The sequence below is a fragment of the Peromyscus maniculatus genome, chromosome X (genome assembly GCF_049852395.1).
Source record: "Peromyscus maniculatus bairdii isolate BWxNUB_F1_BW_parent chromosome X, HU_Pman_BW_mat_3.1, whole genome shotgun sequence".
Taxonomy (NCBI): Eukaryota; Metazoa; Chordata; class Mammalia; order Rodentia; family Cricetidae; genus Peromyscus; species Peromyscus maniculatus.
The window spans coordinates 26,802,378-26,907,358 of record NC_134875.1 but is presented as its reverse complement, the minus strand read 5'-3'; the positions used below and the strand labels follow the sequence as shown (position 1 = coordinate 26,907,358).

The window sequence follows — 104,981 nt, the reverse complement described above, 5'->3', positions numbered from 1 at the left end:
TTGGAGTGGGGGTGGGGGAAGTGGACTGGGGGCGTGTACTTCCCCTGTTCTTTCTCTGTATCATTTTCATATGCTGTACCAAATGCTTTGAATAGTCTCCTGCTATTACGGCTTTAGTGCTTGAGAAGAGAAGGCTGACAAAAGTTTGTGCCAGACAGATTTTCTGTGAAAGAAATCCTAAGCAGGACTGAGAAAGTTGTAGGAGATACAGAGCGAGAAGTGAGAGAAAATAGGTCTTTTGCTCTCCTGTGGGCAGAACACATACACCTTTTTCAAAGATTTGAATTGCATATTAAGTATCCAGTGAAGCTGTGTGTGGTGGTATACTGCCTGTCACAGAGGCAGAGACAGGAGAACAGCACGTAAATTTGAAGCCAGCTTGGTTTATATCAGGCCAGCGAAGGCTTCCTGGTGAGGAGACCCTGTGCCATGCTATTGAACAGTACTATGTAAGAGGCTTTTGTGGATATGAAAAGTATGGAGAGTGAGCTCTGTTCAGTTGGAGAAATGGGTCTATTGGTCTTTTAAATGATACCTACCACAGAGCCATTTCAAGAAAGGGGTTTGGGATGGAATCCCTAGGGGAAAACGTAATAAAGAAGTGTTATTTGAACTATGTCTTGAAGGATGATCAGTAATTTTCAAGTAGTGGAGGAGAACGAATAGTATTTCAGAGGTGGATGCACCGAGACTGAAGGTAATATTTTTGGGGTTTAAGCATATTGACCTGGACTCCACAGGGACCTAGGTTGAATCCTGTCTCTGCTACTTGGACAAGTCACCCAATTGCCTCAACTGGTCTGGAGACAGTTGGACTTAAGAATGCAAGCCTATAATTTCTCAGCACATGGAACCTAATCATGAACTCTAGACCAACCTGAGCAACATAGACTGTTTCAAAACAACACCCCAGGCTGGGAGTATAGCTCAGAGGCAGTGTTTGACTAACACTACAAGATCCTCCATTCAGTTTGAAGCACCGCACACAAACACCCTCTGAAGTTTTAAATAGTAATAACAAAATAAAAATTTCAGAAATAAAGAAATAAAGTTCAGTACATTTTCAGGAGACAATGACAAAAGACATCCTGTATTAGGAAGTAGTGATAAGGACGGTAAGTGTGATGGGGCCAAATTTGAATTGTCAAATGAATTTGGCCCTAACCCTTGTAAGTGATGAAATTCCTTTCTTTCTTTTCTTTTTCTTTTCTTTTCTTTTTTTTTTTTTTTTTTGGTTTTTCAAGACAGGGTTTCTCTGTGTAGCTTTGCGCCTTTCCTGGAACTTGCTTTGGAGACGGGCTAGCCTCGAACTCACAGAGATCCTCCTGCTGCCTCTGCCTCCCGAGTGCTGGGATTAAAGGCATGCACCACCACCGCCCCGGCCCTTTTTTTTTCTTGGAAATGAATAGGGGATGCAATTGCAAAGGTATATTTTAGGAAGTTTAACCCAGGACACAGGATTCATTGCACGAAAACACCCAAAGTTTCTTTATCCATTGAGCAGATTTGATCAATGTTTAAAATTGCAAGTAATGAAGCTACGAGTGTTGTCGAATACCTGTAATGACAGCACATGGGAGCAGAGGCAGGAGGATCGAGAGAGCTCAAGCTCATCCTCAGCTATTTACTGAGTTTGGGGAAAGCCTGGGCTACAAAAGACCCTGTCTCGATTAAAAAGAAAAAAGAAACACAAAACAAAACAACAAACAAATAAAAACAAGCTGCATGTGTTGTCACAAGCTTTCAATCCCAGCACTAGGGGCACAGATACAGGGGGATTTCTGTGAGTTGGAGGCCCAGCCAGGGCTACATAGAGAGAGCCTGTCTCAAAAACAAACAGCAAAAAGACAGCTTCCTCCAAAGTCCCAAAATGTAATTAATGAGTAACATTTTCTACGATTTATTTTATTTTGCCAGGGGTGGTGGTGGTGGTGGTGGTGGTGGTGGTGGTGGTGGTGGTGGTGGTGGTGGTGGTGGTGGTGCACACCTTTAATCCCACCCAGCACTCAGGAGGAAGAGGCAGGCAGATCTCTGTCAGTTCAAGGCCAACCTGGTCTACAGAGCTAGTTCTGGGATAGCCAAAGCTACACAAAGAAACCCTGTCTCAAGAAAAAAAAAAGATTTATTTTATTTTATGTGTATGAGTGTTTTGCTTGCATGTAAGTCTGTGCACCATGTGCACACCTGGTGCCCTCAGAGGTCAGAAGATAACATCATATCCCCTGGACTAGAGTTATGGATGGTTGGCCATGTAGGTGATGAGCCCTGAACCCCAATCGTCTGCAAGAACAAGTCCTCTTAACCACAGACCCATCTTTCCAGCCCTTAAGAGCGACATTTTTTTAAATCTAGATCTGCTTTGGGGGGTTAATATTGAAAATATAAATTCCAGAATAAACTAAATATATTTTATATTTTAAAAGCATAGATATTACTCCTTGTTATTTCTAGAAATCCATAGTATACTGAGGGACTGAGGCAAGAGGAGCACTTGATCCAAGCAGCTTAGGGGTCAGCTTGGAATAACATAGGGAGATGCAATCTTTTAACAACAACATCAGGTTAATAATAAAGGTTAATAACAAACATGCATTTGTTTAATACAAAGTTAATTATAGCTGCTGATAAAGACAGCTTTGGGGGGCTGGAGAGATGGTTCTGTGGTTAAGAGCACTGGCTGCTCTTCCAGAGGACCTGGGTTCAATTCCCAGCACCCACATGGCAGCTTACAACTGTCTGTAACTCCAGTTTCAGGGGATCCGACACCCTTGCACCAATGCACATTAAGTAAAATTAAATAAATTATATTTTAAAAAAGATGGCTTTGGAAAAATACTATCAAAATTATGATAGTCAGGTGTGATTATGAAACAACTGAATATATTAAAAAATAATTTAATAATGCATAATTAAAACAAAAAGTGCAAAATACATGTTTTTTTGTGATAGGTGCAAAGAGGTGTTTCTCTTGTCCTTTTACTTAAAAACTGTATTTTACTCTTTTTACCCTAGCAATATACTCGCCAAACTAATTCCAAAAGTATGTGGTAACAAACATTTCATCAGGATAAAAACCCATTGTAAAATATCATATTTCTAGAAATCAAAAATTCAAACTTACAAAGGAAGACCCAGTGACAACTTTTTTTTGCCAGAATCATCTGAATAAATTTAGGTAGATAGAATTTTTTTCCTTGAGGTAAGCAGCATAAATTCTACCCATAAGTTGGCAGAACCTCTTTCCACTGAATGTAAATGCTGTGGCATTAATAGTTACTTCCCCTCACTTTTTTTTTGGAGACAGTCTCCTATAGCCCAGTCTGGCTTCGAATTCACTCTGTAGCCAAGGATGACCTTAACCCTCTGATTACCTTGCCTCTCCCTTGCCAGGGCAAGCACTGTACCTCCTATCTTATCGTTACGTTACAGTCACTCTTCTAAGAGCATAGATCACTTGAGGCATCAGAGGGTTTTTTTTAACAAGAAATAATCGAATAATAATTTCTATTATATAGAAAACAGTCAATTGAGAAACAAAACTACTGTGCCATGATGATTGCTGGTATACATAATGGTGGTCTTGGATTAACCAACTCCTTCTCTGGATGGTTTTTATGTTGACTAGTATAATCAAGGGTTTTAGGAATGGGTGACCCACATGTGTGATAAAGGGCTATAAATACATCTCCTAACTCAGGAATAAGATTAAATAGAAGACTGTATTTTGAATAACTTGAACTTGGCTGAACATTCACATTCCAATATGCTTACACACACATCACTGAGATACTGAATTGTTTTATTTTTCCTTAGAGGAAATGGATTTAATCACATTGTCTCTTCCTTGTAGATCAGCCTCACATGCAAAATGGCAGCTCATGTGTGCTGCTGGAACCCCTGACCTTGAAGACATTAGCAATATCTCATACATGGATGCTAATGGCATATGTTAGTGCTACCTTAGTCTATGAAATATGAGGGAGATGAGAAAATTCCTAAAACAAACATAAAATGGGTCTTCTTTATTGTATACAAATTATACCTAAGTTGATGTCATACTAATTCTGAACCTGAAACTCACTTGGGAGAAGGAATACAGGTCTTGACCAAGTTGTGTGTTGGTTAGCAAGCCTTGGGAAGCTGCCCTCTGACATTGTAAGAAAGTTGTATTCATTTATCATCTTCCAAGCATAATCTAGGCTTCTGGCAAATTAGACCCAACCACTTTGTTCTACATTCACTTTCAGGGGGTGGGTGAACCCTCCTTGGGATTCTCAATTCCATTTGAAACTCCGCCATTCTGGGAGCGAACGGCTCTATGAAGGGCTCAGAGTGTCAGGAATTGCGGGGTTTATGTCATGTCCCATGTGCCCTCACCTGGGCCTGTAATGGTTAGCTACAGAAACAAAGTCCGCCTTTGCTGGCGCTGTCCTCACTAGTTTCCCCCCCTCTCCTATCCTCTGGATGGCCCTCTCCAGCGGCGGGCCTTCCCCATTGGCCAGCCAAACACAACCGACTGTAGCAGCCAATGGGAGCCGCCCTCTTGAACATTCAAGAGGGTGGGTGCTCGTGGTGTGATGAGGGGAGGTTGGCGCCTGGTACGCGCCCCCCTACATCTGGCAAGTCTTTGACAGAAACTGTAACATCCCCTACACATTCACAGCCGTGCCCCATGTCTGCCTCCTTTCAGCTGCATGGGTGCCTTCCACAAGCCACTGCGTGTACTGGTGTCCTGTCAGTGCCCTCCCCAATTTCTTAGGCCCCCCAAAGTGCACCTGCTTACTCAGTAAGACTGAACACCTCTTTATCCTAAGACTTGGGGGAGGCAGGGAACCACAGCGGCACAGCTGTCAGCTGCTGTGGAGGTGAAAGGGGTATATCCAACCCCCCACCGCCTAGTGCTGCACCGGACCCGAAGCTCTCCAGTGATGCCTTAGGGTACAGCTCTCTTTGTCCTCCCCAGCTGTGCTCACTGCCCACTGACCCTATGCGCTCTAAGTTAAGTGGGAGTGGGAACCCTGAATCCCACCACAGAACTGGGGACAAGAAGGGAAGGCTCTTCTGGGGTGGCGTGTGCCACTCTCCGCATCCCTTTCCCTGTTCTGCTTGGGCTTTCTCCTTCCAGTGTGTCCCTGGGGTCCAGACAGGGGAGGGTCTAGGCTAAGGCGCGGCACAGCCTGAGCCTGCAGTCCTGAAGCTCACCCACAGGCAGAAGGAGGGGGCTCCAGACTGGCCGGTTCTCCGTTTCTTCTCTCTCAAGCTTTTGTGTCTGTGCCTGGGAGCTGCAAGGAGGGTGCACTGGGGAAGGAGGAGGGGTGCCTAGGGTGAGAGCACCCCCTTCAAGTGCGCGTGCACACACGTTGCCGGCGCACGCACACACAGGCGGACACACACTTCAGACACGCACACGCGCGCGCGCGCACACACACACATACACACACACACACGCACACACACGCACAAAGCTCTCTCGCCTTGAGCGCACTAACGTGGCCGCTTTCTTTGTGTGGAGCCCTCGAGTGGGGTTGGGACCCCGGTCCTGTCCCGGGGAGATGGCGCAGCCCATCTTGGGCCATGGGAGCTTACAGCCCGCTTCAGCTGCTGGTTTGACATCCCTAGAGCTTGACTCATCGATGGACCAGTATGTGCAGATTCGTATCTTCAAAATCATCGTGATTGGGGACTCCAACGTGGGCAAGACTTGCCTGACCTTCCGCTTCTGCGGGGGTACTTTCCCAGACAAGACTGAGGCCACTATCGGTGTGGACTTCAGGGAGAAGACCGTGGAAATCGAGGGCGAGAAGATCAAGGTGATCCAGCTGGTCAGGTCCGGGAAGGGAGGGACCTGGGAGGGGGTTTCGCCTGAGGTATAGCTCTGGTGATAATAAATGTCTAGCGTTGGTTGTGTCGCCACCTGCCGAGCTCAAAACCCTGGCTACATCCTCAGCCCCTTTTTAGCTTCTTTCGGGGGGCCCCCATCCCCACCTAACCCAATTTTTCTGGCAAGCCAGAGTGGTTGCATTCTTACCCTTTGCCCTCGCCCTAGAGCTCTTGCCTGGAAAAGCAGGTTTGAAATTGTCCTCGACCCTGAGCAGGAGAGACACCCCTGAACACAGGAAGGCCTGAGACATCTCTGGTGCTAGTCTTGTGGGATGGATCCCAAAGCACTTTACGAATCTTGAGGTCTTTTCTACCTCTTGGGTGTCAATAGGCTGCAAAAAAAAAAAAATCATCTTGGCTAAGCCCTGTGACATTAGGAAGGTTGGGAATTCATGGAGCGTGAAAACTGCTTTATTTTAAATTATATTTTACACTTCAGATTAGGGCTGAGTTGGAATGGGGGTGGAATGGAGAGCTGGTTGTGTCACAGAGCTGTGAGCCCTTTTGAAGACTGAGACAGAGTCACCCGCTGGCTCTTCATAATCACCAAAACTTGTTCTTTGGGGGCAGTCCCCCTCCAATACTTGTTTCTTTGCTTGCTTTGGGGAACCTAATGAACCAAGTGCCCACGGCTCATTCTGCTGGTATTGTCTTCAGAAGGCCTATTGGGAAAACATAAAACAACTTATCTGAGGGCCAGGGGAAGTGCCTTGACTCTCTCCCCACAGTTTATTAAATAGGTCAAGCAAAAATATTTGCATGTTCATTGAGTGCAGTAAAGGTAGAAACCCAGTAAGACAGGAATATGTCAATGTGCAGGGAGAGGTGGCAGGAAGCAGGACATGGCAAGGACAGCTTTGTGTGTCCTGGACATCTTCTAAGAAGGCACCAGGGATTCTAAAGACCAATTCCTCTAGACTCATAGCTGGCCTTGGCTTGAGCCGGTAGCTGGACCCCAAGGAGGGCCAAAGGGGAAGGTAAACTTCTTGCTGGTCAAACAACCGAAGTAGCCACATGTCCTGGCCTGTCTTCTAAGTGAAGTGGAGAGAAGAACTGGGGAACATTCCCAATTGTGCAAGATTTCTTGGTGATTAAAATGATTGCATTTTCAAATGGCTTCAGAAAACAAACCCAAACACTGTGCTTGAGGAAGACTGGGGGAAGCTAAGGAAGAGCCTCCCGGTTGGGGAGAGAGTCCATTCTTTTGAACTTGCCGGGTTTTTTTTGTTTTGTTTTGTTTTGTTTTGTTTTTGTTTTTGTTTTCTTCTTCTTCTTCCACTTCTGAAGAGAGGGGGATTGCTTCATGTCCTTTTCAAATCAATGCGGGCATCTATCCCTATCTTTTTCAAGGACTCTCATGTTGAATGTTTGCACAACTCAGGGCTTCTTCCTGTATGGTGTCTAGTTTCCTTAGTATATGGCTATTAGACACTGGAAAGTCTGAGATATGCCTTTTTTTGCCAAAGTAGAAATAAATCAATGGATGCATTTTGAAACACCTTCAAAATCATTCATGTTTAATGTTATCATTTATTTCAAGTCAAGTCTTGTGATGAGCTAAAGAGTTCCCTAGGCTTACAGGTCAGGGGCCGGTGGAAAAGTCACCTGGAATTTGAGTGGTGGGAAAAAAGAAGTATGTGGGGTCTAGGGGAAGAGGGAGAGGAAGGGGGAGGGAGGCGGAGAGAAAAGAGGAGTGGGAGGTGAATAGTGGATAGAGTCCTTACCCAATGGCCTTAGGGAGGATTTTAAACCATTCCTCCCTTCCTGTCACCCCTGTATTTAACCAAACTGGATTTCAGAGTCTCTGCCAAATATCCCAGACTTTTTTCCCCAGAGGGCAGAGCCTGTGACAGTGTGACTCACTAGAAACAGAGATCAGCACAACACCACGTGCAGATAAGTGCTTAATATGGGCTTTTGGGGGAAGATGATATTTTCAAGAGGACAAAGCCTTGTAACACAGTTCAGGGAGGAGGCTCTAAGGACAAATTCGGCAAGAGCCCTCAGTGGCGCATGAGACCCGGGAGATGGTGAACCTGGCAGGTGAGAGAGCAGGGTGTCTGGAAGATGGTGGCGCACAGCAAATGGCAGGGGATGAAGAGGGAGTAGCTTGTGCCTGGCGCTTTGACTGCTTGCAAGGAGCGAGTGCCTACACCTGCTTTGAAGACGACTGTCAAAGCTGGTCGCCCTTTGGGGGAGAGAGAGAACGGTGTGGCAGGCTGAGGCTGCCCTAGAGTTCAGCCAGCAGGAGTAGGCTGTCAGCTTATAAAAGAGATGGTAAAATACCAGCCTGGCAGGGGAGTGCTAGAGACTCCTCAGTTCTGGAACAGAATAGTATGACCTCTCCTAGGCTTGCCCCCTTGTATCCCACGGGTGGCACACATGGTAGCCTCTGCTGGGGATGCCTGCTTTGACTTATTCAGAGCGACATCTTCCTTATCAGGGCTATCCTCAGGAGCCTGAAGCCCATCTGTTTCTCTAATCACCATGTCTCCACTTGCACCTCATAACGTTTACAATCCAACATTTCCTGGTTAACACATACTCAAGCAGTCCCCCCTGGGGTGGTAGAGAGGTAACTCAGAGGTTAAGAGCACTTGAACCCAGGCCCTCTGCAATAACAACCGCTCTAGGACCTGGGTTCAACTCTCAGCCCCCCCTTCCCCCCCAGTGACTCATAATCATCCATCACTGTGGTTTCAGGGAAAGGAGCACCTGCATGTTCACTACAAACCACTCATACACACAAAAGAAATCTAAAATAAAATGTAAAAGAAATGCCTCTAATTATTAGGGGTAATAATTGAACACTTCTATTTATTGGGGCTGCAGAAGTGGCCCAGTGGTTAAAAGCACATAAAAGTCCTCTTTCAGAGGACTCTGTAATCCCAGCTCTAGAGAGATACCTGATGCCTCTGGCCTCTGCAGACACATTCATTCATGTGCACATACCTACACATGATTACAAATAATAAAAATAAACCTAAACTAAACAGAAAACCTTCTGATTATTGACTAAACAAAGCCCAAGCTAGTCATATTATGTCTTACTTGATAAGCCACCCTAGCAATTAAGATTTAAACATTTTTTTTTTGGTTTTTTTGAGACAAGGTTTATCCATGTAGTTTTGGTGCCTCTGTCCTGGATCTCGCTCTGTAGACCAGGCTGGCCTCGAACTCACAGAGATCCACCTGACTCTGCCTCCCGAGTACTCAGATTAAAGGCATGCACCAACTCCGCCCTGCTAAAATATTTTTAATTAAAAAAAATCTACATGTAATGTGTGTGTGTGTGTGTGTGTGTGTGTGTGTGTGTGTGTGTGAAGTCACGCATGTGGAAGTCAGAGGACAACTTGTGAAACCCATTCTCTCCCCCACCTCCCCCTGTGAGTTTCAGAAATTGAAGTCAGGCCGTTAGACTGGGTGCCCAGTGCTGAACTATCTTGCCAGCCTAGAATTGGGATTTTTATCATTCCCCTTTGACAGATACGAAGACTGAGTTTGAGATGGATGAGATTGCTTGCCCAAAGGCACAGGAATCTGTTGTGATTGCTAGGGTTGCAACTGAGACCCAGAGCCCTTGTTCTTTACACTGAGCTCTACTTTAGACGGTAATATCTAGCCCCCTAGATTGGAAGTGATGATAGACTACCAAGCAGCCAGTCTTATTGCACATAGGCAAGGATCTCCAGGCTATGGCTCAAGGATCCAGGAGGCTGCAGGATTGGGGTGTAGTTCAGTGGTGGAGTGTGCGTTTAGCATATGTGAGGCCTCGGGTCATAGCCTCAGCACCACTAAATAAATAAAAAATAAAATAAAATTCAAGCAAGAAATCTGTTTTGCTTGCACTCCAGACACTCACCAGAGTACTTGGAGTTTACTTTTCATACCTTGGCTGTCTCACTTTGGGCATGAGAATTACAGGTGTCCAGAGCTAGAAAAGACCTTAGAAAAAAAGTCTCTAATCCCAAATCCTCATTTTATAGGTAGGGAACTGGAGCGCAGAGAGCCAAAGTGACTTACCTAAGATCAAACAAGATCAAGCCCACAATGAGGCCCTGCTAATCCCTTTTCCTTCCGCCCAGGCTTAGAAGAGTGCATAAGTCCTAAGTCCATTTAACCCAGAAGGTTATCTGTGCGGGGGACACAACACAGGAAAGCTGACAGCTTTTCCTGATCAATCCAGGAAAGATGGAGACATCTTCCAACTCCCAGAGGAAGGGAGGAGCTTCTGTTAATAACCATTATGCATTATGGATGTATCACCTACAGGTTTAGCTAAACCATATTGTGTCTGGCTCAGGCTAAAAGAAGCAGAAACCAATGAATAGGGCTGGGGGGTGGGTAGGCATTGCCGAACCATTCTTAGTAAAATTTCCAGAAAGTAGCCCTTCTGCCTAGTTTGGGTACTCCTACAGGCTGAGTACCACCCCAGTGGGTCAGCCATGACCCATCTGGGCAGGCATGGCCCAGATGCAGGGTTCTCCCCCTCTGCGGATCACTGGGGAAAACACTGTTCTGTGTTACATTAGTGAGTGCAAGGAGGTTGAGCGCAGTGTTCCTTACAAGCGGCCTGCAGTCAGAATGACATCATGTCTTCTGTGGGGGCTTCTAAGCGTCCATCTTCTGTCAGATAGTTTAATGGTTAATTATCCATCACTGTGTGTGTCCTCTCTGCCTCCCCCTCTTTCCTCCTTTCTCTCTTCCTTCCACTCCTCTTCTCCCTTTGCTTCTCTCCTCTCCTCCATGTGTTTATGTGTGTGTGCCTGTCTGTCTGTCTGTCTGTCTTTGTCTCTGTTCTGTCATTGCCAGATGTGTCAGCTTTGTGTATGTGTGTGTCACAGATACAGAGGTGACAGTCCAGCTAATTAATACAAAAATATTTCTTCTAGCTGGGTGGTTGCAGCACACACCTTTAATCCCAGCACTCGGGAGGCAGAGGCAGACAGATCTCTGTGAGTTCAAGGCCAGCCTGGTCTATGAAGCTAATTTCAGGACAGCCAGGGCCACACAAAAAAACCTTGTCTCAAAAAAACAAAAAGAAAAAAAGCAAAGAAATAAAGAAAGAAAAGATTTCTTTTAAACTTTCCCATCATCCATGGGAGTATCCAGCAAAGGTTGCAAAGGTTTCTTTTCTTTGCACCTTTGTCTTCTGCCATTGGCCTCTAACTAAAGGACATTCACAGCCCATTTATAGAATGATACATCTCCTAAATAAAAAAAAAAGGCCCAGGTCAGCTAAGAGTGTGTGCAGGGGATGGAGGGCTTGCTGAAACTCATTCAGGCAGGGCTGTGGCAGCTCTCCACCCCATGCCCCTCAGCCTTTGCCCGTCACCATTAATCTGGGCCTATCCAAGCCACGCATGGCAAGATAATGCATCTTTCTCCCTGTTTCTTCCCACTGGCTGCTCTTGCCCTGTTTAAGCTTCCAGAGCCAAGCTTTCCAGAATGAGAACCAGTAGATCGGAGGCACAGCACTAAAGGCTGATGTGCTCTCCCAGACAGTGATAACAACCAATGTTCGCTGAGCATGTCACATCCTACAAAAGCTTCTTCTCATGTCTCATTTCATGGGATCATCCTAGCAACCACAGAGAAGCTCAAGTTCCCTCTGTAGAGATGAGGAAAGTGAGGCTCGGTTAAGGAATGACTGTTCGTTTACTCAGCTACGCAGTAGAAGGCGGGAGGCTCTTCCCAGCTGCACTTCCTCCGTCAGCCGTCCGTGTAGATTCAGTGGTGTCAGGCCTGCCCGAGAGGAAGAAAGAATGGACACAGTCGGCCGGCCCTCTGTACTCAAGGGGTCCAACTAACTGAGAATAAAGTATTTAGAAAACAAAGGAGGGACTAAGGGTACAGCTCTGTTAGTAAAGTGCTTGCCTAGCAAGTATGAGGCCCTGAGTTCAATCCCATTGACGCATAATCCTGGCCCAGTGACCTATGTCTGAAATCTTAGCACTCAGGGAGTGGAAACAGGAAAATCAGAAGGTCAAGTCCATCTTTTGCTATATAAGGAGTTCGAGGCAGGCCAGCCTGATCTATATGAGATCTTGTGTGTGTGTGTGTGTGTGTGTGTGTGTGTGTGGTGTGTGCATATGCATACATCTACCTAAACATATACAGACTTTTTTTTTCTTATTCCCTAAACAATCCATTATACCAGGTATTTTTAATCATTTGTGTTGTATCAAATATTATGAGATAATTTACATCATCTAGAAGGAGGTGTGTGGAGTAAACACTACACTGTTTATAAAGGGCAATTGAGCTTCCATGGTCTGGACATCTGGAGGGTTCTGTAATCTGTATTAGTGTCATGCATATTCAAGGAATGCCAACAAGACATACCAGATGAGGAATCTGAAGTAGAAAAAGGACACACAACTAACACATGGTTTGGGGAGAGATTTGCATTCCAGTTGGTTTGCTTCCACTGTACCCTACTGCCCCTCTGAGAGTGATGAGCATCTCAGGCATGTGGAGCTAAGGGGCAGGCTTCAATCATGTCCACTGGGAAGGAACGAAAGAGGAGGGCAAGCATCTTCTTTCACTCCCTAGCAAGGATAAAAGGACCATAAGGATGCTGAGGACAGGAAAACTGCATCCCCAGACACAGAGAACCCATTCCATGCATCCAGTGAGCCTGACTGGTGTACTTCCGTTTTAGAGGCTTCGAGGCCATACCCGCTAGTGTTTTCTGCTGGGAGTAGCCTGCTTCTGGGCTTATGTCTCATTACAGGCAGGGGTGCACAAACTTTGGATGTGGTTTATATAGAGCTGGAATTGGAGCAGTAACTACCCTTGAATTCCCGAGCCTCTACATGAAAGCTTCAAGGCTTTCTTTGTAGCTTCACAAAGGCAGAGGAGAGCTCCAGCAGAGGGGCTCTCCCTACAGTTCTGGCAACTTGGGTGGTGTACACAATTAGGAAGCCAAGGAAAAGCCAAACAGCCAACCTTACTCAGTTCAAACACCTCACACATTCCCACCCGCGTTCCTGCAGGTATTTTTAGAATCCTGAGCTCATGGTGTTAAAGCATCTGCCACATGCCTGAGGGCCGACAGGGATTCAGCTTCACTCAGAGGCAAGAGTTAAGACTACTGGAGAGTGGGGGTGGGAAGTGGAGATCTGGAGCCAAGTGGAAATGATATTCCTGTACTGGGCCTGTGTTTCTTCCCCCTGACCTCCATCCCTCTCCCCATCTGCCTCTCTTTCTTCCTGTTCAGAGCACCAGAGAGGTAGAAGGAATAGAAATCATTTTTTTTTTGTTTCTGCTTATAGAAACAAAACAGTCTTTGAGGATTTTTGATTTTGTATGTAATCAAAGTCGGATGCTTTCTCTGAAATGTCTTTGGCAGATACCTGAGCTGTCTGTTCTAGTGGCTCAGGCCCAAACTGCTTTTGATCACCACCACCACTACTTCAGTGATGCACAAGTCAAAGCTGAAAAACACTGCCTACAGTTTAGTCAGCAAGAGACCAGCAGCGCGGCTGGAACAGAGAACACACAAATGTATTCTAAATGGAGATCCAAAGTGCAACCAAAATTCCTAAGAGAAGAGAATGGTAGAGAAGTTAGAAAAGATTCTCAGATGGGGAGAGTGGAGACAGGGCTCAGTGGTTAAGACCATTGGCTGCTCTTCCAGAGGTCTGGGGTTCCATTCCCAGTACCCTTATGGTGGCTGATAGCCATCTGTAATTCCAGCTCCAGGAGATCTGTTGTTCTCTTTTGGCCTCTGCAAGCACTGCATGCATGTGCTGCACAGGCAGAGATGCAGACAAAACATTAATACACATAAAATAGAAATAATAAAATAGTAAATCTTTAAAATTAAAAATAAAAAATAAAGCCGGGTGGTGGTGGCGGCGGCGGCGGCGGCGGCGGCGGCGGCGGCGACGCACGCCTTTAATCCCAGCACTCGGGAGGCAGAGGCAGGTGGATCTCTGTGAGTTCGAGGCCAGCCTGGACTACCAAGTGAGTCCCAGGAGAGGCACAAAGCTACACAGAGAAACCCTGTCTCGAAAAACCAAATAAATAAATAAATAAATAAATAAATAAATAAATAAATAAATAAATAAATAAATAAATAAATAAATAAATAAATAAAAATAAAAAATAAAGATTTGAACCAAGCCTAGTGGCTCATACCTGTAATGCCAGCATTTGGGATGCAGAGGCAGGTGGATCTCTGTGAGTTCAAGGCCAGCCTGGTTCACATAGTGGGTTTCAGGACAGCCAGGACTAAATAGAGAGACCCTGTCTCACAAGAAGGCCTCCTCCCCTAAAGAAAGAGTTGAAGATGAAGGTAGAAACATAAGCTGCGTCTTTAAGAGTGGATGAGATTGGGCTCAGGATCTACTGTGGAAGGGTGAACTAGTGGACCACAGTCACTGAGAAAGATGTGGCTGAGCATCTTGAACCTAGGTAGGGATGGGTCAAATTAAGACAGATTTAACTATTTCCACTTGACAGCACATGCATTAGAGGTTGCCCTAATTTCCTGAAGAGGAAGATGGCATACAGGTGCAAGCAGGGATACAGATGCCTACTGTGACAGCAACATTCAGGGAACAATGGAGTGGAGACATCCAGAAACCAAATGACCGCTGTAGTCCGGAAACACGGGGAGGAGAGCCTGACCAGGGTCTGTGAGCGTCCAAACGGAAGCGGAGGCTGGTGGTAAATATCAGCAAGCCCAACACTAAGAGGCTGAGACAGCCTGAAGGACCGAGGCCGGGCCAGCCTAGAAGTGAGCTTCACTAAAAGATCCTGGAGGATGATGAAGGAGAGCCAGGACAATGGAAACTGGTGCTCTGAATGATGGTCTTATAAGATCTTCACTCAGCAAAGAGATTCAATTCTATTCCATAGATTACACTCACTGACTGCTAACCCTCAATAAAGACTATAGACTTCATTTGAAGAGTCATAGTAGTCAAGCTAGTGGCCATAACAAAATTTTGTTTGATAACTGAGGATTTATTCATTTTATGGGGTCTTGAGATCATCATTCTGAGCTTGAATATCTTCTGTCCCAGACCCTGAATATGCCACAGAAAATAACATTGGGCTTGAATATATGTTGACTTCCAGAGTATTCCTCCTGGAAATTATGTCTGTGCATGTGTTACTGATACCAGATTTTTCTCTTCATAAGTTGGCCTTTATCCCAAAAGCCAAGATGCAGAAGGAAAATAGAGCAAAATAAATTATCTTTTACATAACAAAGAAGTGAGTTTAAAAATAAATTAAAAAACAGCCATGGTAGCTCAAGCATGTAATTCCAGCATCGGTGTGGCTGAGACAGGAGGATCATGAATTTGAAGGCAGTTTGGGCTATATAATAAGGTCTCATTTAAATAAGCAACTAAATAAAGCTAAATGGAAAGTTTTTTTGGTTTTGGTGTTTGGTTTTTATACACAGGATTTCTCTATGTTCCTTGGCTGTCTGGAACTTGCTTTACAGATCAGGCTGGCCTTGAACTCACAGAGGTTTGCCTGCCTCTGCCTCCAGAGTGCTGGTATTAAAGGCATGCACCACCACCGCCCAGCAATGATGAGATTTTTTAACACTAGCTTTGTTTTTCTAATGGGAGTAAAGCAGGTTCTCATGTAGTTCAGGCTGGCCTCCAATTTATGTTGGTTAGTCTGGCCTGACTCAGCTTAGTGTTTCTAATCTTGTAATACAAAGTTAAGTAAGAAGGTGCATGCCACATATATAATCTGAGTTCAGGAAGGTGAGGCAGGAGGATGACTAGTTCGAGGCCAGCTTGGGATGTATATACGTTAAGACCCTGTCTCAAAAGAACAACCATGGCCGGGCGGTGGTGGCGCACGCCTTTAATCCCAGCACTTGGGAGGCAGAGCCAGGCGGATCCCTGTGAGTTCGAGGCCAGCCTGGGCTACCAAGTGAGTCCCAGGAAAGGCACAAAGCTACACAGAGAAACCCTGTCTCAAAAAACAAAACAAAAAAAAAAAAAAACCAACCATGACAAAGAAAACACTACAAAGTAACATGTATTTTAAAGCAGAAAATTTGGGAAAGGAAAAAAACCCAAAGAGAATAAATATTACCTATATTCAAATAGCCATTAACATTCTGGTATATATAATTTTAGCATTCCTACAAATATGCTTGTGTTTAATGTTTTTTAAAATTGAGATTATATTCTATGAAAATATTTGGGGCCAGTTAAAAACTGAACATACCAGCCCTGAAAAATATCTCTTTCTCACTTTCTCTCTCTGGACTTTTTTTTTTTTTGGTTTTTTGACACAGGGTTTCTCTGTGTAGCTTTGCACCTTTCCTGAAACTCACTTTGTAGACCAGGCTGGCCTCGAACTCACAGAGATCCACCTGCCTCTGCCTCCCGAGTGCTGGGATTAAAGGCGTGTGCCACCAACGCCAGGCTTTCTCTCTGGACTTTTTTTTTTTTTGGTTTTTTGAGACAGGGTTTCTCTGTGTAGCTTTGCGCCTTTCCTGGGACTCACTTGGTAGCCCAGGCTGGCCTCGAACTCACAGAGATCCGCCTGGCTCTGCCTCCCGAGTGCTGGGATTAAAGGCGTGCGCCACCACCGCCCGGCGTCTCTGGACTTTTAAGACACAATTTTTTATTTTCATGTAGCCCAGGTTGGTCTTGAACTCACAGCAATCCTTTTGCCTTACCCTTGAGTGCTGGAATTGTAGGTGTAAATTGGTGAAAATATTACTTTTAGTGTGTGTGTCTGTGCATACGTGTGCTATTCCTCTCATAGTGAATGTTTTTCCTTCAGTAAAAATAACACTGTGATCATATTTTCAAAGTATTTGAGATCATCTTTTCAATGTCTTTAGTACAGATTCCTGGAAGTAGGATCACAGATCTTAAGGTTGTGAAACATTTTTAAGATTATTGATGAAACTGTCACATTGCCCTCCAGAAAATTTGATCAAGCTGTGTACTATTTTTATTAATTTTTAAGTTTCATTGTTTTATGTGTATGAGTGTTTTGCTTGCATGTATGTAAAGAGCACTGTGTGCATGCCTGGTGCTAGCCAAGGTCAGAAGAGGGCATCCAATCCCCTGGGACTGTCGTCACAGGCATGGATGCTGGGAATCAAACCTGGGTCCTCTGCAACAAGTCCTATTAACCTCTGTGCCAACTCTCCAGTCCTTGTGTGCTATTTTTTTTTTTTTTTTTTTTTTTTGGTTTTTCGAGACAGGGTTTCTCTGTGTAGCTTTGTGCCTTTCCTGGAACTCGCTTTGGAGACCAGGCTGGCCTATAACTCACAGAGATCCGCCTGCCTCTGCCTCCCAAGTGCTGGGATTAAAGGCGTGCGCCACCAACGCCCGGCCCTTGCGTGCTATTTTTAAACTGTAAAAAATCTCTTAGATTTTTCAACTCTGTATTTTCATTGAGAAATTTTAAGAAAAAAAAACTTAGCAAACTCTAAAACTTCTCTCTGAGCTTTGATAGGTCCATTCTGCTAATCTGTCCCGAACCACTTGCTGTATCCGGACTTGTAAGCGCATTTTCTAATGCTTTAAGACTATGCTTTTTCTCATATGCCCATGTTTCCTTTTCCGACTTCACATGTGGGTTTTTGTTGCAGGTTCAGGTGTGGGACACAGCAGGACAGGAACGCTTCCGTAAAAGCATGGTCGAGCACTACTACCGCAATGTGCATGCTGTGGTCTTTGTCTATGACGTCACCAAGATGACCTCCTTTACCAACTTAAAAATGTGGATCCAAGAATGCAACGGGCATGCTGTGCCCGCACTAGTCCCAAAGGTGCTTGTGGGTAACAAGTGTGACTTGAGGGAACAGATCCAGGTACCCTCCAACTTAGCCCTGAAATTTGCTGATGCCCACAACATGCTCTTGTTTGAGACATCAGCCAAGGACCCCAAAGAAAGCCAGAACGTGGAGTCAATTTTCATGTGCCTGGCTTGCCGGCTGAAGGCCCAGAAATCCCTGTTGTATCGTGATGCTGAGAGGCAGCAAGGCAAGGTGCAGAAACTGGAGTTCCCACAGGAAGCTAACAGTAAAGCTTCCTGTCCTTGTTGAAACCAAATGGTGTAAATACAAGAGAATCAGCACTGGAGTTTTTTCTTTCCCCTTTTTCTGTGCCTGCATAATGCTGACACCTGCTTGTTTCCATACAAACTGATAGCAAAATAAACTTTGTATAGATTATCACATGTCTTTATGTCTTGCTTTCTTCCAGGAAGACTCTGTTTGTTTGCAGTGCTGAGGCTAGAAGCTAGGGCCTTGCATCTCTATCCCTTAGCTACATCCCTAGCCACAAGACGAGGTTTTTGACAGTCATAAGTATGATTTTTTGTTTGTTTGTTTGTCTGTTTTTTTTTTTTAAACAAGGTCTAATCATTCAGCCCTGACTGTCCTGGAACTCACTCTATAGACCAGGCTGGCCTCAAACACATAGAGATCCTCCTGCCTCTGCCCCTCTAGTGCTAGGATTAAAAGGTGTGTGCCACTTCACCTGGCTCTGTGAAGTCTTGAAAGGAGATGTGGACTAACATTTCCTGCATCCCCAAGGTGTGTGCCTTGGATCTCCAACCCCCCTTTTTTTTAAAGTGTAAAAGTAGGCTGCCTTACAATTCCAGTTCTTTAGCAAGAATTCCACTCTTCTTCACACATTCCATCGTGAGTAGTTGATGTTTGTTCCCCGGGGCCCCCTCCCCTTTCTTGCATGAGGCGAGATTCAAGCTAACAAATACATATTATGCAAAGGATGCCACGGAATATGTGTTACAGGAAGATACATCTCCTATGTTCAAAGGCCCCATGACCTAGTTACAGGATAATGCAATTACTTAGAAGCAAGAATTCAATAACAGAGGGCTGGAGAGATGGCTCAGTGATTAAGAGTCCTTGCTGCTCTTGGAGAGGACCCAGGTTCGATTCCCAAAACCTACATCATGGTTCACAACTGTCTGTAACTCCGTTTCAGGGGACTTAGCGTCCTATTCTTCCCTCTGCAGGCACATGGTGCACATACATACATACACACACAAAAATAAAATTAGACAACAATGAATACAAGGTTATGTTGTGATAACAGATGTTGAGAACATACACTCAACATTATTGACTGCTCCTAGAAGAAAATAATTGGATTAATTTATTTAAAAATTTGTATTTATTTGTGTGTGGAGAGCGCACTAAGCATGCCAGCATGTGTGTGGAGGTCACAGGACAGCCTGCAGGAGTAGATTCTCACCTTCTACCATATGGGTTCCAAGGATTGAACTCGGGTCATCTGACTTGGCAGCACATGCCATTACCCACTGAACCATCTCATGCCTCTCAGAGTTTTTGTGTACAACTCTACATTATGTTTTTTGGGCTAAATTTATTTTGAAACATTTCATTTCTTTTGGTATCATTGTCCTAAGGGGGGCTGAGGTGGAGGATGGCTTTCCTGTCAGGTGGAACATTTTGTTTGATTTTTGGGTGATTCTCCAGCAGGAGAGTCCAATAGTTGCTTTCTATACACCCAGTCCTTTGTCTAACTGTAAACTAAAAATGTCTAGTGAAGGTACAATAGCCCCAGGCAGGTGTCCTTGTTTGAAGGTGTTTCTTTAATGCACTCACTGGAATCCTGCTATGAGAGAGTCCCGAGATGACAGCACCTGAGTTCTTTCCTGTTAGGCCTGTACAGCTCTGTCCCCAGACAGCAAAATGTAACAATGTTTTAGAGGGCTTCTCATCCAAAGAAAGGTCCAGCTCACCTCTACAGTCCTTCGCCAAGACCACCTGACCTCAGGCTCATCATCACCACCAGTATGCTTCTTGTTTCTTGGCCTGGATCCCAGTCTTTAGTATTGCAGTTCGAGGTGGGGGTTTTCTTTTCTTTTTCTTCTCTCTCTCTCTCTCTCTCTCTCTCTCTCTCTCTCTCTCTCTCTCTCTCTCTCTCTCTCTCTCTCTTTTAGACAGGGTTTCTCTGTGTAGCTTTGCACCTTTCCTGGATCTCGCTCTGTAGCCCAGGCTGGCCTCGAACTCACAGAGATCCACCTGGCTCTGCCTCCCAAGTGCTGGGATTAAAGGTGTGTGCCACCACTACCCGGTTAGAGGTGGTTTTCTTGTCAGTTGTCCCTACACAATGTCTTGCCTCTGCATCTTACCAAAAGAGCTGGGGTTCTGTTGCCTGTTGATTTGATAACTAATGAAACCCTGGTTGGTATGCTTTCCCATGACTGAGTACTTTACAACTGTGAGTCAGACTGTACTTGTTTGCTCAGAGGCCTGTATCCAACATGGGGATAGACTGTGGCCAAGGTCAGTGAGGTTAAGGACCATCACCTCAATTACTCAGAAAGTCCAGGGTCATATGCTGATCTAAGCACCACTGCCCAGGGCTGGGGCAGAAAAGATCCTTAGTCCAGAATAGCTGGATAAGCCCAGGAAAGGAACTTAAGCCTACTGGGGGTGAGGTGGGTACACCCATGTCCAGAAAGGCAGCTTTCTAGAAAGCAAGGCTTAAATTCTGCCATGTTTACTAGCAAATGCCAGTAGAGGTGGAGTTTATTATCTTGAAACACCTCAGGGGACAGAGTTGCTGCCTTCCTTCACAGATACCTTCCTCCATTGGTCATCCCTCATCACCTTCCTGGAAGGGTCCTTGTTCCTTTGCGAAGGGCCGGCTTTAGGTTCTTGAACTACTTTGAAGTTTCTTTATGATGTCAGCATGATTTATACAGTGCAACCACCAGGGTTAAACTCCTGTTTTGATTCCAAGTCCTTTGGCTCTGTATGGCCCTAAGGGCTGTGCAGGGGCATTAGGACTGATGAAATATCGCATCTGGGATTCTTTTGGATTAGTGGTTCTCAAACGCTGGTTCAAGCTAACTGCCGGATCTCAATTAGTTACAGTACGTATTTCCAAACCACTCTATCTAGAAGCTCTAAAGTGGTGTTCAGGAGCTGGAATTTTTAAAATGTCCCCAGATAACTCTGTGGTGCCCCCATGTCTGTATGGGTCTAGCTTTCCCTAAGCTTTCTGACAAGCTCGAGCAGCAGGAATGATCTTTCTGGAGCCACAGCACTAAAGCCAGCTGTGTGAATAGGACACTCTGGGTTTCCAGGGAACTCAACCTAGTGAAGTGGATCCTTTCAGGCCCTAAGCAAGAAAAATGAAACTATTTTGGTCATACCCATTGTCCTTGGGCTGTTTGCCTGAAACTAGTGGGTAAGAGCCTCTTAACTTCAAGAGACTTGGGAAGACTAATCCTGCGTATAAACACTTCCACACTGAGTGCCACTCTAGACGCAGGAAGACACAAACTTGACACAGCAAGGAGAATGCACAGCCACTGCACTCCCCCTGCTGGCCAAGTTCGTGAAGGCAGCAGCGCGGGTTTCTTGTTTTCTTTTTCAGTTTTTATTTCAATAACATTGTTTCATTTATTTTACATACTGACCACAGCTTCTCCTCCCTCCTCTCCTCCAAGTCCCCCCGCCCCCGTGCTTCCCATCTACCCCCCTCCCCATCTACTCCTCCTCTGTCTCCATTCGGAAAGGGGCAGGCCTCCCATGGGCTTGAACAAAGCTTGGCACATCAAGTTGAAGCAGGACCAAGCAACTCTCCTTGCGTCAAGGCTGGGCCAGGTAATCCAGCATAGGGAACAGATTCCCAAAAGCCTGCTAAGCACCAGGGACAGGTCCTGATCTCATTGTTAGAAGCCTTACAAAGAGACCAAGCTACACAATTGCCACACACATGCAGAGGGCCTAGGTTGGTCCCATACAGGCTCCCTAATTGTTGGTCCAGAGTCCATGATCTCCCATGAGCTCATGTCAGCTGTCTCGGTGGGTTCCCCCAACATGAACCCCTGGCTCATACAATCCCTCCTCCCTTTCTTCAGCAAGACTCCCGGATAGTGGCCCAGTGCTTGACTGTGGCTCTCTGCATCTTCTTCCATTAGTTACTGGATGATGAAGGCTCTATGATGACAATTAGGGTCATCACCAATCTGATTACAGTAGATGGCCAGTTCAGGCACCCTCTCCACTATTGCTAGGAGTCTTAGCTGAGTCATCCTTGTGGATTCCTGGGGGTTTCCCTAGCACCAGGTTTCTCCTTAACCCCCAAATGGCACCATCAAGACATCTCTTTTGTTACTCTCCACCTCTGTCCCTCCTCCAACCTGCTTCCACACCCAGCCCACCCAACCCATACAGCCACTTTGGAAATCAGTATGGTGACTTCTTAGAAAATTGGGAATCAATCTACCTCAAGACCTAATGATATCATTTTTGGGCACCCAAAGGATCTTCAATCCTACAAGGACACTTGCTCAACTATGTTCCTAGCAGCATTATTTGTAATAGCCAGAACCTGGAAACAACCTAGATGCCCCTCAACTGAAGAATGGATAAGGAAAATGCGGTGCATTTACACAATGGAGTATTACTCAGCTCTTAAAAAACAATGACATCATGAAATTTGCAGGCAAATGGATGGAACTAGAAAAAAATCATTCTGAGTGAGGTAATCCAGACCGAGAAAGACAACATGGTATGTACTCACTCATAAGTGGATATTAGGAGTAAAGTACAGCATAAGCAACCTACAATCCACAGCCCCAGAGAGGCTAGATAACAAAGAGGGCCCAGCGAGGGATGCATGGATTTCCCTGGAAAAGGGAAATAGAAGAGATCTCCTGGGTCAACTGGGGGTGAGGGAGGGGAAGATGGAGGGATGGGTCTTGAGCAAAGTGGTTTTCTGACTGGTACTGAATATTTCCTTAATGTTTTGTTTGCCTAAGTATCAGGAACAAATCCTGGCCCCAACTCAGGCACATAGACACCAGGAGCTAGGATAGCCTTACAAAAGGAAATGGTGGGGCTGGAGAGATGGCTCAGAAGTTAAGAGCACTGACTGCTATTCCAAAGGACCTGGGTTCAATTCCCAGCATCTACATGGCAGCTCACAGCTGTCTGTAACTCCAGTTCCAGGGGACCCTCACACAGACATACAGGCACATAGTAGCTGAGTGGAACATAGCATCTGAGCCAGAACAAGAAATGGAACTTTATGACTGCCTCTGGCTCTGTGGTTGGTACTTATTTTTTCCCCAATAATTAAGTAAGCATTATGACTTTGCATTTAATCTTGGATGACCAGAGAACGCTTTAGGCACTATCATGGTTAAGAAACCTGGTTGACTTGAGCCTCCCCACAAACTCCATATGGAAATTAACATATCCAAATAAAGGAATGACAGGCAGTGGTGCTGCACGCCTTTAATCCCAGCACTCAAGAAGCAGAGGCAGAGGCAGGCGGATCTTGGAGCTCCAGGCCAGCCTGGTCTACAGAGGGAGTTCCAGGACAGCCAGGCCTACATAAAGAAACCTTGTGTCAAAACACCAAAAAAAAAAAAAAAAAAAAAAAAAAAAAAAAAAAAAAGAAAAGAAAAGAAAAGAAATAAAACACAAAGTCAAATAAAGAGGAGCTACCTCAAATACTGCCCTGCTTATTCTTCCAGGGACCTCACTGAATGGGAGCAATATCAGACTAGATGACAAAAGTTTGTGCATGGGTTCCTTGGCAAGATCGATGAACCCAATTAATTACAAGAACTGATTGGCAAGACTTTTTAAAATTAATTTTACATGTACACTGAAATTTTCACAACATTGAATTCTGAAGAAATGATCAAAGCATGATGTATTCATACTTTTTAGATCAAGGACAATAAATCTGTAAAGAAATAACATGATTGTTATCTGGGCTAGGGGAGTAAATTCTAGGGATGTCCTTACAGAGATATATGGTGGGGGATGTAGTCACTATTGTAAGATAAAGGTTACATCAGAGTTTGTTTACTCAAGGTCACTGAAGCCTTAATGATCAGCCTCTTGTGAGCAAGGCCATTTCCCAGCTTTGGTATTTGAAGGCCATCCCCCCTGAAAGAATCATTATGACTTGCTGCATGTCGAAAATGCAGGCCAAATGGTCCTTCCCAAAGTTACATATCCTTAAGTGATTTCAGCTTGAAATAATCAACTGACCAGTCTGGCTTATTTGGACCTGGTACTTCTTTAGGATTAATTCTAGTTTTCACTCTCTGTGTTTCCCACCAAATTAATGACAGCTCTTAGATTTTTATTTTTTATTTTTTGGCTCTGTGGCTCAGGCTGTCCAGGAACTCAATATGTAACAGCTCAGGCTGAAACTCAATTCTCTTGCCTCAGTCTCTTGGGTGCTGGGATGACAGGCATGCACTACCACATCTAAGCACTACATGATGGTCTTAGCATGGGCTGTCATGCTTAATCCTCACAATAACCTCTGAAGCACATAATGAGCCAACTATTTTGCCTAGGGCTACATGGCTGCCAAGTGTTGGAATAGGGTAGAACCCTGCTCAGTTTAACTGCACAGCCTGAAGCACAATGCATACTTCTCTTACCCCACTACATCTCAAATCTGAGAGGAGGAAATGCTCTTGGCCTGAGGTTAGTGATCCCATAACTGTGTCATTTAGGATCAGCAAAATAGATGAGGATTGATAGAGGATGCCAGCTTGGGTTGGTTAAATCATCCTTAGAACAGGCTTTGTCTTAGAACCTGGGAGTCCATAGGCACATGAGGATCAAAATATCCCAGGAGACAAGAGAATGGCAAGGGATGGGAAGTCTAGGAAGTAGCTGTTTCGAACTATGGAGCTTTTAAAGAAGAGGTATTTTACAGACACTTCTTGCACCATTTGGGAAATGGGAAGATATGACCTGTAAGATTCTTTCCAGTTCACTATTCTCATGAAAAATAAAAATATTAGGATTGTGCAATACTTTTTATGGACATAAGCATGTTAAGCTAACTATGAAGATAATGAAGATTTAGGCCACTAGATAAGAATTGCATGCTTGTTTACAGATCAGAAGTCAGCTTTAAATAGTGCAAAATTTCCAGACAGGGTTTCTCTGTATAGCTTTGCGCCTTTCCTGGAACACACTTGGTAGCCCAGGCTGGCCTCGAACTCACAGAGATCCGCCTGGCTCTGCCTCCCAAGTGCTGAGATTAAAGGCGTGCACCACTACCGCCCGGCGCAAAATTTCTGATAAAGAAAATGCTTCAGGGACAAGGTGTAGTTGGTTTTTTTTCTCTTTGGGGGCCCGGCACCCAGTTCCCAAATAAATACACAGAATTTATTCTTACTTATGAATGCCTGGATTTTGCTTGGCTTGTTTCTTGCCAGCTTTTTAAACTTAAATTATCCTCTTTCTATGTTTTTCCTCTGGGCTTTTTACTTTTCATTATTCTTTCCTTTTTACTCCACGACTGGCCGTGTGCCAGGCCCTTGGCGTTCTCTCCTCCTTTTCTTGCTTTTCACTCATCTTCTTTGCTCGCTTCCCTAGATTTCTCCTCCTATTTATTCTCTCTGCCTGGCAACCCCACCTATCTCTCTCCTGCCTAGCTATTGGCCATTCAGCTCTTTATTAGACCAATCAGGTGTTTTAGGCAGGCAATGTAACACAGCTTTACAGAGTTAAACAAATGCAACATAAAAGAATGCAACACATCTTTGCATCATTAAACAAATATTCCACAGCATAAATGAATGTAACACATCTTATTAATATTCCACAACAGGTAAGGATATAGTTCAGTTTGGCAGAGTGCTTACTTAGCCTTGGGTTCAATTCCTATTACCAGGCACATGCCTGTTATCTCCACACTCAGGAGGTGGAGGCAGTAGAATCTGAAGTTCAAGACCATCCTTCACCAGGCATGGTGGCTCAGGCCTTTAATCCCAGCATTCAGGAGGCAGAGTCTCTGTGAGTTCAAGGCCAGCCTGGTCTACATAGTGAGTCCCAGGACAGCCAAAGGTATGTAGAGACTGTCTCAAATAACAAACAAAAACATTGTCTGCTAGTAGCAAGTTCGAGGTCAACCTGAGGGCTATGTGAGAATATGCTCCAGCTTGGGGTACAGCTCAGTGGTAGAGTATTGCCTAGCATGCATGAAGCCCTAAGTTTCATCTCCAGCACCTCCACAAAAAAAAATCAACCAATCCCCCAAAACTCATCTCCATGTCTTCCCCCAAAAAAAACTCCCCCCACCAAAAAACCTTTATTAGTAAAAAGAAAATGCTCTGAATTTCCTAAAACGAGGCACGGAATGGTACTTCTACCATGCAATGTAAGTACTTCCCGATAACGATGTTATCTTCCAGAATGTTACCCTAGTATATATAAATATATATACTATGTGAAATATATATATATAGTGTTGGAAATCATTTGTTCAGGAATTTTGGAAGGTTCAAAGAAGATAACTTATGTGAAATGTACATTTTGGATATACATATTTTACATATATATATATATGTATATATTTATGGTTGTTATTTAGAGACAGGGCCTCTCAATAAATCCTTGACTGGCCTGGAGCTTTCTGTGTATACTAGGCTGGCCTCAAACTCATAGAGATCTATCTGCTTCCTGAATGCTGGGATTAAAGGATATACTCACACTTTCAGAAACCCTGAATTCTTTTGATTGAAATGAATGAAAATGGAAGGTCACACAATCTTTCCCCATTTAGCTTAAAAACTAATTCTGTGTTGAATTTATATTTCTTTTATTCAGAGGCACTTGCAGGTTACTAAGAGATCTAAGTCAACTTTAAAAATTATTTCAAATTGTCTTTAGGGCATTTGATCCAATCAATGACAGACAACTGGTTAAATATCCTACTCATTTGCTAACAATTATTTTGTTTGGAGGCTCTGAAGATTTGCTAAATAGTAATATCTCATTCCAGGGCAAGTGAGATGGCTCAGCCAGCAAAGCCCATCACCAAATCCGAGTTTGATCCCCAGAATCCACACAGTAGATCAGACTTCCAAAAGTATCTTTTGACTTCCACTTATGAGCTATGGCATGTACATACCTGTGGTTGATATATTGTGCACCCCAATAAACTTATCTGGGGTCAGAGAACAGAACAGCCACAATATTAAACATAGAGGTTAGGCAGTGGTAGCACACACCTTTAATCCTAGAATTCCAGAGGCAGAGATCCATCTGGATCTCTGTGAGTTCAAAGCCACACTGGAAACAGCCAGGCATGGTGACTCACACCTTTAATCCCAGGAACTGATGGCAGAAAGCAGAAAGGTATATAAGGCGTGAAAACCAGGAACTAGAGCTGGTTAAGCTTTTAGGCTTTTGAGCAGCAGTTCGGTTGAGATTCATTCTGGATGAGGACTCAGAGGCTTCCAGTCTGAGGAACAGGATCAGCTGAGGAATTGGTGAAGTGAGGTGGCTGTGGCTTGTTCTGCTTCTCTGATCTTCCAGCGTTCACCCCAATACCTGGGTCCAGGTTTGATTTTATTAAGACCTTTTAAGATTCGTGCACACACCCATACACATACACACATAATAAATGATTAAATAAATAAATGTAATAAAATTAAACAAAAACTCTTTCCTACTAGAATAGCATCTAATCAGGTAGATTATGATGGAATCTGGGCGCTTGGCTGTGGACCTCTGCATCTTCACAGGCTCAGAGCTTCCACAGGAATCTTTTTCTGCCTGTTTTTTTTTATTTTTCATAGTATTTTTTCATGACTGGGATTCTTCCCCAGGAGTTTGATGTCAGAGTCCCAAGAACACAGCTCCTCTGTCTTGTTGCTTTTCTTATCCTAAGTTTTATTTTCTTACACGATATTCCTATATTCTACCTTATATTTTTCCTTCTTACCCTAAGTTTTTTCTACACTATATTCCTACATTCTACCTTATATTATTTCCTTATTTTTTAGATAGAAATTAAAAGAGAAAAAGAAAGAAACCTAGATAGAAATATTTGCTGCACCTCACTTTTTTCTTTATTTCTTTTTTTTTTTTTTCAAGACAGGGTTTCTCTGTGTAGCTTTGCACCTTCCCTGGAACTCACTCTGTAGCCCAGGCTGGCCTGGAATTCACAGAGATCTGCCTGGCTCTGCCTCCCAATTGCTGGGATTAAAGGCGTGCGCCGCCGCCTGGCCGCACCTCACTTTTCAATTTCGGTATTCAGCTGCCTTACTTTTCACTCCCAAGGATAAAACACCGTCGCCTTTATTTTTAATTCCTTATCAGGCATGCCCTCTTTCACTCACAATGCCCCCTCTCTAATTTTGCCAAGTCCCCTGTCCCCTGTTCAGGCCCCATTTGTGGAAGCCCAGCTGGGAGACTGGCTCCCACATTTTACGACAGGGTACTCTTGAGAGGGATAAGAGGTATTAGATAGAAGGATGGAAGGGAGAGAAACAGATAGAAACACAGGATAGCCTTGGGAGGGCCTGGATCATATCCACTGGCTCCTTCTGTCTCTTCTAAAGGGCTATTTATTGGAATGCCAAGGGGTGAAGCAAAAGACCTCCCCCTAGTTCAGCCAAGTGTAGACCCTTCCAATCACCTTGTAACAACACACGTGGTTACACAATCCTCTGATGCAGCCCTGCTGGGTAAAGAAAGCTCAGATCTCACTAGGAAACCTTTGTGGGCCTCCACATACCAGATCTCCTTACAGATGGCTGTGAGTCACCATGTGGTTGCTGGAAATTGAACTCAGGACCTCTGGAAGAGCAGACAGTGCTCTTAACCTCTGAGCCCTCTCTCCAGCCTGACCCCTAGAATGCTGATTTCAAGACTGCTCTCTAAACACACCATCATATATAACAGTGTGATCGCTAGAGTAGGAGAGAAACACAACAGCCCCCCTAAGTTTGCTCAGGAAACTCTTCAAGGTGGTCAAATACAAAAGAGTAAGAGCAAGGCTACAGAAAGGCATCGAGGTCCGAGAACTAAGGTATTATGATGAGACCAAGAACATGGTGTAGTTAGGAATAAGTTCCATGCAATTTAAGGAAAACTAAACCCAAACTCTTTATAAAAAAGACATTCTGCCTGGGCTGGAGAGTAGGTTCAGCGGTAAAGTGCACTTGCTTCTCTTTCTTAGGACCCAGGTTCTTCAATTCCCAGCACCCACAGTGTGTGACTTACAATACCTATATCTCCAGTTCCAGGGGTGATGACACTCCAAGGGCACCTGAATACACATGGTGCACAGACATGCATGCAGGCAAAATACCTATACACAGAAAAAAAGTAATGGTTTATTCTAGGCTCCACATGAGAAAACATGGTCTTTCTCTTTTCTATCTCATCATCATCCTGTCTTGTTCCCCATCCCATGGTCCCTCTCCTTTACACACAAAGACCACCACCACCACTAGTTACTTTCCAGGTATGAAAGAAAATGTGATAATTGTCTGAATCTGACTGACTCAACACAATAAGATCTAGTCCCACCTATTTTCCTGCAAATGACACAATTACCATCATGATGGCTGACAAAAACGCCATTGTACATATATGCTATCTTTTCTTTATTTATTCACTTTTTCCTCATTTTTCCTATTTTTTTGAGGAACCTCATTGAGTTCCATAGTGTTTTCATGAGTTTACATTCCTACCAGAGGTATGTAAGTGTTCTTTCCCCACAACCTTATGATGATGGTCATTCATAGACTGTGGCAAGATGTAATCTCAATACAGTTTAAATGTGCATTTTCCTGATGGTTAAGGGTGTTGAATATACTTTTTTTGTATTTATCAGCCATTTGTATATCTTTGAAGGAAAAGATACATTATTTATTTTGTGTGTATGCATGCCAGGGCACATGTAGAGGTCAGAAAACAACTTGTAGGAGCCAGATCCCTCTTTCCACAATGTGAGTCCCAAGGGTCAAACTCAGGTTATCAGGCTTGGTGGCAAGACCTTTACTCACTGAGCAATCCTAACAGCCGTATTCTTTAAAATTGAGATGAATTTTTACTTTGTTTTTTTCCCCTTGTCTGTGCACCACATGCATGTAGTGCCCATGGAGGCCAGTAGAGGGCATCAGATCAGTTGTAGATGGTTATAGCAGCCCTTGGGTACCAGAAATTGAACCTCAGTCCTCTGAAAGGGCAGCCAGCTTTCTTAACTGCTGAACCATCCCTCCATTTCTTTTGAAGAATGTCTTTTGATTTATTGACTGGGTTATTTGTTCAGTGTTTGTATTTCTTTTGTTTGGTGGTTTTTATAGTTTTACTGGCATATATTAACTACATGTAACAACGTATTTCTTGACAGATTTTATATACTAATTCCATGTTAGATATATAGTTGGCAAAGATGTCTGTCCCCATTCTCTAGGCTGTCATTTCACTTTGACTGCTTCCTTTGCTGCTCCAAAGAAGCTTTTTAATTTCAAGCTATCCTTTTTTTATCGATTCTTACAACCATTTATTGAGCTGTTAGTTATTTTCAGAAAGTCTTTGTTTAGTCCTTTATTTTGAAGTATTTAGGACTTATTTATTTTCTATTGTCTGTCCCCCACTATTGAAATACACATTTCTCAAGGGCAGTGATTTCAGTAACTGAAACACCTAGAACAGTGGCAGTTAGTAAGTTCTCAACAAATGTTTGCTGAACAAACCAATGAGCTCCAACTATGTGTTGTCAAAATGGAGGGCAAGGAAATAAGTCTTATAGTTTAGTGATTATTATTATTATTATTTTTGATTTTTTGAGACAGGGTTTCTCTGTGTAGTTCTGGTTGTCCCAGAACCCACTCTGTAGACCAGGCTGGCTTTAAACTCACAGAGATCCACCTGCGTCTGCCGCCTGAGTGCTGGGATTAAAGGTGTGTGCCACCACTACTCAGCTAGTGATTATTTTTCTAGTAAGGTAATGAAGTAAAAGTAAACAACTATATTCTTTCATTCAATTGGGGAAAAAGCCACTATGCAGTATCATGTGATAGCTATATGGAATTGAAAAGACTTAGAAGAGCCTGAAGGAAAAGAGGGTATGTCAAGCTAAAACTCTTTACTACCAACTCAAACTTATATAAGCAAGCTTAGTACTGATTGCCTGAAATGTTTTATTTAAAGAAAGGTATGAGTTTAAAACTTAAAAATTGGGTTTTCATTAATACTGCTAAAACAAAATGTTTTAAAAATTGAGTGGAAATGTAGTAACTAACAATAAAATTCCTTGAGTCAGGTACAGAAATAAAAGTCTAGAGCATCACCAAAGTCACTACTTTAAAAGGAAGTCAATATCAAAGATTTTGAAATACACTGGTAGCAGGTATCAGTATGAAAAATTAACTCAATGAATACAACTCTTTTTTTTTCTCTCCAAGACAGGGTTTCTCAGTGTAGCTTTGCACCTTTCCTGGAACTTGCTTTGTAGACCAGGCTGGCCTCGAACTCACAGAGATCCGACTGCCTCTGCCTCCCGAGTGCTGGGATTAAAGGCGTGCGCCACCACTGCCTGGCCTCAACTCTTTTTTAAAAATAATTTATTTAATTTTATTTTATGTGCATTGGTATGAAGGTGTCAGATCCCCTGGAACTGGACAGATAGTTGTGAGTTGCCATATGGTTGCTGGGAATTGAACCAGGGTCCTCTGGAAGAGCATCCAGTGGTCTTAACTGCTGAGCCATCTCTCCAGCCCCTGAAATCAACTCTTGATTATGATTGCAAAGGATATACTACATAACAAGTGACCACTTGAATTAGCTTTTAGTATGTTTCAAAGACACTCATATAGATCTGACTTTAAATTAAATCAAATCAAAACAAACAACAAAAAAGCAACTAACAAACCAAAACCCTCATGACTGAATTGGGACTTCAGACCCTGCTTCCTTTCACCATAATTAAGAAAACAAGTCTTTTGCTAGCTTTAAAAAATTTTTTTTAGTGCAGGTTTGGTGGTGCATGCCTTTAATTTCAGCAATCAGGAGGCCAAGGCAGATGGAACCCTGTGAGTTTAAGGTCAGCCTGATCTACACAGCAGGTTCCAGGACAGCCAAGGCTATACAGAAAGACCCTGTATCAAAATTTACAACAAATTTTATTTTATGTGTATGGGTGTTTTGCCTGCATGTACATCTGTGCACCACATGTATGCCTGCTGTGTGCGGAAGCCAGAATGGGACATAAGATTCCTTGGCACGGAAATTGCAGATGGTTGTGAGCTACCATATGGGTGCTTGGAATTGAATCTGAGTCTTCTGGAAGCAGTCAGGGTTCTTACCAGCTGAGCCATCTCTTCAGCCCATCTTTTGCTAGCTTGTAAAATAGTTCAAATTAGTTAGCTTTTAAGTGAGCTTAAAGAAACAGTGCAAGATGTATTCTGTAAAGATCTCAGTCTATAGGCAAAGCAGGTAGGCTTCCGTGTGAAAGGGAAAACAATTCTTCTTGTTATATGATACAATCTATAGGCTTTTATATCAACTTATTATAAAATAATTCTCAAGAGTGTTTAACAATACAAATTTTATTAAAAAAATAAGCAACATCAAAACTGTTCAGAAAAATCTATATTTGATGTAACCAAAATAAACAAACACCAAAATAAAAAAATATACATCTTTCTCTATATATATGTGGGCAAGAAACAAGTGCATTTTTTGGTCCCAATATTTTTGAATATATTATCTTTATCTAAAGGAATTACATTAATGGCTAAGGAGACAACTACTAAGTGAATAGCAATGTAACTTCAAATGTGTTTTAAAATTTGTAAGGGGAGTGTTTGCTCTTGTCTTAGAATTCCTTACCCCTAAGATGTACTGAGAGTCTCAAGATAGACAGAGCATATATTCATGTCTAATGACCTGAACAAGTACCACAATGCCTTTAAATCCAGCACCTAGGAGGCCAAGGCAGGTGGAAATCTGTGAGTTCAAGGTTAGCCTGGTCTATATAGTAGAGACCGTGTCTCAAAAAACCAAAACCAAAAGAAAAGAAAAAAAGAAAGAAACTACCAACAGGTAGCTGCATGAAATCTGAAGAAAATACTAAAGAAATTTCTTGGCATTTTTAACAAACACAAAACAAAAGATTTAATCAGAAATCACAAAAGTTGACATACAAAGTAGACATCAATAAATTTGGTGAATGACAAAAATCAATCTATCAAACTTTAATTTTCTAAAAATTAGGAATTTAAATGCTAGCACTGCTGAGAACTCGTGAAATACTGGCTAAAACTTTAAAGGACAACCAACATAAATAACTTACTTTTGAGCTAGAACTTCACAAAGTTTGCTTTCCCAAGAAAATCAAAGTCATCTCCACTCCCTACACAATCAGGCTTTTCATATACCTCAGACTGCATTCATGCTAGAGGAAGATTAAAAGGGTACAGCCAGAATGATTAAACTTGAACTTGGATGTTGAAGCACTTACTTGATGGAGTTTCATGGTTATAATCAATTCATAAGCCTAAACTTAAGAACCAAAGCTCCCAGAGAGAAGTTGTGCTCAATTTGTTGGCCCTTGAAGTCACTGATGGCCAAATCAACATCAGCCTTATGTAAGGCCAGTCAGGTAGGAAAGGACTGTGCCTAAGAACTGATAAATTCCCAAGACCACAAATTGAAACAGGTCTCACAGTCAAACAATTCACATTCCTTGGAAAGAGAGAACAGGCATCAGTTGTGTCCATCGAAGGGGGACACTGTCCAGGAGTACACTGGACATTTTTTGAAATTTCTGTGTTGCATCTGGATCTGAAAAATACGAAAAATAGAACAATGACAGACAAAGAATGAAGGAAAAAGCAGCTAACTGACCAGCAAGACTTATAAGAAATTAAGAAGCAGACAAAACACACAAAAAGAAATAGGAAGAGCTACACTGTTTCATATGTAATATTCTGAAGGTAAGTACAGCAGAGAAAAACACAACTTATGTGAAGCAAAGCAAGAAAAGACTATAGCAAAAGTTCTTTTTTCAGAGTCAACTGGAGAAGAAAAGTACATGTTAAGATATGTTAACCTGACACAAAGATAAGGTGGAATAAGAATCTCCTGCCATCTGAAAGCTGAAAAGAGCTGAGTAATGAGAGCTAGTGTTGTGGATTTTAACTGCCTTCATGAAACATTTCAGAACTTTGAACTTAGGAAACTGGATTTGTGAAAGCAAACACTGCAGAACTTTGAACTTAGGAAATTCCAACTTGTCTTGCACCAGGTTGCACGAGCTCCATAGAGCAGGAATCTATTTCAACAAGCCGCTTTAAAACAAAAACAAAAACAAAATACTTTAATATTTTTCATTTCTATTAACGATACATTTAAAAATTGCAACAGTACTAAAATCTATCAAAGTAAATTGTGCTGAATGAAAATAAACTTACTCAGAAGTGGATTCAGAAGTTCTTTCAGTAACTGAAATCAGAGAAGGCTTTATGTTTATAAATGTAACACACGAAGACTGAGTATCAGTTTAATTTGTAAGAGCTCACACTGTAATCGATTCAAATTACTGGCTCATGCACATCATAAATTCATAATAATAGACACATGTACATACCATTTTCTATTACAACTTGGCAACTATGAGTTTTACGTTGATTTAAGTGTTTAGCCATACGATCTAAGCCAGAAGTATCAGCTAGGAAGTCACATTTAAGGCACACTAGAGTGATGCCCCTATGAAAAGAGAGAAGAGTCGTAAGACAGAAGATCATGTGGCAATCCACACATAAATTCAGTAATTGTTGTTTCATGTAACAACTCTTGATTTTTATTTTATGTGCTATCACTGTCATTTCCCAATTTGTTATAAATATATCTAATAAGTTGTAGACAGTATTTGCCTTCCATGTGCAAAGCTCTAGATTTGATCACTTGACCATGAAAACAAAAAGATTCTCAAGAAATTGGCCTACCCATAGCTAAATTATGCGATCATTTAGTGCTTTATAAGTTGTATACTCTCAATCTGTTGCTAAAAGATGGGCATCTAGAGACCCAAAGCAGTCTTGGATCCTCTAGCAACTTGTATAACTTGTATAAGTCACAGTGATTCCATGCCTTGGCTTATCTGCCAAGCAAGAACATAACATTCATTCAAAATCCATTCTGGCTGAAGATCTTGTTTGTTTCTTCATATTATTACAGATGCATATACACCTGAACAAAACACAGCACAATTTTTCACAAATAGTTGAGCAAAAGATCTCTAAATAAGAAATATAGTCAAGAGGTCTGAAAAAGATTTCAAAATCATTAGCCAAAGAAATATAAATGAAAATCACAATGAGATATCATTTCACTCAAGTCTGAATGGTTTATATCAATATACAAAACATAACACATGCTGGTGAAAATAATGGAGAAAAATCTCTTACACAATGTTGTTAGAAGTGTACATTTGTAATATTATGGAAAACAGAACGGAGTCTCTTTAACAAACTAAAAATAAGCCCTAGGATGTTCTCTATACATCAAATTACTAGGCATTTTGGATACAACAGCAAACAAAACAGTACAGTATATAGAAGCATATAATCTAGTGTATTTAAGTCCAAATAAAGTTAGAAGAGATGTGAAGGCCTTAAATTTAGCCATTTAATATAATTATTACTTTATCAATAAAGCACATACATACTTGATATTTTACTTGTGTTTTGTTTGCTTTGAGACAGGGTTTCACTATTAGCCCAGTCAGGTCTTGAACTCAGGATGCTCCTACCTCCCTTCCCCAGTTCTAGAATTATAGGTGTGAGCCACCACAACCGGCTTTATCATATGAAACACCTTACCTTTATAGGTCTAAAACCCAGTAGTATACCTTATGCTGATTTTTTTCTCTGCAGCTCTGGTCTTACCATCCTGTTTTATATTTAAGACTAAGTGTTATACACATAAAAAAGTGTCCTTGAACAATCAAAATCATGTTTTCCTCCCCGAAACAACCCTTTATTCCTGGTTTCTCTTATGCTGCCATTTCCTTGCTTCTGAGGTTCAAATAAAAACAATATTTCAAATATCTAATAACAATTTCAAATATCATTTACACTGTACTAAACTGGAGGTTTTAGACCTATCTCTTCTAAACAAATGACCTAAACACCCCTAAAACTTAGGTGCTATAATGACCACTTTTCTAAAGAGTCACGTTTAGTAACTTATCTAAGGCTAGCCCCATGTTTGAAACTTAGCCCTTTGATTCCACAACCCATTTTCTGTTCTTTTTTTAAAAAAATAGCCCATAAGCTTTATTGTAAGATTTTAATTTAATTATATATTTTTTTTTTCTGAGACAGGGTTTCTCTGTGTAGCTTTGGAGCCTGTCCTGGAACTCGCTCCATAGACCAGGCTGGCCTTGAACTCACAGAGATCCGTGTGCCTCTGCCTCCTGAGTTGCTAGGATTAAAGGCATGCACCACCACTGCCCCACTGGGCTTCTTTTAAAAAAAATACAATTTATTTTTATTTTATGTTCATTGGTGTTTTGCCTTTATGTATGTCTGTAGGAGGGTGTTGGATCCCCTGGGATTGGAGTTACAATTTTGAGCTGCCATGTGGGTGATGAACATTGAACCTGGGTCCTCTGGCAGAGTGGTCAGTGCTCTTAACCGCTGAGCCATCTCACTAGGCCCCCTGTTCTTTCTTTTGGGATTTTTTAAAAAAGATTTATTTTATTTTCAGTGTATGAGTGTTTTGATTACATGTATGTATGCATACCCCATGCATGTCTGGTGCCCATTGAAGTTGGAACATTAGATTCCACTGAAACTAGAATTATGTATGGTTGTAAGCCACCATGTGTAGGTGCTGGGAACTGAACCTAGATTCTCTGTAAGAGCAACAAGTGCTTTTAACCACTTTACCATCTCTCTAGTCCCAGCCCAATCAATAACTAAATAACAGCCTTAACTACTGTGTGGTTTGTGCAGCTACAACTCACCACATATACTCTTCCAAACTGATTTTCTTTCCATGTTCTTGATTCTACTCAAAGCATCTGTTTTGACTTTTTCAATGTCTTTCAAAGTAAAATTAATTCTTAATTCCTTAGAACCATTTTTTGGATTAAAAAAAAATGTGTCTCAAAGCTCAAAATGATTTCACCATATTTTGATCTAATCATGAAATTTGTGCTCCACTCAAACTTTATTAGTAGTTATTCAATGTGACTCAGAAGTCCATGTCAACTTTCTTCTTTTTGTTTCTGCATGCCAATTCATGCTTCTTCATGCATCTTTTAAGTAGAAACCTCTATTTCCTTTGAAATAAGTAACTCACTGTATTTATGACAAATTTCCTGATATCACTGTATTTATTTATGTTCATTTGTTTATATCCTCCCAATAAATTGTACGTTGTTTTGAGACAGGGCCTCACTATGTAGCTCTGGCTGTCCTGGGACTCTCTATATAGACCAGGCTGGCCTTGAATCCACAGAGATGCACCTGCCTTTGCCTCCTGAGTGCTGGGACAAAAGGCATGTTTCCACCATACCCAGCTTAAATTGTACATTCTCGAAAGTTGGTAGCAAGTCTTCTTCATCATTGATCTGAACATGACTTGGTACTTTGTATTACACATGATAGATGAACAATAAATAGGTAAAGAATAAACAATTCAACATAAAATAATATTTAAAAATCCATTTCCTATTACTTACAAATATTCCCAGTAAATGTACTATCTAATATACTTTTCTTTTGTAATTCATTGAATCAGTCATGTTTTAAAAATAACATTTATCTGAGCCGGGCGTGGTGGCGCATGCCTTTAATCCCAGCACTTGGGAGGCAGAGGCAGGCAGATCTCTGTGAGTTCGAGGCCAGCCTGGGCTACCAAGTGAGCTCCAGGAAAGGCACAAAGCTACACAGAGAAACCCTGTCTCAAAGCAACAACAACAAAAAAAACATTTATCTACTATTATTATTAGTTGTTGTTACTTTGAGACAGGTAACAGGCTGGCTTGGAACTTGCTATGTAGATCAGGCTGGCCTTGAGCTCACTATCCTTCTGTTTTAGATTCCCTAGTGCTGGGGTCATAGGCATGCTTCCCTAAGTGCTACAACTATATATATACTTTAAGATTGTATTGAATTATGTGCATGGGAGGAGTATATGCACACATATATGCATTGCCTGAAGAGGCCAGAAGATCCCTGGATCCCCTGGAGCTGGAGTCACAGGGTTTTGATATGATATGCCTGATAAGGGTGCTGGGGATTAAACTCTCATTATCTGCAAGAGCAGCAAGTACTCTTAACCCATAACCCACCTCTCCAAGTCTGATGTATTTTTAAAAAATGGCATCAAACTTTCTTTCTTTTATGAGCTAATGACCTAATATCACAGATATATATTTTTTAGTACATATTCTAACTTAACTAAGTGTCTATTATATGCCAGGCACAATTTAGTGTCTGAAAACATGAGTGGGATAATAACAATAAAAAAAAAGAAAATGGAGTAAAAATCCATCAGAAGAATTTAAAAAAATCCCACAATACTTAATTGATTCTGAGCAAAATGTGTGATATAACAAAAACCAATGCCTTTAGAAATAGTGACCGAACAGTTTTTCTGTATAGTAAGAAGTTGTATACTTTTGTTCATAGAGAGTAAAAGTGACAGGCTGGAGGGATGGCTCAGTTATGAGCACTGGCTGCTCTCCCAGAGGAACCAAGTTTGAGTCTCAGAATGCACATGGTGGTTCACAGCCATCTGAATCTCCTGTCTCAGGCATCCAATGCTCTCTTCTGGCTTCCGTGGATACCAGGCATGCATGTGGTACACAGACACAGGTACAAGCAAGACACCCACACACACATAATAAATTAAAGGACATTTAAAAAGAATAAAGCTGACATTTATAAACACTGTATATTAATTTCAAGTATGTTAGTATTTTAATAAACTTACTCCCAAACAAGTACTGCTAAAGAGACTTTTATTTTAATTTTACAGTGTAAATGCATGAAAGTTTCAATTCAATATCTGGCACCACTGAAACAGAGATTAGTCATATGACAGGCTATCCCTTCCTTTGTTCTAAGAATATAACAAACATAAGTCTATCATATTCAGTGACAATCGCTTAGATTTTCAAACGATGTATACCAACACCTGGTTAAAAAATGTAATTACAACTTTTTAATACAAAGAGCAGAAAAAGATCAATTAATTACCTGATTGCTCTTGAATGTTTCTTAAAAATATAAAACTGTTTACTTGGGTGGTCACTATGAGAGCTGACAGAAAAAAGACAAACAAGATTTTATTACTTTTATTATTGAATAAGTCATATTAATTTTATGAGCATGTTTTCAAGTCTATGCTTAATTTCTTAATTTTGAATAGAAGTTAATGACACAAATGATGAGATTATATTGATCCTGGTATGGTCTGAGCAAGAATGTACCCATTAATACATTAAAATCCTAACCTCCCCTTCACCTCAATCAATGTGATGGCATTAGAAGAAAATATTTGGGAAGTAACTAGGTCACAAAGGTAGAATCCTTACACATAGGATTTGTGTCCCTTATAAAAAGAAAGGAAGGAAGGGAGGGAGGGAGAGAAGGAGGGAGGGAGGAAGGAAGGAAGGACAGGGAGGGAGGGAGGGAGGAAGGAAGGAAGGACAGGGAGGGAGGGAGGAAGGAAGGAAGGGAGGGAGGGAGGGAGGGAGGGAGGGAGGGAGGGAGGGAGGGAGGGAGGGAGGGAGGGAGGGAGGGAGGTCAAGGCTCCAAGAACTATGTCAATAAGTAACTGAAACCAATGTTTCATATAATGAGGTAATGTGTCACGGCAACAGGATTTAGTAAGTCAAAAGTGTACATGAAGTACTACACTAAAGCTAAAGTGCCACGAGGCCAGGCCGATACCGAGGTAAGAAAAAGCTGAAGATGTCAAAACGTGCGGGCAAGTCCTTCAAAGTGACCTACTATGTAGAGAAAATAAAAGCAATCTTGCATCATCATTTTCAAGAAAAGCGAGCTGTAGTAACAAATGTGTTGAATTCTAGCACTCAGGAGGCAGAGATAGGCAGTTGCCAGCACCCACATGGCATCGCACAGTCTTCTCTGACTCCAGCCCTCGGGAATCTGACACCCTTTTCTGGTTTCTATGGCACTGTACCTACTCAGTGTATGTATACACACGCAGGCAAAATACTAATACGAAATAAAGAAGTTTTTTTAATGCATTTATTTAATAAAGCCATTCTAATTGTATTAATTTAGCTGGTTTTATAATTTCTGTCCCAGTGGTTTTATGAATTATTACATTTGAAAACATACAAGTAAGATCCTAGACATTCTGTATTTCTAGATTCACACTTCCACTTACTTGTCTTTAAAACAAACAACAAACAAACAACAAACTCCTCAAAGGGTAGTAATTTTGGATACAGGGTCTCATGAAGCCCAAGCTACCTTTAAACTTAATATATAGCTGGGAATAAGCTTGAATTCTGGATCCTTCTGCCTCCACCTCACAAGTGCTGGGATTACAGGCATTTTCCATCAAATATGGATGGCAATTTTTTTTTTTTTTGGTGCTGGGGCTTTACACATGCTAGGCAATGGTATATACCAGGAAGTTACACCCCAAGCTCTAAAAAGTAATTTGGACTGGCACCTTACATGCTCAACTTACCTCATATGATTGGTAAAGGCTTTGTTACAGTTAGTGGTGTACTTGCAAAAATCACAATTTATGTGTGTAGAAAAGTGACTTGAAAAATCTTTTATTTTGGAATGGCACTCCATACACGTGTGAATTCCGTGGTGACATCTTATGGAGACAGAAACAAATAATAAAAATATGTTATACAACAAAATAATAAGGAAACCTTTATTAATAATTATTTAATTGAAATGAAAATGTTTAAGATTATCAAATAGATATTTAAACTTTGAAAATTTGCTCTTAAGCAATAAGCTAAAACGAATGTTAAGAGCCTAACACATGTAAAATATTCTGAGAGTAGCTAATAACTGGTCTAACTTGAGGCCAAAGCCATGAGAGGGAGTCCATGCCCAACACTGCCCAACACTGCCTGGATGGCCAGGAACTGGAAGGCAGATGGCTTAGAGATCTAAGGTAGAACCAAACATGACTGACCAAAACAAAACAAAACAAAAGTCAATGGAATGATTCCTAACGATATTTTGCTGTACTCATAGATCGGAGCCTGGCCCAACTGTTATCAGAGAGGCTCCCTGCAGCAGCTGATGGGAGCAGCTGCAGAGACCCACAACCAAACATTAGGTGGAGCTCAGGGAACACTGTGGAAGAGGGGAGGAAGGAGTGGAGAAGCCAGGGGGCTTGAGGACTCCAGGAGAGCACAGCCCACAGAATCAACTAAGCAGGGCCAATAGGGGCTCACAGAGACTTAAGCGGCAATCACTGAATCTGTATGGGTCTACCTCAAGCCCTCTGCATACATGCTGTGGTTCTTCAGCTAGAGTTTTTTGTGGGACTCCAAGCAGTGTGAGTGGGGGCTGTCTCCGACTCTTTTGTCTGCTCTTGGGACCCTTTTCCTCCTACTGGGTTGCCTCATCCAGCCTTGATATGAGGTTTGTGCCTAGTTTTGCTGCATCTTGTAATGCCATGTTCAGTTGATGTCACTGGGTGGCCTGCTCTTTTCTGAAGGGAAATGGAGGAGCAGTGGATTTGGGGGAGAGGGGGAGAGAACTGGGAGGAGAGGAGGGAGGGGAAACTGTGGTCGGGGTATATTGTATGAGAAAAGAATTAAAAAAATCAAATAGATATTTAAATTTTGAAAATTTGCTTTGAAGCAATAAGCTAAAATGAGTGCAAAAATCTAACACATGTAAATAAATATTCCTCTAGAATAAAAAGGCCTAGTTAAGCAGGGTGGTGGCACACACCTTTAATCCCAGCATTTGGAGGCAGAGGCAGGTGGATCTCTGTGAGTTCCAGGCCAGCCTGGTCTACAGAGGGAGTTCCAGGAGAGCCAGGACTGTTACACAGAGCAACCCTGTCTCGAAAAACCAAAAAAAGGGTGGGGTTAGTTAAGCAATTTAATGTCATTAGGTAAAAATATGAAGTTTAAGACTAGTGAAAAAGATTAAAATCACAGAATAAACACAGCAGTTCAAATTCTGCTCAGTAGTTGTAAAAAAGTACCATTTTATTATCTGCTTAGTCGTCATAGTAGAAGAGTAATTGTCCTTTCAGTGTGTAAGAAGGTTCTGTGACGTGGTAAGTCATTAAAAGAAACATTTAACTTTTGAGATTAAGTTAGTATCACATATAATGAATCAAGATAGTACCTCAAGTTCTTCAAAGCTATACTGAATTTGTTTTTCCTGGTGCGCTGTTTCTTCTGCTTGTAGGATGGCTTGGCTTTGGATTTAGTTGCACCTGTACCTGATTTACTTGTATTGGGTTTACTTATCGTCGTGCTTAAAACTGTCTGAGCCTTACTTATCTTACTTTTATTTGCAGATAATTTTGTGTTATTTTTAGTAGTTGTACTTTTAGTAGTTGTACTTTTAGCAGTTGTACTTTTAGCAGTTGTACTTTTAGCAGTTGTACTTTTAGTAGTTGTACTTTTAGACGTTGGAGACGAGACTTGAAGAGAAGTACTTGGAATAGGGCTCGAAGGTGGGCTTGACGATCTTGACTGAACAGATCCAAATGAAGCTCGAATAGTAACCTAGGAAAACAAAGGCAGGATGTATTTTTAGATTATTAAAGTGGCATCAAAAACACCACCTGGGGGCTGGAGAGATGCCTCAGCGGTTAGAGGTCCTGAGTTCAATTCCCAGCAACCACATGGTGGTTCACAACCATCTGTAATGAGATATGGTGCCCTCTTCTGGCCTGCAGGCATACATGCAGGTGGAATACTGTATACATAATAAATAAATAAATCTTGAAAAATAAAACAAAAACCACTGCCTATAAGGGCTCACATTTAGTTATCTAATATGTGTGAGTGTGTTCATGTATGTGGGGGCACACGTGTGTATGTGGAGGCCTGAAGTTTGATACCAGGTGTCTTCCTCAATTGCTCTCCACCTTGTATACTGAAGCAGGGCCTCTCGCTTGAACACAGAGCTTGCTGATTTGACTAGTCTAGCTAGCAAGCTTGCACGTGGAATCTCCTGTCTCTTCCTCCCACATCCTGGGATTACAGTTGGGCCACCACACCTACTCAGATTTTTTCTATGGGGATGCTTGGGATCCAAAACTTCAGCTTTCCCATTTGTACAAGTATTTTACCCACTGAGGCATCTCTCCAGCCAGCCCAAGCCCTCACACTTATGATCAAATACAAGAGTGCCAAAACAATTCAGGCAGGAATGGCAGTTCTGTAAACATTTAAACAGTGCTGTAAAGACTGACATCCACATATAGAAGGATGAATTAGAAACCTTACTTCATATTAAACATAAAAATTAACATATATCAAGGATTAACTCTTAAGTGTTAAAATTATAAAACTCTCAGAAGAAAATATGGAAATAAATTCTCATACCATGAGGGTTAGTCAATGACTTCTACTTTTTTTTGAGAGAAAGAGGGTCTCTCTATGTAGCACTGGCTGTCCTGGAACTTACTATAGAGACCAAGCTGGACACTTACAGAGATCCACCTGCCTCCCATGTGTGTTGTGATTGAAGGCACCACCAGGCCTGCAGGAAATGTCTTCTTAAATATGCCATCCAAAGCATAAGCAAACGACAAAATAGATAAGAAGGCATCTTTTCAAAGAAGATATAAACACTAAATATAAGTGCTGGCAAAGGAGCCCACAATTCTACTCCTAGGTACATTCCCAAGAAAAATGAAAAGAGATGCTTACACAAAAACTTTTACAAAAATATTTATAGCATCATTGCCACAGCCTAAAAAAATCAAATGTCACCAACTGATGAACGAAAATATACATACAATGGAAAATGTTCGGTTATGAAAGGAATGAAGCATTGAAACATGCTACAAGATGGATGAGCCTAGAAAACATTATGCCAAATAAAAGAAATCCTCAAAGACTATCTGTTGTAGGATTTCCTTTATATGGAATTTTCAAACTGGAAAAATTCATAGGGAAGAGACTAAAGCTTGCTATAATTGAGTGGTGCTATAACACACTCACTGTTAATGGATGTAGAGTTCCTTTCACTGATAATGCAAATGGTCTAAAATTGCATAAGATGATGTTTTCACAACTCTGAATATGTTAATGAAACCACTGAACTGAGCACTTTAAGTGGAAAAATGTCTGGTACATGAATTATATTCTAAATAAGCTGTTACAAAAACCAGTATAATTCAAAATGTCAAATATTTATTTAAAGTAGTAAACACAAGGTACAATTAGATATATTTTCCATTTATTCTATTTTTTGTAGTTTATTTGTGTGTGTGTGTGTGTGTGCGCGTGCGCGCATACTTGGTGCACATGTAGAGGTCAAAGAATAACTCTGGAATTGAGTCTCTCTTCTGTTTATATGGGTCCTTAAATTGAAATCAGGTCCTCAGACTTGCATTGTGGGTGGCAAGTACCTTTACTCACTGGCCCCGTTTCCCATATATTTTAAGTGGTCTTATCAGTTAAATGAAACTGGATGTTTAGTTGGATGTTTATTTGCTATTGAAATATTATAGTTTTATATTGGCAACATTTATATGTAAACACAGATATTAATGGATAATTAGAAGTTAGTGTAAACTATATGAGTATCTAAAGAAATGCATTTTCCAGCCCCCTCCCTGTGATTTTAAGTAAAGAATTAATTCCATCTAAGTCACTTTATCTAAATACAGGGACAATACTAACTCATCCTCCTGTCTTGTTGGATGGCTGACTGGATAAATTAGAAGATAATAAAAAAAGACATGGGTTTTATAGATATTATTACTATTACTGTATTACAACATGGAAAATATGAGAGGTTTGCAATGTTCACATTAGTTTTCTCTATGTCTAGTCTCAACATGGGATAAATGGATTGCAAGACGTTACACTGGAATGCTTTTCTTACTCTAGATGTTGACGGCAATTGCTCTATATTAATTTAGGTAATCTGATTTTAGGTAATTCTAATAGCAGATATACTCACAAAAGTATGCGCTAAAAGCCAAATATGAAAGCTTGGGAACAACATAACTTTGGATTATTCATCCATCTGCTGGACCAAATATTCAGGAGCAAACTTTATATAAAGAAGTCAGAGAAAAAATATGGCAAACACAGAAAATGAAACTTATAGTCAAATGTGTGCTTATTCACTAAAAACAGTAATGTTATCCAGTAAAAGAACTTGTTTTTCTAAAAGTAGATTCAGTAACATCAACCTCAACACATCCATAACATTCAAGGCACTATGATAGATGCTCAGAACACAAAGATAAATTAAACATGATTCCCAGTCTCAAATGTTTTGTAGTCTAGCAGTGGAGGCATGTAATAGATTAGAAAAACAGCCTACAGAGTACTAAAACAACTTAGAGACTCATCCTACAATGACTCTACAAAGGATGTCACTTCAACAAGGCATCTGTCAATCAACTCAAACAACATTCAAAAGTTTTACTTTTCAAGCATAAGAATAACGAAACCTGGCTGAAGAGATAGAAGGCTCAGCAGTTAAGAACAATGGATGCTTTTGCAGAGGCCCTGAGTTTGGTTTCCAGAATTCATGTAGGATGGGGCTTTCAACTACTTGTAACCCCAGGGTATCTGACGCTCTTATCTGGCTTCTACAGGTACTAACACATCACACACACACACACACACACACACACACACACACACACACACACACACCCCACACATTAACAGAGAGTAATAAAACATTAACTTTAGTTCTTAACATATAGCGTACATATATACACACACAAATTAAAAAGAATAAAACCTTAACTTTAGTTCTTAATAAAATTAGATAAATTTTTATATTATATTCAATAGATAAGACCAGACAGGGGTTTCTTTTTCTTTCCTCCTTTCTCTCCTTCTTTCCTTCTTTCCTTCCTTCCTTCTTTCCTTCCTTCCTTTCCTTCCTTCCTTCCTTCCTTCCTTCCTTCCTTCCTTCCTTCCTTCCTTCCTTCCTTCCTTCCTTCCTTCCTTTATTTTTTTTGAGACAGAGTCATGCTGTTCTGGACTTCACTATGTAGATCAGGCTATCTTTGAACTCACAGATCCCACCTTCTTCTGCCTACTGTGTGCTAGGATTCAAAGCATCCCCCACCATACCCAGCCGAGGAGTTTATTAGACAAAATGCTAAAATACAACACATTTAATACTCACTTTTGTTCCAGGAGGCAATCCTTCTAGTTCTTTAGGCTTTATAAATGTACGATGTTCTAACTTATGATCTGTTTTTTCCTTGCAGGTCAAAAATTGTAGTCTGCATTTTGGGCAACGATGTATTCCTTTATTCTGTTTATAAAAATGATTAGAAATGATATTAAAATATGTTTTCTTTTCTTTTATGAGAAAGGGTCTCACTATACAGTCCCAGCTGCCCTTTAAACTCTGTATGTGGTATACCTTGTTGGTCTCTTGTCATCCACCTGTTTCAGCCTCCCAAGCGTTAGGATTATAGCTATACACCACCATATTCTAGAGACACTAACAACTACCAATCACAAACCCTGAGACCTGAAATTTCTCTTTGACTAACATCTCTATAATTTTAAAAAGTGACTATTTTACCATCTCGCACTATAAATAATGCCATAATATTCTTTCTTTTTCTTTTTGGTGCTAGGGATCATACTCAACCTCTTATGCTATCACTGGGCTATATGGAGTCATTCATTCATTCATTCATTCATTCATTCATTCATTCATTCATTATCATTCGTTTGTGAAATACTGAAGATGAATTCTAAGATTTCATGTAGACCAGGTAAGCACTTTATTCCATTTTTTTAAAAAAAGGTTGTCTTTAAATTTCAAAAGTATTTGCTATGATACAAAATACCCAACATGAACTTATATCAAATAGAATCTACTGGGAAAAATTCTACACCTATTGTGGTGTAAGGCACTTCTGATTATAAGTTTGATGTATGAAGTATTCAAACATGCAAAATTACAAAAGTAAATTACATTTTATTTTTATCCTTAGAAAAAGTAAATTCTTTATTGCTATCTCCATTTATTTCACAAGTTGGTAAAACAAAATTAACTTTTAAAACCAAAAAGTCTAGCTGGGAATTGTGGCGCATGCTTTTAATCACAGCCCTCTGAAGGCAGAGGCAGGTGGATCTCTGTGAATTCAAGGTCAGTCTGGTCTACATAGCAAGTTCCAGGCCAGCCAGGGCTACACAGTGAGACCCTGTCTCAATCAATCAATCAAACAAACAAACAAACAAACACTTACCAGCCAACCAACCAACCAACCAACCAAAACAAAAAATGAAAAAAAAAACCTAACCAGAAACTCTGAAGAAAGTTATGTAATATAGTTCTAAATAGCAGTACTATGCAACAAAACTTTCTATAGTTGCATTATCCATTGTGAAATCGACCACTTACAAATGGACAGTGAAAAGGGAGAAGTGCAACTGAGAAGATAATTTTGTAATTTTATTTTTTGTAGGTCTAAATTTAAATAGACACACATCATTAGATATCATGAGGTTGAGCTGCACGCATATGGAAGTATAAAACAACGCTTTCCAACTTACTGTTTGATAATCCTGTGATTTGATTTTTCAAACAGACATATTATTTTGCTGATACAAAATAGAACTCCAGAAAAATCAAGTCACTTGTTTATAGCCAGTTAGTGTTCTTTATCTGTTAATTGCAATATTTATATATATATATATATATATATATATATATATATATATATATATTCTCATTGATTTCACATACCTTATATTTATATATAAATCTTAAGCAAAATAAATGCAAAATAGTCATTTTTTTATAAATCTGTATGTCCGCAAGCACACAAGTATTTCTTTGTAAATAAATAATCATGGAGGAAAAAAAACCAAATCAAGGTACTATATATAATACACACACACACACACACACACACACACACACACAAAAGTATCTAGCAGTTACTGATGTGCAGCAGGCAAATGACAGATAAAAGTTCTTCATGATATTCAGACAGATATACAACATAAATGTAAAGTGTCTGTTTTACTGTTTTAGATAAATTTCAGTGATGTCACGAATACCTGGAATCTGAATCTCTTATATGTCACTGATGTAAATTTCCATTTTTTTCTCTAGGAAAAGCAACTTCTCCTTCATGTCCAGAATGGAACACAGAACATGTAAAAGTACCATGAAATGGCCCCAAATTGGTTATCCAGTACCTAATGGTCAGTCCTAGATCATATACATAGAGCTAACATGACATGGACCGAGAAGGTTATATATTTAGGGGTCTGAATATGTGTGTATGTGTGTTTAACAAGTAAAGAAAAACAGGATATGAATTTGAGAGAGAACAAGAAGAGAAGGGGTAAGGGAGAGGTTGGAGGGAGGGAAAAGGGGGAAATAATATAATAATTTCAAAAAATTATATACATTTAACAATGTATTTCTTCCATATTTTTCTAATATTTCAGCACATGAAAATTCCATTCTCGCAGCATCTCATAACAAAAAAAAACAGACTTGGTCACTCTTAACGCTTCTCTTTCTTACACATTAATACAACCTATAATAAGTTATTAGCAATATATTTAAAACATTTCTCAATTTTCATTACCTCCAACCACTGCTACCATCCATACCTGTATAAATGTGAATTTGGAAACAGGTTTTTGTCCTCTAACCCTAGTCTGGTCACTCCTTCCCATAGCTGCTGGGGTGATCTTAAACACATTACACATTCCTCCATTACACTCAGGAATCCTGACTCTGCTATACAAGGCCTTGCTTCATCTGGTTTGCCTTCCATCTTCCATTTTCAAACCTCAGCTACTACTTTTCGTACTGCTGTTTTTTTTTCTTTTCTTTCTTTCTTTTCTTTTTGAGACAGGGTTTTTCTGTGGAGCCTTGGCTGTCCTGGAACTAGCTTTATACACCAGGCTGGCCTTGAACTCAGAGATCTGCCAGTCTCTGTCTCCCACGTGCTGGGATTAAAGGTGTGGGCCACCACCACCTGGCCTTACTGCTTCTTTACTGTGCTCCAGTCATATTAACATCCTTGCTATTCCTCCAACATCCCAAATATATGCTCACCTCACTATCTAACCTACTTAAAATGTTCCCAGTGTTTAGAATATTCTCTTATCCCCTTTGGAGAGGTCTTCTTTGACCAACTCATGTAAAAAAGAGAAGCTACTCCTTCACCAAAGATCTAGAAGTCCCAATCCACCTATATTTTTTTTCCCACTGTGTTTACTACTAACTGGTATGTATGTAAATTTCACATACACCTTTCTCCATTATCATGCAAATTCCAGACAGCAAAGCTTGCTTTTCTTACTTCTGTATCCCAAAATTTATACACTATAAATTATTTGTTAAATAAATAGCAAGTCAGGCAGCAAGAGAATGGAAGAATATACATAAGCATTGAGCACAATGAGTTTAAAATGTCTGCTATTCCATTCAAAGAACATTTTCCTAGAGGCTTGTGTTGGAGATATTAATCTAATATTCAAATTAACTAAACTTCAAATCTCAGTGTCTGTCTTGTGTATGTATGTTGCAAGGTACTAAGGTTGATGAGGATACAGAAATAACATGATGTTCAACCAAAGAAACAGTGATTTGTTCCAAAGGTTTTTTTATAAAAAAAAGAAAAACAAAAAGGTTCCTACAATGAAATTTTTGACAAGCATACTATATATACTCTTTGATGGATTTGAAGGATTTTCAGGGGTAATATTAACTATCTGTAATTTCTTGGATGCCAAAACATGCAGCTTATACATTCCACTCATTTACCCCTTTTTCCTCTATTCTATTTCTAGTGATATCTTTCAGAAAGTTCACTGGTTATGGACCTCAGTATTACCTGAAAGCAGGAAAGAAAAAAAAGTAGATGTTTCATAAACCAGCATAAACTGTTAATTAAACATGTCATTTGGAACAGTTTTCTTTCCTTGGAATAAATTTAATTAATGTTCTAAGTATGTATATCTTTTGAATAAAACAATATGAAAAATAAAGTATAAATCTCACCTGATGTTTCATGTAATGATTCATATAAGGGGTTGCCATTCTACTAACTTTGAGACAAAATGGACATAGTAAGTTCTTAGTGTTTTCGTGGGATGATCTAAAGTGAGTTTCTACATCAGAAAATATTGACGATCTAAACTGGCAAACCTAGAAATACAAATAAAGTTTAAGTTGAACATCAAACTTTATAATTTGCATATAATTTACACCAAATGAGTAGTGATATATCATTGCTTTAGAAAAACATCCTGCACTAGGGATATTTCAAACTAGAGCTAGACTTTATTTCTCTTTTCATATCTATTATCCCTTACATTGACTTAAAATTTTCAAGCACTGACACTTATTATTCTATGCTTTTTACTGCTACATAATACAGTATTTTTTTTTATTTGGATTTTAAAGGCTAAGCCAGAGACGGTTTATTTTTATGTTGCTTTCTTAATATTGGGAGTCACTTCAAACTCTGAAAAAACACTGGTCAAAAAATATTTATTTAGGTTCATTAATATTTCCTGTTTCCCCAAAACATTTATATTCTTCCCTATATGATAAGCCCATCTTTCTCTTTCTCCAGTTGGACAACTGTCTATGACAGTAGTCAGAGAACTGTGGCCAGGAAGGCCGAATCCAGCTCATTACACTCATATACAATACATGAGTTCAACCAATGGGAAATTTCACTAAACACAGAGGCTTTTCAATTTTAGTATACCAACTAATTTTATTTAAATGCTTCAGAAGTCAAAAGAAACAATACTATTTCATGCCATGCAGACACTGAACAAACACCAAAATATTTAATAAATATGTATACCTGGCAAATATATGGCATTTCACCAGGTTTATGAGTGTCCTTCATATGTTGTAAAAGCATATGCTCTGTTTCAAATGACAATTCACAGATTTTGCAAATAGCTGAAAGAGAAAAAACATTATACCATTTTTCAGATGCATATACAAACAAGATTCATTTTGTATAACCATACATAAAGTAACAAGGTAACACTACTACTAGTAATAGTAATAGGAATGGGTGGTTCTTAAGGTTCTCTCATAATCAGACAATCGAATTCGGTAAAACTGTCACTTACTAGAAAAATCATGAGGAGTGTGCGTACTCTCAATGTGGCACTGTAGCTGGAAGGGATTGGGATACTGCCTGTAGCAGTGCTGGCATGTAGTATGGTTTTCCCAGGACTCACTGTTCTGTTTTTCATGTTCCAAGTGGTGTTTCATGTGGTTCATGAACCTATAAATAATAGTAAAACAGGTGCAAAAATGAAGATTTATAACAATAATAGGTTCACAAATAATTATCTGAGTTTAAACTTTTAAGATGTAGTTGCATGACTGCAATTCAAAATATTATCTCTATGGCCTTAAATCCCCGAGAAAAGTGTATACTTGTGGTGTGGTTAGAATGAGATTGGTTCCCATAGGCTCATATATTAGCATGCTTGTTTCCTAGTTGGAGGAACTGTTTGGGAAGGATTGGGTGTGGCTTTGTTGGAGGAGGTGTGTCACTGGTGATGGGCTTTGAGGTTTCAAAAGCCCTTGCTATTCCAAGTTAACTTTCTGCCTCTTTATGCCTTGTGATGTTGTCTCAACATGTAAGCTGTCAGCTATTGCATGCCAACCTGTCTACTGCCAGGCTCCATGCCATGATCGTCATGGACTCTATTAGCCTCTGTAAACATCAGCCCCAAATTAAATGCTTTCTTATATAAGTTGTCTTGGTCATGGTATTTTTGTCACAGCAAAAGAAAAGTAACTAAGACAATACTTTAGCCTGGCATCCTGTGTCTACAAAACTAACGAATATTGAGAAAGAAGGATTTATTTGAGGTTATGAGTTTACAGCTCATCTGGGAAACACAGCAGATTCTATCACCAATCAAAAGGTGTACATTTAATCTCAACACTTGGGAGGTAGAAACAGGAGGATATGTCAAGGTTATTCTGTACTACTCAGTCAGTTGGAGGCCAGTCTAAGACTGCCTAAAACAAAGGTTAACATCATTAAGGAGTTCTTTAAACATCTTTTCCATTTCTGTTTTAAAAATAATCCAGTAATATGTCCAATATTAAATACCATTAATTTGCTATAATTATCATCATTTCAGATTTATAGCTATTGTTGGTAAAAATAAAATAGCAAGCTTCCTTTCTATATATAAAATATTATTTATATTGGGTTTCTCTGTGTAACAGCCCTGGCTGTCCTGGAACTCATTTTGTAGATCAGGCTGGTCTTGAACTCAGAGATCTGTCTGTCTCTGCCCACCTCCCAAGTACTGGAATTAAAGGCGTGTACCACCATGCCTTGTTTTTTATTTCAAAATAAAATACTTAGAGGAGGCAATCTACCATCAAAGGTAGCATGACATATATTTTTTCTTTTTTTTTTTTTTTTTTTTTTTTTTTTTTTTGGTTTTTCGAGACAGGGTTTCTCTGTGTAGCTTTGCGCCTTTCCTGGAGCTCACTTGGTAGCCCAGGCTGGCCTCGAACTCACAGAGATCCGCCTGGCTCTGCCTCCCGAGTGCTGGGATTAAAGGCGTGCGCCACCAACGCCCGGCGACATATATTTTTTCAAGGTCTTAAATTAATTGCTTTCAAAATGAATGAAATTAAAAATGTTATTGCCTGTAATTAGAAGAAGTTTTGTTTTATTTAATGATACTGGGTTACTGTTGTTATAACTACCTGCTACAGTCTGAATCTGAGGTGTTCCTTGAAGGCTCATGTATTGAGGGCCTGGATACCAGCTGACAGGCTTTTGGGGAAGTGATTGATCTAATCAATGGATTAATTCATGTAACGAGACAGGATTTTGGGGAGGCAGGGCCTAACTGAGGGAAGTAGGTCATTGGATGCAGGCCCTAAAATGATGTACCTTGCCCCTGGCACTTCTTTGCCTCTTGGCTACCAACAGGTGAACAACTTTCCTTCACTGTGCCCTTCCTCCATGGTGCTTCTGCAGTGAGATAGGCTTCAGCTAATTTTGGACTGAAAACTCTGAAAGCACAAACCAAAACAATCCTTTCTTCTTTAAATCATTTCTCTTAGACATTTGTCACAATGTCAAAAATTGTAATACAGAAAATATTATTTTCCTTGCAGTGTGTTAATCTTTCTAACACCTTCCATTTGCTCAGTTTTACATTCTGTTATCTCAGCTTCCCTAAAAATGGCTGCTTATGAGAAGGAACTTCGTTTGACTTTTCCTGATAAAGCTTATGCTTTGAATGGGCATACCTATTTTAAAGCCTTTACCAGACTGAGTTTCAAAGTAAAATAACTCAATCAATCAAAACACTTTGCTGGGTGTGGTGGCTCACACCTGTAATCCTAGAACTAAGGAGGCTAAGGCAGGATGTAAGAGAAACAACAATCAAAAGCAATTTTAAGATTAGGTTGACTATTTATAATAAATCACTATGAGTCTCTATAGAAAACCATCCTACAAGGAGTGATAATATTATCAGTTTAGAGAAGCAATCATCACAGAGGCTCCGATCATTCATCTCCTATTCGCACCACCAACAGAGCACTCTATTTCTGTTTGTTGAGACAAAGTCTTATGTAGCCCAAGATGGCCTTGAACTCATTACACAGCTGATGCCTATGTTGAAACTCTTACCCTCCTGCCTTTACCTTCTGAGTGCTGGGATTACAGGCTTCAACATGCTGGTCTTCATAGCTGGTTATAACTATAATCTATAATATCTACTTTTTTTGGAGACAGGGTCTCTAGGTAGCCCAGGATGGTTTCACAATCATACAGTCTCAGCATTCCAAGTACTGGGATTACTGGTATGCACCATCATGCTGAGTACGATATCTTCTCTACTCCTTTGGTTTTGGTAAATGTCTCTAATTTACTTTGAAAAGTATATAAAATATTACATGGTTCTGTGGATGACTATAGATAGAGTAAATCAAGTACCTGTTTTTTTTGTTGTTGTTGTTTTGTTTTGTTTTTTTGAGACAGGGTTTCTCTGTGTAGCTCTGAGCCTTTCCTAGAACTTGCTTTGGCGACCAGGCTGGCCTCGAACTCACAGAGATCTGCCTGCCTCTGCCTCCCGAGTGCTGGAATTAAAGGCATGCGCCACCACCATCGGCACAAGTACCTGTTGAACTCTGATCTGAAATCCAAAAATTTTTGAGCATCTTATTACTCAAAAAGTGCACCTTACTACATGTGACATGTACTGGTTAGTTTTATGTCAAACTTGACACAAGGTGGAGTCATCAGAGAGGAGGGAGCCTCAGTTGAGAAAATGTCTCCATAAGACTGGGCTAAGGTCAAGCCTATTGGGCATTCTCTTAATTAGTGGTTGATGCGGGAGGACCCAGCCCATTGTGGGTAGTGCCATCTCTGGGATGGTGGTCCTAGGTTCTGTAAGAAAGCAGGTGAGTAGGCCAAGGGGAGCAAGCCAGTAAGCAGCACCCCTCCATAGTCTCTGCATCAGCTCCTGCCTCCAGTTTCCTGCCTTGCATGATTTCCTGCCCTCACTGCTTTTGATGATGTACTGCCATATGGAACTGTGAATGAAATAAACCCTTTCCTCCCCAAGTTGCTTTTGCTGAAGCTGTTTCAACACAGCAATAGAAACCCAAAGTAAGACACATGATAATATAAAATGCAGGTGAAGGTTGGGCGGGCGGTGGTGGCGCACTCCTTTAATCCCAGGATTCAGGAGGCAGAGCCAGGTGGATCTGTGTGAGTTCGAGACCAGCCTGGTCTACAGAGTGAGATCCAGGACAGGCACCAAAACTACACAGATAAACACTGTCTCGAAAAAACAAAAACAAAAAAAAATGTAGGTGAATCTTTAGGCTATACATAATAAAACTGTAAGAGACACATAGATCTATTTGATTTATATAGTACAATGTCAATGGTAAAATCAAATTGGTAAACAGATGCTCACTGTAAAATATTTTTGACATTGTTGAATATTTAAACAATTTTGTTATAAAATGTTGAGAAAATAGCGCTGTTACATCCATGACCTCACAGTAGGTGTGACTATGCACTGCACAAGATCAAACCAGCCAAAATCTCAGCATGGATTGGGAAAGAGATCATGAAGTCCCATTTCTAATTAAGAAACTATTGACAATTAATGGCTGCTGGTGGGAGAGGAGAGTCAGTTTTCTTCAGGAATGTGGTCTCTGAAAGATTGCTCATGCTCCAGTGCAAGGCACCAACACCCTACAAACAGCACTAGGTGGAGCCAGTGGGTTTGAGGGAAAAAATATGGGAGGGTGGGGCAGTATTGAGGGTGAAGGAATGGGGTGGAGTTGATCAAATGTGTTATATGCATGTATAAAATTCTCAAATAATAAAAAAGACAAGAAAAAGGCTACTACCCCATACTTTGTTTTTTAGTTTTCCTAAAGCTCTACTGTATAGTCTCTATAATGTCTACAAGCCATGTGAAGATTTTATTAGACTCATGTCTGTATTTAACAGAGCTCATAGCCCAAAATCTTACAAATAGTGGTAATTAAATAAGTATGAATAGAATGAAAGAAGGAATAGAAGATCAGGTTTTGAGCAGTCTACCAGGTTACAGTTACAAACAAAGTTGTAGTGGGGCATGGCGGTACACATCATTCAACTCAGTACTCAGGATTAAAGCAGAGGCAGGCAGATCTATGTCATTTTGAGGCCAGTCTAGTTTACATAGTGAGTTCTAGACCAGTCACAGGTATAGTGAGACCCTGTCTCAATTTTTTTTTCTCTAAGCCAGGCATGGTGGTGCATACCTTTAGTTCCAGCACTGGGGAGGCAGAGGCAGGTGGATCTCTGTGAATCTGAGGCCAGCCTAGGCTACAATAGTGAGTTCCAAGACAGCCAGAGCTACAAAATAGAGAGACCTTGTCTCAAAAATTTTTTCTCTAGAAAAATCTCAGAAATATTAACAATAAATATCAAGAAAAATAACACACACACACACACACACACACACACACACACACACACACACACACACACACACACAAATTTGGGAAAACAAAGTAACTTACAACAAATACCAGGCTATAATAGCAATGAAAATACCAGTTGGCTTGTTACTTTTTTCTGTTACTATCTTACTTATGATGATAAACATTCAACATGCCATGTAACTCAGATAATAAAATGTAAGTTCTTACATTTTAAGATAAAAATTTATAAAATCTTTAGAATTTCAACCAGGCATGTTGGCACACACCTTTAACACCGTAATCAGGTGGCAGAAGCAGGCACATGTCAGAGTGTGCCAGCCTAGTCTCCATAATGAGTTTGGGTATATAGTGAGAACTTGTCTTGGAAAAACCTTTAGAACTCCCTTGGGAATTGTATATGTGTTATCAAAATTGTACAAAAGCAAAGCAGACATGTTGTATAAAACATGGACTTCTCTAAAGAAGATAATTTTAAAAAAGAATCATTTTTTTCTCTGAGATAAGTATGCTGAAAATTATAAATATGAGTTGAAAAAAATTGAGCTAGTATAAAAATTTGAGCTAATATTGAAAATAAGACCAGCATAGAAGATATTAGGCAGGATAAAGTAGTTTTTGTTATGTAAAGAAATGTAAGATTCAACAAACAAGAAAACAAATATAGGAATGTGGAGGCTCATCTTGGTTTATCAACTTGACCACATCTGGATCACTAAAACCCAAGCAGCAGAGCACATCCATGAGGGTTTTTCTTTACTGCATCATGTGAGGTGAGAAGACTCACCTGCTGATGGGAGCTACATAAAAGGATATGGAGGAAGGAAGATTATGCCTTTGCCTGCTTGCCTTCACTCTCACTGCCAAGTTCATCTGTCCTGTTCCTGAGCCATTCCTTTGCTGATATTAGAACCTACTTTTTCTAGATTCCAACAAAGACTGAAGACTGGCAGCTCTCTAGGACTTCCCTGGGACTCTAGCACCAGACTGTGAACTGCTGAGACATCCAGTCTTGTGGCCTGAACAACTACCAGATCCTTGGCCTTTCTATCAAAAGACGGCCACTGTTGAACTATTTGGACTACAGCCTGTAAGCCACTCTAACAAATCCCCTTTTGATATATATGTATATATTCATGCTTTCGGTTATGTTCCTTTAGAGAACCCTGACTAATACAGAATGGAATGTGGTTTGAATGAGAATGGACCTAATAGGCTCATATGTTTGAATACTTGTTCCCCCAATTGGTGGAACTGTTGGGAAAGGATTAGGGGTATGGCCTTGTTAGAAGGGACGTGTCATTGGAGGCATGCTTTGAGGTTTCAAAAGACTCTGGTCATTCTCAGTGTCTTGATCTCTCTCTGCCTCCTAGTTGTGGATAAAGATGTGAGCTCTCAGCTGTTCCTGATACCATACCTCTCCTTCACCATCATGGGCTCTGACTCTTTGAAACAATAAGCTCAACTCTGCTGAGGGCCTGGTGTAACTGTGGTGATGGCCTGGTCTAAGTGTGGTGATGTCCTGGTGTAGCTCTGCTGAGGGCCTGGTGTAACTGTGGTGATGGCCTGGTCTAAGTGTGGTGATGTCCTGGTGTAGCTCTGCCGAGGGCCTGGTGTAGATATATAGGTACCCGAACTCTGTAAGGTCTTACTTTACCCTCAAGTGAATCTTGACTCTTCAGCTCTTTCAGGTAAGTGGTGGATCCCTGACTCATTGATGTTTCAAATGACAGAAAGGGGCAGAGCAGCTAACACCCGAACTTCTTTGTGTTACTACTGCAATGGAGCACCCAGTTGTCTGCCCCAGCTGAGTCTTAGGAACAGCTTGTGGCTAAGACCCTCTGGTCTCAGCCAGTTCTGCACACAAGGCCCTGCAACGCCTCGAAGTTCAACTCCCTGCTTGGACTTCTTAGAAATTAGAGGTAATTCTATTCTTGAAAGTAAAAATTGGTACAGACATCTTTCTGTTTGCTGTCTGGAGCTTTGGGCACAGATCCCCCTGCCTCTGCCTCCTCAGGGCTGGGATGAAAGGCATGTACCACCTGTGTGGTTTTTATTGCTACAAATATGTAGTATTGACCTGGGGGGGTGGAATTCAGCCCTCACTGGGCCGTGTAATCAGAAGGTAACATAACACTATTTTCTTGGGGCTAGAGTGATGTCTCAGTGGTTAAGAGCACTGGCTGCTGTTCCCGAGGACCTGGGTTTGATTCAAATACCTTCTTTTATATGTTGCCTTGGTCATAGTGTTTTATCACAGCAATAATAAAGTAACTCCGACAAATGGAAAATATGTCATTTTTCCTAAGTTACAGTAAATACTCTTGTCTTTTCTTAAGCTATCTGAAAAAAAATATAACTAGGTAGATCCAGTTATCACTATGAAATACAAGAAAAAATAAAAACTTTATGTTGTGAAATATTATTTTAACTGGGCAAAGATGTCTTAAATTCATTTATGCTACAGAATATTACTTTAACCATATGAAGGTGTGTTACATTTGTTTATGCTGTGGAATATTAATTTAACTATGTTTGTTTAATTATGTAAAGATGTGTTGCTATTTCACCTTGCCTGCCTAAGGCACCTCATTAGTCTAATAAAAAGCTGAGCGGTCAATAGTTATACAGGAGAGGGATAGGCAGGGCTGCTGGGCAGAGAGAATAAATAGGAGAGGAGGACGAGAGAAGAAGCAAAAGGAAAAAAGAACAAGGGAGAAAGAGAGGGACATGCCCAGGGCCAGCCAGCCAGCTAGGCAGCTGCCAGCCAGCCAGATACAAGAAACAGTGAAAGTAAGATATACAGAAGGAAAGAACAGGTAAAAAGCCCGGAAGCAAAAGGTAGATAAAGACAAACAGGTTAATTTATGTGAAAAGAGCTAGCCAGAAAAGAGCCTAAGCTAGGTCGAGTGCTTAAAACTAATAATAAGTCGTTTACGTGTCGTGTGTCGTGTGTCCCGTGCCGCCCCCCCCCCCCCCCCCCCCGTCATGATTTGGAAGCTGGTTGGTGGCACAAAAGAAAAAGCCTGGTACAATTTTCAGCAGAAATGAATAGCCTTTCTTAGTAGAAGTGTTACAATGGTTTACCTAAAGATAGCAAAGAAAAAAAAAAACCCATAACATTTATATTAAAAGACCAAGATGCAAATCATCATTTCTTAATTTTCAAACAAATAAAAAGAAATATTTACATACCTAATATTATTTTTAAGAACTTTGGAGCAACTGAAGCATTTAAAAGTTGTGTGAGTCTTCGGGTCTTCCTCAATAGCTCCTTCATGTCTTCCATAATAAAAATCACTAACTAGCATGATCAATTTTTCTTTATCCGCGTCAATGTTAGCTTTGTTTTCAGCCCTTGAATGTTCTGACTTAAGAGTCTCCAGAAAATTATTTATCATGTCTGGGCAGCAATTCTAAAAGTGGAGAAATAGTATATTTTATTTGTACCTCTTATAAAAAATCAGATGTCAAAAGTGAGTTCAATATTTACAGTAGGTTTAGATCATATAAAGCTATGCTTAGTAATGGGAAGACATCCACTAAATAACGCTAGTTTCCTTCCTTATAAACTGCAAAAAATTCCAACAATAAACACCACTATTTTAATGAAAGAAATAACTTTCAAAATAAATGGAAAACTTTTAAACTTTAAATTACCTTGTAATTTTTCTTTTTAGAGTAATATTTATTAATTTGATTTTTGAACAAAAAACATACATTTCATATTAATGTCAAGATATAACTTAAAAGTTACATATATCATTCTGTATGAAGCTTAATTACCTAATGACATAGTAATATTTTAGTAAAGCATAGTTGGAACTAGACTTCTGAGCACAGTTGATATGTCATTCTCCAATATAAGGCACTAGATAATGTGTGTCCCACAAAGGAAGATTTATCAGTTATATCCTCAAAATCTCAATGCATTCTATCTAAAACACTTAAATATTTCTCGGGGGAAATTGGCCTCAAATAAAATTAAAATCTCATTTAAACTGATTCTAATGTAGAGTACTTTTCACACCTAAGTCTTTTCATTACATGTAATTTTCAGTGGTAGAATTTCTCTAGGAGGATTCTCTAAGATAACTGGGGCAGACAGGAGAGGTGGCCCAGCAGTTAAGAGCATTGGCAACTTTTCCAGAGGACCTGGGTTCAATTCCGAGCACCCACACCATCACAACTGTGTGGAACTGTAGTCCCAAGAGAGCCATGCCTCTTCTAGGCTCCAGGAGCATCAGGCATGTAAGTGGTGCACAGACATACATGCAAACAAAGCACCCAATACATACAATAAAAAAATAAATCTTTAAAATAGTAGCTGGAGAACAAAAATAAAACAGGAAAAAAATTGCAAATCATTGAATTCTTGTAATTGTTGAATATTCAAATTTTTATTTAAAGTGTTAGAAAACAACTGTGAGAATTCTTATAACTCAACAGCACAGCAATAATGAACATCAACATTAAAAATATTCTAAACCAACTAAAAATAGACACAGATGGTAGGAAACTAGAAAGGGGCTTATGCATGAAAGGAAAAAAAATATTTTCAGAAGAAAATGACCATATAATTAAATTTCAGTAAATGTTATCTATTCTGTATTTAAAACATAAAGTCATGATTGATTGGCTTAGCATCAGCCATTTATGAAAGAATTTTACATTACTGACTGTGAGGGCCAATCTTGCTTGTCGATGTGACTAAATCTAGAATTAACTAAAACCCAAACAACTAGGCCCACCTGTGAGGGATTGTTCTTGGTTGCATCATTTGAGGTAGAGACCCATCCTAAATCTGGGTCACATCTTCTGGGAGCAGCCCACATAAAAGAACATAGGAGAAGCTTCTGGCTTTTTGCCTGCTTCCCCTCACTCTCACTGGCCAGTTCATCGATCCTGTTCCTGAGTCGTTCCTTTGCTGGTGCTAGAACTCAGTTCTTTGCCAATGTGGACTGCAAAGCAGCAGCTCTCTAGACTTGGGACTCCAGCACCAGACTGGGACTGCTGAGACTGAACAACTAACTACTGGATCCTTGACCTTTTCCTCACTTTTTTCATTAGTTCTCATTATTTAAACTTTCTTTTTTATTCCTTTTATTTTATTTTACAATACCATTCAGTTCTACATAACAGCCACAGATTCCCTTGTTCTCCCCCTTCCTGCCCCCCTCTTCTCCCCCCCCCATTCCCACCTCCTCCAAGGCAAATCCTCCCCTGAGGACTGCAATCAACCTGGTAGACTCAGTCCAGGCAGGTCCAGTCCCCTCCTCCCAGACTGAGCCAAGTGTCCCTGCATAAGCCCCAGGTTTCAAACAGCCAACTCATGCCATGAGCACAGGACCCAGTACCACTGCCTAGTTGCCTCCCAAACATATCAAGCCAATCAACTGTCTCACCTATTCAGAGGGTCTGATCCAGTTGGGGGCCCCTCAGCCTTTGGTTCATAGTTCATGTGTTTCCATTTGTTTGGCTATTTGTCCCTGTGCTTTATCCAACCTTGGTTTTAACAATTCTCGCTCATACAATCCCTCCTCTTTCTCACTAATTAGACTCCAGGAGCTCCACCCGGGGCCTAGCTGTGGATCTCTGCATCCGGATTCCTCAACCCCATCCCTGGGCCTTATTTAAACTTTCTAATAAGGATTTGGAAAATAAATAAAGGCCAAGGGACTGAGAAGACATTTCTTTTTAAAATGACATACAAAATGAACAATACATATGTGAAAAAGCACTAGAAATCAGTAATTGTCAAAAATACAATGATGGCTCTATCTAAAAGAGAAAAGGGAAGTGGAGAAAGCCAGTTCTTTTTTACACTGTGTGTATAAATATAAACAAGTAAAACCAATATGCAAAAATATAGACGTTCCTAAAAACAATATAACAACTCTGTGATCCAGCAATGTCACACTGGGTATATATCCAAAACAATTTAATTTGGGATATCAAAGACAAATCTGCAGGCTCAAGTTCACTGTAGAATTATTCATAGCCAAGACATGAAAGTAACCTAAGTCTACTAAGGTACAAATGAAAAAGAAAATGTGGTATATAGACAGTTTGGAATATTATTCAGCCTTAAGAAAGCAGGGAATTCTACCTATAGAATTGGAAGATATTATATTAAGTGAAATAGGTCAGCAACAGAACAATTATTTCATGACTACACTTACATGAGAAATCTACAATCGTCTAAATAAAACCACGAAGAGTGTAGAATGCTGAGTGCCACGATCTGGGGAAGTGGCAAGTGGGGAAGTATTACTCAATGGATATGGAGGTTTAGTTCTTCAAGTTCTTCAAGGCCCTAAAGATCTACTGTACAGCATTAATATGCATAGCTAACAACACTTAATTGGATGCTTACCATTTTGCTAAGAGGATATATTTTATGTTGTTATCACAGAAAATGCAAAATGGGCAGGAAGGAAGTTTTTAAAAGTAGGTGTGCTTACGGTTTCACTTCTGTCCACATACCTATACTACCAGCTAAATCTTTTACATCAATGACTGCAAATAGGTTTAGCTAAACTCCTGAAGGAAAAGGAGTTTTCACATAGGATTAGAAAGAAAAAGCAACACAGGTAAAAATTAGAAACATAAACAATAAAGGCCTTTGGAAATATTGAAAAATAAAAGGATAAAATAAGAATATATCAAGTAGGGCTGGAGAGATGGCTCAGAGGTTCAGAGCACTGACTGTTCTTCCAGAGGTCCTGAGTTCAATTCCCAGCAACCACATGGTGGCTCACAACCATCTGTAAAGAGACCTGGTGCCCTCTTCTGGCCAGCAATCATACATGCTATATATATAAAATAAATAAATCAATCTTTTTTTAAAAAAAGAGAGAAAGAAAGAAAGAATAAAAGAATATATCAAGTAGCTGGGCAAGTTGGCCCATGCCTTTAATCCCAGCATTTGGGAGACAGAGGCAAATGAATCTCTGTGAGTTCAAGGCTAGCATGGTCTACATAATAAGTTTCAGAGCAGCCAGGGCAACATAGACCCTGTCTCAAAAATAAATAAATCAATAAATAAAGGCATTTAGCAAGCAAATGGAAACAAGAAAATAAGGATTATGAGAGTTGGAAAAAATGCTTCAGTGGGTAAAGCATTTTCTGTACATGGGTGAGAACCTGATTTTGGATCTCCAGAACGGAGAAAGGTCAGGCATGGTAACACATGTCTGTAATCCCTGTGCTACTACAGAGAGATAGGAGGCAGAGATAGGAGAATTTAGCATACACAGCTACCACCAACAAAGAGACTCTGTCTCTAAATAGGTAGAAAGCAAGGACTAACACCTGAGGTTGTCCTCTGACCTCCACAGGTGTACAATGAGAAGTGCACACTTATACTCAAACACACAAATGTGCACAGACATATCCATACACTCCACACATAAAGGATAAGTAATAAGTAAATGACTAGATAAGTAAATTAAAATGGAATTGAGGCCAGAATGAATTAAGCAACAAGGGGAAAAGGATACTTTATTTAAAACGCCAGGGAAGTTATGAGAGAGAGAGAGAGAGAGAGAGAGAGAGAGAGAGAGAGAGAGAGAGAGAGAGAGAGAGAGAGAGAGAGAGAGAACTATATCCTAAAGAGAATACAGGATAGAATTGTCAAATGTCAAAGAAAGAACTGATGATGTGAGACTGGATTCACATGCTCAGGGAGATAAGACGGACTAACATCCAGTATCAGTTTTGCTCCCAGAATAGATATTTGTATTTGAAATTTTGAGAACTCATTCTCACTCCTCTACTTTTCTCCAAGATGTGGGATTTAATAAACATCTGCCTTTGGAACAGTGAGCAGAACCTTTTCCTAAGATGCTTCTTTGCATTCTCCCTATCCTTCTTTTCCACATATCACCTATCCTATTTATCTTACTGTTTTTCTCCTCCTTCCTCACTTCCATTTACACAGGGCAGCAAACAGAAGACCTTTACTCTTTATGAAGATACAACAGAATACTATATTATCTGGTAACATACTTTAAGTAGAAATCCCTCTAAATCCCATACTTTTTAGTACCTTCAAATTTATGTAAAACCTAAGTTCAGGAACTTGAAATACCAATATATAAAGCTATAATTCATTTCTAACTCTATATATCCTATTCTGGATTGGGTTAAAACTATCATTTCATAAGAAATGTTCCACTAGGAAATTGGAAAATTATGACATAAAGCTAAGATTTTCATTGAGAAATATGAAATAAATATGACAACATGGAAAAAGTAAAATAGAAGGACATTGTAAGTTATATTTAAGATTAATAAAATGTGGGGCTAAGGAGATGGCTCAGCTGTTGAGAGCACTGGCTGCTCTCCCCGAGGTCCTGCGTTCATTTTCCAGAACCCACATGGTGGCTCACAACCATCTATAATGAGATCTGGTGCCCTCTTCTGGCCTGCAGGCATACATGCAGACAGAACACTATACATAATAAATGAATAAATCTTAAAAAAAAAAAAGATTAACAAAATGCCTGCTTTATGAGAAGTAAAAAGAATGGCATTATTTATTTAATAAAATATAATGGTTTATTAATTTTCAATTAAAATTAAAATGCAATGCGCACATGCTACACTGTATGCATGATGAACTTAAGTTTTATAATTTCATGATTGGGAAGAATTTAAATTTTGTATAATCATTATGAAAATTAATTTTTTACTCATATGAAAATGACAATAAAAGCTTTATTATTAAATATCTAGACAAACAAATATTTACTCTCTATTATTCTTAATATTTCATTGATTCAAAAAAATATTAAAAACTCAAATTTTGAAACTATTTTACCTTCATGTGGCATTTCAAAGGATCCAAAAAACTGAACTTAACACTGCACTTTGGACAAGATCTTAGTGAAGGTGCTCCAGTTTCAGACTGAATTGATGAGGTATTTTCATCTAAAATAAATTGAGGACTTTGAGTAAAAGTTCATCTTTTAAAAAACTTAAACATGTTTAAAAAATCCATCACAATTATTAAAACTGGTTTCTAATTAATACATTTTTCTATGTGAGATTTCATACTTACTTGCTACTATAACCTGGGAGGAAGCCTCTGAAGGAGAATTGCTTGAAGATGATGAAGAGGAAGGACTTGCTTCAGAAACACTTGTATTGGTCTTTGGCTTTTTTGGATTAACACTGTTTACTTTGGAAGAAGAAGGATGTTTTAATCCTAATGAAACTTGATCGATACCTACAAAGATTTGAACATCAGGAAAGATATGTACAAGTGCTTTAGTATAGAATATTACTTTTTAAAATGGCTATAAAAATGTCCTTAGATTTAAAATGTAGTAAAAATGCCTTGGAGCTAACTTAATGGAAAAAATTATATAATAAAAAAGCAGAAACTATACAAGGAAGCAGCTTCTTTGGATAGTATATATTTTAGATTCACAAAATAAACTTGATGCAGGAAAACTATGAAGATACTTTCAAATCAAGCTAGCCACTAAAGGAGGCAGACTGAGGGGGGAAAAAAGCACGAACCCCACAAAACCTAAAGCAACAATAATATAACAAAAAAGAAAGAGAAAAAAGGTAGATAACTTTCTCTGAGCTAAGTTCTTATAAATGAGTTTATGTTTTGGTGATTAAATACATTCAAACTTTAAAAATACTCATTTTGCTGGGTGGTGGTGGCGCATGCCTTTAATCCCAGCACTCGGGAGGCAGAGGCAGGCGGATCTTTGTGAGTTGAAGGCCAGCCTGGTCTACAGAGGGAGATCCAGGAAAGGCACAAAGCTATACAGAGAAACCCTGTCTCAAAAAAACAAAACAAAAATCTGGAATTTCTCCAATGGCCTATTAACCACTATCCTGAGTTAATTAGATATAAAGGGCATTTCAGACAGGGCCATTCCTTTTATGTTTTATCTGACTTTTGTGATTTAAAAACTTGGGATTTCCTTGGGAGAAATAGTTCTGTGTGAAAACTATCATCTTAGCATGCAAAGGATTAAATAATCCATGGCATCTGTCTGAAAAAGAGGCACAGACACAGGAAAAAATTATTTTATGCCAAAAAAATTATTTTATAAAATAATCCAAAATAAATTGTACTTTGTGACAAAGGCTCTAAAACCATACATAGTTTAATGCTCTCAAGTGTACATTCACAGGAGAAGCAGGAGACATAGTCTTGGAAAGTAAGAGACTCCTCTGTCAAATTTATGATGTCTCATTTTCTGAGATGACAGAATTCTCTTTCCTCTCATTAGAGGCTATGGTTACTGAATGATTGATTACTACCAGCACTTGAAACTGACTTTAGTTTCGTTACTTTAATGTTTTTTAAGATTCCAGTGTCACTTGAATAATCAATAAATGTTGGCATTTTGCACTAGGTAATATTATACAATATGCTAGGTAATAAAAACAGATCATTTTAATATATAACGTTTAAGGATTTATTTTTACTAGATTTATGCACATGTATGTTTGTGCATCTTTGTGAATGTATGTTACATATGACTTCAGAGCCCAGAAGAAGGTGTCAGATGTCCTGGAGCTGGAGCTTCAGGTGGTTGTGAGCTCAGGTTCTCCAGAAGAGCAGCAAGTGCTCTTAACCACTGAGCCATCTCACCAGCCTCCTTCTAAATAACTTTTGAAGCACAGGGATATCTCAATTAAAGAAAATTACTCTGAGATAATGAGTTTTAAATACTGATCCTTCAAGTTATTAATTTTCTTTGCTTTTGGTCTTTGCTATTCCCTACTTTCAAGTCTTCCTATTTACACAAATAAAAATGAGCAGGTGGATCTGGTTAAATCCAGTGGATCACACAGCAAAAGCAAAAACAAAACAAAAAGACAAAAAGTGGGATGGGGACTTGGTTAGAGGACTAGGGGGTTGGTGGGGGTGTGACAGGTACGGGGTAGGAGGGAATGAATGTGGTCAGAATGCATTGCATATATGTGTTATTGTCCAATAATAAATTGATGAAAAAGAACCTTTTTTTTTCTTTTTTTGAAACAGGGTTTCTCTGTGTAGTTTTGGTGCCTGTCCTGGATCTCGCTCTGTAGCCCAGGCTGGACTCAAACTCACAGAGATCCACCTGGCTCTGCGTCCCGAGTGCTGGGATTAAAGGCGTGCACCACTGCCGCCTGGCGAAAAAGAACCTTTTTGAAATTAATTTTTGAGATGGAGTCTTACTTTGTAACTCCTGCTATCTAGGACTTTGCTATGTAAACCACACTGGCCTTGAACTCACAGAAATCTTTATGTCTCTGGGGGATTAAAGGCATGTACCACCATGCCTGGCTAAAAAACAAGTATCTTATTCTCATAAAAATCCTATTTATCTTCTTCAAATTCAAGCTCAAATCTAATTTTTTCTAAGAATCTTCTATGGTCATCTAGACAAGATGTGCTTTCAAACATATCACATATTTATAATTATTATTTTAAACTTTAATAAACCATTTAAGTTTATAAAACAGCTTTCACTTTTCTTATTTTTCCAAACTCAGTAAAATTCTAAGATGAGTAACATTATCTCCAAATGGCTCATATTTGGTCCAGAGAATGAATGTATTATATGAGAAACATAAAATGATATTTTAACAATGTGAAAAAAGTGAAATGTAAGAAGTTAGGTGACTTGACAAAGCCTACACAAATCTGTAGAACAGAAGTTTAAACCTGTATCTTTTAGTCCAACTTTGACAGTGTTTACTATTCAGGAAAAAGCTCTCCTCTACAGTGTAAAAACCTTTTGTTGAGACAGGGTCTTAGTTAGCCCATGCTGACCTTGAACTTGCTATGCAGCCAAGACTGGCCCTCAAACTCCGGGGCCTTCTAGCTCCACTTCCCAAGTGACAGAATTTCATGCATGTGCCACCACACTCAGTGGGAAATCTTTAAAGAGTGAGTAGGAGTTACTGTCTTTGACCTCTAGAAGCTTCATAAATTGAGACTTGTTCTAGGAATGAGATCACGTGCTTAGTAAAATCAAATTTAAGACACCTATTTCATTTCCCTGTCGATTTTGCTAACTGGACATAGGTTAATATCAAATGAAGTATTTATTTTCAAAATAATAAATTTTAGCAAAATGAGAAAGTATTTTGTCGCTCAAATCACTAAAACCCTTTTCATTCATTTGATAAAATGTACCATACTACTTATTTGTAAATAAAAAAATCAAAAGATAACTATGTCCCTCTCTAGTGAAATATATCAAGTTAGCTAATAGAGAAGCTACTTTATTCCATTATAGGGACTTTCCTTTTTATGTAGGCAACATTCTTCCACTATCATACTAATTTACATTTATGAAGAATTTTGTCATGGTAAAAAAATTTTCAAAAATGAATTTTCTGTCAATTGTCCAATTTCTGTTCCTTCAATGGGAATGTACTAGTCATATGTAAATCATTCTCCTTAGTCCTGTCATACCACTCAAGATTCACATTTAACTATCTCATATGTATATGCCATTTATTATATAGAAAGTTTACTAAGAAATAAACTAAAGCCATGCAATTTTCATAAATTAATGGTCTCTGAATAACAAATACATTTGTTACAGAGTATTTAAGACATCAAGTGACTTCTCTGATTCACAGAAATTATATTAAGATTTCACAGCTCACAGGTAGTTCTAAATGAGAACAAGCTCAGCCAGGTATGGTGGTGAAGCCTTTAATCCCAGCACTTAGGAGGCTCTCTGAGTTTGAGGCCAGCCTGGTCTACAGGGTGAGTTCCAGGACAGCCAGGGCTACATATAGAAATCCTGTCTTGAAAAGTCAAAAAAGGAAAGAAAGAAAGAACAAAGGAGAGAAAGAAGGAAAGGGAAGAAGGAAGGAAGGAAGGAAGGAAGGAAGGAAGGAAAGAAGGAAGGAAGGAAGAATAATTTCAAGTAGCACACACTAGCTAAACTAACAGAAAGAAAGAAAATAGTCTAAAATAGTCTATTATTAAATAATATAAGATTTTACACGAAAAGCTTTTAGGAATTACTAGCTCTATTTCCATCTTATATGCAAAAATAACAAGAAGGCCCCGAGTTCAGAAGAGAATTAAAAATATCTGTGTGTATGTATGTGGGTGTATTTGTGGAAGTTAGAGGATAATCTTCTGGAGTCAGTTCTAGCCTCCTATCTTGTGGGTTCATCAGGCTTGGCGACAATTGCCTTTATTTGTTGAGCCATCTTGCTGGCTTTTAAAATCTTTATTAATTTGTTTATTTAATGTGCATCTGTGCATGGCATGGAGTCGACTCTCTGCTTTACGATTTGGGTTCCAGGGATCCAACTTAGGTTATCAGTTTGGCAGCAAGCACCTTTACCTGCTGAGCCATCTTCAGGCCCTGTATAGAAATTCTATATGAGCATTAACAAAGTCTCTTTTTATAGATCTTAAGAAATAGTAAATCCAACCTTCTGTCCTCTTTTTCAGTATGCTGGAGGATGGTGTATCCTTGGTTGAGTCTAACTGTAAGAGAGAAGAAGCACCTGGATCATCTTGTGATGAAGTCTTTGAAAAACTCTGTAAAGCATTAAAGATATTTTGTTTGTCAATTATTAGAAATGTAAACCAAACTGGATGCTAGTACTACAAAGACAAGTTAGAAAACACAAATGCAATTACTATTCTCTGCTAAAAGGAGCACATACTGGGTGAGAAGCATATTGGCATTCTTCATTATTTTTGTAATTTTTCTGGAAAACTAAAATTAGTTGTAAAAATTGTTAAAATTAAACAAACAGTGATAACACTAGCAAGGTTTCATTTTGGTATAACTTCTCTTTAAGAACATTTTAGGAGCATCTACTAAAGGCTTTCAAAAGTACATATCCAGCCAGGTGATGGTGGCGAACACTTTTAATCCCAGCACTTGGCAGGCAGAGGCACTCTGTGAGTTCAAGGACAGTTTGGTCTACAATGCAAGTTCCAGGACAGCCAGGGCTGTTACACAGAGAAACCCTGTCTTGAAAAAAACAAAAACAACAAAAAAAGTTCATATCCTCTGATATAATCATTCCACTTCTAAGAATTTGTGTTAAGGAAATGAAAATGTTAATAGAGTATTTATAATAGCAAAATATGAAAACCTGTGTGTTCACTAACAGAAGATCAGTTAAATAAGTTTGACAGACTATTAAGCATCATCATAATTTTGAGGAATACACAATGAATGACAAAAAAGTATATTTTCAATACAATATTCAGTGAAAGATGAGGAATAGTTATCAAATCTGGGTAAATGAATGACAAACTATACTATCTACAGAAAATAAAAATCAAAACATAAAATATATTTCCTTGTTTCTAATTCTTTTCATATACATAACTTTCACAATAGGAATATAAAGATTTTGTTTGCATGTTTTATGTTTTCAAGTTGAGAGATGATTAGGTTGTAAGAATTTTACTTTCTTACTAAATATTCTTTTTTTAATTGAGGGAGAGGAAATGAAACAGGGTTTCCCAATATAACCTTGCATAGCTTGGGACTGACTATGTAGAACAGAGTGGCCTCTTCATCCTCCTGTCTCAGTCTCCTGAGTGTTAGTAACAGCCATATGCCAGCATGCCTGGCTTTCTTACTGAATTTTCATATAAGTTTGTTAGGAAGTTACAGAGACAGAGACCAGAGAGTTGCTGTCTCAGTGGATAAGAGTACTTGCTGTTCTTGCTGTGGACCTGGGTTCAGTTCTCAGAACCCACATAGAAGCTTACAACTAAATACAACCCTAGTTCCAGGGGATATGACACTCTTTTCTGGCTTTTGTAGGTACCAAACACATACATGGTGTACATACATACACACAGACTTAAGAATTCTGGAGACAGCTAATAAAATGACCTACATCAGCTGGGCAGTGGTGACCCATAACGTTTTTAAAAGTATGTACTGAAATGTATGGTCAGATATGTGTATAAACCTCTGGGTTAATATGGTTTGAAATCCCATGTCTATTAGTTAGTAGCTGGCCTTTGGAGAACCATTTATGTTCTTTGAGTTTCAGTCTCCTCAACCATAAATTGGGAATAATAGCCTGCCTCATAGGAATGTCCTAAGAATTATATGAGAATTACATTTGCACAGATTAACAGCTTCCCTCCAAATGTTAAGAATTACCACTAATCTTACTTCTGTGAAAAGTCTTTTGTTATTGCTCTACTTGGGGGTTTATTTTGTTTTGTGAGACAGTGTGGTGATATTCTAATTGTACTGAAATGTGATTTTGATTGTATGTTAATAAATAAAGTTGCCCGGGGGTCAGAGCTATTAGAGCCATAGCAAGAGTGTGGCAGTGGTGGCGCACGCCTTTAGTCCCAGCACTTGGTAGAAGAGCTAGGTAGATCTCTGTGTGTTCAGCCAGCATTGGAGACACACGCCTTTAAGACCTGGGGGGCTGTACATACAGACAGTGATGAGGCAGTCACGTGTTTGGGTTTACAACCAATGAGAAGGCAGAACAAAAAGACTATGAAAAGATGTACACACAGGAAGTAGCTCTCTTTCGGGAAGCTAGGAGCACTCAGGAGGAAGAGTAAGATTTTAGCTCTTAGCTCTGACATCTCGGCTTTCTCTTTTACATTGGTTCTGTGTTTCTTATTTAATAAGACGGTTGGTTACATCTACAAGACAGAGTCACACTCTGTGGTCCAGTCTAGTCTAGAACTTATGGGGAGATTGGTCTCAAACTGACAATCCTCTTGCCCTTAGCTTCCCAAGTCCTAGGACTACAGGCATGCTAACAACCGTGCTGGCTTAAAATGTTTAAGAACTAAACAATGAAAAGAGTTTTGAGAATAAACAGCCATGATTTGTTGGAATAATCGTCCCATTTAAGAACACCTAAGTTTACTCTCTTAAAAAGTTGATTTCCTGTGTATTTCCTCGTTACTTGATTCTTTCTGTAGCTGTACAGAAGCTTCTTAGTTTTATGAGGTCCCACTTTTCAATTCAAGTCTTTTCCTATACCTATATCATTTAGGGTACTACCTATATTTTCTTCTAGCAGTTTCCATGTTTCAAGTTGCAAACTGAGGTCTTTGATCCACTTTGAGTTAATTTTTGTGCAGGGTGATAGATATGGGTCTAATTTCAATCATGTATATGTGGATGGTTTTCCAGAACCATTGCTTGAAGATGCTAGCTTTTCTCCGATGTGTTTTTGGCTTCTTTGTCAAATACTAGGAGTAGAATATGGGCTACTGGGACTGGGAAAGGCAAAGGGGGATACTCAAGACTTTGATACAAAAAATTCTAGGTAAAGTAGCCATTGGATTTATAGTGTTGACTTTAACATACCGGGAAAAGCTGTATATAAAAATCACAAAATATATTGATTTTATTGCTATATAATTGTGTCAGCATAATAGTGTTCTTTAACACAATGAAATCATTTTAGTTTAAAAATGAAGCTGAGTGTGGTGGCTCATGCTTTTTAGTCACAGTACTCAGTACTCAGGAGGCAGAGGCCGGTGGATATCTCTGAGTTTAAGGTCAGCTTGGTCTATATAGTGATTTCCAGGACAGCCAGAGATAAATAGTGAGACCCTTTCTAGAAAAAAAACAAACAAAAAAGAAAACCTAAAGATAATGACATTTTCTTTGAGTAATTAGCTATGGTATTTAGCTACAACCATTTTCAATTCTAGGTGGATAAACACTATCCAATGTGGTCCTGAATTAACTGTGAAGTTAAAGAAATACTTACAGGTTTAGACACAGTCTGAACACCAGAACTCTCTGAAGATTTGGATTCAGGATGAAATCTAGGCAAAGCAGCCACTGGATTAGGTGATGGATTTCTATAGTGTCGATTTGCAGGTTTGAATATATTTGAAATAGCTATACGTAAAAAAAAATATATATATATATATAATGAACATATTGGTATACAATTGTGCCAAACAGTTGAATTTAAAATGAAAATAGCAAGGGCTTAGCCATTAAGCACACCCACTGCTCTTGCAGTGGACCATGTTAGTTCCTAGCATCTATGTCAGGTTTTTAACAAGCATCTAGTATACATATTCCATTTCCAGGGGATTCAATGCCCTCTTTTGCTCTTCATGGGTACCTGTCCATACATGGTGCACAAAAAACTCACACAGGTACAAATACATACACATAAATAAACAATTAAACAAATCTGTAGTAGTAAGGCAGTACAGTAATACTGTACCTGGATTGAGTGAGTCATTCTTTAGTCCCTTTGAAGATGAGCCAGGGCTACATCTGTTCAAAATATCTACAAAAATATTTAAAAACTCATTACTGAAATGAAACACAGTAAGATAATGGAAAACTGTCTAAAAATAGACACACACAACCAATGATAGAAATATATTTATTCCTCTTAATGTTGACAAGATTTTAAGACTCAAGTTCTTGTTACTCAAAAATCAAGCCCATGCCCAATCCTCATGCCACATTTTACACCCCTAGATGTCTGGAAGTTTCATTATGGACCAGCTGACTGGAGTGCTTATCTCATGATTCTCAATGTCATTACTGGAGCTCTGAAAGGAAAGTTATCAGATAACAGATTAAGTCAAACCTAGATTTTATTATTTGATTAGTTTCAGGGGTTAAATACACTACTCTAGAAGTCAATTTGGGTCTGACAGGATACTCTTAGATCATTTCAGACTGTTATCTCTTGTCCCTGTGTGAATGTAATTTTCTGATTACTGAGGAATCATATTTAAATTTAGAATTTTAAAATTTGATTAAAATTTCTTATCACAAGAAGGTGATATCTAAGTTATGGTTTCTATTGCTGTTGATAAAACACCATGACCAGAAGCAACTTGGAGAGGGAAGGGTTTATTTCATCTTACAACTTGTTCTCCATCATTCTACCTCTGATAAAACTGTATAAATGATGAAGCAGTTGTCTGGTATGAGAATCCTTTTCAGACACAAACAATCTAAGCATTCCAAATACTTCTTGTTCTGCACATTTGAACTAAAAGGAGAAAAGACAAAGAATTAACGAACAGGATACTTGAGTTCTTTAAAGACTAGGGGGTGCACTCTGTCCAGGGAAGATGGGCTAACTGAAAATCTTCACCTCTCCCTCTATTCATCCAAGTTGAATGCCCCGGTCTTATCCCCAGCTTTGTAGCAGACCATCTGAGGGCCTCTACACAGGCCTCTATGCATTCTCTGCCACCACTCCCAGAGAACTAAACAGATCCTGGTGGTACACACTGCTTTCATCCTCTTGTGGGATTCCCCTGCCACTCGCTTTGCCCATCCCCATTCCCTAAGTATCAGATCTCAATATCTAGAAACATATTTTACTTGGAACCCTCAGTGGCCATACCAATCAAGATTCCAGAAGAATTCCCTACCTGGCAATAAGAACCAGAGAGGGCCAGGACTACACAGAGAAACCCTGTCTTGAAAAAACAAACTAAAACTAAAACAAACAAAACAGACAAAGGAAAAGAAATCAAGGAAGGAAACCTGCACCCAACAGAGACAAGAACAGATATCAACACCTAGAATTACAATCTTCCCAAACCCAGGTGCCTGGACACCCACATAAAAACACAGTAATAGCCAGGACAATATGTCTCTCCACTAGAGCTCAGCGACCCTACTACGGGCCTTGGATATTGCAACGTAGCTGAAGCATAAGAAATAGACCTTAAAATAGCCTTTATTAATATGTTAGCAGTTCTTAAAGAGGAAATGAATAGATTCCTTAAAGAGTCTATGAAAACACAGTGGAAGAAAATGAATAAAACTTGGAAATAGAATCAATAAAAAAAACCCAAACTGAGGGAAATCTGGAAGTGAAAAAATTTAGGAATCTGAACAGGACCCTCAGAGGCAAGCCTCACAGAATACAAGAGATGGAAGAAAATCTCAGGCATTAAAGACACAATTGAAGAGATAGATACGTGGGCCAAAGAAAATCTAAAAATAAATCTAAACATAAATCCTGGCACAAAACATGCAAGAAATCTGGGACATTATGGGAAGACCAAATCTAAGAATAATAATAGAGGAAGGAGAAGAAACACAGGTCAAAGGCACAGAAAATATTTTCAACAAAATAATGGATAGAAATTTCACTACTCTAAAGGAGATATCTTATCAAGGTACAAGAACAATACAGAACACCAAATAGACTGGACCAGAAAAACATTCCCTTTGGCACATAATAATCAAAACACTAAACCTACAGAACAAAGAATGAATATTAAGAGCTGCAAGGGAAAAAGATCAAGTAATATATGAAGTCAGACATATAAGAATGACACCTGACTGCTCAATGGAAACTCTAAAAGCCAGAAGGGTCTGAAGAGTCTACAGACTCTAAGAAGCTACAGATGCCAGCCCAAACTAGTATACCCAGCAAAACTATCAATCACAATAGATGGAGAAAAAAGACATTCTATGATAAATCCAAATTTAAGCAACATCTATCTACAAATCCAGCCCTACAGAAGGTGCTATAAGGAAAACACCAACCTAAAGAGGTTAACCACATCCAAGAAAACACAAAGAATAAATAATCCCAGATCAGCAAATCAAAAGAGGACATACACACACACCACCACCACCACCAACACCACCACCAACAACAAAATAACAGAAATCAATAAACACTGCTCATTGATATCTTTCAACATCAATTGTCTCAATTCCCCAATAAAAGACATAGACTAACAGAAGGGATGCAAAAATAGGATCCATCCTTCTGTGGCATCCAAGAAACACTCCTTAACATCAAGGATAGACATCACCTGGGGTAAAAGGATAGAAGAAGATATTCAAAGCAAATGGAACTAAGTAGCAAGCTGGTGTAGCCATTTTAATATCTGATAAAATAGACTTCAAACTAAAGCTAACCAGAAGAGATAGGGAAGGACACTCCATACTCATCAAAGGAAAAATCCACCAAGGACACTGCAATTCTCAACATCTATGCATCAAACACAAGTGCCAAATTCATAAAAGAAATATTATTACAGCTTAAATCACATATTGGCTCTCACACACTGATAGTGGGAGACTTCAATACCCTACCTGACCAATAGACAGGGCATCCAGACAAAAACTGCACATAGAAATGCTGGAGTTAACTCACTTTATAAACCAAATGAACCTAACAGATATTTACAGAACATTTCACCCCCACACAAAAGAATATAAATTGTTCTCAGCACATCATGGAACTTTCTCTAAAACTAGCCACATATTGAGACATAAGCAAGTCTCAACAGATACAAAATAAATGAAATAACACCACTGCATCCTATCTGATAACCATGTTATCCAGTTAAAGCTGGATATCAAAAATAACAGAAAGCTTAAGAACTCAAGGAAACTGAACAACTCACTACTGAATGGAAAAATGGGTCAAGACACAAATGAAAGACTTTCTAGAATTGAACAAAAAGGGGTATACAACATACCCAAACTTATGGGACAGAATTAAAGTGGTTCTAAGGACAATTTCATAGCACTAAGTGCCCTGTCTACCTCTGTGGGCCACTGCCACAGGCCTACCTGCGTCTGCTTGTCTCCGCCGCTGGGCCCGTCTACCTCTGCGGGCTGCCGCTGGGCCTGTATGTCTCTGCCGGCTGCTGCCGGGCCTGAATCGATAATTTTCTTAATAGATACCACTTAGCAAAGTTAAATCAATGTCAGATAAACAATTTAAACAGACCTATAATCCCTAGTTCAATAGAAGCAGTAATTAAGTCTCCCAACCAAAAAAAAAAATGCTGAGACCCAGACGGTTTTAGTGTAGAATTCTACAAGACTTCCAAAGAAGAGTAAACACCAATACTCTTCAAATTTTTCCATGAAATAGAAACAGAGGAACATTGCCCAATTCTTTTTGAGGCCAGTTACTCTGATACCCAAACCACATAAACCCAACAAAGAAAGAGAATTACAGACCACTTTCCCTTATAAACATAGATGCAAAAATTCTCAATAAAATACTTGCAAACTGAATCCAAGAATACATCAAAAAGATCATCCAGCATGATCAAGTAGGCTTCATCCCAGAGATGCAGGGATGGTTCAACATATGCAAATCGATAAATGTAATCCACCATATAAACAAACTGAAAGACAAAAACCACATGATCATTTTATTACATGCTGAAAAAGCCTTTGACAAAATCCAACAGCCTTCATGATGAAAGTACTCGGATTAGGGATAAAAGAGGCATACCTAAACATAATAAAGGCAACTTACAGCAAGTCCATAGCCGACATCAATTTAAATAGAGAGAAACAAAGCAATTCCACTAAAATTAGGAACAAGACAAGGCCGTCCACTCTCCATACCTATTCAATATAGTACTTGAAGTCTTAGCTAGAACAGTAAGATAACTAAAGGAGATCAAGGAAATATAAACTGGAAAGGAAGAAGTCAAAGTATCTTTATTCGCAGATGATATAATAGTATACATAAGTGACCATAAAAACTCCACTGGAAAGCCCCTACAGCTGATAAACACCTTCAGCAAAGTAGCTGAACACAAATTAATTCACAAAATTAATAACCCTCCTATATATAAATGATAAATGGCCTGAGAAAGAAATCAGGGAAACAACACCTTTCACAATAGCCTCAAATAATGTAAAATATCTTGGAGTAACTAGCCAAACAAATGAAAGACTTGTATGAGAAAAATGTTAAAGCCTGAAGAAAGAAATTGAAGAAGATATCAGAAGAAGGAAAGATCTCCATGCTCATGGATCTGTAGGATTAATACAGTAAAAATGACCATCCTACCAAAAGTAATGTATAGATTCAATGCAATCCCCATCAAAATTCCAACACACTTCTTCACAGATCTTGAGCAGATAATTCTCAACTTCATATGGGAACACAAAAAGCTCAGGATAACTAAAACTATCCTGTACAATAAAGGAACTTCTGGTGGTATCCCCAACCCTGATTTCAAGTTGAACTACAGAGGTATAGTAATAAAAAACAGCATAGTATTGGCGCAAACACATACATATTGATCAATGGAATCTAATTGAAGACGAGCCATAAATCCATACACCTATGGACACCTGACTTTTTTTTTTTTATAAAGAGGCCAGAAATACACACTGAAAATAAGAAAGCATCTTCAACAAATGGTGCTGGTCAAACTGGATGCCTGTATGTAAAAGAATCCAAATAGATCTATACTCATCACTGCACAAAACTCAACTCCAAATGGATCAAAGACTTCAAAATAAATCTAGATACACTGAACCTGATAGAAGAGAAAATGGAGAATAGCCTTGAATTCATTGGCGCTTTCTGAAGAGAATACTGTTAGCACAGGCACTAAGATAAACAATTAGTTAAATAACCTCATAAAACTGAGAAGCTGGGGCTGGAGAGATGGCTCAGAGGTTAAGGGCACTGACTGCTCTTCCAGAGGTCCTGAGTTCAATTCCCAGCAACCACATGGTGGCTCACAACCATCTGTAATGAGATTTGGTTCCCTCTTCTGGCCTGCAGGCATACATGCTGTATACATAATAAATAAATTAAAAAAAAAAAAACTGAGAAGCTTCTCCATGGAAAAGACACTGTCATCCAGAAAAAGTGGCAGCCTGTAGATGGGAAAAGATTTTTTTATCAACTATACATCCAAAAGAGGGCTAATATGAAAAATATATAAAGAACTAGAAAACCTAGATATCAAGAAAATAAATAACCCAATTTAAAAATGGGGTACAGATCTAAACAGAGCATTCTCAGTAGAGGAAACTCAAATGGCTGAGAAACACTAAGAAATGTCTATCATCCTTGGCCATCAGGGAAATGCAAATCAAAACTATTTTGAGATTTCATTTTCACCTATCACAATGGCTAAATTGATTAAAAAAAACAAGTGACAGCTCATGCTGGAGAGGATGGGAATAAAGGGAACACTCTTCCATTGCTGGTGGGAGTACAAACTTGTACAGCCACCATAGAAATCAGAGTGGCTGTTTTTCAGGAAGATGGGAATCAATCTTCCTCAAGATACAGCTACACCACTGTTAGGCATATGCCCAGAGGACACTTCATCCTACCACAGAGACATTTGCTTAACCATGCTCATACTCATAACACCCAGAAATTGGAAACAACATAGATGCTTCAACAGATGAATGGATAAAGAAGATGTGATATATTTACACAATGGAATATTACTCAATTGTTTAAAAAATCCATTCTTCAAATTTGCAGATCAATGGATAGCACTAGAAAAAAAATCATCCTGAGAGAGGTATCCCAGACCCAGAAAGACACATATGGTATGCATTTGCTTATATGTGGATATTAGCTTTTAAGTCAATGTTAATTAGACTCACAGAGGTTAGGTATGGGGTAAGGGACTGGGGGTGGGAGCACAGACTAATAAGGAAAGAGAAATAAAATGCATAGTTATGCATGCATGGGGGACTGGAATGGGGAGGATCAAGTAGGTATCTGGAGGGTAGTGGGGATGAGGGAGAAAATATGGGAAAGACAGCTAAAATCAAGGGCCATTTGAGGAGTTTTAGGGGAGTCTACTATAGTAGAAGCTGAGATAGATCATTGAATCTACTCTGAGAAAAAAGGTAAAGAAATAATAGGATAAATAGGTAGATCATTGAATCTACACTGAAGAAAAAGGGGAAGATATAAAAATGACAAAAGGTAGACTACTGAATGTATTATGAAAAGAAAAAAGAGAAAATATGGATATAATAAGATTAAAAGGGAGATTATGGAATCTACTTTTAAAAAGGAACTACTTGTTTTAAATAAGATAAGTAATGAAAATTTTTTGGTCTGAGTTTATCAGATGTTACTGGACTGGACATTGTTAATATATAATAGAGTTTTTATCTGAATCTATCAAATGTTAATGGACTAGACATCATTAATATAATTTTTAGCCATATATATTGTATATACTTATTGAATAGTTTTTCTTGTATTAGTTATAAGCTTTTTTAATTTTAGACAAAAAGAGAGGAAATGTGGTGGTATTGTGTTCCCCAAAATATTGTGTACTCTAATAAATTTATCTGGGGTCAGAGAACAGACAGCCACTAGATACAAAGGCTAGAAAATGGTGGCACTCACACCTTTAATCCTAGCATTCCAGAGATAGAAATCCCTCTGGATCTCTGTGAGTTCAAGGCCACATTGGAAATTGCCAAGCATGGTGACACACGTCTTTAATCCCAGAAAGCCAGCCTTTAATCCCAGGGAGTGGTGGTAGAAAGCAGAAAGATATATAAGGCGTGAGGACCAGAAACTAGAAGATTTTGGCTGGTTAAGCATTCAGGCTTTTGAGCAGTAATTCAGCTGAGACCCATTCCGGATGAGGACTCAGAGGCCTCCAGTCTGAGGAGACAAGACCAGCTGAGGATCCGGCGAGGTGAGATAGCTGTGGCTTGTTCTGTCTCTCTGATCTACCAGCATGGACCCCAATAACTCGCCTCAGGTTTGATTTTATTAATAAGAACTTTGAAGAATCCTGCTACAAGAAGCTTCCCAAAACATATACATATAAAGAAGACAATCTAATAAAATCACCAAATAATGGATGAGACAGAGTCACAACTGGGTATCTCTTGTCACCACATGAAGCTTCCAGTACCAGGACTGGGTTATATCTAATTGAGTTGTTGGCCAAAGGGATCCCATGGGAACCCCCAAATAACCCAGGCTGTCACCAATACAAAAGGTTGCTCTTTGCAAACTGACAATAGGCCTCATAGCTGAAGAAAACACCTACACAACTCATTGAACTTGGAGTTGTTGAGCTGGTGCCTACATAGAGCCTTCACCCCTACATTCCAATGTCTTTGGTACAGACATGCTCTAAAAAGACAAACACTAGCACCAATCCAGGACAAACCCTCTACTACAATGGGGTACTGCCTGTAAGATATGCTAGGGCAGTGGTAGTATAAAGCTCGTGGGAGTAACCAAACAATACCTGATTTGATTTAAGATGGAACCCATATCTGACACTGCTTGGGTGACAACCTGAGACTAGATAGCCCAGGGACCTAGGGTAAAACCAAATACTACTGTTTTAAAACAAACAAACAAACAAACAAACAAACAAACAAACAAACAAGAAAGTATAGGAATAAAATGACTCCTAATGATATTCTGCTATACTCAGATCAGTACCTTGTTCAGCTATCATTAGAGAAGCTTCTTCTTGCAGCAAGTGGGAACAAATACAGCGACCCATAGCCAGAATCATGTAGAGAATGAGAGACCTTGGAACACTCAGCCCTAAATAGAATGTCTCCATCAAATCCCTCCCCTCAGGACTCAGGGAACCCTTGGGAAGAGGAGGCAGAAGTGTAAGAGCCAGTGGGGATGGAGGACACCAAGGAAACAAGGCCCTATAAATCAACAAGACTAATGCACATATAAATTCAGAGATTGAGGCAGCATGCACAGGACCTGCACAGGTCTGCATCAGATGGAGTCCTAGAGCTTTAAGGAGAAGTAGACACATGTTCCCACCCCTAACCCAGAAGCATTCTCAAATTGATAACTACTTGCAAATGAAGATTTAGTTTTTAGAGAGTCTCAATGGGGGAACTAACTACTCTTAAGGTTAGGCTGCAAGCCCTGAAAATGAATTCAACACATATTTCATAATGTCGTGTCAGGGTTCACTTTCTTTTTAAAATTTTATCTTATTTTTCATTTTATTTTATTTAATATTTATGCATATATTTTTCTTCTTATCTTACAGGTCCTTTGCATATATATTATGGCTTCTGGCTTAATATTTTTATAGGATGCTTAAGTGTGTGAAAGAGTGGGTCTCTACAGTTATATGTTTTTTTTGTGCCTTTTGTGGGGGGCTCCTTTCCTTCTGTTTGTTTATGTTGTCCTGTTATGATGTGTTAGGGTTTTTTTTTTAATTTTTTACTTTATTTTATTATTATCCTTTAGAAGTCTATTTGTTTTCTAATGAAAGACAGAAAGAGTGTGGATCTGGATGGAAGAGGAGGTGGGGAGGAACTGGGAGAAGTAGAGGGAGGGGAAACCATTATCAGGATATATATTATGTGAGAAAAATATACATTTTCAATGAAAGGAACCCCCCCATACACAAACAAACTAGGGGGGTTGGTGAGATGGCTCAGTAAGTAAAGGTGCTTGACAACCTAAGTTTTGATTTTTGTTTTTCGAGACAGGGTTTCTCTGTATAGCTTTGCGCCTTTCCTGGATCTCGCTCTGTAGACCAAGCTGCCCTCGAACTCACAGAGATCCACCTGCCTCTGCCTCCTGAGTGCTGGGATTAAAGGCATGCACCACCACTGCCCAGCGACAACCTAAGTTTGATGCCCAGGACCCAAATGGTAGAGAGAGAGAAAACCCCATTTCTACAGGGTGACCCCTGACCTCCACTCACATGCCATGGCATGCTCATGTACATGTACTCTCTCTCTCTCTCTCTCTCTCTCTCTCTCTCTCTCTCTCTCTCTCTCTCTCTCTCTCTCTCTCTCTCACACACACACACACACACACTTTCTCTCACACTCTCTCTCTGTGACACACACTCTCTCTCACATACACACACACCCTCTCTCTCCTCACATACACGCATCCTCTCTCTCACACACACTCTCTCCCTCACACACATACACTCACACACACACTCTCTTTCACATACACATACATACTCTCACACACACATATACTCTCTCACACTCTCTCTCACACAAACTCTCTCTCACACACATGCACACTCTCACACACACACATATACTCTCTCACATACACTCACACCCTCTCTCTCTCTCTCTCTCTCTCTCTCTCTCACACACACACACACACACACACGTGCGCGCGCGCGCACACACACCCACGCACACACACCCACGCACATTCTCACACACACATATACTCTCCCACATACACTCACACCTTCTCTCTCTCTCTCTCACACACACACACACATTCTCACACACACATACTCTCTCACATACACTCACACACCCTCTCTCTCTCTCTCACACACACACACACACACATATACTCTCTCACATACACTCACACCCTCTCACACACATGCACACTCACACACATGTACTCTCTCACACTCTCACACACACACCCTCTCTCTCCTCATATACATGCATCCCCTCTCTCACACACACTTTCTCTCTCCCTCACACACATACACTCACTCACACACTCTCTTTCTCACACATACACTCTCTCACATACACACACATTCTCTCACACACACATCCTCCCTCTCATACACACACATATGCACACTCTCTCACACATATGCACACTCACACACACATACTCTCTCACACACACACACACACACTCTCTCACATACACACACCCCTCTCTCTCACATACACATACACCCACACACACACACACACACACACACACACACGCACTTTCTCACACATGCACACTCTCACATACACACACACTCATTCACTCTCTTTCTCACACACACACTCTTTCACATACACACGCTCTCTCTCACAAACACACAACTCTCTCTCACACACGCATGCACTAAAATATATGTCATAAAAACATTTTAAAAGTAGGATCTCTATCATATAAGGCCTAGAATGCAGTCAGGTAAACTTAATCCTTAGTTAATTTAATTATTTCCCCTTTTCTTACACATGATATTTTAACCCCTCACCTTCATTATTGTGTCCCAACCACATCACTACCATGAACATCTTAAGTTCTTACTGACCTTTACCTTACTTTTTTTTTTTTTTAACTTTTTCAGTGTGTATGTGTATGTATGTGTTTGTACATGCATGTCCACACCTGTGTGGGCATATATGCTTGTAGAAGGCCCAAAGCATCATGATGCTGGGGTTTTCCTCAATCTCTCTTCATTCTATTCACCAAGGCAAATTAAACCCAGAGCTGGCCGATGAGTCTAGAGTCTAGCCAGTCACCTCCCTCCAGGGATGCCCCCTGTCTCTGCTTTCTAAGAGTTGGGAGTAGAGGAAGGCTGCCAGTGCCAGTTGGCATTTACATGGCTTCTGGGGATCCAAATCCCAGTACATGTGCTGGCAGCTTGTATGGCAAGTGCATTCATTGCTCAAGCATTTCCCTAGCCCTACCTTGCTTTTCATTTAAGCTCCGTACCGAACGTATACATCAAGTACTAAAAATAAAACAATCACAGGTTTTTCCCCACTCAAAAACAACAAACAACAACAAACAACCATCATATGAAAGTTCACTGAAATAAATGCTTACTTGAAATGGCTGGTTTAGAACTTGATATCTCTCCAACAAAGATCAATTCATCATCATCATCTTTATTCTGAACTTCTTCTACTTTCTGCTGCCATGGTTCCAACTCTTCTTCTTCACATTCCATGAAAAGTTCTGCCATTTTTGAATTATCTAATTTCCAAAAGGAGAGAAACAACCCTTATTTTCAAAAGGGAAAATACTTTTTTGTAATAGGAAGTATGCTAATTAAAGATAAACTTTAATAATCCTAAAGGAAACTACTGAATAACTGAATAACTACATAGCATATATCGTAGCAAGAATAAATGGAGAAAACAATCTGTCATATCTAAACTAGGAGCTCAGTGTAGTGGTGTAGCCCTGCCACTGTACCTACCCTTCATTCAGGAGGTTGTAGTTAACAAGATGGCCAGCCTGCTCTACACAATGAAGCCCTGCCGAAAAACAAAGCTAGTACAAAATGGCTAAGCAGCTAGAAGACTGGGGACAGCAGGTGAGTTGCAGGCGCCAAAATTTTCTTTTTGAGATGTTTGCTTTGCATATATAGATGTTTTGTTTGCATGTATGTCCGTGCACCACATGTATGTGATACCTGCAAAAGCTAGAAGAGGTGAGATCATCTGGAACTGGAGTTTTTTTGGCAGGCATGTGGGTTCTGGGAAACAAAGTGGGGTCTTCTGGAAGAACAACCAGTGCTCTTAACTGATAAGCCATCTCTCTAGCCCAAGGTGGCCAAAAATTTAAGATTAAATCCAATCAAACTAAGTTCATGATACATGACTAGGATATGATTATACATACAAGAAGGATATATAATCATTACCTGAAACAAAAACCCACCACTTGTATTTTTAAAAGGGATATAAAGCAAGAATAAGAGGCAATTAGATTGGAAGAAGGAAAATAATGCATCAGATTCAGAGATATTAGGGTATAGAACAACGAAAAATGAGCTACTAGGATGAAAACAGGGAAAATGGAGAAGTTTATTCTACTCCAGGCTAGAGTAGACATTTCTCATCTCAAGAAATTAAACAAAGGATGTACTGCAAATACTACCAGTTCTGCATAATCACACAGCTCATAACAAACATTTTAGTGCCTCCCTCCTTTGGGGTTGTTGTTTTGGTTGTTTTGCTTCTGTGGTAGGGATTTTCTATGTAATTTGGGCTGTCCTGTCCTGGAAGTCATTATGGAGCCTCAGACTGGCCCCAAACTCAACTGTCCTGCCTCAGCCTGAGTGCCAGGATTCCAAGTATGTGCTGTCCTGCCAGCTCAGTGCCACATTCTTAAAATATGGAGATGAGCTAGGCATGGTAGTGTACACCTTTAGTCCCAGCACTCAGGAGGCAGGGGCAGGTGGATCTTTTTGAGTTCAAGGCAAATCTGGTCTACACAGTGAGTTCCAGGCTAGCCAAGGACCTGTCTCAAAACAACAACAACAACAACAACAACAACAAAAAAAATGTCTGGAGAGACGCCTCAGCAGTTAAGAGCACTTGCTGCTCTTGCAAGAGGACCTGGGTTCATATCTCACCATTGACATTGGGGCTCACAACTACTTGTAACTCCAGTTTCAGGGGATTTGACCCCCTCTTTTGATCTCTGAGAGCACAAGGCAAGTACATGGTGCCCATACATACATGCAGGCAAAACACTCATGAAGCAAAATAAATAGATAAATCTTTAAAAATCTATTAAGAAAAAAATAACAAAAATGGATATGGATAACTAACTAATAAGCACCAAAAATTTTAGGAAAGCTTCTAATGTGAAAGACCGAAGCAATAAAACAAATTAGAAGACTGTGAAAAAAACAGATAATACACATGGGAGGAGAAAATATTAAAGACTACATAATGAGAATCTTCTAGAGATTTGACAAAATTTAATAAATAGGGGCTGGAAAGGTGGCTCAGTGGGTAAAGGTGCCTACTGCCCCAGGCTGATGACCTGAGTTCAGTTCTCTGATCCCATATAAAACAGTGGAAGGTAAAAGAACTCACAAAAGGTATCCTCTGACCTCCACATGTGTGTTATGACATGTGTGCACACACACAATATACACACACCAATAATAAAATTAAATTTAAGCATAGAAACAATAACATTCAGAAAATGATTAAAAAATAAACCAGGTGACATTAACTAAATGTATCCTAAAAGTAAAAGTTGAGTATATGTGGAACTGAAACACACACACACACACACACACACACACACACACACACACACACACAATAAGTAAGTAAGTAAGTAAGTAAATAAATAAATAAATAAAATGCCTCAGCCTCCCAAATGCTAGAGTTACAGGCATATGCCCCCATGCTCAGCTAGAAACAGAAATACAATTTTTAAATGTACAAATTCATCTAATGAAAACTCCAAAAAAACAAAAAAACAAAAACAAAAACGAATAAAAAAAAAAAAAGGCCAGGGATGTCTCTCGGCTGATAGAGTACTTGTCCAGTATGTACAAAGCCCTGGATTCAATTCCTAGCACCATATAAACCAAGCATGGCAGCACACATCTGCAACAATCTCAGTATTGTAGAGATGAGACAGAAAGGTCAGCAGTTTAAGATCATCCTCAGTGTTTCGTGAACATTTTTTCCTGAACAAAAACATGTATGCACCCAGACAAGGTGTCCACTCACTCCAGACAGGGAACCAATGGAACGCAAGTGTAATTTGGTGAGCCAATGAAGTTTTTTAAAATTAGCATACAAAATATTAGATAGCAGTACTACTGTGTTTTTTCAAACTATGTGTATTTAAGTAGACTCTCACCCCTCCCAATTTTCCCAATTACCCTGCGACCCCTGCCCAGCCACCACCCCCCATTTTCCTCTTATGTTTTATACATCCTTTTGCACACTCTCCTCTCCCCATCTCCTTCTTCATCACCTATTTAACCCTCTCAGTCTCCTTGGCTGGCCTAGCAGTGGCTATGTAGATCAGGCTGGTCTTGAACTCAATCCACCTTCCTCTGCCTCTGCCTATGGAGCAGTGGGATCAAAGGCACATGCATCTGGCCTCTAGAGTTTTTTTAGTTGGGGGTTATTTACAAGCTCGTGAGCAACTTATGGAGGGTGGCTTCACCACTGAAGAACAAGACTCTGCACCTAGCAAGCAGTCTCTTGAGGCCCCTCCCCTCATGCAAAAGCTTTCTGTCTGTTTGGAGACAGGCATGAACCCTTCCCCCAGAAACAACTGCCTGTAAGTCTTGAAGAGCGTTGGGGCCCCTGAACCTGTTCCCCTATTAATTGTTTACAAATCTTGGCCAGATCTATGGCCTCTGAAGCTCATTCCCCTAGTACTTATTGTCTAGAACACCATCAAGCCCTCTTCTTGCCAAGCTGAACTGTGCAACTGTTAACAGTCTAGAATTCCTTGGGGCGGGGCGGGGCCTCAGGAGCCCTCCTCTTAGCCCCTCCCTTGTCAACTTCTTTGTTTTACACTTATTTGTGAGGGCATCACTCAGTAGTAGAGGTTGGTTCTCTCCTTCCACCATGTGGGTCCCAGGGACTGAACTCAGGTCATCAGGCCTGGTCCCACTGAGACATCTCTCGTTCTCAGTCCCATCAATATTTAATTGCCTACAAATCCTTGGGGGAGGAAGAGGCCTTATGAGCTCCTCTCCCTAGCATCTTTCTGCCTATAAAACTTTGGGGAAGGATGTGGCCTCACAAGCCCCTCCTTTATTTTATTTATTTTTGTTTTTTTGTTTTTTTTTTTTTGTTTTTTCGAGACAGGGTTTCTCTGTGTAGCTTTGCGCCTTTTCCTGGAGCTCACTTGGTAGCCCAGGCTGGCCTCGAACTCACAGAGATCCACCTGCCTCTGCCTCCCGAGTGCTGGGATTAAAGGCGTGCGCCACCAACGCCCGGCGCCCCCTCCTTTAGTAACTGTTAGCTGTCTATAAATCCTTGGGGTCGGAGGTGGGTCATAAGCCCCTTTCCCATTCTGTGAAGAAAAGTTAATGGATCCAGTTCTGTGGGGGTCTCCTTCAGGAAATCATAGTGGATGACAGTTCAAGAAGGTGAAGGCTATTTGTCATTCCTAGAGAACACAGTGTTCCATAACACTTGGCTAATTGTGGTAAAGTTACAGTCTAGCCTGGAATACATGAGACCCTGGTTTAAAAAAAAGAGGGCATGCAAGATGGCTCAGTAGATGAGGATGCCCATCACCAAGCCTGACCACCTGAATTTGAGTACCAGTACCCCACATTGTAGGAGAGAAATGACTCTGACCAATTGTCCTCTCACCTTATATGCTACATGCCTGCACACACACACACACACACACACACACACACACACACAATGAGAGGAAATAGAGGGCGATCAGAGGAAAGTGCTCAGTGGATACAGTACTTACTGTATAAGCATATGGATCAAAGTTCAGATCCCAGAGCCCACAAAAAAGCTGGGCAGATGACCTGGACAGATGGTTCATCAGTTGTTGACTCCCCATGGGAGACCTTACCCTTTTGGAGGAGTGGCTAGTGGGGGAGGTGGAGGGAGTAACAGGAGGAGGGATGGGGAGGGGGAACTGTGGTTGGTATGTAGAATGAAATGTTTAAAAAAAGAAATACATAAAAAAGAAAAAATTAAAAAAAAAATTTTGAATTTTTTTTTTCAGCTGGGAGGTGGTGGCACATGCCTTTAATCCCAGCACTCCTGAGGCAGAAGCAGGCAGCTACATAGTGAGTTATAGGACAGCTAGGACTATATAGAGAAACCCTGCCTCCTAAATTTATTTATTTATCCGCGTATTCATTCATTCATTCATTCTGGGATAGGGTTTCTCTGTGTAGCAGCTCTGGCTTTCCTGGCGCACTATAGAGCAGGCTGGCCTCAAATTCAGAAATCTGCCTGCCTCTGCCTTCAGAGTGCTGAGATTAAAAGCGTGCATCACCACCGCCTGGCTAAACTATTTATTTATTTTTATTATAATTACATCATTTCCCTCTTCCCTTTTCTCCCTCTAAACCCTCCTATATATTCTTCCTTGCTCTCTTTCAGATTCATGGCCTCTTTTTCATTATTTTTTGTTTATACACACACACACACACACACACACACACACACACAGACACATTTCTAAATACCTGCTTAGCCTTTATAATGTTACTTATACGTATGATTTTAGGAGTGATCATTTGCTACCGAAGAATCAAGGCATCTATCATATGATCAAGCTCTACCACTACTTGGCATATTCTCATACGACTTGACATTCTTCTCCAGATACTTGCCCCCAACTCTTATTTAATTGAATATTTCTCTATCAATAGTGTAAAGATATATCCTTGAATATATTATTTCACATATTATAATTGGAAAAAATATGTAATAACATAGATATATCTTATTTAGGAATCATTTTGAAAATTGTGATGATGTATACCAAACCTAAAAATTAAAAGTTATCTTTGGGGATGAGTAGTCAACATTTCATTTCTACCTTACATTTGTGTGTGTATGTGTGTGATGTATGGGCACCTGTGTGTGTCCATGAGAACAAGATCTCAGGTGTCCTGCTCTGACACTCTCCATCTTATTTCCTTGAGACAGGATTTCTCACTGAATGTGGAGCTAGGCTGGCTGCCACTTAGCTCCAATAATCCACCACTCCCTGGCCCCCTATACCCATGCTAGGATTGCAGATGCCAACCCTGCCACACCTAGATTTTTCACCTAGGTTCTGAGGATTTGAACCAAGATTCTCACGCTAGTGCAACAAGCACTCTTATCCAAGAGGCCTTAATCCATTTACTCACATTGTTATTGTAGATCATTCACTTTTTATTATATGGGTTACTTTAATCAATCTAAGTAAATCTAAGTAAACACTAAATGGGCCCACCTGTCTCTCAGCAATCCTATTAAAGAAGGATTATCAATATAAACACCATTCATGGTCTGTCGAGAAGGCTCAGCCAGCAAAAGGCATTTGCTATCAAGCCTGATGACATGTTTGATTCCCAAGACCCATGTTGTGGAAGGAAAGACCATCCCCAAGCTGTGCCCTGACTGCCATGTTTGCAAGCACACACAAAAAATAAATGTAATTTTAAGAAGCCATATATACTAGTATCAATTGCAGAAACTATTTTTGTTGTTGTTGTTGCTGAAAACAGTTGTCTTTATCCATCAAATTGAAGAACCAACTAAAAACAAGCACATGGGGGGCTGAAGGTGGTTAAGAGCACTGGCCACTCTTCCAAAGGACCCGGATTCAATTCCTACGAAGCACATGGCAGTTCACAACTGTCTGTATCTCCAGTTCCAGGGGATCTGGCATCCTTGTGCAGGCAAAACCCCAATGTACATAAAAAATAAAAAATATCTTAAAAAAAAGAAAACAAAAAACAAAAAAAAGCACATGATGCCAATCAATTTTTTTTTAGTTCAAAATAATACCATGAAACTTGACTCTGAAATCTTTGGTCTAATTTCAATCTTGAACAAACTTATCATATAACTCCTGACAACGTAACAAGTTAGGACTTAGAAAATAAAGGTGCTTAGAAAATCAGCTGCTGAGACTGCTCACGATGAAGGTAAATGCTGCTGTCTGAAAACCTTAGTTTGAGAAAGGACCAACTTCTCTGCAAGTTGTCCTCTAATCACTGCATGCATGATGTGCCATGCATACACTCATGGGCGCGCACATACACACTCACACCTGCACACACAAATACACAATGCATAATAAAAAATTAAAATAAAAATACATAGTACTAGGGGCTGGGGAGATGGCTCAGTGGGTACGAGTACTTTCTATGCAAACATAAAGACCTAACTCTGAAGCCTTAGTACCATGTAAAAAACTAGCCATGGCTGCTCACAGCTGTAACCCCACCCCAAATAGGGACTATTAAATTAAATGTACACATCATCTAATTTATAGTAATATATAGTGATAACTCACTTTCCAAAGTTGGTTTACTCCTGAGTGAATGTAAATTTAGCAAATAAACTGATAAATATTTTTTTTTTGTTTTTTCGAGACAGGGTTTCTCTGTGTAGCTTTGCACCTTTCCTGGAACTCACTTGGTAGCCCAGGCTGGCCTTGAACTCACAATGATCCACCCGAGTGCTGGGATTAAAGGCGTGTGCCACCACCGCCCGGCTTTTTTTTTTTTTTTTTTTTTGATACAGGGTTTCTCTGTATAGCTTTGCGCCTTTCCTGGAACTTGCTTTGTAGACCAGTCTCACTTCAAAATCAGAGATCCACCTGCCTCTGCCTCCCGAGTGCTGGGATTAAAGGCGTGCGCCACCACCGCCTGGCTAAATATTTTAAGCAATTACTACTTGAAAAAATAGGATGAATTATAGAATTAGAAATAAAAATTAAAAGGCTACGTAAAAACGGGTAATTATCCAGCCATGTTTTAGTAAATCTGAATTTCAATATAAGTGACATCTTTAACTATGACTTATTCACAATTCAAAAATAAATGTTATTATTACTATAAGAAAACACATATAAATGTTTTGCTCATATATATTTTCATCATTTTTTAGCTGAAAAGTAACAGAAAATTACCTAAAATTCTTCATAGATTAATTTATTACCAAATCCTCATTATGCTCTATACTCTAGGGAAAAATACAGAATAAAACATGGTTCTATTCTTCACAAATTTACAATCTATTTGGGCTTCTATTTTTATGGTGTTGGTGGTCAAATTTCAAGCTTTACATGTGATAAGTTAGTGCTTTTCCATAAGCAACATCCTGCAGCCACATCTGCACCTTTTAAAACAGATGTTACATTAAAATGATCAAAAATTTGAATAGCTTCATTAAAAAAGAATTTCAGTTTAAGTCATATCCTGAATTTTCATACCATATACTCTACAAATTTTCTCTAAAAATTAAAAAAAGTCTTGGTTATAGCTAGATGTGGTGGCATTTCAACTGTAATCCCAGAATTTGAGAGGGTAAAATCATGAGTTCGAGACTGGGATAGGCTATATAGGAAGCGAATGCTATTCTGAGCTACATAGTGAAACCCTGGCTTGAAAAATCAAGAGCTAGATATGTAGCTCAGTGACAGGGCATTTGCTTAGCACACACTAGAGCCTGAGTTTGATTCTTTGGATTGAGAGAGGAAAACAGACTGTCTCAGCTCCTAAAATGCATTAGCTGTGTTAGCCAGATGGCTCAGTGAGAAAAGACACTTGCCACTGAGCCTGGTTACCTAAGTTCAATTCCTGGAGTCCCACATAATGGAAGGAGAAAACCAACTATACAAGCTGTCCTTTGACTTCCACATGCATACTCGAGCACACACACACACACACACACACACACACACACACACACACACACACACACAGTATAAAAATAAGTAAATGCGCTGGGCGGTGGTGGCGCACGCCTTTAATCCCAGCACTCGGGAGGCAGAGCCAGGAGGATCTTTGTGAGTTCGAGGCCAGCCTGGGCTACAGAGTGAGATCCAGGAAAGGCGCAAAGCTACACAGAGAAACCCTGTCTCGAAAAACCAAAAAAAAAAAAAAAAAAAAAAAATTAAATGCCTTTGTTTATATTTTCATTCCTTTCTCTCCTCTTCTTTCCCCCTCTCCTTCCCTTTTATACTGTCTCTCTTTATCCCTCTGAACAGGGTCTTGTTATGTAACCCTGGTTGGCTTGAACTTGTAATGTACACCAGGCCAGCCTTTAACTTGCAGTAATTTTCCTGCTTTTGCCTCCCAATGCCAGGATCACAGGTGTGCAACACCATGCCTGGATGTGTTTCATTTTTATAAGTACAAAAAAGAATACCATGTCTAATTTTTTAATCAAATAGCTGTTTCTGCAACTCTTTCACCTTTATGTAAATTATTTGTGAATTAACTTAAAAAATAAAAAAATTAAAGTGGCCCACTGGACCCAGATGGTACATAGTGATGACAATATTTCCCAATAAAAATAACGGAAATACCCTTTAATATAAAACTGATTTGTAGAGATTGAATTTTAAAAGTCTAGATGTACATTTTTATTCAAGTCACAGAGTAAATCAAGTCTTCCTAAACTGTTACTTATAACAATCTAACTAAAAACCAATTATTTTTCAAATTGTATGTGTGTGTGTGTTTGCATATGCCGTAGCACGTGTGCAAGTCAGAAAACAACCTGAAGAAGTTGGTTCTCTCCTTCTACCATGTGGGTCCCTGGGATTGAACTCATATTGTCAGGATTGGTGGTAGTTGGTAAACCATCTTGCTGGCTCCAGAAAAACAATTAATTTAAAGTCCTCTCTAAAGCATAAAGAAACAGGAAAGAATTAGTACATACAAATTGATCTCTAGTACTCCCCCCAAATTTTGTGTGGTCCTAAATGTTCTCCTAGAAAAATAAGCAGAAAAAAGGCAATGTAGTGGTAAAATGCTTGGCTGAAAAGGCCAGTCTACATTGAAAAATGTAACAACTGGGCTGGAGAGATGACTCAGAGGTTAAGAGCACTGGCTGTTCTTCCAAAGGTCCTGAGTTCAATTCCCAGCAACCACATGGTGGCTCACAACCATCTATAATGAGATCTGGTGTCCTCTTCTGGCCTGCAGGCAGAACACTATACATAATAAATAAATCTTAAAAAAGAAAAAGGAAAAAAAAAAGAAAAGTTTAATTAAAAAAAAGAAAGAAAAAAGAAAAATGTAACAACTGGAGGAAAGAAGTTGAACAGGAAAAGCTGAGGTTTGGAACTCTTCATCAACAGGACTTTTTCAATACTAGCCTTCAATTTTCAACATACTTAGATGCAGTTATTATTCAAATGCTAAAATGTACAAACATATAAAGTCTTCAAAATGTAGACAGGGGCCGGGCGGTGGTGCATGCTTTTAATCCCAGCACTCCCGGGAGGCAGAGCTGTCTCACCACCTCCTCCAAATGTAGACAGGGGCTGGGCGTGGTCGTTCATGCCTTTAATCCCAGGACATAGGAGGCAGAGGTAGGTGGATCTCTGTGAGTTCCAGGCCAGCCTGGTCTACAGAGTGAGTTCCAGGCCAGCCAGGGTTGTTACACAAAGAAACTGTCTTGAAACAACAAAACAAACAAACAAAAACCAAAAAAAAAAAAAAAAAAAAAGAAAAGAAAAGAAAAAAAATGTAGAGAGGGGAAATTGAATAATATTTCTTAAAACTTTTAGGTGACCGTCTTACCTATCTTTCTCTAGCACTTTGAGATGCCCATGAATAAAAAGTGAGGTATTATTTAATGAGTTGAACCTTAGGTGAAAGTCAGAAGGCACTGGTTCAAGAACTGGTTCTAAGGGGACAGGCCTGGTGGCTCTTTCTTGTAATCACTGTATTAGGGAGGCTGAGCCAACAGGATCAAGAGTTCTGGATAGCCTTAGTTACATATCAACTTCAGCCTCTGCTACACGGAACCCTATCAAATAACAAAAGCAAACAAATGAACAACAACAACAAAAAAAACCGCGAGGGAGGTCAAGGAGATGGGCTCTGCAGGTAAGGGGGCTTGCAGCCCCAAACTGATTATCAGCGATCCACCCTCGGGACCTACACAGTAGGAGAGAACTTAGCACTACCAAGTCGTCATCTGACCTCCAAACTGTGGTGTGCGCATACCTACACACCTACACACACGCACACCAAAAAAAAAAAAAAAAAAAGAAAGAAAAAAAAAGAAAAAAGAAAGAAAGAAAGAATATAAACAAATGTAATTTAAAAGAAAAAACACCACAACTGGTTCTATTTACGGACCACATAACTGCTTGAGGCTATTTCTTCACCTTTAAAAACCGGTCTTTAATACTTCATAGCCCTGTAAAAAGAGCAACATCAACACGACATTCAAATGCTATGATAATCGCATTTGCACAAATATTAAAGCAAATCACACAGATCTAACTGAATTTTATTAGCAAACTAGCGCCTTCATAGATTCGGTATTTTTTTTCTTTTTTTTTTTTACATAAGATGGCTTGAATTTATACTGTAACTCTCAAAGCAAGACACCTCACAAATACCTAGATTTTTGTAGTTTAAAACTGTTTTTAGGTATCAAATACCGTTTTAGAGACACTAAAACTCATAACCCAACCCCCAAAACAAAACCAACAAATCCAAGCCCCCAAATCCTAAAATCCAACCAACAAAACCAACAATTCAAGCTCATAGATTTAAAAGAAAAATTAGCAAATCTTCCAAACAAAGAGAGATCTTTGGATAATCTCCCACATTTGGAAGAAACTGGTTCCATTGATACTGAGATGTCTTCCTGAAAAGAATTCAAACTTGAGGTGCATTGAGAGGGACTCCCATGTCTGAAGCAGGTTTTTCTCCTCCGACGAGATGCTTGCCCCATCGCTAATAAAGCCCTGCAGTGCTCACTGATGGAAAATCGTGTATCTAAGCCCACATCTGTCCCCTCAGGGCTTTTATCCTCTAGAGTCTAGACAATAACTAAATAGAGCAAGATTTCTGTGACAGAGGAGGGCAGCCCCTTTGGGAAAAATAAGGGTACCAGCACAGAAAAACTATCGAGGGTCCTGGGAAAGGGGTTGGGCAGAACCAAGGGCCTCAGGAGCCTGAGGCTGCAAAGTTCAGATTGGCCCACCAGCTTTTCCCAGGACTGCAGAGACCAGCGGATGGGAGGGTCTCGTCGCTATCCAATGTACAAAAAAGCAGACTGAGGGGGATCTCAAGAAAGCAAAGCCAGAAAGGTACGGAGGCCACCCAGCCTCCCGGGCCTTCGGTAGACCTCGGCCCATGTGGTCCGACCCGCAAGGGGCGCACGCACATTTCAGGCCTTGGAGGTGGCCACTGGCGGGCACCGCGACCAGCCCCAGCTCCGCGTTGCCCCGACGACCTTTCCCAAAACCCTCTCCTCCCCGGGGCCGAAACAAGATGGTAGGCCACGGGCCATCGCGCCGCCGGGTCCCCAATCTCCAGGGCCATGGAGACCCCAGCAGCGTGCCACGGCCGCTGCCCTGGCCTCAGAGGCGGGGAGGTGCGGAGAGGCTTACCCACAACGCTGCAGGACGTCCGGAGCTCAGAGAAGGAGGAGGAGCGGGAGCAGGCGGAGGAAGAGAAGGAGGAGGAGGAGCAGAAGGAGGAGGAAGAGGAGGGGAGGAGCAGGTGCGGGGGGAGAGGGGATAAGAGGAGGGGAGGAGGCCGAGGCGGAGGAAGAGCGGAAAGGGAGGAGCGCGCAAACACTGGGTGACCGCCGCTCAGATGGCGGCGGCCACAGCCACCCCGACTTCCAGCGCCAAAGGAGCTACCCTGAGTAAACCCAGACTATAACAATGCGCACTGCCTGATGGGTAGATCGCCACTCCTAACGTGTACATCCGGGCACCTTTTTGACAATGGTGGGTGCTAACATGTGCGTCGCCACAAGCAGCCTCGAAGGCTCTGGCGCTAGACAGGGGTACCCGCCTTGGGAAAACGGAAGGGAGCGGCGGGAACACTGACCCCCTTAATTTGGGCTGCATACTGTGTCTGAACACACGCAAATAGAAATTCTGAGATCTCCCGGTGAATAAACATTTTTAAAGATACTGGACTTGATACACTTTCCACGTTTTAACAGAAAAGAAACATCAAATCGACTTAAGTCATTGACTGATGGCATCTACCACGTTTGTATCTTTCAGGTTTTAACAGAAAACAGAAATTAAGTCGATTTATTTAAGTCATTGACTGATGGCACCCACCACATTTGTTTTAAACACAATTTTGTTTTCCTTTGTCCTCTTGTCGTATAGAGTCCTATAGTTATATAGTTCCTTTTAATTTTTGTTTTTGTTTCCTTCGGGGTTTCTTTGTGTAGCCATGCTGTTTGGCTGCCCTGGAACTCGCTTTGTAGACCAGGCTGGCCTCGAATTCAGAAATCCACCTGCCTCTGCCTCTGAGTGCTGAGATTAAAAAGCATGTACCATTACGCCGGGCTTTTTAAAAATATACAAGAAAAACACTTGCCAAAATACTGCTTAAGTGATCATTTTCTAAACCTTGTCTTTTAAATTTTAAACAGTATTTCCTATCATTCCTAGCTTCTGTTTTGATGTGGGCAGGAAAAAATTAAAAAAGGTAAAATCTGCAACCCAAGCGATTCTGCTCTTGGTACCTCCAGCAAGTAAAATAAGAATTTCGGTCCTGAGAGATGGCTCCGTAGGTAAGGGCCATCCCTGGGACCCATAGGGTAGAAGGAGAGAACAAAATCACTCAAGTTGTCCTCTGATCTCCACATGCAACCCGTAGCAGGAACACGAAGCACACACACGCATACGAATGTGCACTACATACTGAGTTCCCTCTGTAAAACATTTACTTTTTTTTTTAAAAAAAAAAACAAAGACTGCTGCTTGTCTCTAAAAACCTCAAAAAAAAAAAAAGGTCTCAAACATTCAGTTTAGGAAGAGGCAGTTTGTATGATACGTCAATCAGAAGCACAATGTCAAAAAAAAATTTTAAAGAAAAAAATTAGTGCTACAAAATACATACCCAACTCCATTTGTGTGTAGGTAGGATGGCTTAATTTATCCTTACATTTTAGCCAATAAACATTGCCAAGCAGCCAAATAGCAAATTCTATGTGGTCTGAAGAGAATGGCTTTCTATCTATAATTCTTAGTGGCAATAGCATAGTTTTTAGATTAAAAACTACTTATGTGGATGAGCATGCAGCAAGCTATTTCCAATGAAGCTTAGCAACATAATCTTTCAGTTGTCATTTTCGCCAAGGTTTGCCTCTTGACTAACAATGAAAGGTCCAGGAACCCTCAGAGGAATTACGTTACAAGACTATCTTGAGGGAGTAATGAGTACCAGGAGCTACTTGTAAATAATTTCCTACCCTCGGGCTTCATTCATATCTGCTGCCACTTTTAAGTCAGTATTTGCAAAGCCCCTAAAGACTTGGCTTGTAAAATAAACTAGGGTCCATCATTCAATTGCTGGAGTCATTCTACAGAGGAAACCCAGTATGTATTTCTGTATGCTAGTGGAACATACCTGAGTCTCAGTTTGATCAAACAAATCATAAGAAAAATATTTTCAGTACAGTTGGAAGAGTATCTGACTATTGGTTATTCATGCTACTATAATTGCAAAAATATTAGTATAATAGTGATATCATTCTGTTTAGAGATCTTTGAGAACCTTTCCTATCTGAACCAACATGATTTGTAAATATTTTCTTCTGTTCTGTAGTTTCTTAATTTATTTATTATGTATACAGTGTTCTGCCTGTATGTATCCCTGCAGGCCAGAAGAGGACATCAGATCTCATTATAGATGGTTGTGAGCCACCATGTGGTTGCTGGGAATTGAACTCAGGACCTCTGGAAGAGCAGCCAGTGCACTTAACCTCTGAGCCATCTCTCCAGCTCCAGTTCTGTAGTTTCTTTTATTGCTTCCTAGAAAGTACCTTTTGAAGTACCATCATCTTTAATTTTGATGAAACATAATTCACTGTTTTCATTGTTATGTTCATATCATAAATAAGAAACCACTGCCTAATCCAAACTCATGAAGATTAAAGCCTATGTTGCCTATTTAATATTTTATACCTTTAGAATGTGAGGAATTTCCCCCTTCAGTTTTTGTACAAGTTTATATTAAACATTGGGCATATTCCCTTGATACTCTCCTAAGCATCCGATTTTCACCTTTTCCCTCTTGTAAGTCCCTCTTGTCACCATTAACACTTTTACTTTTATATTCATGCCATATATACATCCATTGCTCTAACTAATTAACTAATTAATTTATCAGAGATGGAGTCTTATTGAAGTCAATCTGACCCTAAACTCACTATGTAACTGAGGCTGGCCTTGAATTTCTGTTCACTTTCAGGAATATGACCATTTAAAAATATTATTTATGCTGATTCATGAATATAGGCAGTCATTTATCAACTTTTAGGGTGTTCTTCAATTTTTTGTTTGTTTCTTTGAGATAGGGTCTCAGTACATAATTCCTGGATGGCCTGGAGTTTGCACTGTAGACCAGTCTGGTCTCAGATTCACAGAAAACCACCAGACAGTACTTGACTTCCGGTCTTGAGAGAGATGTGGGAACTTGGCCTGGAGAATTTTTTCTTTTTTTTTCTGTAAACTTTTCTTTCTTGCTTCAATGTGGGCTTGTTTCTCAAGTCTCAGTCTGACAAAGTGATCCACATAAGGCATCTTGAAGAACCATTTCCTGTTGTATCTTTTATTTAGGTACCACTACTTGAGTTTGTGCCTTTTCTAACCGCTCTGGACTTGGCATTGGCAATCTCTGTCATTTGGGCTCCTACTCTAAAGTAAGAAGCATGTTTCTTTACTTTACAGGGACATACCAAAGTTTATGTAGGTCTTCATTACTTTTGTTCCTTAGCTGCTGGCAGGTCCATGAAGCTCCAGATTTGACCTTTTCTTCCCCCCAGTTCTTTGGGTCATCAAAAAATTCTTCTAGTCCTTTCCTTGACAATGTGGTATGAGTAATTTACACTGGAGAAAAGATGTGACATGTGGTGTGTCCTTGTGCAACAAAATAAGAGAAAACCCGGAACTGGTGGGGGCCTTGGGATTTACTAGGGAACCCGCAGCCTTCAGGAATGCTGAGACTCTTCTACAAATAACCTTTTTTTGTTTGTTTTGTTTTGTTTTGTTTTTTGTTTTGTTTTGTTTTTGTTTTTCGAGACAGGATTTCTGTGTAGTTTTGGTGCCTGTCCTGGATCTTGCTCTGTATACCAGACTGGCCTTGAACTCACAGAGATCCACCTGCCTCCGCCCCCCAGTGCTGGGATTAAAGGCGTGTACCACCGCTGCCCGGTGTTCATTGAGTTTTTTATTGAGCTTTTCAATTCTGAGATTTTTGTTTGGATTTCATTTTTGAGAATCTCTTCTCTTTATTGAATTTCTCATCCAACTTGTCAAATTTCTTGTCCAGGTCTTGAGTTGAATTGTTTCCTGAATCTATCTGCTCACTTGTGTCTTCTTTGATACTATGATAGCTAATAACTTTTAATTCTAGGCTTTTGAACTTATTAGTTGGCATTTCAATTATTTTGATATATTTGAACTGAAATGTTGAAGCTTTGTAATATTATAATATTAACATTATCTTGGTTTTCATATTTTTTATATTTTTATGTTATGATTTTTCCATCCATTAGGCTGAGTTTTTCTCTGGTATTGTATGGAGATCCTCCAAGTGATCAGTGTTCTCTTCAGGCCTTAGTCACCACTATTTCTCAGAAGGATAAATGCACATTGTAACAACAATAACAGTATAAAAAAAGCACTACCATCCTTTATGTTGAGATTTGATTAGTTTATTCTAGGTTTTTGGATCATCGTTTTTCACTTGGATGTGTGATATTCTAGCAGACAGTACTTTGCAGGAGAAATTATGTGGGGGATGCCATCCTTCCAAATTAAAAAGTATGATAGTTGTAACAGTCTAAATATGTTGGAATTCACTTAAAAAATGAAAGCCTGAGCTAGGCAGTGGTGGTGCATACCTTTGATCTCAGCACTCAGAAGGCAGAGGCAGGCGGGTCTCTGTGAGTTTGAGGCCAGTCTTGTCTACAGAGCAAGTTCTAGGACAGTCAAAACGACACAAAGAAACTCTGGGAAAAAAAAAACAAAAACAACAACAACAAAAGGAAAGGTTGAATGCATTTGTTGAAAAATTTAGGGTAAGTCTCCATCAGGATGTATCCTATACCTAAGGAGGACTGAACCACACCTGAAAGTTCTACGGTATTCATTATATCCATAAGGTTTCTTCCTAATTTTTTTAAAGATCTAATTATTTTTATGTTCATGTGTGTTTTGTCTGAATGTATGTAAATGTACCACATTGTGCCTAATGCCCATGGAAGCCAGGAGAGGGCATCAGATCCCCTGGAACTGGAGGTACAGACATTTGTGAGCTGCCTGCCATGTGGGTGCTGGGAACTGAACTCAGGTTCGGGAAGAGCAGCCGTGCTCATAAATGCCGTGCCGTTTCTCCAGCCCATCCCCGCAGTACTGATCCTTTAGTGTTTAGTGTTGGGTGGGATGAACACTTCTATTGAAGGCTTTTCTGACAATTGATCATTTCTCTCCAGTATGGATCCTGTGATGTTGAATCTGGGATAAACTCTGGTTGAAGGAGTTTCTATCTAGTAGGTTTTTCTTATGTTTTAGGACAGTAGTTCAGACTTGAGGCTTTATCACATTTCTTTATATTTGCAGGAGTATTCTCCAGTATGAGTTCTGTGGTGTCAAAAATAAAGGAAGTTCAACCACTAAAGGCTTTCCCACAGTCATTACAGGTATATGGCCTCTTTTTCGTGTGAATACTCAGATACTGTTAAAAGCCAAGCTTTGAGTGACCTTGCCACATTTGGTACATTCACAAGGATTCTTTGCAGTGTGAATAAATTGATGTTCAAAAAAGATGAAAATTTTGGTATGGTAGTCGTGTAATTTCTAGGCTAGCCTGGGCTATATAGTGAGTTCCAGGCAAGACAAAGCTACTTAGCAAGATCTTGTCTCAAACAACATAAAAAACAAAAAAGCGAAGTAAATTGTCAATGAAGGCTTTACAAAATCAATTACATTCATAAGACTTCTCTCTAATAAGAATTTACTGACTGTAAAAAAAAGGGGGGGCAATATCTGAGTAAAAGCCTTTCCACAATTAACTGAATTCATAGTGTCCAATATAGATACTATCCTGGTAGTCTTAGTTGTAGATGGATTTTTATTTTTCTTTGGGCCACTAGCTCACAAAAATGACATGGAGGCTTATTATTAATATGAAAGCCCGGCCTTAGCTTAGGCTTGTCTCACTAGCTCTTATAATTTCAATTAACCCATTTATTTTAACCTACATTCTGCAGCATGGCTCGTTATCTCATCTCTCCGTAGTGCCCAAGGTACTTCTGCCCTGTCTCCTGGTGTCTCTGCCAAGCCTCCATTTTTCTTCCTCTTCCTCTCTTTTCCCGGAAGTTCCACCTATACCTCCTGCTTAGCTATTGGCCATTCAGCTTTTTATTACACTAACCACAGCAATACATCTTCATGCAGTGTACAAATACCCCACAACACTTAGTAAAGACTAAGTCATCATTGAAAGTTTTTCTACATTCATTGTATTTATAAGATTTCTCTCCATTTTGGATTCTCTGATGTTGAATGAAAAATGTGTTCTGAATTAAGGCTCTTTCATGTACATTACACTTCTTCTCACAGTGATATTTAGCAAAGTATGTATTTTAACTGGGGTTTTTATTTCTGTGAAGAGATACCATGACCATAGCAACTCTTAAAAAGGAAAACATTTAATTGTGGCTGGCTTACAGTTTCAGAGGTTTAGTTCATTTTTGTCATGGCAGGAAGCATGGCAGCGTGCAAGCAGACATGGTGCTGGAGAAGGAGCTGAGAGTTTTATATCTTGATTCACAGGCAGCACAAGTGAATGCCACACTAGGCCTAGCTTGAGACTTCAAAGCTGGCCCCCACAGTGACACACTTCCTCCACCAAAGCCACACCTACTCTAACAAGGCCACACCTCCTAATAGTGCCACTCTCTATGGGCCAAGCATTCAAACACATGAGTTTATGGGGCTCATTCCTATTTAAACTACCACAGTATGAGTTCCAACTATACACTTTTCTACCTTCATGACTTCTGTCTAATTCTGATTAGCTCATTGATTTTCAGTGCAGAGGACACTATGATTACAAAGGCATTGTCCTAATGATTACATTCCAAATTTTTCTGTCTGATATGAACTATATGGTGTTGAACATTAACTGATTAGTCAGTGAAGAACTTTCTCATTTGTGTTACCTTTCTCTTCCTTAGTATACTTTGGTTGGAAGACAAAGACTGACCAGATGTGGTAGTTTGAATGAGAATGGTCCCCATAAGTTCATATATTTAAATGTTTGGCCCCCAGTTGGTGGAACTGTTTGGGAATCATTAGGAGGTATGTCACTGGCTATGGGCTTTGAGGAGTCAAAAAGTTCAAGGAATTCCCAGTTAGCTCTCTGCATCTCAAGCTTGTGGATGGAGAGATAAGGTCTTACCTACTACTCTAGCATTACTCCTGCTGGCCTGATGCCATGGGACCTGCTGTGATGGCCATTGACTGTAATCCTCTGGAACTGTGAGCACCAATTCAAACACTTTCTTTTATAAGTTATCTTGGCCATGGTGTTTTGTCATAGCAACTGAGAAGTAACTAAGACATCAGATAACTTATCCAGTATATGTAGGGTTATTATCTGCTATTAATGTTCTTTTATTACTAAAGGCTTTCCTACAACTTTATTTCCAGAGTCTCTTCTTTGGGGTCTCCTGTTTGATCTGAATAACCACCACATCTCTGGGCCTCTGTCAAACTAAAGTTCTCAGCATTAGCCATTTTGTTTCTCGCTCTTTTTATTCCCTCATATGAGCAACAAGTGCTCTAAAGCACTGAGCCACCTCTCTATCCCTGAAGCAGTAGTTTTTGTTTGAATTTAAATATTTTTGATATTATAATACAATTACTACATCATTTCCCCCTCCTCCCCTTTCCTCCCTCCAACCCCTCTCCTGTACTTGCTCTCTCTCAAACTCACAGTCTCTCTTTTAAAAATGTTTTTGTTGAGCCAGGCAGTGGTGGCACACGCCTTTAATCCCAGCATTCAGGAGGCAGAGCCAGGTGGATCTCTGTGAGTTCGAGACCAGCCTGGGCTACAGAGTGAGTTCCAGGAAAGGCACAAAGCTACACAAAGAACCCCTGTCTCGAACCCCTCCAAAATGTTGCTGTTGTTGTTGTTGTTGTTGTTGGTGGTGGTGGTGTGTGTGTGTGTGTGTGTGTGTGTGTGTGTGTGTGTGTGTGTGTAACCCTTGTATGGAGAAATCAGGGGACAACTTTGGTTTTCTCCTTCTATGTCATGGGTCTTAGGGATTGGATTCAGGTTGTCAGCCTTGGCAGCCAGAACCTTTACCTGCTGATCCACCTTGATGCTCCCACCCCCCATTTTTAAAACTAAATTGCCTATATTTCCTCTTGTAGGAGTTCTTTTAATAGTCTTAATCATACTTTTGGGCTGGAGAGATGGCTCAGAGGTTAAGAGCACTGACTGCTCTTCCAGAGGTCCTGAGTTCAATTGCCAGCAACCACATGGTGGCTCACAACCATCTATAATGAGATCTGGTTCCCTCTTCTGGTGTACAGACTTACATACAAACAGAACACTGTATACATAATAAATAAATAAAAAATCTAAAAAAAAATAGTCTTAATCATACTTTCATAATAATAATTTTCAAACATTTTCTCTCATTGTGTGGCCTTATTTTTACTTGCTTGCGGGTATCCTTTGAGTCACAAACATTTCTTTTTTATTTTGATGAAGCTCAACTTAACTGCTTTTTCTTTTATGCCTTTGATATCAAGTTTAAAGAGCTATGACCTTACACCAGGTCCAAGTAACATATCTATATTTCCTCTTGAGATATGTAATTCTTATATTTAAGTCTTTGGTCTATTTTATATTGATTTATGTTTGTATTAAGGGGTATGTTACAAAATCTTTCTTTGTTATGTGGAAATACTATTTTTTTCCTCGTGGCATTCCATGGGGCATGTGATGCATTCATAAATGGGATATTATTTAACCCAAGAATGGAATGAAGTTCCAGTAAATGGTACAACACAGGTAAGCTTTGAAATCATAGTACTAAAATGAAGAAGCCAGATACAAAAGTCATATGCTTGCCGATGTTTAAAAATATCACATATTCAGAATGGTTGTATCCATAGAGACAAGCAGATTAGTGGTTGCTAGGGTGTGGGTGGAGGGTGAATGAGAAGTGATTACTTAGTGAGCAGGAATTGTTCCTATGATAATGAAAGGATTTAAAACTCTAGAGAAGTGATGGATGAAAATATTGCTTGCCACT

At 39.9% G+C, this 104,981-nt stretch overlaps 2 protein-coding genes and 1 pseudogene across 11 annotated transcripts; 1 reads left to right on the top strand and 2 right to left on the bottom strand.

Annotated features, from left to right (window-relative positions):
• The first annotated feature begins 4,950 nt into the window (after window positions 1–4,950).
• On the top strand, window positions 4,951–18,049 carry Rab33a (RAB33A, member RAS oncogene family). 2 transcript variants are annotated; one of them, XM_076561953.1, is made up of 2 exons: window positions 4,951–5,827; window positions 17,471–17,708. In XM_076561953.1, the coding sequence occupies exons 1-2, from the start codon at window positions 5,553–5,555 to the stop codon at window positions 17,577–17,579; spliced, it is 384 nt and encodes a 127-aa protein (XP_076418068.1). In that variant the 5' UTR covers window positions 4,951–5,552; the 3' UTR covers window positions 17,580–17,708. The 2 variants fall into 2 exon arrangements, with proteins under 2 accessions (XP_076418068.1, XP_006996696.1); XM_006996634.3 differs by having other exon boundaries at window positions 5,271–5,810; window positions 17,471–18,049.
• Window positions 18,050–32,199: 14,150 nt separating this feature from the next.
• Znf280c (zinc finger protein 280C) lies at window positions 32,200–96,328 on the bottom strand. Of its 9 annotated transcripts, none has more exons than XM_076562424.1 (19): window positions 96,067–96,328; window positions 84,058–84,207; window positions 73,671–76,900; window positions 72,991–73,056; window positions 72,520–72,653; window positions 69,226–69,334; window positions 64,868–65,035; window positions 64,628–64,737; window positions 58,999–59,219; window positions 50,940–51,097; window positions 50,663–50,763; window positions 49,846–49,992; window positions 45,985–46,116; window positions 41,995–42,380; window positions 40,352–40,489; window positions 38,884–38,946; window positions 34,260–34,378; window positions 34,084–34,114; window positions 32,200–33,960 (listed from the first exon to the last, which is right to left on the bottom strand). In XM_076562424.1, the coding sequence occupies exons 3-19, from the start codon at window positions 73,744–73,746 to the stop codon at window positions 33,945–33,947; spliced, it is 2,175 nt and encodes a 724-aa protein (XP_076418539.1). In that variant the 5' UTR covers window positions 73,747–76,900; window positions 84,058–84,207; window positions 96,067–96,328; the 3' UTR covers window positions 32,200–33,944. The 9 variants fall into 9 exon arrangements, with proteins under 9 accessions (XP_076418539.1, XP_076418534.1, XP_076418537.1 ...); XM_076562419.1 differs by having other exon boundaries at window positions 32,200–33,454; XM_076562422.1 differs by lacking the exon at window positions 73,671–76,900 and having other exon boundaries at window positions 96,067–96,304.
• A 2,681-nt stretch (window positions 96,329–99,009) lies between these two features.
• LOC121825807 (large ribosomal subunit protein uL29m pseudogene) lies at window positions 99,010–99,361 on the bottom strand (annotated as a pseudogene).
• Between the last annotated feature and the right edge of the window lie 5,620 nt (window positions 99,362–104,981).

What these genes read in the sequence shown, in the direction of transcription:
- Rab33a (XM_006996634.3), top strand. Translation starts at nt 5,553, where the DNA reads ATGGCGCAGCCCATCTTGGGCCATGGGAGCTTACAGCCCGCTTCAGCT. An exon ending in TCGAGGGCGAGAAGATCAAG is followed by an intron (nt 5,811 to 17,470) that starts GTGATCCAGCTG and finishes TTTTTGTTGCAG; the next exon opens with GTTCAGGTGTGGGACACAGC.
- Znf280c (XM_042268885.2), bottom strand. Translation starts at nt 84,196, where the DNA reads ATGGCAGAACTTTTCATGGAATGTGAAGAAGAAGAGTTGGAACCATGG. An exon ending in TTCAGACTGTGTCTAAACCT is followed by an intron (nt 69,335 to 72,519) that starts GTAAGTATTTCT and finishes AATGCTTTACAG; the next exon opens with AGTTTTTCAAAGACTTCATC. An exon ending in CCAAGTTGTAATAGAAAATG is followed by an intron (nt 34,115 to 34,259) that starts GTATGTACATGT and finishes CTCTGATTTCAG; the next exon opens with TTACTGAAAGAACTTCTGAA.